Below are 144,179 nucleotides of genomic sequence, written 5' to 3'. Positions count from 1 at the left end.
TTTCGGCAAGCTCCATACCAGAAACCGGAGACTTTTTTTTTTGGCCTAAGGTTCCACAAATTAGATTTTTTAACTGTGCTTGCTCTTCAGTGTGTGGACTGCAGAGCAATGCAGTGGCATAGCCAAAGGGCACCCCCAACCAAAACATCCCGAGTTTCCTTAATTAAGGTGACAAAAAAGGTTTTGGTAGTTTCATCTGCCGCTCTATTTTAATTTTCATTTTCTGATTCCGGTTATAGTACAGTATTTTCATCTTGATTGGGGATGAGTGAAAAAATACATGCATTGGGGTTCACTGTTTTAAATGCATCTAAATCTAGATCTCAAGTCAAGTGGCTGTTGATGTGGGGTTAAATGGTCATACTGTAGTTTTTAGAGTGGTTATCGGTCAAATTCCCTTCATTTTATAGGCAATCTTTATTCCAAAAACATGCATAGGGGTTCAATCTTTTCAATGCGAGATCAACCCTTGCCATTCTTGCATTCACGAAGGTGAAAAACTATCAGGAGAAGAATTTGCAGGTTCACACAATCTATACAATGTCCAAATCCATTTATTTTACAAGAATAAATAATTTCAACTTAACTTTTTTATTCCATTGCTTTTTGTGCAAATTTAAATATGGTGAAGTACAGGAACAGTATAAATGTACATAGGTTGGCCTATAGTTTGACATGACCTAAGGCAAACAAAAAAAAAGTCTCCGGTGTCTGGTGTGGAGTTTGTCCCAAAAGTCGTGCGGCAACACAGCTTGTTTTTTTTTTCACTTTTTTTTTCAAATGTTGGCTGATGATTGCAAATGGTGCCCGACTAAATTTAGTGCAAAATATATGGGAATCTAGAGAGGACACATAAAGCTTACTTGTATACTTGATCGCAACTCCCATGTTTTAAAACACGTTAAAATTGTGCAGCAGCAGATTCCAGTCAAACCAGTGAGTGTGGCAGTTTTGAGACATCATCTTGCATTGAAAGTTTTTTTTTTAATTTTGCTGGTTTGCATGGCTACGGTGACGTGCGCACACCAGAAACCGGAGACTTTTATTTTTTGGCCTAGCACAAATAAATAGGCCTAACTGTAATACATCAATAGTTTTTTTAATATTTTGCCTTCAAACTGACCATACAACTCACAAAAATATTATTTAAATTACATTTGAATTTGAAATACATGTATATGATAAAATATGTGATATTCCAATTCTTCTGCAATATATTAATATTTAGGCCAAACAAAATAATTTGTGTGTTTACGGTAACGGTCTGGGGGGAAAAAATCCAGGTAGATAGGTAGGGAAATGATTTTATGCTGTGATTTTTTTTTTTTCCTTTCATTCCAGATTGAATGTTCTTTTGCAATGTTTGAGACTCATCAACAATATAGGTACTGTATTTTTTTGCAAAATGACACAGTTTTAGGATGGCAATTTGGCCACAAAATTTCCAGGTACTTTAAACATGACATTTTTTTTTTAGCCTATGGGAATAAATATGTAATTGGTTGGTTTAAAACATGTACACTTAAAACCAAATTGGTTTGTGAACAAAAAGTTGCCAGAATTTTAGATTACAGTGTACATACATGTAGTAAAATTGCCTTTTAGTGATTTGTTGTTGTGTCAGTTCATGACAGAAAGCCAATGAGCAAACTTTCCTCACAAACGTCAAAATGAAAGATGCCAATTGTTTTTCCATAAAAAAATCTTAATTACACAGTTTATTTTATACAGTATATTTAACAAATGTCTAGTGCACTTATAAAAAATTATACATTCAAACAGTCAATGGCTTTGGCTCCAGCAAAACTTTGTGGATCTAGGTTGTGTGCATTTTTTGTTGTTGTGTGGACATTTAACCTCCACACACTGCACCCCACAACATGTGCAACTGACCATGGCATCAGGAGATGCTCCAAGAAATGGTGAATCTGGGTCTATGTAGAGCCCAACATCCCACAGTGTAACATTTTGATGGCCCTCTAACTCTAAACACTGTTTCAGAGAAGCCAAGGCCACTGACTCATGATCAATCCCCCATTTCATGGCCCTGGTTGGAAAGAACGAGTTAAGTCCCAGCATTTTGGAGCAGAGTGAAGAAACATCCCTCTTTGATGATCCATTCATGAATTTGACCACAGACCCCAGTACTGATGCAGTAATTCTACCATAACGATAGAGGTGCCACAAGTTCGATTTTCTCTGTCCAGATGTGCTTGATGCAATGAGTTCTGCTTGCTCTTCAGAGATTTGCTGACGGTCCAGAACTTCAGTTGCTTTAAGGTGACAATAGGGTGTTGGTAGTTCTGTCTGCAACTCTAGTTTTACATTATTTTCATTTTCTGATGCTGTGTCAGTGTCTTCATCTTGCTTAGGGAGGAGTGAAAAAAATGCATGCCTCTGGGCTTACCCTTTTAAATGCATCTAAATCAAGATCTCCTAAAGTGGCTGTTGATGTACGGTTGAGTGGGCGTACTGACCTATTTTCTTGCCGGCCTTGACTTGACTGATGTTTAGGCTTTGTGAAGCTAAGATCTTTAAGGGTACATGGGTCTAAGTCCCTCCCATTCATGCAGTCTTTGTTCCAACTACAGGCCTTTTCAGTACATGCCTGTGAAGTGTAACCTAGGCGGTTCGCTGCCTCCAACTTGAACATTACTGCTGCAATATGGCTGCATGCCTCTCCAAGCCTGGAAATCAAATATATGTAACACAAAATGATGTTAATGGAAGACAATCTCCTTATCACCCCAATCCAAGAACGCAAAAGTGTAGGGCCCCTGTTTAGTTTCGATCAAATTGCAGTCAAGGTGTTTTCTTATTTAAATATGACCTTTTTAACCTGAAGCAGATTTCTGATGACACATTTCTTTTGTTATTGTTGAAGTTCCTTGGGGTAGAAATTCAAATGTTCTTATGCTGTTTATGGTTGGTGCTATGTGATTCAGCACACCTTACGTGTTCACAGTACCCCCAAATTACCCTAAAAAATCACCACCCCATACATGAATGTTCCTACTGTCACCGACTAGTTTCATTGGTTAGTCAAATAATTAAAAGTGGATTTTGTTCCCTCATAGGAACCAGGCCCGTAGATACACAATCACCTTGTGAGTCGGCACTAAACCTAGACCTGTTAAGCTAGCGTCAATAACATAGCCAAGTTCACGGGTCTTAAAACATAATATTTTTGTCAGATTTTAAAGTAATATTCCAAGTGATTTTTGATGCACTTCTAATGACGTAAGCAATTAATTTCGTAAAGCGCATTGATTTTTTTCCTGATGATGTAATGAGCTATGTAGGAATAAATTATTTTGCTTTGCCAACGACTACTACTAGCATTCAGTAGTTGGCTACTGTTACTATTGTAAAGTTGGTACTTGGAGGTACATGTGACTATTAGTATTAAGTACCATTTACCCTGAAAAAAATATTTGCACTTAAAATCCTTCAACTTGGCTAAACTTTAAAGAGTAAATCTTGGAATGAATTTTTACAAAACATAAAGTAGGCCCCTAGTCATAAAATATTTATATGCTGCTTCTGAAAAGCATGTTGTCCTTTTCGGAATGAACGTTGCAACCTGACGCTGCTTTTTTTTTTCTTCAAAATTATATCATCTCATCATAATGATGATTGGACATGACTCTGGGACTGAGAAACACTTCCAATTTTGTTACTGTTAGGAAATACTTCATAAATTCTCTTGACTGTCCATACTAGACTTTGTACACAACCGCTAAAGTGGCGTCAGGTTGCAACACTTTTTCCTTGTCACAAAACAAATCGAAGTAAAGCTCTTCTCTTACCCTGCCATGCACATGCAGTGAGCAGCAACTACTGATCCTGTGGATTTGTTGATCATAATCCAGGTACTCACAGGGGGTTTGGTCAAGCTCTGTGAATGAGTGACTCTGCTTCGAAGTACACACACAGGGCTATCAGCACTAACTGAAGAATACAGTATGGCCTGGACAAATCCATTCACGAAGTAGCTGTAGGAGTCCAATGACTTAAATGATTTCATTGAGTCTTTAGTGTATGGGCCAGGTGAATTAATCAAATAATTAAACATGTCGCCATACTCGAAGCTTTCAGGCCACAAGGTTGGGTTGTTACTGTACTGCAATCCTCCTCCACCGAACGGATCCGGTATCTGTAAAGTTCCGTTTGGAAATTGAACTGTTAATTTGTCATTGTACCTTTCTCTCGATAACTGATCAAGTTGGTTGACATATGATGATGTACACTCCGAACGACTTGCCTTCGGAAAATACAAATGCTCTTCATATATTTGATTAATAACGGATAGTATCGGCCGTCTTCTTGCGTACGAGTGCTCGTCCGAGTCCATTTTACTATTTAGAAAGTGCGCTGAAAGCAGACGTTTGCCAACCAGCAAATGCGCATGCGTCGGTTTCCGGTCAATGTTTACAAACAATGGAAAGGCCTATTAAGCAGACCAATCAGTGGGCGTATGGGGTCACAAGTTGTAGCGTGAATAACCGACTCCATGAAATGTGGACTCATTGGTAGTACTGCGCACGCGTGAGTACTATACTATGCTATTTTTAGGATCGTTTCGGGAGAGTGACCTGTCACGTGCGAGGGATCAACCAATAATAGGGAAATAGGGGTCCGATTTTCATAGGAGTCGGATTTTCATGTGACACCGTGTCTAGGTTCCTTGCTCTATGCTTTTAAATAGCGACGATCTTTTCGCGTTGTGAAAAAATGGAAGTTGTTGGAAGCATTATAGGTGTATATAGAGCGCTGGTGAAAAAAAGGCATTCCAATGGAAAAGGGCGGTCTGCACAAAATAGGCCTACATGTATTGTACTTACAGGTACTTACAGGTCCTCTTCTGATGAAAGGCCTTGTGTGGCCTCTACTATCAGATCTTCATAAAAACTAGATTTGAATTCTGGTGTGCGCAAGCCTAGTGTGGAGGTGGATACTGGCATGGGCGTCGCCAGGATTTTTTCTAGAGGGGGGCAAAACAATTTTTTGCCAAAAAATGCTTGTATTTCTCAACACATTCTCGATTTATCAGTTTTAGAGGGGGGCAGGGACATTTCCCCCACCCCCCAACTCATTAAATTTACACCACTTTGTCTTCGCGCCTCTTTTTTTTTCAGTTTTTCTTCCTTTTTTTTTTTTTTTTTTTTTGCTTTTCCGGGGCCCCCTTGCCCCCCCCCCCCCTCGCGACGCCCATGGATACTGGGGTGTCTATGTCATATTTAAAGGGGTGTGAAGCCCCACATCTTATCCAATCTGCCCTCAAAGGACTGTGTACTAGGAGCTGAAACCACAACTTCTGGGAGGCTATTCCATATGTCAGTACATCGATGCACAAAGGAGTACTTTCTGACATCCAACCTTGTCAGGATCTTGTATATTTTATACTGATGGCCTCTGGTCACACTAGAGCTTAGGGGGATGAAATTGGAGACTTTGTTGTCATACTTTCCGCTAAGTATTTTGTACATTTCTATCATATCTCCTCGTATTCGCCGATAGGCCAAGGTTGGTAGTTTGAGATGTTTTAGCCTTCCCTCGTATGACATGTCCTTAAGACCTGGGATAAGTTTGGTCGCTCGTCGCTGTACACTCTCCATTTCAATTATATGTTTCTTGTGACGTGGTGCCCAGACTTGGTTGGCATACTCGAGATGCGGTCTTACCAGAGCTTTATACAACAGGAAACTATCCTCATCCAAATGGTCGTACGTTCTTCTAATTAAACCCATGATTGAGTTTGCTTTATTTATCTTTGTCGACATGTGACTTCCAAAGCAAACTTTATTGTCAACGATGACCCCAATGTCCTTTTCTTCATTAACTTGCTTCAGTGGGTATCTGTTAACTCTCTCCCATGGTATATTGTTGATCTTCTACTTTGGTCTTCCCGATCCTCATTACTAGTCATAGTGCTACATTTATCTGGGTTAAATTTAAGCAGTGAATCCTTTGTCCATCCCACCAGGCGGTTTATGTCATCTTGGAGTTTGTCACAATCCTCCTCGGTTAAGATACATTTAAATATCTTGGTGTCGTCTGCAAATAGGTAGACTGTTGAGTCTTCTATCACACTTGGTAGAGAGTTGATGTATATGACGAACAAGATTGGCCCTAAAACCGACCCCTGGGGTATTCCACTCAGAACTTCGTACCATTCAGAGTATGCACCATTTACTGCGACTCGTTGTTTTCTATTACTGAGAAAGGCCTCAATCCACTTTAGAATTGGCCCTTGAATACCGTAGTATTGCAGCTTATCAATAAGATGTCTATGGGGGACCTTATCGAAAGCCTTCATGAAATCACAATATACCACATCGATTGCTCCACCAATATCCAGGATCTCTGTCCACTCATTTAGTAAGGTGATAAGTTGCAAAACAGTTGATCTGCCACTGATAAACCCATACCGTTTGGGGCTGAAGAGATTGTTGTCCTTCATGTAATCCACAAGTGAGTTCCGTATAAGAGTTTCCAAGACTTTTGGTCTAAAGTTACATGTCACTTTTCTGCTACCCTTCTTGTGGATGGCAGTGATATGTTGGCCCTCTTCCAATCATCGGGTAGGATCCCTGTTTGTATTGAAGTGTTCAGTGAAGATAATCGCCAGAGATTTGCTGCATACTTCTCGTAACTCGTATAACTCCCTTGGGTGAATTTTATCTGGTCCTGGCGACTTAGATGTTTTTAGTTTATCCAACACATTGTACACAGATTCCACACTTATATCAGATTCCAGTTCATGGGCCATGTTGACTGACTCCGGTAAGTTCCAGTGACCATCTGGTTCTCGCGTAAATACTGAAGTAAAGTAGTTACCCAACATTTCCGCCTTTTCCCTATCAGTTTTCGTCTCCAGATTTGGATAGGTTGGGTTTCCCTGCACGGACTTTTGTTTTCGCTCCAACGTAGCTCCAAAACTTTTTTGGGTTCCTTTTAACTTGCCTTGCCAGGTTCTTTTCATACTCCTTTTTAGCTTTTCTAGTACACTTTTTCACTTGGTTCCGTAATTTGCAGTACTCTTGGTAGACTTCACCTTTCTTGTAGTCGATGATTTTTTTCCAAAGTATGTTTTTCTTTTTAATCTTGCCCAACGTTTTCCTATCCAAGGGTATCATACCCCGTTTAGAACTAGTTTTTATGATACTTTTAGGAATGCATTCCTCCTCAGCTTCGTGGAACCTTCGGGTGAATTTTTCCCATTGAGAATTCATATCGTTACTTCAATCCTCAAACTCCTTTTCCCAGTTTATGTTTAACAGTTCCTTCATTTTGTCGTAATTCCCTTTGTCGTAACAAAGTCTAACTTTCGGTGCCGTATCTCTATCTGATGTACACTTGAAGTCTATCGTCAACACTGCATGGTCGCTCTTCCCTAGTGGTGCCTCACAATCTACTGATCATATCATGTCCATTCGTAAACACCAAATCCAATAGCCTAGGGACGGAGTTTGTGTGCCCCTACCTCTAGTCGGTACCTCAACATGTTGTGTCAAGTAACAATCCCTAACAGCTTCCACAAATTTGAATTCCTTATCCTCCTCATTTGTATTTGTACTGTATGTAGACCAGTCAATTCCAGGGTAATTAAAATCACCTGTGATCAGAACTCGTGAGTAGTTTCTGTTGGTAATTACTTTAAGAAACTTTTTAATGTCATTGTTATTATCATTGCTTGAGTTCGGACTTCTGTACAAAGAGCAAAAAAGAAACAAATCTCCTTTCTCCAACTTAACTTCAACACCTTGTGCTTCTTTAACATTAAACTGGTGCAAATCAATGAAATTGTGCTGAATGGAGCTATGTACATAATTATAGTAGCATTCCTCTGCCGATGTCCTCTTTCAAATTCAGTGGTTCCATGTTGTATTCCGGTATACCATACTGAGATAAATACAGCTCGTATCTATAGTTCTTTGGCTTAACTTCAGATATGGCAACAATGTCAGGAGGATTAACTTCAATCCTAGCAACCAGTTCTTGAAATTTGTATTGGGTGAGAACATCGGCATTAGTAGACCATACAGTTAAATTGCATTTGCGGTGTGCTCCACCTGCGGATTTCTTCCTTACTGGTATTTTTAGCACCTTCCTTTCCCAGGGGAGCCCCTCACGACGAAGAGAAAATTTGGATCGTCATTTCCATCATTCTTGTCCTTGGCCTCCGCTTGAAGCTTTCTATCAGCCTCTCTTTCCTGTCTTGTCATATCTTGCCTGACACTTATTTTATTGTATGGCGCCTCTGCGTTGCCCAATTTATACAGGTTTCTCATGACTTTAATTTTTTCTTCCTCCTTCTGGAAGGACACTAATACTGGTCTTGGTTTAGAGGTTTCACTTATGCTTTCTTCATTTGGAAGTTTCTTGCCGAGTCTCTTAACTGTAACCGATGTGTCATCTTCGTGAGTATCTGTGGTGATTTTGCAAAGTTTCTTGGCATGCATTACATCCTGGTTATTGCATTCCTCTTTGTAAATACTGGTACTCTCGGGGAGATTGAAGATTATAATGTTCTTTTTCCTTGCTAATCTGTCATTCACATTGGTGAAAATGTTATTCATCACGGCTTCTTGATTGGCAGTAGGCCTACTTGATGGTGGCACAGAGTTTAGAGTGCTCTCATATGCATCCTGAGGACAGCTGATCTTAGATTTGATTTCATCAATTTCAGACTGCATCTCACTAAGTTTAGAGTTTACTTCTGCTCTGAATTCATTAATGAATGTGTTGCATCGATCCTCTATTTTTTCCCCTCTTTAATGCACCGCATTGTTTTGCCCACACATTTATCACAGAACCATGGAAAATGTTGCTTCCGAAATTTTCAGACACTTCAAACATCTCTTGTTATCACAATAATCACATTGCAGTAACTTACTCTTCTTGTCAGTAAAGCTTGCCTTACAGGTATCACAATCCCACATATCCCCATTCAGATCTGATGCCTTAGTACTAGTAGTTGCTTTCTTTGATCGACCTCTTGGTTTGCTGCTGACGTTTGACGTTGCAGAAGAAGCAGCGCCGCCAGCGGTCAGCTGACTATGCCCGCCATCTTTGATTGCCGTTGAGGTTGCCATAGTTTATCTGTCAGAAATCTTCTTCCATGGGGGAAAATAAGTTCTCAGATTAGGTGGGAGATATGTCGATATTCTACCAAGAAAGATTCAGCAAAATTCCTTGTAGTTTGACCACGTAGAACACTCACAACTTAAAAATTTGCTGCTAATTTTGTACCGCTCGGAAAAGACGGTCCGCCCCACTCGCGCCTGCGCACCAAAAACAAAATCGCATTAGTCAACCCACCGAAGTGCAATGGTAAGGCCTCGCAATAGGAGAACCGCCTGCTTGATCATGGTATCTCCTGAGCCAGGTAAGTATAATTGTGTGTGTGTGGGGGGGTAAATACACCCCATACCTCCCACTGGCTACGCCTATGTGTGCTTTTCGTTAGCATTTGTTTTATTGTGCGGTTTCCGGGGTAAAAAGCAGAATCAAATCGTATCGCGGCGTGAGTTACGAAAATGGATATGTTTTCAAAATTAGAATGTAACAATCTTATCCAGCCAATATATGCAGTATCACATTTCATATTAATATGAGCAAATTGGAAAGGAAGGGATCATTTTTGAGAAAGTGTTGACGTAATTGTTACTTTGAACGTAAAAAAAAACACGTATTACGCGTTGTAAATAACAACACCAATCACACGATATAAAACTGTTACCTGCTAATTGCGCTCAGGATCAGGATACAGGAAGCAAGTTCCCTTCCCACCCAGGGCCTACTATTGGAAACAAGGAACTACATGCACGATGTCACAATATACCCGCAATATGAAACTATGGTATCCTATTTAGGACAGCTAAACGGCACGGTGTCATTTGCGGCAACACCTATGGGACCAAAAGAATTGGACTGGTATGTGTGTTCAATCGGCGTGGTTGTGTCTTTAAGCGACGCAGTGAGTGAGTATGTGTGCGTGTGTAAACACCGGCAATCGTGGACGTAGGACAAAGAATGTCGGCGCAAACAATACATCCACGATTGACCGAACGTCCACGATCTCAAATCGTGTACAAAACTAGCTATCATTTCAAAAATCTTTTATGAAAGATTTTTTTAAACAATAAATTTTGAGAGGATCCCGTTTTCCTGTGGTAGGATGGCTCTGTAGAGGTGCTAGTCACCTGTTCCATCTTGCCACTCACTGGCTTAATCTGTATTTTGGCATAAACTCTTTTTTTTTAAACAACTTATAGAAATTGTAAATTTTCTGTATTTTTTTATCTGTGATTCTGTATATCTTGTAATATTTTTTTATATCAGCCAGTAGAGAAGTGCAATAAAATAAAAACAATAATAAAATGGACCTTATTCTCAAGAAAGCCATTTTTTGGGTTGTTCCGGAATTCCCAGAAAGTATGTTATACATTGTGAACTGCTGATTGGAATGGTGCCGAACTATGTATGCATTCTAGCCTCACTTTCAGTATTAATTAAATGTCTTTGAGCGTCACCGTAACGGATCATTATGTATTTTGGCCATTGAAGGCCAATTGTGGGGTGATACATTCTTCCTCCGCTTTGTTTTCTAAAGTCGTCAAGCCAAAACGCGAAGTAAGGGTACAAAAGTAACTATATATCACGACAAAGCATCATCCTTAACCCTTACAAGAAAAATAGAAACACTTGAAAATTCCACTTTATATTATTTAAGGCCTTACAATACGGCATTTGTCCACGACTAGTAAAATTACATTCCTGCTCCATTGTCATTGGCTTCGCCAGGAATTGATTTTATTTATGTCATTAAATAACCGCTAACAGGCCGAGTAAAAACATTAATCATAGGCCCCTAATATTACAATAAACATTAAGATAAAATTAAGATAAGAACTATTGTACAAGCCCCCCCCCCAGCCTTCCCCCCACCCGCTCGACACCCATGCCCATTTCAACCCCGCCAATGAGCCACTTCTCCTCTTCCTCCTCAGAGTTAGAGTTCCCAATGTTGCGCACGCCAGCTCCTCAGATGACTCCCAACAAAAGAAGGAAGGGTTGATTTATATCCATGAGACATCTTCCTTTAAGCACACCATTCCGTTTTTCACGAGAGGTTATTGTTATGTATTTTGGAATATGGCATAGAGAATCCGATAAAATAAGCAGTTTAAAAGGCTGTCTGTTGTTAGTGTATATTTTTATTTCTGCATTAGCACCTCTACCGAATAATTACAATTTGCAATTAAACATTTCTCATCAAATGAACAATGCCCCCTAATAATTACCTTATTTTACGATATCTTTATGAAAGGTGCCATGTAAATCGCTGACAAGTTTCCTCCAAAGATGAACAAGACCAAGATGACATTAGTGCTGAAAATGATGATGATGACAGTTCCAGTGATTTCTCTGATACTAAAGATTATTAGAGCTTTAGATGAGTCTAATTGAGTGGCGGAGTAAACTGCAGCTGATGTTGATGGCAGTTCCAACCAGTGATGTTTTGATGCTGAATATTCTCAGGGTTTTTTTATGAAGTTGCAATGATGCAGATTTGGATGATAAATATTTAAAAAGTCATAGAATATGTCATTTTCTCACGGCTTGTGAATTATGTTAATGTCAGGATATTTTTATTTCAAGAAAACAATTAACTGAACAGGAAAACTCAAAACCTTCATTATGTGCAAAATCATGGCCAAGTCTCGTCGTTGCATGGAATTTAGGAATTATTGTGGAGACGTTGAGTTGAATCCTGACATGTTTTATTCCTGATACTTAAATATGTTATATTCGTGCCAAGGTTTTGCCATTGACAATTAATAGATAAAACAAAATGCAATCAATTATTGAGGTTTTGTTCTCAAGAAGGGCAGTGTCACCGAGGAAATAACCCAGTAATACATGTTACTTTCTAATAAACACAAGTTAAGGCTTTTTGTGCAATTGTTTCGTTTTCCAGTTCAAAAAAAAAGAAAAAGAATTTCTTTATTGTTTCTGCTTACATGTATTTCTCTGCTTTGAATACATATATTTCATGCGGGCCATTAAAGAGTGTGGTTCATACAACAAGGTCATTTATTATTTATACAATTATTTATTGCCGCTTTAATAATTTTTTGCTTCAATGATTGAAAGGTCTTGGAAACACCATGTTGGAATAATTTTCTCAACTAAGAGAGTGGTTTTAAAAGTTGAAAACTTATATTCACATGGTGTTTCCACAAATCTTTCATTCATTATTATCTCCACAATGCAAAGCCTCATATCTTACTCATTTCTATTACAGTTCTTCTGTGAAATGTCATATTTCTAGCTCATGTACTTCAGCCATAGTTGTTTTTTGTCATATTTTGTTTTCTTTTCTCACGTAAATTATAAGCCATGAAAAGGCACCAATTTTGGAATGTTTAGACCAATTACTATGTAAGCAGATTTTACGTGTAATTATGGTAATATTTACTACATGTGTATTTTATGACACTAGTTCATAAGGTTCTCTGCTTGTCCACCCCATTTCCTCTTTTCTTTCATTTTGACATTTTTAAAAACATTTTTGGACATCTTGAGACTTTGTATGCCTTGTCAGAGGCGGATCCGGGGGGGGCAACCCCCCCCCCCCATCTCTGTCCAAAAACAAATCATAGAAATTCCTTAAAATAATGCGAACCCCCCCCCCCCGCCCTCTGTTTTGACACACCCCCCTCCCCCCCCCCCCGAAAACAATGATACTGGTATAATATCCGCCTGTTCAAAATACGGTCAGAGGCAGCTTAGATGGAAAGGGGGGGGGGGTATTTGTGCAACATTCTGTAATCTAGTGTTAATATAGACGTCGAATTTGAACAGCGCCCCTATTAAACTATGGTACCAGCCCCTCCCCCCCCCCCCCCCAGTCTTTTATTTTACTGAGGCCAAATGTCCGGAGGAAAAAACCTGTCTACATTTCAGATTTTTTTGAGGATCAAACCCCCTCCCCTGCAAAATTTCATGGATCTGCCCCTGCTTGTTAACGATTTGAAACTGTTCAATATCTGCATTTTGCATTTTAAGCAGTAATGGTTATTTAACTGTAACCACACAACATTAAAGTTTAATTGTGAAACTGTGCTTTGACTTATCAGAATTTTGGGTTCAGATGAAAACATGTTCACACTAGACTAACATTAGGTGATAAAGGGAACCGGAACAAAAACTCATTCTATGATATGTTTAATATTTTTACAAAACATGTTTAACATTTGTATCTTATAACCGTATCATACTGTAGCCAATTTGTTTGTCCATAATCCACATGACAGCATTTTATTTTATTCTAACCATTCCTGTGTTTATATTGTTTGTTCAAATAACCCATGGTTGACATCCATTAATTGTTTGACTTGTATTCAAATTGGCTGGTACCTGTACTTCGCAAGAAAGCATTCATTCTGCCAAAATATCTTTTTAAATCCTAATGTTTAAAGTTGTGTATTCAAAGTTTTTTGGGAATTCATGTTATCCATTTGAAAGATACATGTAATGTGAACCTCACTTGTTGTGCTTTTCCAGTTGACACATGAAAATTACTTTCCAAAGAAACTATCAATTTAACATTACTCCTATAAATGCGAGTGCTGGATCAATATTGACTTTATTTCCATGTTCATGGTTCTTTGCCACCATCAAATACAACATTTCCCTAAGTCTGTTAAGGACAGGACATTATGTGCATTGTTTGAGAAGTTTTTGAAAATTGAACTTCATACTATTACAAATTTATTTTTAACGCAAAATAATGAACAAGGAGTGCTCAGTATTTGACAATATGCAATTAACTCTCAACCTTTTTATTCATATTGGACAAACTTGACTATGCTGCATTATACAGAGTATGTAAATGGACAAGAAATATTAAAACAAAGGCTTTAGGTTTCAAACTATTGGATATTTTTGTTCCAATATTGATTGGAAATGGATTCATAACAGAAGTGAAAAAATGGCTCACAATTTTGCACCCGTTTTTGAAAATATCTGATTTTGTAATTTAATTGGCCAGACATTATTTCCAGCATGTATGTATTTGAACTGAAATGTTTTCATCCAAACAAATAATTTGGAATTATTACGAATTTCATGTCGTGTAGGCATGTATCTGTTGTGTGCTACCAAATACCCCCTACCAGCAGCATGGGGGCTGGCCTTGAATGTCTTTTGTTTTGTTTATTTTTTCTCGTCCAGAAAACTCTGCTTTTGGCCATTAGCTGTTTATTTTAACATCCCTTGCGAGGCAAATTATTGCTATGTATTGTCTGTTATTGACCATCTAGAATAGCGCCCTAATGGAAAGATGGTGTCAAGCCCCACCCCACCCACAATGTTGTTGTTTGATGGAGGCTGGGTGTTCGGTGAAAAAAAAATTCAGCATGGATAAAATTGGGCGCCCCTCCACCGTACCATACTGTACCAAATTGTTCCACAGTATGGAAACCCGTGCCACGCAAAATGAACAAAATTGTGGGAGGGTGGGGTGGGGTGCTTACCCTTAGCAGAAAATGTACCTACTGTAAAAAATTATGTGCTTACAGTAATCGTATTTCATCAATAACATGGCCGGAATTTTGGTTCTGGGCATGCGCGCATCTCATAACTATGGATTCTGTGCTATTAGGGTTGGCACAGAGTTTTTCTATGAGCGTGGTTTATAGCACAAAATGGTGATCATAAGCACAGAATTATGAAATCGTGAAATCGGGCCCAAGTTCAGAGTTAGCGGAAAGAGTTAAAGTATATATTCAATGAAACTCTAATATATAATGAAGGTATCCACAAGACAATGAGGATTTCTGAAGTGTACCTCCGACATAATCATGTGAAGTTCCCTCAATAATGATCCACAAAACTGAAGGTATTCCGGCAAAGGCTGTCAGTGTCAGTCAAAGCGCAGACTCAAGCCATTCCACAAAACAGTCAACAAGTCTTTCTCTCCTACTCCAAACTTTAAGATTTAAATCAAGTTGTACATCATGCTGGGGAAAGTGCCTCTGTTCCCATGGGCATGTTAGTTACATGCAGCTGTGGCTTGTCTCTGCATGGTGAAATGAAAGAAAAAAAATGGAAAGAAATTTAGAAAGAGTTTATCCAGTTCCATGACCATACTGGTTTGAAAACAACAAAAATCACAATATTGTTTGGACTAATGTGATTTAAAGCAAAAGAAATGAAAACGAGGCTGATTATTATTTTTTATTCATATTTGTCCCATTTTTCAGGGTTGGGAGTTTGTTTTGTTAATACACTATTTAAGTGTTTCCTTTTTTGTGAAAAGACAAGCAGCCTTTTTTAGGGGGGGGGCCTTACCATTTATCCATTGAAGTGACACTCGAAGACAAAACATGGACTAAACTTTGCTTTCATCCAACCATCACCACATTCTTCCCTAAGACTTCAGCAGCAGTTTTAGCTTCCAGCCAACAATCAAAACAAGTGTCATTGTTGCGCATAATAATTGTTCAACCCCCCGCCACCCCCCGAGGGGGAGACTTTGGGATTATAACTTTTGAAGTAATAGAATCCCCAGCCAGGCAATCTTTTGATGATAATCCCCAACATACAAGGGTGGGGTGCACTAATGACTGCCATTGCATTAATGCTAATGTTAATGTTTTTTCAGTGACCAAAATCCCCACCCCAGGGCCTGAAAAACGTAACCAAAGCCAGACATGATCAACTGACCTGGGGTTGGTGGCAAATAATTTATAAGGGCCGGAAAACCCCAAACAATGAAAAACACAACATTCCCGGAAGAAACATCCTCTCTAAAAGTTAGGACAAAAAAACTTAAGTTTACTTAACTTGGTTAATTTCCACATTCTTTCTAATGTCATAGCTCTTCATCTTGCTTACTTTTATTCGAATCATAGTTTTAATTTTGTTTTGATTATAAATTTCTACTTAATGTTATTTTCAATTAATGTAGTCATATTAATCTTTTACTTTGTATACATATATATATTTGTTTGTTCATTATGTTTTCAGAGGTGCAGAAATGAAGCTCCTCCTTTGAAAAGTAAAAGTATTTATTAATTTATTTATTTATTATTTTATTCTCTCGAGTGGAGTTCAAAGACTCCGTTTATTTTCAAATCAAGATGATACAAAATCAGTGCATGCAACAGCAAAAACATCAACCAAAATTAGGTAAGATATTAAGAATGATATAAATTAATAAACCATTCGAAGTAAACAGGGAGAAACGCTACGTACATGTTAATACAATGCAGTAAATTCAATGTCTGTATAAATGTAATTATGAGAGTAAACAAAATATAGAATATTCCTCAAGATAAACATTACACTGACACTAAAACAATAGACCATTTTGAGTAGAAAGGAAAAAAGTGTATCAGTGCCGTGAGTTAAATGAATATATACAATTGATTATTTTCCGGACATTCCTCATGTTATACAATTAAAATGAAAGAATTGGGGAGAGTGTCGATGATGATGAGACCCAGGCTCAGTTTTACATATGGGACGCACAGTGTCATTATCTTTACCAGTCTTCCTAAAAACGTCTTTGTCAGGAAGGATCACGTGTTTCAACTTGTACCAGAATTGTTTGTCTCTGAATCCAATAAATTATTCTTCATCCCGTTCCGCCAAATCTGCGTCCATTCAAGATCATGGCTGTAAATGATATTTCTTGCCATTCGTACGAACTGAAAACAATTGAAAACATGATTCATGAGGCCAGGTCTTTTCTCTTGAACCAAATCATACTTAATATGTTTCTTAATTTTGGCCATAATCCTACCGCTTTTAACATTTAACATGTCACATTTATCTGCCACTTCCTGAAAGGAAATTATGGATTTTGCTCGAACCAAATCTTTGATATGAGTGAGTCCTGCAGATATAAGCCGAGGACTACAATTAGAACCTAACTTTCACCAGCAGCTTCAAATGTGTTTAGTAAATGAACACATTGTGCTTCTAAAATGCGAGAATGAACACAATTGTGTTTATTCTTATGGAGGGAGACACTAGATTGTGCACAATCTAGTTTTCCCCCGCCATTTTGAAAGCCTCAATGAGATCTTTAGAAAAGAACGATAAGTATTCGCAAAGATATACCGAGCCTTATTTATCCATAATCGAAACAAGTGTTCCATTTCCCACTGGATGATAAATAGCGTGTCAATCACTGTAACTTTAAACACATAAGCTTACAATGGATGTTTATGAGGCCAGCACCTCCTTTGTAATTGTCTACGGGACCAGTGACTGTTTTTTTTTTTAATGGTTTACATTTTTCCGTTCCAAAAAAAACCCACCAAATGATGTTGTCTAACTTTTGGACCAAGTCTGTAGAACCTGCATTGACACTTCCAATGAAATTAAAACTGGATCCAAGATAATGACCGCTTTTCCTCTGTAACTCAACTTTCTTTTAGACCGCTTGTCTAATATTCCCTTGACCTTATTACCTCTCGGACCCTAATTGTCTTCTAGGGAACCTCGTTGCCGACAATAATTCCTAGCATGTTCATGTTATCGTTATGCCACTGAAAATTACACGGAGTGTCTTGACGATTTCTCCATTTACCGAGCCATAGACCTTTTGTCTTGGTCGAATTTAGTTTAGACCAACTTCCCTTGCAATTAAACATTAAGAATGTTATGAATAGTTTTAAATTCGTCATTACTTCTAACAAAAAGACTACTATCATCAGCGTGTTGAATGAGACGGATGCTATTGTAAGCAATCAAGCCGGGCATTGCAATGCCTTGCAAATTTCTGTCTTTTCTAAATAAATCGGCTGCACCTTCGGCATAAATTGAGTAAGGGCGGATCCAGGGGGGGCCAAGGGGGCCATGACCCCCCCCCCCCCCAAAAACGAAACCAATTTTTTTTTTTTTATGTGACATCGCAATAAAGGCAGGCAATGAGTACAACACCATCTTTTCCTCAAAAAAACATTGGTTAAAGTGGTCAGAAATTGCCTCAGATCGCACCATAGAGCATCTAGAATCCAAAAATTTTTCGGGGCCCTTAAGCGGGCCCCGAACCCCACGCCGTAATTTTTTTTACCCACTTTTTTGGGGGACCAAAATTTTTTTTGGCCCCCCCAAAATTGTGTTCTGGATCCGCCCTTGAGGAGCGGTGACATGGGACATCCTTGCCTAACTGCACGCTGATTTGTAACAGGGCAACCTGCATAGTTGTTCAAAATAAAACAGCAGTTGGGGTGATTGTAATTCTCCCCCCCCCCCCAATATTTTGTAAAGACTGCCCTTTGTGAACAAGTGCCCTTTTTCTGAACAAATGCCATTTTTAAAAAGAAGTCGTGCCCTTTCAGTGCCCTCAGCCGTTCCGGGTCTTTTTTTTTTTTTTTTTAATTCCACGCATGTATCTCCCTCACCATATATTGTCCGTTAGTGTGCATAAAAGTCGGGTTTGAACAGCCCCCCCCCCCCCCAAAAAATGCATGTGTAATTTTATCTTTAAGTGAAGAACAAAATGAAGTTAAGTCGAAACATTGGGCTCTAATGGCATAACAATTAGCCCATAGGGCCTACTCGCTCTAACGTCTTGGCCATTTCGTATCAGCGGTTTAACTTTTTTCTTTATTTTCTCCGTAGGCTTTCCTACGGACCAATCAGCGATCGAGAAATAGTTTGATGGCTCGCTCGACGGTTGTAAACATACACGTCACTGCGTTCTCATTCAGCCGATAACAGCTACGCGATGTCACACACAGACCCGAATAAAGTCAATGCTTGCGCGCACCCATTCACGGATTCGCCAAATTACAAACCAACGCCTAACGGAAATACCAAGAAGCATCTTTAGAAATGACCTTCTTGTTTTCTTCAAAATGATGCGTGCCAGAAAGAATAATTTCACAGGGAGTGGATAGCCATCCCCGTCTTTAAACCAAGTAAGCTTTTTAACGATGATTTCGTCAGTTACTTTTTGGAGCTGCAAAGTATACTCTATACTCATTGATCCATTGAACAGTATCAAAAATAAGTGCTCATAAAAGATCTATAGGAATATATTGAGAGAATTCTAGAATTATTGGGGCACTAAGTCATTAGTGAATAAATACACTCTGCGATCTGTCGGGGTCAACGTGCAAATGAGGACATAATGCGTATTATTTGTGAACGGGAAAATCCTGTATCTACATGAATCTCTACATTAGTTTATGAAAATTTTCATCATTTAAGGGGTTTTCTGTTTAAATTTTGAACCCGAAATGTTGTTAAACTAAACAATCTGACACCTTTTGACGTTAAAGCAATTGCAACACTGAAATGTTTGTCCTAAATAACAGTTTCTTTATGAATATGAGCTCCCAAACACCCTTGAAAACTGCAATATAGAGTAAATATAATAAAAGAGTCTGCAATAAATAAAAATTGCAATAAAGAGATTGAGAATATCTATAATGGCACGCAATGGTTCATTTCAAGGATTGCATCATAAATCTGTAATAGGTTTCCCGCTTATTTTAAAACGTGTTTATACCGTTTCTAATTTACCCAAATGTCGAGCAAAATATTTTTTCACTTTCAATGTTTAAAGTCATCAGTTGTCTAACGAAGTCTGACGGTTTCGGACGCAATGGCACAAATTGTAAAGCATAAGTTGCAGAATTAGGTTCATGGATTTTAATTCGCGACTTTGTTAAACGACAACAAACATAAAGCTGACGACCGAAATACCTGATTTACTGATGCCTTCATTTTTTTTTAAACAAACATGCCATATATAGCTTCGGGATTATCTCAACAACCCATCCACTTGCACATGATTCATAACCTGTCCTGGTTTTTTTAAAAATATAGTATATTTGACCCGCTCTGTTGAAAGCTACCAGAGAATCTAAAGGATTTTTCTTATTTGCGGATATCACCTGAAGCTTTCTCGCAATGCTTTATGAACAGGTTTTCCTGACCAATTTGATACGTTAAATTGCAATTGCAAAACCTTCATTCAAATTCGAACAATGTTTTTAAACGGTATCTTCGATCCTGCGTAAAAAGTCGTTAGCAAAGTATGTTACTCTTGTGCAGTTATTTTTGTGATCTTTGCATTCAGTCCCACTCAAGAATTAAATTGTGTTCTTACCTTTCAAAAAGAAGTAACAAATGGTTAAAATTAAGCAGTTCCATTAACAAGGTTGACATCATGTGTTGTAGTGTGAAAACGGTCTAAAAATTACACTACTTTACGAATGCTCAGGCAGGCGATATAAAACAAAATGCGTCCTAAAAGAAGTCTAACCCTGATACCATCTATACCTAAAATATGATAAGTTCAGAAAGTGAGTTATTTCCATACAATCCCTGCTCACGGGCAACCAACTCGTCACTGCTTGCATTGACCAACCACATATTGGAGCTTTTGAATTTTTGCACTTTTTCATCGTGGCCACGGATACTGGCGGCGTGCATCACAACAGCAGAGTAGCTGGTGTTCTTCGCTAAGAACTCGTAAAACGTAGGCCCTGGCGGGAATAGCTTAATGTCGAGTGGTTTGATGTTGACATGCACGGGTTTATCAGCTTGCAAGAGTTTATTCATTACGATCTGATCCATGATTTGCTTCCCTTTCAGAGACCGAATCCACTCTTTAACAAACATGAGTGTCACGATGGTTGGCTTCATGTAACTAAAACCGGCGCAGTAATGTGCTCTTGATGTGCGAGTCGGATAAGGTGAGTTCGTGTCCATCATAGACATATCGAAGTCTCCTTGAAAATACCGAAAGGGATCTCGGAACCAAAAGGTGTCAGAATCCGTGAAAAGAACCTCAAAGCCTTGTTCTAACAGACTAAAAACATACCCCTGGCGTTTCTTCAGAAGGTCAAAATAGGTTCGGGCATTTTTGCGCTTCACTTCGCCACTCTGCATGAGACCAGAGTTGGTCATCACTACATGCACCGCTGGGTCCCCTTCAGCTTTTTTGTGCAGATATTTGTATACTTTCTTATCCTCAGCGATGATAGTTGTATTGACACAGATGCCCACCCTACGGACACTCGCCAACATGTTCATGGTCATGTCTAGGAAGCCCAGGTTGGTTGTTGTCAACATTACTACACCGGGTCGCTGTAGGATGTCATAAAGTGTGCAATTCGACAATTGTCCACGCTCAGTACTTGCAAACGGGACGTTGGTTGCCTTGCTGTATACATTGCCCGTAGCTTGGTTTATCATTGCAGTCTTCAGAATTACACATGAATCGCAATTGCGGGACCAATCTGAAAAAGAACGGGTTTAAATATTCAATATACTAGAAGTATTTCCAACATGTTAATTTATTTCGCTAATTAAAACTCCACGAATTTCAAACTGCAAAACACTCAGCTGGTTGATATACGCAAAACGAACATTTGTATGGAATGCAACCAGAAAAATTAAACACCACTGTTTAATATGCTCATTCTTTTGTTCGATACGAGATTTTAAATTGTATATATGGTGCAAGAGAAAGATTTAAAGCGGAAAAATCGCTCAAACAGGCTATGCAATCCAATAGTTTCATTCAATTTTTGTAACACTTTTGAAAAAAAAACCTTTTGGGGGGCAGAACTAGTGATTTGTATCGGATCGGCTTGTCGAGGCCAAACGATTGCCTCTTTCAGAATTATTCAGTACATTTCTGATAATTGACATTTAAAAATGCGTTTACTATTTAGAATGCCCCTATGATCAAGTTCACACTCATGATCTTCCAGTTAGACCGCTCTGCCCCAACGGTAGCTGAAGTAAACCCGTTGTTATTGATATTACGGTATAGGCACCGTAACTCTTCAACATACATCACCCATGTGGGACTTCGGATAGTGATAGTTATAAAGCATACCAATTGCTCATGGTCAGATCAGTCTCGAAGATGTGTTCTGAAAGATGAAAGGACGTGTAGCAAGGACAAGAGGAGTTGCAACACTCAGGCAGAAAACAAAGAGTTTACTTAAAATACAGGTATGCTGTCACCTCCATCACGGCCATCTTGGAGGCCTACACCTAAACCAGGGACAAAATATATCATAGCGACGCCTGCACCTACACAAGCCTCGATCTGCATCACTGACATCAGTTCCTTATTAACTCAGGCGGGGATGACATTTGCTTTCAAGAGTGGACATCCTGCATCAAGACGTTCTTCCCCATCTCAGTGAAAGAGTCCACAGAGTGACAGGAAAGATGGCATCGGTGATTAGCAAAGAATTGCTTACTGCATGCAAATCATAGTGGAGTAATGAAAAGAGGGAAGAGCAGGATTGGGGTATTTGTGCATTGCAGCCAAATGCCTACAAACATCAGTGGTCATAGAGCCGAGCTGGTAGGTCCCGTGGAACATATAAAAGCAACATTTTGAAGACTTGCTTAAAGCTTGACAGCCGGCCATGCCAGAGATTTCTTGTAACGATCTTTCAAAGAGCGGTGGTGAATTTCTGGTAATTTGACTGCGAAAGAAACGCAAAAAAACCTAAAATGACTTGTATTGGTTTTACCATTTCGGCATGGGCAACTTGATGCGAATCGTGACTTAATGAAGCTGTGGCTCACGCGCTGAGAGGGTCTAAAAGTCACCATTATAACCTGGAACAGGCAATACTGGGGTTGGACAAGGAGGCTCAGAAGAAGGCGTCGTTTGTAGTTATAAGGTATAATGTTGGCAAATAATGGCCTTGGGGTTGCACAATGCTGCTCCAACTTCTACTTTTAAAGTAGCTCGGTCACATCGCGTCTGGAAAACCTAGTCATCATTTCAGGGACAAAGAGTGTCGCTCAAGATGGCGAACGCCCGAGACGGCAAGAAACGTGCAAAAGTTAATACTGAGTATACATGTACTTCACCCTATTAAGACCGGGGTATTTTAGGTCAGGACTGCGGGTGGGAGTTGGGGGGGGTTGAAATGTGGCACTATCATAATTTCCATATGCTTCTGATGATGTTCCTTAAATTTAGGAGGAATGTTAGTTGACCTGTTTTCGATATAATGACGTCATTTAGTTGTGCTGCAGCAACTACAAAATGATGCTTAAAATGTACTCATTTTGTCGGTCAGAAAATTCAGTATGTTTGGGGCATCACTCCTTGAAGTTTGCATTTCAAACATTCATTTATAACTCATGTTTGTACTTTGTAATCTCGTTGATGAGCATTTCTGTTTGTGTACGTGAAGTTGATTGACCCTCACTTACGATGTTTCGGCAAGGTAAAGGTTAACTCTTACACCATGGGCTGTGAGCGTAGTGCACACTGCGTCATGCGTAAAAACGTGTTGCTATAAAGCACCGCGCATATCCATACACATTTGTAAGCAACTTACGTGCTCAAAATCTAAAGAAGGCTGCTGAACAACAGTTAGTAACCTGATGAAGTTTCAGCTCAGCTTCAGCTGTATATTTCGAGAAAAACAACATTCTAGGATCTCGATTTCAAATCAAAAGTTGCTGAATCTGTTTTGAATTGGGCCTGAATTCAGCGTCCGAGATACTGTATCACAGAGCCGGTTGCAGCTACGGATGTCGCGCACTGATCCGACAAATTATAGCAACCGTGTGCGCATGTAGTCGTGTCATCGCTTGCGTGTGCTTCGCCGAATAAAAAAAGCCGAACTTCTATAACGGAATTTTCGAACAGTGCATCCGTTGGAAAGGCCTTCTTTTGTTAATTTCTTTAAAATACAACATGCCAGAAAAAATAATTTCGCAGGGAGGTTAGTCCCCTTACTATCTATTAACCAAGTATGTTTTTCAACAATATTACGTTAGTTACTTTTTTGATAGCTGCAAATGTAGCTTTAACGGCCCGCACAGCCTGGAATACCCAGCCTCGTTTCCATGGGTGCGATCTTACTGCGGCATGCTGTTTTCCATCTTGCCTTGCACGATCTTAAACTCTGGATTTGTCTAAGTTTAATGTGCCGAAATGTGACACATTTAAATTGAGACTGCAGTCGATGCATCAGCAGTGGCTATCAAATTTGCAAGAGTGGTAGGTGTGGGGTGGATCATCCCTTGTTTGAGGATTTTGTGTGGAGGACTGAGGATTAAGTTGACGGGGAGCAAGTTCTATTTATAGATAGAATAAATAAAAGATGTAATAAAAACGGCGGCGGCTGTGGCGGTGTCTGCTTATGAGTTCTATGTTGCACACGCGCGCGTTCTCCTTCTCGCCGTCGAGGTTCATCCGTGTTCTTGTTAGCTATATCTTTATAGATAGAATATAACTCTTAAAAGATTGAATAAAGACGGCGGCGATGACGTCACTTATCCTTTATGATAGCATAGACAATAAATATAGACATGACGATTTATATTGTTTTACCACAATGGCTTCTTCATTTTCTGTGCCATGTGTACTGAAATGAAATGAGTAAAATGAGCAATGAAATAAGTAAATGAGCACAAAGAGCAAAGGTATACATAAAATAAGAAGTAACATATTTCAAACGATATCATGCGTTTCTTGACATTCAGAGATTGATCTTCAAAGATTCAACATGAACGTTTTCCTTTGGTGAAACCCCATGCTTGTTACCAGTGTGACAAACGTTTTGGACGGAGATAATACCTACGGAGGCATGCAGAAAGTACAAATGCTGCAAGGGCGGATCCGGGGGGGGCCAAAGGGGGCCATGGCCCCCCCCCCCCCAAAACGAAACCAATTTTTTTTTTTTTTAATGTGACATCACAATAAAGGCAGACAATGAGCACACCACCATCTTTTCCTCAAAAAACATTGGTAAAGTGGTCAGAAATTGCTTCAGATCGCACCACAGAGCATCTAGAATCCAAAAATTTTTCGGGGCCCTTAAGCGGGCCCCGAACCCCACGCCGTAATCTTTTTGACCCACTTTTTTGGGGGACCAAAATGTTTTTTATTTGTTTGATGTGACATCGCAATAAAGGCAGGCAATGAGCACACCACCATCTTTTCCTCAAAAAAACATTGGTAAAGTGATCAGAAATTGCCTCAGATAGCACCACAGAGCATCTAGAATCAAAAAAAATTTCGGGCCCTTAAGCGGGCCCCGAACCCCACGCCGTAATTTGTTTGACCCACTTTTTTGGGGTACCAAAATTTTTTTTGGCCCCCCCCCAAAATTGTGTTCTGGATCCGCCCTTGAAATGCTGAAGCAGAATAAAAACTGAATAAAGTTGACAATGATCTTGAAACTGAAACTATTCAATCCTGAAAATTTTGACATGGATAATTCCGATGATTCGGAAATAGAAAACCGAATGGAACTGAATCTACGCAGGATGAGGACGATGATTTCGAGGATGGTGATTTTGAATTCGAAACAGAGGCAGAAGAAGACAAATTATCGGATGAAGATGAATTGGAAGACAATGCTACATATCGAGACTGGTTGGAATATATAAAATAAGCGACTGAGGAAATGTGGAGTGAAAATATGAAAGGTACGTCAATGGGGGTATGGGTGAAGACCAAACCAAGAAAAAAGCCAAGGAGAAGACATTCTGGATAGTCAAGCAAATATTTTTCGACACCTACAAGGATTTTTTGTCAAGTTACCTACATCTGAAAGGTGATGATACACTGTAAAAAATTGCGTTATTTTAACAGTTGTTTTTCTGTTGAAATTTCTGTAAATTTACAGTAGATGTTACTGTTTTCGGATTTTTCTGTAAATCTACAAATTTGTTACTGCCTACGTACAGTTTTCTCCATTTCTCTGTTTGGTAACGGTATATTCGCTGTTAAACTAAAATTTTGTGGACGCACAAGGAACATCATGTTTTGAACAAGCCCCCCGTTCTGACTCTGTTAGAACACAGTCACATCGCTGTCGGTCAACAGAGAATCATCGTTTTTGTACAGGGTTCGGCCGTATCGCGTGATTTTTCACTGGTAGGCGGTAGTAGTGCAACGTTACTGTGGCATAAACGCTGAAGGGTACCAGTATGTTGTCAAGGAAGGCGCGCGCGGGAGTCGGACTATACATTACCATACAACTTCCCGTTGCGTCCATGCGTATGCGTACGATAGCATCTTGGAGCAAATTTTCTTATCCGTTTCTGCTTACATGTTTGTATTTTGTATTGTAAATGAATATTACTCTCAAGGAGAAGCGCTAAAGAGAAGCGGTTTCAGTTTGTAAGCCTGATTGTCAACGACAACACATTTGAAAGTTGCTTGGTTGTCATTGCAACATGACTCGCCGTAAGCCAACGTGCAAGTATCTACATTCGCACCTTCATGGGTTTTATCGATAGCACCGCCATAACATGACGTGTTACAAGTATCTGCATGTAAAGTACGTTCATTATACGAGAATATCTGTGGACTGAGGCTCACACAGGACCTGTCATTCGCAATCCTCAATACAAACATGAACACTTTGTCGTTTATCGGCCCCCATCAAATAATCACCGTTTAAACAAAAACAACATTTTGTTCAGCAACAGAGAGTTGTTAAGGAACCAAAAAACAGCGAATGTGCTGTTAGGATACAAAACGACAACACTTAATCATCTGTTGCAAAACAGTAGAATCCTCTGTAAATGAACAATATCAAATAAAGTAGAATCTGCTGTTAATGTACAGAGAAAAAAGAAACAGTAGAATATACTGTGCAAAAACAGTAACTCCTGTAATGCCAATTGACAATAGAATCAACTGTTAATAAACGGACATTTTTTTAACAGTGTACTCATCAAGGACGATCTGGAAGAAAAAATGAATAAAGGCACGAGAGTATACATAGCCCTGAACAAAGTAATACCTAAACCTGCACCAAATTTGACGGACTGTTCCAACAAGATGAAGTGACAGATGAAGAGGAAAACATTGATGATTAAAGACTAGTGGCGCCTAGTTTCAGGCACACTATTGTAACGTTTAAAATAACATATAAATGTGCCTTTGGTAGATAAGAAAATGTTGTATAAAATACATGTAGTTACCTCTCTGGAGTCGATCTATTTCCTCCACTTTGTTCTTTTGTTTAGAGTCGTGTGCAGACGTCGCACGTATCCTTATTTTTACCCAGCGCGCGACGTGGGACATTTATTGAATTCTAAAGTGTTTACTCTAAAGCGTTTTTTCATTTAAATTTTTTTTATTAAACAAAGAATACACATGGCACAGACAATGAAGAAGCCATCGTGGTAAAACAATATAAATCGTTGTCATGTCCACATTTATTGTCTATGCCGGCATTTTGGATAAGTGACGTCATCGTCGCCGTCTTTATTAATTTTTTTAAGAGTTTATTTTATCTATAAATATATTGCTAACGAGAACGCGGATGTGTACCTCGACAGCGAGAAGGAGAACACGCGCGCGTGCAACTTGGAACTCGTGCACAGACACCGCCACCATCTTTATTACATCGTTTAAGCGTTTATTTTATATATAAATAGAACTTGATCGACAACTTAATCCTCAATTCTCCACACAAAATCCTCAAACAAAGGATGACTTACCCCACACCTACTAATTGCAGGGCTCTGCGCTAGATCTGGTGTCGAATTTGTATCAAGCGAGCTAATTATATATTTGGATATTCATGAGCCTACATTTTTGGCCTGGTAACTACAAGTGATAATCACATAACTACAAAACTTCGGTTCGGGACCACATCTTCCAAAAACTGTTTGATGAAAGCCTAATTAAAAACAAAATTTTGGGAAACGGTGTTCTCAGTGTATGACTCTTACAGAAATAAAGTAATTTAAATAATAACATAATTATATGAATAACCTTACCAAAAAAAAGATCCTGGAAACGAGGTTGGCGATCCGCAAAAGCCTTAACAAGATTACCGCTCCCCAGACCAAAACATCGATACGCTTTTGAAAAGTTGAACATAAGAAAGGGACTTGCAAAACAAATATTGTTCTTTTTTCTTGGTTGCAGGTGTTGAAAATGAAGTTGATAATAGCTGTTCTACTTATTGTTGGTATATCGACCGTGCATGGTACTGGTAGGCGTGCGATAAAAACAAAAGCGCGCGAGCGTGACGTCACTTATCTGCTCCTGGCATCCAGGTCCACCACCAGATAGCCATAATACCCCAAAGTATAAACTTATAAACTATAACATATAAACTAAACACATATGATCAATTCTGTTGTAGATTCATTTCAAGTAAGTTAACAGATTCTGCAAGGTTGTTGCTAAGGATGATGCGGCTGCTAGGCAAAAAAAACCATCTTAAATATTATGATCACATGATGCTGGAGGTGAGATATCTTATTTAAATTACTTAGATATCTCATCTTGAAGTTTTATGTAAACTCGCTTGAAAGGAAATCATTTTTAAATATGGGCAGTTTTCTCAACGCTGCGCATTGGATTCATCTTTTTGTGTAAAGTCAGTTATCTGCTCCTGGTATCCAAGTCCACCTATAGACAACCATAAGCCTAGCCAATTCGAATACCCAAAGGTGTAAGCCTCCAAACATACAGACCAAAAAAATGATCATTTCTGTTGTACATTCATTTTAAGTAAGTTTATCAGGTTCTGAAAGGCTGTTGCTGAAGGATGATACAGTTGCTAGGCAACAAACAGATTCCATGGTCCCGCAGCCGATTTCACGAAACCGTACGTAATGGCGCAACTCTGCTTGCACCACAATTTATTGCGTAAGTTGCGCAGCATTTGACGCTGTGCAACATTTCACTTATGACTTGCGCAATAAATAATGGCGTAACTTGCGCAATGATTTTTAGGTGGCGTAAGATGTGGCGTGGCTATAAGATGAGCCCGCTATTGCACAACTTAACAAGGTCGATACAAGACACTCACAACTTTATGTTTGAAGCAAAGATCCTATAGCGCCGTAGGCGGCGCTATAGGATCTTTGGTTTGAAGTAAATGAATTTCTATTTTACTCGTAACATAATTTTTAGAGTTGCCGAGCGATTCTGAAGAAAATCAGACAAAACAATTTTCAAAATGGTCCTTGAGGTCGAATTTCCTATTCAAAAATCTCTTGTAAATGTTCATTTGTTGATGATATGAACTCATTTAAAAAGCTTAAACGTGGACTGTGTTCTTCTCGGTACTGTGCATCGGCTGCATTTTGCATCTCCTGGTGTGACGTCACGTATGTGCTCCTGGTATCCAGGTCCACCACCAGGTATTAAGACTAGCCAATTGGAATTCCCCTAAGGTGTAACCTTTCCAAAAAATAACCGCCAAACACTTGGTCATTTCCAAAAAAAATAATAATCCCTGGCTCCTGCTAAATAATAGATGTTTAGTTTATAGATGGTTAGTTTTTGTCGCGATGGTTTGCATATATCCAAAGTCTTGTCGCATTGATTTAGTTAAAACGTTTTGAAACAAAATATGGTAGGAAAAAAAGAACGACAATACTTACGAATGATATATGCGAGTAAAGCCACCGATTGAAGGAAGAACAGGACTTGAAATATACGGGTAACGGCCATGTTGAGCTGTTATGGTGCTGTAGGGCTGTACAATAAATAAGTAAGTGATGTGCTTAAAGTATGTACTGTACTCAAAGAAAACGTAATATTCGCATGTTAAAATATAAGAAAGGTGTATTTTAAAAAACTTCAAATGAATAACTTAAAATTTATTTGGTTTTTTAGGTTGGCCCAGGGGCGGAGGAACTTGGGGGGGGGGGGGTGGGGGGGCTGGGGGTCACTTTCCCCCAGATTTACACAAGGGCCTCTTTTGCGGACATAAATGTGCCCCCTCCAGCATTAATTTGCCCCCCGAGATGAAAAAAAATGGTATAGAGAGATCTGATATGAGGATATGAAAACCAAGCCCCAAAACTCTTACAATGCGCCCTGAAAATGGGTACATAATGCGTAGTTTGCATAATGGCTGGTGAAAATTGTACCAGCCCCCCCCCCCTCCCCCGGTACTGGTGGTATATCTTCAGCTAAGCATTTGTTTGTGTAATCCACTTACCAAGTTCTCCAATCATATTTAGAAAAAAAACCAAAGTACCGGTCACATGCAATCTCAGTGATATTACTTCACTTAGCTCTGTCGGCAAACTTGTTTAGACTGTGTTGTGAAACCGACTTACCCAGTGGGCTGAAAAAAAAGTTTCCATTTTGTTGACTCACCCTGTACAGGTTTGCTACACGTCAGTCATTTCAAAAATCCCTAACAGCTTGTGTGTGTCCACAAACGCATTTTTAGTTCATTGTAAATTCAGGTGTTCACGAATTGATTCGTTGAATTGTTTTTCCTCGTGTCAGTTAGCCTGTTTAATTTGATTTTTTTATTTTTTTTTGGAACAATTTACTTGTTATTTTGTAATTGCCTTTATCTTCATCATCTACTCTAATATGTTTTTATTTGTTTACTGAGTTATTTTGGTTCAACATTGCACGATTGTCTAATAAGCTGTTTCGGAGTACACATTCCGAAACAGCTTTTGTTTGTGTTAAAGTTGTTGTTTTTTTCCTTTTCTCCTTTTTTATTTTTCAGTTAAGTTCGCAAGATGTCCAAGCTAAGTGAGTCCAAGACAAGCAAGAAGAGCAGGTCCAGCCAGCCGCCGCCTTCTCCATCTAGCTCCACCTCATCCGGCATTCCCTGCGGGCAACGGTCCCCCACCAGCATTCCAAGCGACGATGAGTCAGTTCTTCTATCCTGTGAACTGGACTCGAGCCCATCCACATCAAGAACCACACCAACCACGGTCTCGCACCGATTACCGAGGAATAATTCAAACAGGTGAAACTTTAGGCAGAAAACGTCAACAATTTGACATCTCCAGAAAAGAACATCGCTGCTATTCACAAGGGTAACGCTAGAAGAATACGAGCACCACCTCCATTTTACCTAGGCCCAGCTGACCAACGTCAGACGCTCAGCCCAAGAACAACTTGCTGAAAATTTCCATGGTCAGGATCATCACACCGCTTAACAAGTTCTGAGCTTCTTCACAAGACCACATCAACCATCGAGAGGCATCAAGCGAAAATGCCAATACTAGCCGATCTCCAAACCATAAAACCAAACCGTTCTTTTCAGGACCACCAGATCTTCTCAAAAGAGATATTTTACCACTCAGCTTTTATTTTTAGTTCATTATAATAAATAACCTAACCTCCTGAATATAACCCATTCTACCTCATCCGTTATATTTAAACCACAAATCCTTCAATCGCAATGGCAAGAAGAAAATTAAAAAAAGAATCCAAGAGATCACTCAGTCAACAAAAATCCAACCGTTTCTCTGACAATTGCATAACCAAAACCAAACGAGCCAACTCCAATCGTTTGCGCTCATTAGCAGAACAATGTCAATCGTTCATAACCAACCTAACCAAAGCAACACTATCGCAAACCGAAATAATTGCTTGAGGAAAAGGCCTAACTTTCGTACCTACCCCTGCTAAACCAAACCGCAAATCACTTGTAAGTGACATAAATACCTTCAATCGAAGACTAAGAATTGCATTCCTAATGCGTAACAAATGCTCCAAAAACCATCCCTTCAAACCACCATCAAACTGGCATCCAAAATCATCACCTAGTGCAACACTAGAAGAATATTTGGAAGCCACTAAATTCGAACTGGCCCACATCAGGCTAAAAAACGGCAAAAAAAAAACATGACCACGCAAGAACTATCCGCCATAAACAAACTTGAAAACAAACCCCGACATCGTAGTCAAACCATATGACAAAGGCAGGGGCATTTGCATTATGAACCGCTCAGATTATCTACAAGTGGGTTACCATCATAAGACCTATCATTATACTGTAACAAAGATTCTGTTCGCCACGTGCAACACAGCGGTTAAGCTCCAAACATATCTTGCATTCCTTTAATACCTTTTCTGGTCGGGTGCACCTTACGGGTATATAAGGCCGGTGCGCGCAATTGGGCGTTGGTCATTCTTTTCTTTTTGTTATCACACTGTTACGTTGAAGTTCCGTTTGCTGTGCGCTCTCCTCCAGCCACGCCACTGCACTGGTCTTATAGTTTGTAAGTTTCACCCAATATCATATTTATCTGCTTTTATTAATTTACTCTTGGTTTATCTTTGTAAATAGTCATTGCGTATATTATCAAACTAAAATCTGGGAGGCGCCCCCGAATTCTGTCTTGCTCACTGTGTGTTTTCTTTGGTTGTTGTTTTAATTAGTAGCCCCGCCACGCCCCAGCCTGCTCGGCCCGTTACAAATTTTGGTGGCAGCGGTGGCCCGGATCTCATATCCGAGTTGAAACTTATGTTTTAAGCACATATATTAAAATTATGGATAGCAGGCAGACTTCTGGGGTGAACCTCTCAGATATGGATCATCCTTGTTTAGAACGATCCACACCAACTCATGTAAAATCCATTCAAGATGAAATCGCTCAATTAGAGGCTGAAATAAGTACCATTCATTGTGAAGTTGTGCAGGGAGTGGCTCGAGGACAGCACCGTTCAAATTCCCGTGATGTTGGAGAAAAAAATTGTTCAACGAATGACCCCCCAACAGAACAGACAAATCACAGTCGTAATGCTAGTGTAGTGTATGTAGATAAATCCAAACAGCGTCTTCCTGGCAATTTTGACGGGACAACAAATTTTAAAGATTGGATTGTACATTTTCATTTGTGTTGTGAAGTCAATGATTGGAAAGGTGGTGATAAAATTACCCAACTTGCTGTCAGTTTAAGAGGTGAAGCACTTAGACTGTATCGAAATATCCCAGATGTACATAAACATGATTATGATTTTGTTGTTGGTGAACTGCGCTCTCGCTTTAGCCCAGCACATAGCGTAGATACATTTAGATCACAACTCAAGCAGTGTGAACGCAAACAAGGTGAAAAGCTAGCAGCGCTCGCTCAAGATATACGCAGTCTTATTTCTCATGCATACCCGCAAATGGAGACAACAAGCACTGATCATTTAGCAGTTAGCTACTTCATTGATGCACTGCGTCCCTCAACCATTAGGGCAGAAGTGCGGCGCGTAAACCCACATACACTTAAAGACGCTCTTCATGCAGCACAACGCGAAGAAGACATTTTACAAGCTGAAGCTAGCGCGACAGGCATGACAACATCTGCTCTGCAGCAGCAGCGCGTTGCAAGCTTACAAGAGCCAAATTCACCAGCATCAGTGAGTGTTGATGAAAAGATCAGTAGATTAGAGCAAAAACTTGAAGAGAATATCAAAATTGTTCAAGGTTTGGTAGAAACTCTGAAACGTAAAGATAGGAGGTGTTTCAATTGTGGAAAGCCAGGTCACATTCGTAGGTTTTGTAAGTTGCCTCCACAACAAAGGGAATCTGAATCGAATGTCATGCCCACAGATAGAAACCTTGCTGAAACAACTAATAGTCAAGCGTTAAACTAGATCAGGTTGTTCGTGGAGTCGACGCTCAACCACCAGGTATGCAAAAGACTCAACCCAATACCAGTCTATATGTATTCACTGTTACGTATGGAGTTGCCGTTAAAATGCTTATTGACACTGGTTCGTCTTATTCAGTCATTCATCCACGGGTTTTACAACTTTTCCCAGATGAAGTCAAAAACCAAATTCAACCATGCAATTTGTCAATGGTTACTGCAGATGGAACGTCAATTAGAATAAATGGGCAGATCTCAGTAAGCTTACAAATAGGGAAGCTAGAAACCACGCATAATATTGTAGTGGCCGACATAAATCCAGCAGGTATTCTTGGAATGGATTTCCTAGACCTCCATGAATGTATGATCAATGCGAGTAAGAATTACCTAACAGTAGACGGTGTAACAGTACATACAGTTAAAGAGGCTAATTCCTCTCATTGTTGTCGCATTGTTGTAGATCACACTGTAACTGTACAGCCCGGGCAAGAGGTTATTATCCCCGGCAGAGTAAGGACAAGAAATGCACTTAGTAAATCGGGCATTGTTGAACCAACCTGTAATGTGACTAGAGACAGAGGCATTTGTGTAGCCCGTTCCTTGGTTCATACAGACAACAAGTATGTCCCAGTGAGAGTATTTAATGTACAGCCAGAACCAATTGTAATCTACAAAGAAACCAATCTAGCTTTACTTCAGCCTGCTCACAATGTTTCACAATTGTCAGACTACATCGAGACCAATGAGGTATTAAGTGATTGTAAAGATGAAGAATTCGAAGATTTACTAGATCGTACATGTGCCAAACTTGAAAAAGATCAAGAACAAAAAGTTTGTGAGTTACTGCGTAGCCATAAATCTGTGTTTGCAAGAAAAAACGAACTTGGTCGTACTAATCAGGAACAACATAAGATTTATTGTGACAGCCACCCTCCTATCCGACAAGCTATTAGGAGAGTACCTTGCCATCAAAGATCAGAGGTTCAGGATCAGATAGATGATATGTTAGACAAAGGAGTTATCAGTCCATCACAAAGCCCATGGCTATCCCCTGTAGTACTTGTACGTAAAAAGGATGGTAGTCTAAGATTCTGTATAGATTACCGTAAACTCAATAACATAACGAAGAAAGATGCATATCCTCTTCCAAGAATCGACGACAGCTTAGATGCTCTCCATGGTGCTCAGTGGTTTAGTACTCTAGATTTAGCTAGTGGGTACTAGCAAGTGGAGGTAGATCCCATTGATCGTCCAAAAACGGCCTTTTCAGCTGGCACAGGCCTCTTTGAGTTTAACGTAGTGCCATTTGGCTTATGCAACGCTCCAGCCACTTTTGAGCGTTTGATGGAGCGCATTCTAACAGGTCTTCATTGGAAAACATGTCTAGTATATCTTGATGATGTAATTGTATTTGCAAACTCTTTTGATGAACATCTCGCTAGGCTTAGCACTGTTCTGCACACATTAGAACAGGCAGGTTTAAAGCTAAAGCCAAAGAAATGTACACTGATGCAAACTGAAGTGTTGTACCTTGGTTATGTTGTATCTAGAAATGGAATTTCTACCAATCCTGAGAAAGTCCAAAGAGTAAGAAATTGGCCAATACCATCTAACGTAAAAGAACTCCGAGGCTTTTTAGGACTTTGTTCTTATTACAGACGTTTTGTGGATAACTTTGCCCAGATAGCCGCACCTCTTCATTGCTTAACTGAGAAAAACACTGAGTTCGTTTGGAATGATAAGTGTGAGCAAGCATTTTACCAGTTAAGATCCGCTTTAATATCTGCTCCCATACTTAAGTACCCAGATTTCAGTCGTTCATTTATTTTGGACACTGATGCCAGTAATGATGGTATTGGGGCCGTCCTCTCTCAGCAGGTAGATGGGAGTGAGCATGTAGTGAGCTATGCCAGTCGTAAGTTGACCAAAGCTGAACGTCGATACAGTGTTACTAGAAAAGAACTACTAGCTGTAGTAACCTATGTCAAGTACTTTCGACATTATCTTTATGGTAGAAGATTCACAGTGCGCACTGACCATGCTTCATTGCAATGGCTATTCAATAGTAAACAAATAGAAGGACAGATGGCACGATGGTTGGAGATACTTAGCAGCCATTCCATGTAAGGGTCATCACCAAACTCAAAAATTGAAGTGAAAGGAATAAATTTTTGTCAGTTATATTTGATAAGAGGAATATTGAAACCATCTAAATCTCAAAAGATTTTTTAAAATAAATCATTTGAATTAAAATTTCAGCCTCCTGAACATGGATGAATTTTGTGGGCGAAACGGAGGGTCAGTGGTATAAATCACAAACTGAGGAAGTAATTGAAGCTCATTCATAAGATTGTGCTTTATCTGCATACATTTGGTAGCTATTCCAGTCTATTTGATAAAACATTGAGAATTATTCGAAATGTCTTCAGTATTTTCCCACTATTTCATCGTGAAAACACCCTCAAAAATATGTCACGCGAGTCACAAAAAATGACTTTTTTTCAGATTACTTAATAACTAGAGAGGGATTCAGCTAGTGTTTGATATTTGTAAATGAAATAGTGGTGGTCTATCAATAAAAGTATGAATATTCTTATTTGCTCTACATTCCTTGTAGAAAAAACTATCTCAAGAATGTCATGCGAGTCACACATGATGTATGTCACGCGAGTCACCAGGGGTGGATCCAGGAATTTTCGCAGCGGGGGGGGGGGGGGGGGGTTCATCAGCCATATAATTTGAAAATGTAAAAAACTGGGGAGGGGGGGACGGGGGGTGGGGGGGGCTGGTACCAATTTCAATCGGGGCGCTGTTCAAATTCGACGATTATTAACACATTACAGAATGGTGTACCGTATTTTGAATAATGTTTTTGGGGGTGTCACGCGGGGGGGGGGGGGTGTTCGACTTTTTCTTCAGGAATTTGTATGAGAATTTTTTTTTTGACAGAGCTGGGGGGGGGGGGGGTTGACCCCCCAAAAAAACCCTCTGGATCCGCGCCTGGTCACAAGCCAGGAATGTTTCATTTACATGTAATACAAAGAAACAATGCCATAGGCCCTATTAAATTATAGAATTGGAATTAAGTCTTTAAAAGCATTAGTTATGTAACAAGAAATTGAATCAGTTTTTTACAAATGTATATACAGTCGAGTCTCGTTAATACAAACTCGTTCGGACCTAGCCAAATTGTTTGTTATATCAGAATTTTGGACTAAGAGGAACATCAGTCCCATTCATTGTGCACATAAATGCACAGTCGGGACTAAGGCTTTATGTTTGTTATAACCAGAATTTTGTATTAACAGAGTTTGTACAAACGAGATTCGACTGTACTGTATACATTCCGATACAACTGCATCATTAATTGCAGCTCGATCTTACAATTTAAGGAAACTGTGACTCTACATGACCAAGAATTACAACCGTTTTCCTGAAATAATCACCCGTGGATTGATGACATCACTTCGTAACTAAAATTCCAAAACATTTTTTTCTCTCTATGTCATTGTTAAGGATATTGGGTTTAAACCAGATTTCCACCCCCAACATTTGCATTCGTAAAGGATAAATAGCAGTTTTCACACTCTTTCATAAGGTATTCACAGGTAAATCATTTTTATTAATATAATATTATGATTTGATTCGTTATACTAAAATTACAATTATAATGTGAAAGTAAAAAGCTACTGTGTCACGCAAGTCACGCATTTGTGTCACGCGAGTCACATTTTCTTCAGGCCATTTCTTACAACAAGGGATATTTGGCACAATACAACTTATGCATGTATTGGGTGAGGGTATTAAGTTCCAAGTTCTGTAAGAATAATTTTTAGAACACTGGTAGATCCATAGGAAAAGCTATTTGAATCAAGGGATGTCAAAAATCCCTTTTTCTATCCTGTCATGCGAGTCACGTCAAAGAAACTGTGATACATGAAAAAATAGCGATTTTAAAGTAATCATATAAAGACTAAACCATACATTCACAATGCCCTGACTCAAATACATGCTTATTTGAGTTGAATAAATGCCAGGTTAACAACAGTAATGCATTAAAACTTTACATTTTGTTCAAATGTCACGCGAGTCACCATGGAATGGCTGCCAGTACATTTGATTTTGAGATCCAACATCGCCCAGGACGTAAGCATCGTAATGCAGATGCTTTGTCCAGACGCCCGAGCGATGAACCTGATTGTAATTCCAATGTTACTCACGGTGTTTGTTGTGGAGTTTTTCTTACTACAGGTTGGAACCATACGACTGTCCGTAAAGCACAGTGTGAGGACCCCATCCTGGCACCAGTAATGCGTTGGCTTAGCGATGACAACAGGCAACGACCCTCGGGTAAAGAAGTCACAGGTCTGTCACGAGAAACAAAGTCTTTGTGGACCAACTTCTGTTGAAAGATGGTCTTCTCTATCGTCGATGTCAGTTCAAAAACAGGTCAGTCAATGTTCAGTTGGTTGTTCCGTCTAGTCTGCAAAAAGAGGTCTTGAAACAAAGTCATGACACCCGTACAGGTGGTCATCTTGGTCAAAAACGCACCCTAATAAAGGTCCAGAAGAATTACTATTGGGTAGGTTATCGCCATTCAGTCGAAATGTGGGTCAGAAGTTGTCTCACATGTCAAGCGCGGAAAACTCCCAAACAAAAGTACAAAGCACCTCTGCAGTTAGCACCAGCTGGCGCGCCATTCGAGCGCATAGCCCTAGATATCATGGGTCCTTTTCCTGCTACTAGAGATGGTAATACATATGTACTCGTAATAATGGATTACTTCACCAAATGGGCTGAGGCCTATGCGTTACCAAACCAACAAGCTGAAACTGTAGCGATTGTGTTGGTTACACAGTTTATTTGTAGATATGGCGTACCTAATCAAATTCATACCGATCAAGGTACAAACTTCGAGTCGAAATTATTCAGTACACTATGCCAGTTACTGGAAATTGATAAAACTCGAACCACTGCTTACCACCCTCAGTCAGATGGTCTAGTGGAACGTTTTAATCGAACATTACAAATAATGCTTAGCATGTATTGTAGCAAGGATCAAAGTGACTGGGATCAGCATTTACCATATGTATTAATGGCATACAGGGCATCTCAACAAGAAACCACAGGAGCTACCCCAAATAGTTTAGTATTTGGGAGGGAGATTAATTTGCCTGTAGATATACTTGCAGGTCCAGTACCAGACGCAAAAGTACAGCGACCCGAGTCCTACGCAATGGAGGTCAAGACAAGGTTAGAGGAGGCCTTTGAGGTGGCGAGACAGCATGTTGACGGGCAGCAGAAACGACACAAGAAACTGTATGACAGTCGTTTGTATGGAAGTCCATACAAGCCTGGAGATAGCGTGTGGCTGTTCTGCCCGGCGAGATACATCGGACTCTCTCCAAAGCTCAGAAGTCAGTGGAGGGGACCTTGCAAAGTTCTCAAGAAGTTTTCTGACGCGAACTACCTAGTCCAAGTACCGAGTACTACTCGCCAGCGTCAAGTCGTCCACTTTGACAGACTGAAGCCGTGTACTCTGAGGGAAGGCGACAATCCCGTGATCCAGGGCGAAACTCAGGCTGACAGACAGCCAACCGGTTGGTCCGGAACTACCGATGGAGAATTCGCAAGCTGGACTGACTCTGACGATTTTGGCCAAGTCGTTGGGGACATTACAACCGGGGATCCAACTCAAGAGGACAACACCTTCTGTCATCGTCGGACCCGAGCTGGACGAGTAACGCGACCTCCCAACTGGATGAGAGACTTTGTATCTTAAATTCCCTGTTCTCTGTATCTTTTATTGTGATAAATCTTGTTTAACTGTTCCAAGTCATTAGAGATCCTGTGTAAAACCGTACCATTAATCATTGTGTAAAAAAACAAAAAAAACAAAAAAAACAAAAAACAGCAACATTACGGTGAATTTGGAATGTTAACATCTGTAGAGCACACCATGAGATTTTTGTGTTATTACTTAGTAAATTTTAGTTGACCCATGTAATTGTTTTCTAGTATATTTTCGTTAAACTTTTGAAAAAAAAAAAACAAGTTGAACAAGTGTTTTCAAAATATGCCGATATTGATAATATCGAAGATTTAATTGAAGAAGAAGAAAAAAAAAACAAAAAAAAACCAAAACCATAAAACGTTTGATAATGGAATTTTAGGGAAACACTAAAAAGTTCCTAAAAATATTTAAACGTTTAAAGGTAATTTAATTATGGAATTGATGAAAGATTTACTACGTTTTTATGACATTGCTAAAAGTTAACAATTGGAAAATTGAGTTTCATTTATAAACAAGGAAACTTTAAAAGCAGTTTATGGACTTTTACTTGATAATCAAAGATGTTTAATGATTATTGAAGAATTATCTATTTGAAATTATAAAATTAATACAAGTTCTTTAGGTCCAACTTTTTGTAATAATTGCTAAATTTTTGTTGCGCAGACACGGGACGTGTCTTTTTGGAGCAGGAGGTGGTGTAACAAAGATTCTGTTCGCCACGTGCAACACAGCGGTTAAGCTCCAAACATATCTTGCATTCCTTTAATACCTTTTCTGGTCGGGTGCACCTTACGGGTATATAAGGCCGGTGCGCGCAATTGGGCGTTGGTCATTCTTTTCTTTTTGTTATCACACTGTTACGTTGAAGTTCCGTTTGCTGTGCGCTCTCCTCCAGCCACGCCACTGCACTGGTCTTATAGTTTGTAAGTTTCACCCAATATCATATTTATCTGCTTTTATTAATTTACTCTTGGTTTATCTTTGTAAATAGTCATTGCGTATATTATCAAACTAAAATCTGGGAGGCGCCCCCGAATTCTGTCTTGCTCACTGTGTGTTTTCTTTGGTTGTTGTTTTAATTAGTAGCCCCGCCACGCCCCAGCCTGCTCGGCCCGTTACAATACCAAACTGGACCCAGACATTACCCCACAAACCATGGTTCACAACACACCAATAGAAATGAGAAACAACAAACACATCGACAACGATACTCTGAAATATCTCGACCCACTTCCACAAAACTTTCAATGTTCAACCATGTATTTTCTCCCCAAAATACACAAAACCCCAATAATATATACATAGACTATTTCCTTCTTCCCATAGTAACCGCACTACTCACATATGTCCGCGACACAGCAGACGTTTTGCGCAAAACTGGAAGAAAGACAATTTCCGCAAGACGTTCTAATAAGAAGCATAGATGTTGTTTTTTTATGTACACAAAATGTCCGACAGACGGAAGCAATCCAATGCGTTTGCAATGCCCTCGACAACACAAACCATAACTATCCTATCACAAAACCACCCTCGACTTACATCCAAAAACTTCTGAAACATCCTCGGCCGCAACTGTTTCAAATTCGGAAATAAGTTCTTTCTCCAAAAATTGGTTGTGCAATGGGCTCCACATCAAGCCCTGAAATTTGTGACATCACCTACACGACTTAACAAAATAATCCAAAAAGCGGATAATATCCTCACATGGTGGCGCTATAGAGACGACATACTGGTCATCTACAAAGGAACTTTGAACGAACTCCAAAATCTCGTCACGGAGATAAACAAGATGCACCCAAACCTACAAATACGGAGCCTCTGAATCATCAATGAACTACCTTGACCTAACCATATTCAAAGGAAATCGTTTCCGTAAAACAGGAATCCTGGACAAAGTATACACATAATCAACGGAAACCTTCCAATATCTCCATAAAACATCATCCCACCCACACCATACTCTCAAAGCGTTCATATACGGAAAAGCACTCCATTACGCTAGAAACACCAACAACGCGGATGATTTCCACAACAGAGTCAAACCATTCTCAGAGAAACCAACCACAAGAGAGTACAATCCCACTGAGATCAAAACAGCGACAGCCAAAGTCCCACATGCCGATCGAACGAGATTAATACACAACACAAAAGATGGAGAAAAAAACTCCACTTGTCTTCACAACCACCTATACAACCCCGCCATAAACCACGGTGACGTACATCGACCAATAAACAATCACTGGAATCTAATCCAAGGCAAACCATTACTTCCGAAACTATGTCCGAAGCCCCCATTCATTGCCTTCAGAAAAGTCCAAAACATTCGGGATTAACTAATAAGAGCTAAACTGCCACAGCAAAATCAAGAGCTCAAACCACTCCCAACAGACTCCGGCTTTTTCGAAGAACAAACTGAACCAGACGAAACCCTCAACATATTGCTCTCCTTGTTAGAGGAACAATTTGAAACCGACTAAAATCATATGGCTCAAACCAAACACTCCAAACTTACATAAGTGGAATGTACCCTATCCCAACCACAACTTTTCCGCGAGTCAGGTTGGATTCTTTTTGGAATCACCAATCTGCAACTGAAGAGTGCCAAAAAAGCAAGGCACGAAAGCATGCCATTGCTAACGAGAAGATTTGCAAACATAATCCTCTGCTCGCACCCAAAATCACATTTGATTACCTAATACAATAGTCACTCACTCTCTTATGTCCGCCCACTCTAAATTTTAATCGGACATAATCGGCAAAGACTGATTCATGCTTAAAATCCATATTAAGCCATACAAGTCACCAGAGAATAAGTGTTACTGAATTGGATAGCGCCATCTCCTTCCCAAACCATCTTCATTATCTACTCCAATATGTTTTTATTTGCTTACTGGGTTATATTTGTTCAACATTGCACGATTGTCTAAGTAGATGTTTCCAATACACACTCCGAAACAGCTTTTGTTTTGTTAAAGTTTTTTTTTTCCTTTTTCTCCTTTTTTGTTTTTTCAGATTCCTCCTTCTACCCATACACATTGGCTCTTTTGTGAATCCGATCGACTTCAGACTTGGCACACTGAGGCCACCATCTGAAAATGCATGCCAAAGAAATTCATTGCGATGACGTAATCAGTTGTCATGGGATGTCAATCGGGGTTGTACACTTTTTATTCAAAGTCTACGCTTTACCATACACTTTGGCACTTTACTGCTTATATATGTTAGAGTCATTAGTAATACAAATGGAGCTGAGCTCTCGAGAGAACTCGTAAATGTCTGTATTGGAGGGGATTTTTTTACGTCGGCCTCCTCCCCCGGGACCTTTGGTTTTAATCAATCAATGCCAGGATGGCTGTAATGTGGGTTTCAAGGAGATATTTTGTTTTCCTCATACGATATTTCTGTAAGAATATAAGGTTTAGTTTAGTCTTATAGCTAGATAATATTTTATTTTATTAGTGATGTTTTAGTGTTCGATTATTTTGTATGCTTTTCTGGTTTAGTTATTCTTTATTAGATTTGTTTTAGTTTATGATCGTTAAGCATTCAGCCTCCGAACAGTTAGGATCAACGCCAACTCACCTCCTACATGGACTTCATTGACACAGAACCGTCCAAAATTCCGTCTTGCCTAAATATGCTAGTGCACCAAGTGCATCGGGGACGGCCTTGCACGATTGTCCACCCGGCAGGTATCAGTTATCGGTTGAATTGGATGTAACTCATACATGCAAATGTCTCTGAAACAATTTTCAAAACAGCTATGTGTTTATTCACAAACACAATTCTAATACTTATTTTCTTCGTGTATTTTTTTTGCCGTTTGACTGTTTTGTTTTTTGAATTTGTTTTCTATAATTTATTTTGTTTGTTAACTTATTCGCTACTGTTAACTCATGTTTGATATTTTTTCATTATTTCTTTAAACAGCTGATTCATCTGTTAATTTATATATTTGTTTAGGTTATGTGTTTAATTAAATATTTATGCGAATTGATTTTGACTAGTTGCATGAGTTATTCATTTTTGGCATTATCTTTTTCGTGCTATCCCTCAATATTTACATTCATTCCATGTGTGTCGTATTTTATGGTTGTCCGTTTGTTTTGCCTGTTTCTGTATTTGTAGTGTCATTTCGGTTTTGTTTTGTAAAGACATCTCCATAAAGCCATTGGCTTCGGAAGGTACTTCCATAATTTCCTATCGTTTTATTATTCTTTCTTTCTTATCTATCTACATGTATAATCTTAATTAGCATGAATCCCGCAATACGGCGACAAGTTGTGCGGGACTTCCCCTACATTAGGGCGACACACCGCAATAGGGCGACAATTTTGGTGTCGCCCTATTGAGGTAACTACCCTTTAGCGAAGGAATTTGCTGTCGCAAATGGGCTAGAGCGATTGCTCGTGGTCCAAAACGTACACATACCAAACTTGGTTGGGATCGGATAAGGTAAAATTGGGTTCGGTCATATTAAAGTTTGAAACTTTTCTGCACGTTTCTATGGAAGTTTCTCCCTATCTTGCAATCCAGAGTTATGATAATAATATTATTTATTACTTCACTCTGTTACATTGTTTTATCAAACTTGTGGCATTATGGAAATAAATATTGATTGCATTGAATTGAATTGAATAATGACAGCAAATAATTTGTATCTAAAACACATTCACTTATTGGTACATGTCAAGTAACAACCAAATCAAACCTATAGTTCTTTAGGTATAAGCCTTAGAATTGCCCCTGTATTGTGACGTCACATGAGTTGTGATGACGTCAACATTACGTCACTTAAGTTTTCATCTGTTTATGTACCTACAAAATTTTCGACCCAATCTGACTTGTATATTTCAGAAGATAAAAGCTTAGGCTTTGACAAATCACATTTATAAAGATGAAATGTGACGTAACGTGATGGTGACGTCATGATGACGTCATGATGACATACATCCTCAGGAAAAATCTACAGGTGGTGTTCTATGATTGGACCAAGACTAAAGCTGATCACATTCCAGTTCCAAAATGTGCTTGTGTAATGAATCATGTGCAAACCATACGGAGAAAAAAACACCTTTAATGCAACAAAACTTGACATCTCATGAAGTCATCGTGACGCATATCTTCGGGGGCCATCCGTGGGGTAGTGGTCTCAATGTGAACCAAGTCTTAGTCGATCGGATTTACAAGATTGCTAAGGTAGACTGGTCGAATAAAAAAGGTGTTCAAACCCTATGGAGAAAAAGAAGTACTAATAATACATTTTTAATCTAGTTCTATGTCAGAACATAGGGCTTTTCCGCATCTTTTAATGACTTTATGTTTTGTTATCGTCCATATGCAGTCAGGTAGATTTTATGCAAGAACATGGTTTCATGACTTATGAAACTGTTCTTGTAGTTCTCCAGATATATGACTGTAAAACATAAATCTTCAAGATGAAGTCTAATGACCCAGGATGACGTCATTATGACGTCATCCGATGTGACTTTGCTGGTCTGTCCAATTATACACCGGGCAGCTCATAAACCGTGTCCCACCCATGCGAGCAACACCATCCTCAAACAGAGCTTTCATCTACCCACAAAATTGCTGTGTTGTTCTGTACGATCATCCCAGGTGGTACCCAGAACATCAGCGACCCTTCACACCGTACTATACCAGACTCTGAAATTCTCTCCCTCAGACTATCGTTGGGATCAAGATGCTGGAGAAATTCAGGCAATCCGTGACCTGTTACTTCTTTAACTAAGTGTGAGACTCATTTTGAGTGTCACCCCAACTACATGTGTCTCTGGAATATACATAAAAACTATACGAATCATCCTATTTCCTTGTGAAAAATTTAAAAATTCTAACAATGTTACTGCAATAATTAAGGAATCTGCTTTTTAATTCCCTTGAATGTAGTGCATTCTTGAACTTAATGCATTCCTCGGAACCTCATGCATTCCTTGAACTTAATCAATTCATCGAATTTAATGTATTCATTGAGCTTAATGAATTCCTAAAACTTAATGTCTTCCTTGAGCTCAATGAAATCAATGAAATTAATGCATTCCTTGAACTTCATGTATTTATTGAAATTAATGCATTCCTTTAATTTAATGCATTCCTTGAACTTAATGCATTGCTCGAACTTTATTGTTTCATTGAATTTTGCATTCCTTGAACTTAATGTATTACCTGTATTAAACTTAATGCGCTCCTTGAACTTCATTCCTGAAACTTACTGCATTCCTTGAACTGCATGAATTAATTGCACTTCATGCACTCATTTAACTTGCATTCCTTGAACTCATGCATTCCTTGAACTGGCATTCATTGGACTTAATGGATTCCTTGAACTTAATGGAGCCCTTAAACTAAATGTTTTACTTGAATTAAATGTATTACCACGTACATGCATGTACTGAATTAAAGCAGCAATTTATTTAAGTAAAGACAGAAAAGGATTGTGCAACTTGTGCATGAGTGCGTGTGTCAATCCAGCTTAGGATTGAGAATGTTCGATCTTTAAACGATTGAGAATTTCAATCTATTAGATTGAATAGTACAATCATCAGTCTAGATTGAAACATTTTCAAACCAACTTCGACTGAAGATAGATGGAAAATTTCAATCTAATAGTCTAAAATTCCACTCGTTTGTGAATTGAAAACTGTCAATCTAAAAAAAGATTGACGGTCAATCCGGAAAGATTGTTCCCTCACAGCAATCTTTGAAAGATTAAGAGTTCAATCTAATAGATTGAAATTTCAATCGTCAGAATTAAGAGAGTAATGAAACACAATATGGGCCCCTAAAGGCGAGCACAAGGGGTCAGGGGTCAATACATTATTCGAATCTACAACTATTCACAAACGTGGGGATGGTGGTAAACCACGGATCTTATTAGCATAAAGCTTTGTTGCTTTAAGAAATAGTTTAAGTCGGAGAATAAACTCGGATCTGTAGACTCGTGCCAAGAGTGAAATCGGCTTTGCTTTGTCCATTCTTAGCACGAATCTACAGTTCCTCGTCCATGCTCCTTGACTGAATTAGAAACCCAGCGATATTTTCGGCCAATTATTGCTTCACAAATTTTGAATTATTTTTAACCAAATAATTCGGTTCTCGCATTGTGGACTGGTTCCCGACTATATCCCCTTGCGTGAGGATACCTTTTCAATACAACGTTGTTTAAACTTAAGAGTTTAAAAGGGGCTTGTGTTTCAAATGTATGAATTAAAAAATGAATTTTGATAAGAATTTGAAAATGAAGTGTACTCACTGCCTTCGCTGACTAACGAGAGTCGTGTGTGATGCTATAATACAACATCCAACGGCAAATGCAAGAGCCAAAACAAGGTGTGGAGTGTGCAACGGTGTCGCTCCGTGAGTACCCACTGCCCAATACCATCGGCCCCAATGAGGGCGCTATTTGGTTTGAGAAAACTCTTCCAACAGTGTTCACCATATCTAAGAAGAAAAGCGATATGGCGGATACAATGAGGGCGCCATTTGGTTCAGATAACTCTGTCAAGTGTCCACCATAACTTTACAAAAATATTTAACACAAGGCTAATGCCTTACTGCGGTATGAAATGCTGCTAAGCAGCACGGAACGAACTACACAAGAACAATGACGTCGAATTGCAGCTACACTGATAGGCTGTAGAGCATCACTTATACGCACTGGTTCCTGATCGATCCATTTCAATTTGGAGAGGGAACCAGTCTCAACCAGTTTCACTGTTCAAAGTAATTAACACAAAGTATAAAAGTATCAATGTACACGAATAATTTGGTTTTCTTTTCAGAAAGTTTCATAACATACATTTTGTTTCGACTTTATTATTTCTTTACAAATGAGCTATTCGTTGAGTAGGAAGTATACATGTCAATTAAATTACAAACCTTTCTTCACCAATCTATTGCTTTCGGACTTGCAACAGCCAATGGGCTATTCATATTTGTGTGTGGAGATCAGCGAAAAGCATGCCAGACCAAAAGATTCTGACTCGTCTGACGCATATAGCGTCAGGTGGGCGCACTGTCACTTGAACTACTGGCAAGATCTTGCTCGTTTCTGCGAATGTTCGGGCTTTACCGTACCATCGCGTATTTTAAACCCCTGACTCTCGGATGTGTTCTTGATGACTCGGATATTTTTTTCGTGACAAATGGTTTAATTTTCCATAACAAAAACTTGTTATGCTTTGGGTTTTTAATCTTTAAAACCTTTCAGCATGTTGATGATACAATCCGGAACCAAGGGCGGATCCAGAATACAATTTTTTTTTGGGGGGGGGGGCAAAAAAAATTGGTCCCCCAAAAGTGGGTCAAAACGTACGGCGTGGGGTTCGGGGCCCGCTTAAGGGCCCCGAAAAATTGTTTGATTCTAGATGCTCTGTGGTGCGATCTGAGGCAATTTCTGACCACTTTAACCAATTTCTTTTTAGGAAAAGATGGTGGTGTACTCTTGCCTGCCTTTATTGCGACGTCAAATAAAAAAATGTTTTTTTTGTTGTGGGGGGGGGGGGGGCATGGCCCCCTTGGCCCCCCTGGATCCGCCCTTCTCCGGAACAATTTAGACTGCAGCCATTTGCAATCCCCCCCCCCACACACTTTTTGTGATAAGGACAAATTTCGGATTTCAAGGTATATTTTCGAACATCCCATGAACCAAAATGTGTACAATAGCACTGAAAAGTGGAGAAACAAAGTACAAAAGCTTTTAAATTGCGCCGTTTTGATGATTGATATACATCTGTATTCTAAAAAGAGCCCCCTAGTAACATTTCAAAATTGATCGTCGACATCGGTCTACATTGAAATAGCACTGACATGATATTGGATTTGCAAATGGAATCAACGTATAAATAATCAATATTAAATCAACAGAGATTTATCAACATCGTATCCTTAGAAATGTCAAAGTTAAACAAATGCAAATCTGGAATTAATGTGGCTATTTCAAGGTTACTGTCTAGATCAAGATTTAAAGTCGGGATATGATGCTGATAATGGTGGATGGTTGGATTTTTTCGAATCGTTCTATGTTGAATAAATTTGCAAACTGAGGAAATGATGTTAAATCCACGTCGACATTGAATAACTTTAAATTTAAATAAATTATTCATCAATCACTTTGAAGTTTTCAATGAAAAAATTATGTGTTTATTAATTTACTTCCAAACTTCATTAGATATTATTTTATTCGATACATTGTATAATTCAGAATTGGATTGACTTGATGGATTAAAGGCTACGTGAGGGTACTAGTCTTTAAATAGATACATGATAATAAAATTGATTGGTTTTTCTGAAACTGCCCAGCGCTTTTAAATCGAAAAAAATATTACAAGAGGTAACAAGCATAACCAATTTAAACATCTAAATTATCTTCCTTTTTTGGCACATGCAAGGAAGAATAACATTCATTTTAGTGTCACAATTTATTTGCAGCACTATTTTTGTATAGCCATTTTCCTGAAAATATTGCAAGAGTTTATGCAGCAGACTTTGGCAAGAACATAGAAACCATCAAATAGAAAATAACAAAACAAAACAAACATTATTCACATAAAATTACTCGGAACTGTTTATTGAACATCCGAAGATGTAAACCAAGAATTAATCAGGTAGCAAGTAAAATAATGTACAATACTTGTACTGTATATAATCATTATAACACTCCCTTACTTCTTGAATGTAGAAGTTGCAAGATGCAAAGTACAAGATGCGGCAGTGGGTGAATGTTCATAACTTGAAAAGCCTTTACCTGTTGAACACTTACGGAAAGATACCAGTCAATCTAAAGCGAGTTACTATATTTGAACAGTTATTATTTATCAATTATTCGAATATTGAAAGATTTGACACAGTCTTATTTTGAGGAATGACCGTACAAAAAAGACTTAACGTAAAGGTGCATGGTCCCTAGGTGTGTCCCTCCATTACCTCTTCTTTCAGGCGCAAACCTGATAGGACACGAACAACTCAGCAAGCATCAACATCCATCACCTTGCCATTACGAGGTTACTAGGACACTCACTAGAAAAGACAAAGATAATTTATTATTTTAGAAATACAGGCTTTTTTTCGAACCACCTCTTTATCCATTGACACAAACCAAATCACCCTCAAAAACGAAAATGTTCAACCCAAAAAACAGAAAAAAATTCCCAAATCATACTTAGTTTGAACAAAGTAATAAACACACTTGGTCATTGTGTGCTGTCTTTGTGCGGAAAAAAAATCAACAGAACTATGCACTTTTATAAAACTTGCACTTGTATTTCCTGGTATTTTATCAAGTATCAAACATACAACTGTAAGGGCGCGCCTAGTGGTGCGCTCCCTCGGGGTAGTTTGAGCGTGTGCTAACAAACTGGGGTAGGGTGTGTACCCTGGTGAATAATTGGCAGTCAGTTCTAAATAAAGTGATCCAGTGACTCGAATATTGCAGCTCAGAATTTATTTATTTACATGTATATGTAATTAATTAGTATGTGTGAAAATCCCTGTAGAAACCCTCTACAAATCCCAAAAGATATTTCTCCAAAAATCCAGATCCAAATCTTCAGTATAAATCAATCAATCCAATCCGTCTGACAATCCAATAGAATCCCCTATTGATGCAAAATAAAATACAATTCAATGATTCAATCTCTTTCCATGATAAACTAGTAATATAAAAGATAAATGGATACTGTTTCCCTCAAAGCCCTATAATATTACATATAACTCACCCAGTCCGGACCCGAGACCATGCGCTGCCCTCTCTCGATTCCCGCGACGCTAGCGGACCACGGTCCTTAGCAACGGTACAGTATAACCTATGTACATGCAAATCAACGTATCGCGTGAACAATGCATGCACATACAGAGAAGTTTCACGGAGTGTGAGTCAAAACAAATCATGAACTCATCACAATAGACAAGCAAAGCCTCTTTAAATGAAAGTTCTCAAACTCTCATACCTGCACCAAACTGATCCTGAATCAAATGCAGACAAATCACTTTCATGCACAATGAACATGAAAAGAGGAAAATACCTCGACTTCCAACGGAAACTTTGGAGCTAGAACTTTCCCAACTTTCGCCCAAAACAACGTGGAGAGAGAGAGAGCTAACACGCATGCGCGGTTGGCCACACCAAAATACTTCAATGTTACTGTACACGATTGACTCTCAGAAAGTGACTATAATACATAACCACATTACAATCATGTATCGATATTATTACTAATATAATCATAAATGAAGTTTCATAGATCACATACCCCTACACAACCATTAAAAGTATCAATGCAATTCGATTTTACTTTGGAACCAGAACAATTTGTCAACATATTTTTAATATGACGAAGAAAAGAAAATACCTGACGAAACTGAAAAGGCCTGTCTCCTCAACTGCTAAATTCTTTCAGTTCCACTTTGCCCATCATTTTTTAATTGTCTTCATGCACTTGGTCATACGAACTCTCAAGAACAAAAGTAAAGATCCATCGGGAAAAAAAGGTAACAGAAAGAATGTAAAGAAAGAATTATTAAAACTGTAAAACAAAAATCATTGATCATTATGCTGTAATGCATTTTACTAAACTGATAAAACGGAATAACCGTATATATCTTAATAATCCCGGGACATACCGTTATTTCGTTTTACCGTTTTGTATTTCCTCAAAAACAAAAACAGTAAACGAACCAATGACCGGTTTGTCGTTTTACAGTTTTGTAAAACGGCAAACGGTATTAAGATAGATACAGTTATTCCGTTTTATCAGTTTCATAAATTTCATAACAGCGTAACGATCAACGATTTTTGTTTTACAGTTTTACACAAGTAACTTTGAAAAACAGAAAAACGGTCAGTATTCAATACAGACTGTTGTTTTCTTTTACTTCAGTTTCATAGTTAACAGCCCGTAATGCATTTTGTGGCGGTACTTATGGTGGGCAAGGCCGGTCAGGGTGGAAGGGGATCATGCCGTGCACGAAGAAGTGTTACCTCGGCATACTTCGTGCGTGGTGTGATTCCTGGCGTGACCCTGACCCCGTCTACTGCGATTCAGTTGGTGGGGCCGGCTTGAAGAATTGCAAGCAAACATGGAGCTGGAAAATTTCAAGGGGGACATTTCACAATGGATACAGGATGGTAAGACGTATGAAGAAGTTGCAGATATGTTGAAGGAAATTGGAGTCCAGCGCGGCTCTTCAATAGCAAATACAGTTCTCAAATTCTGTCGTGAGAACTAGAACGACATAAATGTAAGGAGGGCAATTTCACAGGCAGTGACCGTCCCAAGGACACATTAACATTCCAAGGTGCATTGCTATAATTGCCAACTTAAACCTGAATTAAAAAAAATGGTCGACAAGACTATTGACCGTTTTGACATTATCATGTTTTTGTAAAACAACACTCTCAAAATAAAGCAACTAACCGTTTATCGCTTTTTACAATTTATAGAAACAATAAAAAGGTAATTGCTTTTTGTGACTTAATACCGTTTGACCGTTTAACAAAACTGTAAAACGACAAAACGGTCAATGGCTCGTTTACTGTTTTTGTTTTTGCGGAAATCCAAAACGGTAAAACGAAATAACGGTATGTCCCGGGATTCTTAATACCAATTTGACCGTTTAACAAAACTGTAAAACGACAAAACGGTCAATGGTTTCTTTACTGTTTTAATTTTTGAGGAAATCCAAAACGGTAAAACGAAATAACGGTATGTACCGGGATTGCTTTCGTCATCTGTGAGCTCTTGTCTCACTTTTTTGGAACTTTGTAAAGGAAAAATGATTTTTTTTTTCTTCAGAAGCTGAAAATAAATGATTTAACTTCCATGTCCAACCTTTCCAACTTCGACTCTGCTTACACAAAGAATATGCAAACCAAGTCTATTTTAAACAGAAAGTTTATGCAGAAATACCACCTGCCCAATGATTTGCTACTTCAATAGGCCAATATCAGTTGCGTATATACTCGATCCCTGCACAGTCCATTTTGTATGGCACCATTCATAGACATACTCAACTTCCTCAGCATATGATACACAAACATAATCTGTTTGCTTGGCATATACCCAAAGTTTTAACAGAAAAATAGTGTTTACTACATCATGCGCATGTTCATGCATTCTCACACTCTAGCCACAGCAAATGTGTACACAAAGATTCCAGGACATACTCAACTTCCTCCTTATGACTTGTGAGCTGTGGGGCGTCTGTTTTCATTCGATAGGCCTATTCCCTATGAAAGATAAACCAAACTGGTTTAACGATCATGAAGGGGAAATGAAAAGGCATAATGTACATGACCCATGACCTTTTACGGCTGTGTGGTTATACGAAGGAAATCCGGTAAATGACGTCGGGAAAACAATACTGCATTCACTTTTGGACGATCAAGCAGCTGAAGAAAATTACATGAAAACAGGAAATCTATGATACAGAAAATAGAATTATTTTTCCCCTGGTTTAAAGGCTTATAATCCCAGTCAACATTACTTAGTGGGGTCTAAATGGGTCCCACTTGGACTACCTCATCATGAGGCCCATGTTGGCTGCCAAGTTGGGGCCCACAGAGATTTGTCCGCCGGCGGCACTTGGGTCCCACATGGGTAAGCCCAGTTAATTTATTGTGGGTCCTATGTGGGTCCCATTTACACTTTAACCGGGTCATAAGTGGGCAATATGTACGTATGAATGTGGGTCCTATGTAGGTCATGTATGTGTGGGTCCCTCCTTCACTTCAACTGGGTCATAAGTGGGCAAAACGTATGTATGAATGTGGGTCCAAGGTCCTATGTGGGTCCCTTTTACATTTTAACTGGGTCATAAGTGGACAATATGTACGTATGAATGTGGGTCCTATGTGGGTCCTGTGTGGGTCCCATCTGCCCTATTTGTGTCAAAATAAGTGGGCGAAATGCACATATGAATGTGGGTCCTATGCAGGTCTTATGTGGATCCTGTGTGGGTCCCTTCTACGCTTTTAACCGGTCACAGATGGGCAAAATGTACGTATTAATATGGGTCCTTTGTGGGTTGGTAAGCTGGCTCAACTATGGGTCCCATCTAGGCCCTGTGTAATAAGGTGAGCAGGTCCAGCACTGATGAGCTCATTTTGGGCACTCCACAATATGAAATTGGTTTAATACTTGGTAGTCTGCGGTTCGGTTTGGACTCTGATTCAGGTCATGGAGAATGGGAGACGAAAACCAAACACCAAACCAGTGAGAAACAATTATAGTTTAAGTTGTCAAAAGAAAAAATGTACTTTAATAAATCGGAATTTCCACTGACAATCATCATAACAAGTTATATAATTCTGGAATTTGTAGTTCTTGGTCAAAGTTATCATTAACTGGAAATGTGCTGGAGATGTAAGTCTCATCAACAAAAAGAATATATGCAAAGTGTTCCAGAATTATGGTTGTACCATTCCGAACCACTTGTCCAGCACAGATACATGTATTCCAAAAAAATACATCTCTTGGAATTACCTGACATGAAGATAATCTGTAATCTGAAGATATTTCCACACATTACATACCTTTAACAAAAATATTTTCACGGGCAGGTCTACGCGTGCCGTCAAAGTTGGTTTGCTAGTTGTATTTAACAAAAATGCATTTCTGATCAAATTTAGTCTTATTTTACCCCCACAGACTGCATGAAGCATCCTTCGTTTTTATCTAAATATCTACACGTACTGAAAAATGCATCGTAGAAAAATTAATCTGAAACAACTAATGTCTTGTTTGAAGTCAATTACTAATTTCAGGCTGCAGATTGTTTCTTAGCACATTCCTCTCTGCTCGCTACGCCCTTTTCCATCTCTGTGATGTTTGTCTCTGTCCCCCGCCAACCAGCCACTTGGCCAGATCTCTTCGCTATCGGTTGGACTGTTCTTCGTACCGGTTCCTTGACATTGAGAACAAGACAGCCTAAAAACAAAATCAAGAAAAATACGGTCTGGAAGAATTATGTAATTCAAGACACTGAGTATACAGTGTTTTTACGTCGGTGAAGGGCAAACTTAATTTGATTTACATCACCCCGACGCAAAATTCCATATCTTATGAAAAATTTGAGACAGTGGTACAATATCGGGTGTCAATGTTTTCATTTGTAAAATTCTCCATTCAACATGTAGAAGAGGTTCATAACAATTACGATCAAAAATTGTGATTTGCAAATATCATTTGTACACTGTCAATGTTCCATTTACTTGCTTTTTCGAACAGATATAATCAGGTGATTGATAGAGTACATTCGCAAAGAGTCTTATTACATCATATCATTAGGCCCTGTCAAATAAAAAATAATGCATAAACAATTCAGTAGAATTAAATATTAGAAATATTTGAAAACAGAAATCAGTATACAAACTTACCTGTATTCTCAAAGAATGATGCCTGTCCAAAGTGAGGCCGGGAAAAAGCAAAAGACTTGCACTACATGAGTCATATCTTGATACGAGATACATTTCGACACATTTTGGTACCGTGACTGTATGAATAACAACTGTTTTCTTGCGAGAACGATGTACTTGTACGTTCCCTGTCTCCAGCTAAATTCAAATGTACCAGCCACACTCTGCAGTAACCGGGTTTCTGTGGTATGCAAGGTCAAGTGTGTCGTGTGACCCCAGCTCAAACTACCATACCGTACCGGGAGTCAAAGGCAACGAAAGTGAGTGTGGTAGAAAAGTACTGTGTGCAGCCATGGAGCTATTATAGCTCCATGGTACAGCCGACCGCTCCAAACTTTACCCCACAAAGGATCCACTAAAACAAGCCTATCAAGCCCCAGTACACAGACAGCCCACATAGCCAATAATTCCCAACATTGGACCCATATAACTTGCCCGTTCAATTCCCAGCCCATGCACTAAAAACCATGATCATCCCACAAAGGTTTTACATGGGAAAGCCCATTTTTTGTCCACTCAATATACAGGCCACCGCGCCCAGACGTACAGGACCCACTTGGCCAAGCCCGAGTACATAAACAGCCCACGTAGCCCACCAAAAACAACGGATCGATCCCGGCGGTCGACATCTAGGCCGTACATGTCTAGTGCTGGTTCCCAGCAGGCATTTTTGGTCGGGTTAACGTCAATCTGACGACAGATACCGATCAACTCCGATAAGTGTAAGTTTCTTAGACGTTGAAAACCTGACCAAATTCTAACGTCAGTATATGGTCAAATTATGACCTCAGTCTGACATGTTCAAACTGGTAACATGGACGTCGACAGGACGTCAGATTTTTGGTTGAATTAAAGTCAGTTAAAATTTGCAAGTGTAAGTTTTTTAGACTTTGAAAAATCTGACCGAAATCTAATGTCCGTATATAGTCAAACTAGCGTCAGTCTGACCATGATTTGACTGGTGAAGTGAACGCCGACAGGACGTCTAATTTTTGGTTGAATTTAGGTCAGTTAATGGTTGAAAGTGTAAGTTATTTAGACGTCGAAAACTGACCAAATTATAACGTCTGTTTAAGGTCAAAAATTGACGTCTATATCTGACTGTTGCAATAACGTCCTTTCATCGGATGTTATGGTTGCAGTTAGGTCAGTACATGGTTGAAAGTGTTAGTTTTTAGCCGTTGAAGTTTTATAACGTAAGTTAATAGTCAAAATAGTGACGTCAGTCTGACAGGTTTAAATGATGTAAATTAGACGCTTCAAATGTTCAAATGTGATACGCTGATCAATCTTGACATCGATCAGATTAATTCCCGCACGTACCCGAAACCGGTATCATCAGTAACCAGTCATGCCAGTCTCTCCGACCCCAGTGACGTGTAAATTATTTGTTTATCGTTTTGGGAAGAAATAGGTATTAAATAATAAGTAAAGAGCGGCGAATGAACGTAAGGTCTGTCGAAGCAACATAACTACGAGTTCTGAGGCAAATTCTTACCTGTTATTGGAGTAACATGACGTCGACTGCGCACTACACGTCCACACAACTGCAGTAGCTAATGTCCAAAATATGTATAGGTCATATGGCTAGCTGAAAACTGATTGGCCAGCGTCACAACCTTGGAATGTGGTTACAAATTACGCGCCGTGTGATTGGCTAGCGTCACAGCTTTAGCATTCTGACAAATAATTCGCGGTATTAATAGACTCTATCATAAAAGTATACCAGTCTACCATTTATTTATATATTTCTTGACATGATATTTTGCACTTCGATAGTTGAAATTATACGTTATTTGATACAGCAGGATTGACGTTGAAATAACCGTAAGGACTCTACTCAAATTTGAAAACAATGCAATATGTTTGATTGCGACGCACTGTTAATTATTTCGACATTTATTCAACTTTGGATTAATGTCAAAATATGTACGTTAAACAGCGTTATCACACCAACGTTGATGAATTGAGGTTGTTATCGCGAGGCAAATTTTAATTTCGTGTAAATACTTCATATCAGTGTCCACGCTCAAAAAATCGATTTTTTTTAATACTTTGTGGAATGAAAGGACTTTGGAAGTAAGTAACCAAAATAGACTTTTTAAATGGACAATGGATATGGCCATTATTATTCATTGCAGCATGCAAACACATGAGTTTTGCCCATGTGACAAGGATTTTACCGACAATGCCAAGTTATTGGTGGGTGGTCACACCCCACCCTCAACCCCAAACAATGCCCCCGGGTGGGGGAAGGGGAGGCTTTGAAAAGGAGGTCTATTTCTAAAGTGTTCACTTGCGTATTATTTTTTTTTTTACATTTGTTTTGTTATGCAACATACAAGTTCAAAATTAGGTGGCACAGGGGGAGTGGGCGGAGCCTAGCCAGGTGTGTGTGTGTGGAGGGGGGGAGTACACGACCTACTCTTCATCCACTGGCCTAAAAATGATACACAGTCTGATTCTGTTGGTGAAAATGTGCTAGATTCATGAACAATACCGATTATACAAGTTATTACTCAAAACAAAGGAAAACACTGAAAAATTGACTTTTTAAGATTTTTGTGAAATTTACCATTTTTGGAGCGCTACTGCACAAAGGATATACAATAACCCAAAATTTTCTCACCAGATATGGAAAGACCAATGCCTCAACTAACCATAGCCGAAGGGAAATTATTCTGAGTGCCATTTTGGAGGGATAAAAATGGGGGAAAATGCAATTTTGCTAGTTGTAAAAACATGCTGAAATATAGGGCCTAAAAATAATATAAAGGAGATATTTCAGAAGTGTTCCTATTTTTTTCTTGTAAGGGTAAGGATGATACTTTGTCATGATATAGTTACTTTTGTGACATTACTTTGCAGTTTGGCTTGATGACCTTTGAAACTGACGCAAAAAAATAATTTTTGCAGCCTCAAAATTGCCCAAAAATGGCCAAACACATAATGGCCCGTAACCATGGCAACGGGCAAAATAAAAGTTTTAAAAGTCTATTTACTTGTTCCCAAAGTCCTTTCAAGTTTAAAAAAATTCGATTTTTTTAGCGTGGACACTTATATGAAGTTTTTACACGAAATGACTCAAACATTTATACAACATCCAACGTTGAAATAATGTCAAAATACGTTGGAACAACATTACCAAACCGACGTTTGACTGACATTGAATTTAGGTTGTTAATATCGTGACGCATTTAAACTTTTGTTCAACGTCAGGTTAATGACGCATTAAAACTCCTGTGCATGAAAATCTGTTCATAGTACCTCTACACAATATTGCGATACTGCATGTAGTTTACAATTAAGAGTTCAAAACGGGTTATGTTTCAATGTATTAATTAAAACTATGAATTTTATTAAAAATATACTCACTGCCTTGGCTGACCAACGATAGTGTCGTGTGTGATGCTAATACCACATCGAACGGAAAATACAAGAGCCAAAACGATGTGTGCACCGGATGACACAATTCCAGCACAGAAAGTTGGTGTTGCCGCTCTAGATAAGAATCACACTCTTGGAAAAAATGGTCCGATTAACTTATATCGTTATGATGGCCCTTGCGGTTTTGCCGAAGGTTTTAGAAAACTCTTCCAAGTGTCCCCATATCTAAAGAAGAAAAGAGGTATGGAGGATATAATGAGACCGGGCGCCATTTCGGTTCATATTGAACTCTGCCAAGTGTCCACCATAATCATATCATATGAAATGCTGCTGAGTAGCACGGAAAGATTTACAAAAGAACAATGGCGTCGAATTTCAGCTATCACTGAGCGGCTGTAAAGCGTCACTTATCACCATGTAAAGACAAATCTGTGTAGCTCGTTGGCTATTTCATGTTCTACAAAACGTGAAGCTTTACGTACTGGTTCCTGATCCATCCATTTGAATATAGAGTGTTAACCAGTCTCAACCAGTCCCTCTGTTCAAAGCTTTTAACACAAAGTATACAAATCTCAAAGTATACGAATTATTTGTGCAAGAAAGTGTATATAGCATACATTTTGTTGGTACTATATTTTTTTTCTAAATTAATTATTCGTTGAGTAAGAAGTATAGGCTACGTGTCAATTAAATTAGCAACCTTTCTTCACAAATCAATTGCTCTTGGACTTCTAACAGCCAATGGGCTATTCAGATTTGTATAAGGAGGTCAGCGAAGAGCATGCCAGACCAAAAGATTCTGACTGTCTGACCAGCGGCGTAGCTACAGGGGAAGGGGGGGGGGACTGGGGGGCACGCCCACCCCCATAAAAAGTCCCCCCCCCCATTAGCCCCCATCGAAAATTTGGCATCCGGAGACAAGCACATCCATATGAGTTACCATGATTAGCTACACAAATCTAAAGTCCCTTTCTTCTGCGATTGTGTGCGTATTTTTTACCCAAACTCTATTTTTTATTCGCGAGTGAGTGTTTATTGTAACGTCCCTTGAAAAGCGAAAAGTGGTAGTTATTGTCTAATGTAGGCCTGATATACGTTTGGAAGAGCGCCCTCATGGGAAGATGGTGTCAGGCCCCCCCCCCCCCCTTACTATTTGATTTTACGGCGGGCGGGTGTCCGGTAAAACAAAAATTAACCCTGGCTACGCCGCTGCGCCTACAAATGCTCGTTTCTGCAAATGTTTGGGGTTTACCGTACCACCGCGTTATTCAAACCCATGACTCTCGGATGTGTTCGCGATAACTCAAGTATTTCTGTGTGAAAATGGTTTCTTTTCCCTAACAAATACTTGTTATGCTTGGGATGTTTTAATCCTTAAAACCTTTCAGCATGTTGCTGATGCAATCCTGAACAAACTAGACTGCATTAGCAACTGGATTGTCTTAGTGATTGGTCGGCTAAAAACTGCTTAGTTGGACCTACTGTTGAGTACTTCTCACTGAATTGGTCTGTAGAAAGAGACTCATTGGGAAAAAATAATAATAATCAGAGCTTTCCGAGGGCACAACTTTGTTGCCTCGTGTCCTAATTTGGATTCGACCGTTAAATACCTAACCTCTGGCCTATATTTTTTCCGCTTATTTGAAAACATTTATATCATACACATTCCCAGCACGATCATTTTGTTCAAACTCAATGCTGAGCTCTAACGAGAATTTCAATATGAGATTTGCACCAATCTGTTTTTCATGAATCGTCCTAGTTTCGGCAAATTTGGCTCGTGGCGATTGGTGCTGAATTGAAGAACCAAATGTTGTTGGTCATACACTATTTTGCCCCAATGATAATTGGCGGAGTGAGAAGCATGGGGATCATCGTGTATGCCATGCACCGTAAACTACCAGACGGCCTCGATACAGGCGTCGTCTCAATGGTTTTAAGAAGGTTCATCGCACGAAGAGGGATGTCATGAAAGGTCCTTAAAGAAGGAGCATGGGAATGGGAGGTCAGTGGAAGATGGCCTGAGAGTCGCCCTTAATTTACAAACAAATTCCAGAGTTTGTATTACTTAGTATTGAGGTTGAGGCATCCCAAACGCTAACATCCCCGGTATTTTTCATCTAATTGTAATGGTGCATATCCTGACCAAGCTACTGACAACCTTATTCTGATGGGGCAACGTGACGCCTCACTACCCCAGGACATTGGGCGTCGAGACGCTTCTCAAATGTGGAAGGGACGTGGGTCCCATAAGACAGTACGGGTACTACGCCTCTCTGTAAACTGTTAAAATCAAAATAAATGCTTAATAATAAGTTATGCTGGTTTGCTAAGGATTCAAATATATATTGCGTTTCGCGTCATCTTGGATTTGAACCTCGCCATCTTGGATAGGTGCGTCACTTTTGGTCTGCTGGTGACTTCGCGGCTGTTGTCCTTGATCGATGGTCGAGGAGGGTCCCAGATCATGCAGATACAATGAAATAACGATGAAATCTACAAAACGGCCGTGCGGACCGGGACTAGAAGACCTCATCACAGGGCGGCTCAATTATTTACGCTGTGGACGACATCCAACAATCGTCTGGTCATTCGACTGTATCTTGTATTCAGAATGTACTACTGACGTACCCGACGGATGTTGTGTGTCGTACTCCAACATTAATAATCGAGGCGCCCTGTGATTGAGTCTTCATCAGTTTTGCAAAATCGGAACCGAAATGACCCATTATTTGGTTGACACAGGCTACGTGAGTAAGTCAAAAAGTACCAAAAGGTGTTTAGGGGCAATTGTACGGCGGTTTTTGAGCACTGGGTTCATGTTCATGTACTTTAGTATATAAGTCATGTAGTAATTATAGAAAACGTTGACATATCGTTTAAATGTGTTTGCGGAGCCACCTAGTTCTAGGGGTAGCGATATCTTCTGCCCTCACTACGTGACGCGTTACGTTTGTGTAGATAGCTAGCTATGAGATTAAACACCCTCCCGAAAAGTAGCCAAAGACAGGAATTGACTTTTGGCGTTTTAATGGTGAGGTGTGCAACTGTAAATAAACAATACAGAACACATTTCAGACGTTAGAAATTAAACCACTACACTGTAGTAATGTTCAAGAGGTCTAAGGACTAACTTAGACAAGTCTGCCCCAACCTAGGTCAACACTGAAAGGTCACGAGCCACATAACCTAGTGTGAATCCACAATGTATTAGAGATATATATATTCCCTATTATTAAACCTCATAAAATGTTATGGAAAATGGTCCAACGAAGGCAAAAATGAACATGAATTTCCCACATATTGATACCCATTGAACTACACAAATTTGGGAAGCAATATCCAGAAAAGAACTTGTAAATGATCCCCACGAAACCATGATTTTTCTTGCACAGTTAGGCCAACACAAAAAATAAGTCGGTCTCTGGTCAGCGCGCGCGCGTCGATTTTAATCATGCGCGTCGATCTTCTTTTTTTTTCCAAAATGTTCCGCGGTAGCTCCAACAGCGCCCTCTATTTCCGCACCTCCTCAATTTTTTTTTTACCAAAGAGCACCAAGGAATGGGAAATTGCACCAAGGCAAATGATCGAAAGCACCAAGGCAAATTATGGAGGACACCAATGTACATGAGGACACCAAAAAAGCAAAATAGTACCCCACCTTGTCTGTACAATCCAAGCTTGAAGAAAAAAAAACAAGAAAAAAAAAAAAAAAAAGCCGCGTGGCCGCGTCAATTCCGGAACTTTGGTCTGACCAGAGACCGAATATTTTTTGGGGGCCTTATTTAGAGATAACACTGAACGTACATGTATATACAATGCAGGCACTGCCTATATGCAAATATACATGTACATGTACATGTTGTCGACTAAACAAACACGACGGACACTAATTAATAGCCTTAAACAAAGGTGGTAAATGAGCAAGTGAAAGCTATATACACATTATAAAATGCAGAATAAGGAAACTTACAGATCGTCCTTTGTCAATGGCATGAAACAAATGATATGTAAGCTGCAAACTGCAGTACTTGAGCAAGGTTTTCTAACGGAAATCACATGGATTGCAAAAAAAAGCTGGCTAAGTATTCAAATCAATAGGGCCTAACACTAGAAGGTGCTAAACGAATGGTCCGACAGTCTCGAAGGCAGAACACTTCCCGCATGCCAGCTGTAAGAGGTCAAATCTAGAAAACGAATACGTGGGTCCCTCTTAATACATTTAGTAGGAACACTAGACATTTAAACGCAATGACCCTAGAACCTGTTTCGTCAAAAAAAATTAGTTTATTGTGTATTCTGATTGTTTGGAACAACAAAGAAAATGACACAGAATACTTGTTTCAACAACTGCCAACAACTGTACAATATCTTTATCAACCCTGGTTAGGCAAACAATTTGATTTATAGAATCCACTTTTTTAACAGACGCGCCTTCAAAAGGACTTTGTTGAATATTTTAAACTTTTCAACTGAGGTTTTATCGTTGGTGATGTTGAAGACAATTGCGATGGCGATTCTCGAAACCGCATTTTTTTGGACGAAAGAGGTTTTAGGGTCATTTCGTTTACGTGGTGATATTCTTCGAACGGATTGAGCAATTTTAGTAATTATTTCATCTAAAAGTAGCTAATGAAATTGGCTTTCCAGTCATTATTATGATTGGTGACCAAAAAAAATTAAATATGAAATATAATTTTTTGGGTTTGGGTTCCGCTTTTTTTTTTTACTCATCTTGTACCAGTAGATGAAGATGCTTGTGGGATGTGATGCGGATATTTTCACTGTTCTGCCCTCACTACGCGTTTGCGTACATATCTAGCTAGCTATGCAGAGGTTAGACACGGTAGCCAGAGACAGGAATTGACTTTAGGCGTTTTAATGGGAGCGGTGTGAAACTGTAAACAAGCAAATACAGTACACATTTTGAATTTAAAACAATTAAGAAATTAATTAAGAAAATAAAACACTACACTGTATAGTAATAATATGCAAGAAGTCTAAGGACTAACATAAGTCTGCCCTAACTTAAAAGAAGGCCAACACTGAAAGGTCTCGAGCCACATAGCATGAATGAATCCACATCTAGGAAAGGTATTGCAGAGAACATTATTCCCTTACCTCATAAAATGTTATGGAAAATAACCCACGAAGGCATAAATGAACATGAAATTAAATTCCCAATTAATTAGATTAACATCCACTGAACTATAGATAGATTTGGGAAGCAATATCCAGAAGGGATTGCAATAATAAAGTCAAGAATTTGTCAATTATCCCCAAGAAACCATGCATCGATGTGACCAATAAACCTAGGCATAACACTGAACGTTATATACAATACATGCACTTTTTATATGTACGTACATGTACATTGTGGTCGAGTAAACATTCACGACGGACCGTAAGTTAATTCATCTTTCGAAAGTCACAAGAGGTAATATGAACTGTTCTCGCATCCGATCATTATATTCACTGTATGAAGTACCAACGTACGAAGTTTTATGCTATAGTCTCACATTGCACAACAGTTTACGATATTCGACCTCAACAGCCCTGTCAGCCCACCCGCTGCCTTTAACATTCAATTCAATCTTTAGCTTCCAACCGGTATAAGTACAATATAATTGTTTTTAATTTGCCAGCTTCTGCTACATGTGATTTCGCATAATTACCCACTTACGTTGATATATGTAATGAAAGCATTCCCGAACATCCGTCGTACATCTGTAAAGTTCATTCAACCTGTTGAAATGTTATGTTGTCATGGTTATTTAAAGTCTGCACTCTTATATGCGCCCTCCGATGTACGTTATAGGCCTACTTGCTCCAAGTAATTAATGGAAAGTTAACATTTAAGCATATACTTGTGTTGGAAAATTAACATTTTATGACCAAAGTATGCCCTATTTGCATAAACTTGGTGTCAAAATAACCGCAAGACATCAGAATAACTGTCAACAAAAATTGGCAGGATTGTAGAAAATGCCTTACGCCGATAAGAGCCGAGGCGGAGGGGGGTTGAGACCCCGCCCCTTCCGGGCTTTTCCCGCCGGTCTTAAGGTAACTAGTCTGATCTAGTCTGATAATATCACTTTTAAGTAATATTTTCATGTTCCACAAGTGCCAAGGCATCAATACAAACTGGTTTCATTTTCTTCTCTACCGTTGCGTTGCAACGGCATCAGCAAAAAGGAAAAAGAGTGGGTGGCGGCCACGCCCATCCTCCGCGCTTTGCAGGCCGCTCTTTAGTTAATTAGTCTGATCTAAAATCGCTCTTAAGTTAAATTTCCATGATCTAAATGTTCCAAGCTATCAAATGATACTGGTTTCGTTCTTGTTCTCAAAATTTTGATTACATGCAAAATTGACCCCATTTGGCATGGTGCCAATGGGCCTCAGTCTCATTTAGCGAAACTTAACAAAAATACTAATGTAGGCAAGTACACCCCTCCTCCCCCCCTCCGAACCCACCGACACGGGTGTATTTGTAATCGTTGGCAGTCATCCCCACCAGACAAAAAGACGTTAACAGTGAAAATGTAGGGATGCACTCTCTAAGGACGCCACATATTGAAGCCGCCTCGGGTTGAACAATACATACATTTTCTTAGCAAACATGTTTCTTATCCAACTACTGTTGAACTAATTTGAGAGCTAGGTCTTGGCAAATTTAAAATTGAATAATCTTTGGGTGATTTTTTTGAGTGAGTTAAAAACCGTCCTGCTGAGGCCATGTTCTGATATTCTTAGCCTTTGGGTTGGGAGGTAAAAGGTTAATCTTCGAGATTACCCATCTTGGTAAAACTTGACATGGTAAATGTTCTCAAAGTATGTCATGATATGTCATGGAAACAGAATATGTGGGCGCTATACCTGATAAACAAAGTAATACATTTTTCAATAAGTAGCGATTTCATGATTTATACAGTGCAGTTAAAAAAAAAGTCAAACAAAGAAACGTGGGTGTGGTCCACTCTAGCCTGTTGGATTCATTCTTGTGGCCACATTTGGGTAAACTATTGAAATTTCTTAGTTTATTGAAGATTTTGGCAACTTAAAAGTGTGCATGTTACTTATCTAAGCACAGAGATAGGAATATTCTTAGCACAGCGACATAGAAGCTGAGCTATAGGTGTTTACGTCACCTACCTGTTCATGTATTCCATCCAAATGTTTGGTCTGGATCTGTGGCGAAATTTGTGCAAAATGGAAAGTGAAACGTAAAAAAAAACCTACTTTTTCATCAAATAAATTCTGCGTGTCTAACATTTGAGCTAACAAAGTGTATAGCCCATGGGATGCTTTATGCAGGTACATGGATACTGGACTTTTCTAACGATCGTATACAGTTTATTCTGAGCACATCAGGAAGTAGGTATGAGTGATCATTTGACCTCCTAACCAGTCGTGATATTCACAAGCCACATGTTTGAACTTTTGAGTTTTTCAATCTTGGCCTCATGTCCACGGATTGTGGCGGCGTGCATCACTACCGGAGAGTAGTTGGCCATTTTAGCTAACAGAGAATAAAACTTGGGACCATCAGGGAAAACTTTAATGTCCAACGGTTGGACACGCACATGCACCGGATCGTCGGTTCGTAAAAGGGTATTCATCACCCCTTGATCTTGTCGTATCTTCCCGGTTTTTTCGTTATTCTCAATGGTTCGTATCCACGCCTTAACGAATCGAATTGTCACTGGAGTCGGCTTGTAGTACGCGAAACCTGCACAAAAATTTGCCTTTTCTGTCCGAGTAGGGTAGGGTGATTTCGAGTCCATCATAGACACATCGAAGTCTCCTTGGAAGTATGGGAAAGGGTCTCGGAACCAAAATGTATCAGAATCAGTGAAAAGAACCTCAAGCCCTTTCTCCAATAACGCAAGAATGTACGACTGACGCTTATTGAAAAACCGGAAGTACTCGCGAGTATATCTTGGTATAAGTTGACTTCTTGTTTCTCCCGAGTTAGTCATTATGACGTGCACACCTGGCTCTTCCTTGAATCTATCTTTCAGATATTGATGACATTTTTGGTCCTCTGCAATGACTGTGGTATTCACGCATAGGCCTGCTCTCTTGATACTCTCAATCATGTTCAAAGTCATGTCCAAAAAGGCAAAGTTCGTTGTTGTTAATAGCATAATCCCTGACCTCTTCCTGATATCAGCGAGGGAACAGTTAGACAGACGTCCACGGGTGACTCCCTCCGTGCTACTGATCTTGGCTGTCACTCGTCCCTGTATAGTAGCTGGCTTTTGTTCATCCTGGATCTCTCTGGAAATATTCCCGTAAGTTCCTCGTGAAACTGTGTTAGTGTGGGAAGCACTGCACTCCATGTCGGCCGCACTGCACTTGCCGACATGGTACACGGCGAGTGGTTTTGGAGCAATAGTGTAGGTTATCGAACTAACTGCAAAAGGGGAAAGAAATCATTCTTAAATGGCAGCCATTAACAGATCGTGCACATGCCGCAATATGGATAGTGGTGCTAGCTTATTCTATAGCTTCACAAAATGCTATAAAACGTGCGCGTTTCGCGCCATCGGTGTGGACGACTGTATAAACGAAGAATGTTGTAGCCTAACGTACACCACGTGGCAGTGTGCAACGAGAGAGGTAATTGTGGACCACTGAAATGACTTAATTCCCATATTAACGTACACCATAATGATGTGATCAATGAGATATTAAATTGGCTCCGTTTTTTACTTAGACCAGTACCCGTGCACCTATGGACGGGGGCCAGGGGAAGTTTGAAGAACAAAAATAATACTTTCACTCTCTGAGCCGATGTGAGTATCTGTTGATTTGGTTACCACTTATTAAAAGCACATACGATTGTATCATGAATAAGTGCAATTGAAATGTGAAACAACTTTTTAAAACATTTTTCAAACTCTTCTGCTGGACCAGGCCAGCCTTTTGTACTCTAACCAAGTTACGCGCCAGCCGACCGGCCGACCGGTCAGCCGACTGACCGACTGACCGACCGACTCCCCGACTGACCGACCGACTGACTGACTGACCGGCCGGCCGATTGAGTCACCGAGTATAAATAATGTCCTAAACTTTCAAGTGCAGCTTTAAACTATTCTTGGTTTACTTTAAAGTGACGAGGACTTCCCTGTTCAACGGTCATCAAATGACCTGGGGAGAGGTACAGAAAGGTAACAATGTACAGTTAGGTGACAGCCTAGTACGATGATCAACACCGGTATATCTGCTCATTCTCATTTCGGCCTATCAATAAAGCAACGACCAGCATTATTACGGCCATAAAGGGACACCAGAGACGTAAGCAATGTATTTTGCGACCTGGATAAGGTGGCTGGAAAATATTCGCGACAAAAAAACACGACATGAATGCATGTCGTAAAGTTTATGTCGAGAAAAAAAAATGCGATGTCAACATATAAATTGTTTAAGTCTTTGATGTCCTTTCATCAGGGCCACTATATTAAACACCAAACACGTTTATGTTTGGTCGCAATCACCTCGCCGATTGCTTGGTCCAAGAAACATAACAACAAACACGAACGTGTTTCAGAATTCAATGTCAAAACTTGCTAATTATTATATTAGACTTACGTATGATCATTGCAACGAGGACCACCACTAACAGAAGGAAAAGTAGACATTTGTAAGCTGGATGCACAGACATCTTTTTCGATCACATATACCTCCACCAGATACAACGAACACTTTAATCAATTGCTTCAGCTTCACTGTCTGCGACAGGAAATGGCAGTGGGCATTGGTGTAAGTTTTGCATTGATTGTTGTTTGCAACAGATGTGTACATGACGAGATTGAAAATGCAGCACTACTCATGATAAATACGGAGCTCGGGCTAGTGATAACAATTTTGCAGCACTAGTATCGATTTACATCAGTGAAGAAAAATATTTACATTTGTTTTATCTCTCTGGATGTAATAGTAAAGTGGACAACAGATACAGTAAACAGCTAAAAAGACATGCAATTAAAATAGCAACAGCATTTGATATACAAAGTCGAAACTAAACGGCTCCCTAAGGCCAAAAAAAAAAAAAGAATCCGGTTTATGGTATGGAGCTTGCCCCAAAAGTGGTGCGGCGAAGAGGGTTTTTTTGGCCCCAACTTGTTTTTCTTCAAATGTCGGCGTTGCAGATGACGCTTCAATCTCCTTAAAACTCTCTCACAAATATATCTTTCAGAGTGGAGCTTGAGGTGACCTCAGTAAAACCATGTGACAGAAAGTGTGTGAGCTTAGAGCCAGTGTATATTTGACGTCATACATAATAGCGCTAACGCTTAATCCACGGTGTGTTAGTGACTGGGCGGAGCTTAGGAGCTTAGGAGCTACTGGAGCGCATTGAAGACATTGTGATGCATTGCTGACATTGCCGTGCATTGCTGACATTGTTCTCTGCATTTCTGAATGCTGTTGCGCATTGCTGCTCATGCAGAAGGCTTGGCTCATCCCTCCAAAATTTAAAGGACCCAGATTATAGAACAACCACGCCTATTAATTCCAATTACTGTACATTTATTACTGTAAAATTCTGTTTCAGGTGTCTCTGTTACAGGTTCATTGTGCAATTAACAGGGTAATTAACAATCATTCACAATCGAGCATTAGATTTCCACCAAAACAGACCTGCACCCTTAGCCTCTGAGTGATCTCTCGTCTAGGGAAGAGACTTGGTTTGAAAAGATTGTCTAAGATCTTCACCTAAAGCCCGGTTCATACTCTGCACGAAAGCGAAACCGAACGCAAATTTGTGACGTCATGGCAAGTATTCGCGCTGCGAATTCGTAAAAGTTGAACATGTTTCAACTCGGGCGAATTTCGCAGCGAACGTTTCATGACGTCAAATTCGCTGCGCATTCGCATGAAGTATGTACCGGGCTTTATAGGAGTCAGACCTATCCTAACAGACTTGGGTTGGTCCGGGAAGTTCCCGCAACAACCATAAGGCTTGAGAATTCTGCACCCACTTATGAATTCGACCGACACTCGAACAGTTTTTTTTTTGACATTTGGATAGTCAAGACAAACCTCAGAGAAAACTGTAACTTCAGACCATACTGCGACATCGTGCATGAGCTGCCAGGCTGGTCATTGGTCTGCTCCCTTACATATTGCGCCAATGAAAAAAAAAGCGTTACAGGTTCCAGATACACGATCATCGCTTCCTCTGTCTGGCTTCCAGACGCATAATTACAAAATTGCAACACCAACTACAAATGGTGCAAGACTAAATTTAGTGCAAAATATATGGGAGCCCAGAGAGGCCAGATAAAGCTTATACTCGATCGTAACCCCATCTAAAAACACGTTGAAATCGTGTAGCAGCAGAATTCCAATCAAACCAGTGAGTTTGGCAGTTTGACGGAGACATTATCTTGCATTGAAAAAGTTGGGTTTTTTTTTAATTTTGCCTACGCCCATGGCTACGGCGACGCGCGCGCAGTTATTTGTACAGTGCGATAAGAATCACCTAAAAAATACAAATTTACTATAATGAGGCTCTTTTGACTGAGTGGACTTACCTAAAATAAATAATTATAAAAATATATGTACAATAAAAAAAGAATAACACAAAACGCACAAAAAAAGGCAAAGTTTACATTAGAATGCAAGACGTCTATAAAAACAAAAACGAACTTAGAGTAAACGACATTTTATTTAAGGTATTTTTAAACCAGAGACGATAAAATAGCGAACAAAATGTCTGTCTTACAAAAACTAGATAAAACAATTTGAAAGACTGACCGCAGGCGGAAAGGGGTACAAAAGGGAGCAAGCAAAAACAAAAACGTACGAACATGAACCGACTTTGCCTGGGATTTCCACATTATTGAATGCATTTATTGGTTTTTCACTTTAAAAAAAAAAATGGGCAAAATGTGTTTTACGTATTTTGATATCATACTGGGATATCGCACGCCCCTCCCCTTGGCATTTGTGCCGGCGTGACGCAAACATCTGCCCGTCCCTTTGCCAAGGCGCGTTGCATGCCATTACACAGAACGAGAATAAAGATTGGTTTGTCAACTCACCTTCAACGGTATTGAAGAGAAAAGGATCGTTCTTCACCCTGAAACTGGAAATGTCAGTGCGTTAACTTAAATACTATCAGTTTAAGGACCCCTAAAAAAATCCCCTTAAAGTCGATAACAAAGCGCAAGAAAAGAAAAATATACGCTACCTTTCGGCACTGCCGCTAGCACAACAAGAGCTGTAAAAATGGCCGATTCAACCACGAATGAAATGCCCAGATCACACCGCACATTGCAGTGCAGTGCAGTAAGGGACGAATATTCATGTTTCTTCTCACATTATTTTGAATTTGCATGTGGGCACGTGTGGTCTAGCAGTAGAGCACAAGATTCATGATAGTGAGGTTATGGGTTCGACCACCGCCGTGGCCATTCGTGTTGTGCCCTTGAGTAAGGCGCTTTACCTCAATTACTCCTTTTAACCCAGGTACCCGAGGTAAGGGGCCATTCAGAATTTTCAATGTTTTAAAATTTCGATCTTTTTTCCAAATTGTGGGTGGGTGGGTCAAGCTAAATAATTGAAAATCAAAATTCACTTTCCATGGAAAAAGGATTAAAAAAACAAAGAAAGATAGATCTTTTGACTTGCCTGAACAACGCGCAAGCGTTCCGATATTGCGATGCGTGTTTCTTTTCCAACTTGGTCCCCTGTATGTACTATACATGTACGTCATGTACATGTACGTGTATATAGACCCACTGTGGCATGAGAGGGAGGTGGTTTTTCAGTAGACTTGGATGCCGGGCGTTTCTAGCGGTTAGGCCGTGCAGAGGCAGCAGGGTACCAGGTGTACGAGATCGGCTCTATAACACGCCGCGGGTGTCGATTACCAATCGCTATAAAAACTGGACTGTTCAACCACTGGACTCCAAGACTACGAGGACCGCAAACTGTGATGTGATGACTGCCCAAACCATCATTTTCTTCCGCTCGTACCCCCGCCCTGTACGAGGGAATGTTTTACTCAGCTACCTCACGTGACAGGCACAACCTCGTATGTCGCATGTCATCCACCTCATCCAGAAATAGCCCCATAAATGTGGCCATTTCACTGGACTGCCTCCGTAAATAAAGGCCACACTGCCACCATTTACAAAAACATGTCGAACTTTGTCAAATATTGATTTGCACATTTAGGCTTAGTTTGTAGTTCATTTTTGCTTTAGAAGCATACTCACCCCCTTTATAGGCTAATTAGAAAGTGCTGCCTTTTCAGATGTCTATTTTTCGTAAAATTTCATGTTGAAATTTTGATACGCAAACGTGTGCAAACGAATCTGGAAATTTCACGAAAAATAGACACCTGAAAAAGCAGCACTTTCTAATTAGCCTTTAAAGAGGGTGAGTATGCTTCTAAAGCAAAAATAAACTACAAACTAAGCCTAAATGTGAAAATCAAAAGTTGACAAAGTTCGACATGTTTTTGTATATGGTGGCAGTGTAACCTTTATTTACGGAGGCAGTCCAGTAAATTGGCCACATTTATGGGGCTAATCCAGAAAATGACGAACCACGGTCATCTTTGTGGCTTCCAAGACTGTCTTTCCAAACAGAATATCAGCTGGTAAAACACAAGAAAACTGAAGGCCGCCACTGCAAAAGAGGAAGACCGACAACTGAACTAGACACACATGAACATGGGTACACATGTACATGTACATGGGTATACATGTACATGTTCAAGTATATGTACACACTGTACATGCAAGTGCATGTACACGTACATGTTCAGTTTTTATTAATCGAAATTAGGGGTGGGTGGGTGGGTCAAAATAATTTGGAAAAAAAGTCGAAATTTTAAAACAGGGAAAATTCCGAATGGCCCCTAACACACTCGCTGTGGAGGTGTGGCGATGACCCCAGAGCAGCATATGAGTCTGGCCCAATTGCTAATGAAAGAGACACTTCGTTCCTGTGAACACAGATTCATCCCCTTTTACTTTTATTTTGCATTTCAATAAGTCCGCTCTGTTTTTTTAATAATTACGTAGCCCATCCAGCAACAGAGGGCGGGCTTCACGTGCACGAAGTAAACATCGCGCAAGCGTACAACCGCTTTTTGCGTTGGAAACACCGGTGAGGTTTATGCGCATGCGCCAGTTTTTCAGGGTTGTGCCGTTGAATACATATTCATGAGCTCGTTCATAAAACAAATTCGCTGAGGACGGCCATCCGAAAAAAAATGTTCATAATGCACGAAATATTCATTGAAGCCATAAGCACTATATCGCCAATGCGGTGACGTGATGATCACTCGGAAGATTCACTGGATGATCTATAGCACGCACTGAAAGGCACGCACACTTCTACATGTACAAATCACTGCCTACCGGTACCACAAAGGCAGAGATCTGGCTGGCATCCTCATGCAAGGCTGTCAACTACTTTCCCAAAACATAGTAGAAGAGGTGGTTCTGTCGTAAACTAAATAACTAAAGCAAAGGAGAAGCAGTCTTAATTTCCAGAACAAAAATATATATTTAATTTAAAAAAAAAAAAATGAAATATTAACAAAGAATATAAACAAAAAAATGAAATTTAATCTAAGGAAATTCTACAAATCAAAGAACTCAACAAACAAAAGAATTATCCAATTGACTTAGGGATTCTCCTTTAAAATAATGAACTCAAAATTTAACGAAGTGTAACAGAATTCAACTTCGACAAATTGCATCGCAGGCAACTTCTCAAAGCAACCCAAAATAAATAACGGGTTAATAGCAAGTCAAATAGCAAGGATTATAAAAATGACAAACTTTGCAACGGCAAATGTATGAAAACTCAGATACAACAAAATACACCCAAAAAAATCGGTAGTTTCTCAACTGAGTTTCAAACAAAACGTCAATGAAAACCTAACTCATCCAGCCAATCAATAAAAGAAATACAAATCAAAGTTTTTGAATTATACCAAACTGGTTATAGAAAGCAATGCAAAGTCTTCAACACATTAAATCCATTTAAATCAAAGCAATTATACCATGTGTGTTGTCGGCCTCAACTCTACACGGATCGGCCGCGACTGACTCAACTCTGGGCGGTTTACACTGTCATTATCGACACGGTGCCGAAAAATGCAATTTCGATCCGGGTTGAGATTCCCAGGGTTGATTTCGATCCGGCTATATATAGAGCTCGCTACCCAGGTCAGAACCGGGTTGAAAGTGTAGAAGTGGGAAAAGGGTTGAAAAATTCTCGGGGTTTGGAACCGGTTCCAACCCGGAGATTTTGGACAGTGTGAAAAGGCCTTTAGATATAAAAAAAGAAGGATTCGTCGCTCCAAACTAAGACAACGAAACCCTCTCCCTTTTCCCCGATATTCCGCCCCAAGTACCACCCATTCCTCACCCAAACCCTACCCAAGTCTCATCTGGCAACGCGGGTTGGCCACTTGAAGAGCCTTCCAGGACTATAGCTTCAACTTATAACAAGTGCTTCTCTCTATTACAATTAGTATACGTAGCATATTGCGTAACCGAAACGCAGCCTGCCGGAGAAACGAAGTCGAATTCCGATTGAAGACCGCATGCCCCTCATTAACAGACGCAAATTAGGCCTAGCCCGCGGCAGTACAAACCGACCACGTTGTGCCCTACGATGAACACTGCGCAAATATCGTTTCAACTGGTGGGGGTCGTTATTCACTTGAATTTCGGTTTTATCAAAAATAGGTTTTGAGAAACTCAAATCAACAACGCACACGCAGAATCCAGCAGCACACGTGTATGCGAATAAATAAAGCAAAGTATGGCGAGGCGTTGTTAACGAGATTCCTGTTGCGACCGCTAGATGATGTATATATAACTACATATAGGCTAGGGCGGCCACTCCACAGACATGAGTACAAAACTCAAATGTGACCTAACCCAATTTTACCTTATCCGACCCAAACAAATTTCGGTATTTTTATGTTTTTGACCAAAGGCCATCGATTAAGCCAATTTGCGACGTTAAATTCTTTGGCTATCTAGTACTTTTGCGTTATGGCGTGTCGCCCTGAAGAGGGTGGTCGCCCTAATGCCGCAAAAGTAGGCCCTAAGCGCAACCGGTCACCGTATGAGATTATAAGTGTATACATACTCGCTTTTGGTATTTTCAACCTATATGTAACGTTGTAATGGCATATTCGTCTCTTGGCTCGGTACTTCCCTGGCACCGCATTTACATTGATAGCACATGTACCCGGTTCAAAATAACCTGGGACCATTTTTTTTGTTATCATCAAACAATATCAAAACTGTACAAATAATTTAGTAAATTATTATTAGCTTGATGCCATTTATCATTAAACTCATTTAAGCCCGGTAAAATTAAAATCATTTACGCCCGGGATACTTAATACTTCGTGAGTAACGCAAATACGTTTTACGATTTATGGATGTATGTATTGTCTTTCACCTCGCTTTCTTCTCGCCAAGACAATACTGTCACCAAAGTATGCACAGTTTCTATTTGCTAATAATGTGCGCCTCCACGTACTATTCATTGGGCGATGATTGCCCTTTCCGAAGACAGATTTCCTTTTGCCCTCATAAGAGAAATCGTAAAATGGGCAAGAGAATCTGTTACTTTTTAATGTTTGTGTTCATGCGCGTACTTCATGAGTATAAGATAACATACCTTACCGTTTACGGGATCGGGCTTCAATAACGCGACCCCGATTTTGCCGGCAATAACATTTACAGTAGCCCGCCTTACCGACGTAACGATAGCAGGTCAAATAACATGAGTGACAGTGGCCTACTAAAATCCCTGCGCATCATCGGATTTGATTCAGGGAGCAAGTATCTATAACGTCTGATGTCTGTGTTCTATGAATATACACTACTATGTCATGCAACCAAGCGTACCGATTTTTGCCATCGTCAGAAATACCGAGGCTAGATATAATACTAGGAAACGGACTTCATCCCATGGAGCCATTAAGTGAATGATGTGCTATCTCTTCACCGCTGTCAAAATGTTACGTCTACCTGACATTGTGTTGTATCGGCTTTTCATACCGTGAGACAGGAGAGAATCTTCCTTCCCGGTTTTAATATATAATGATAGAAGCCGAACGACTGGGCGCCCACGGTGATGACATAATTCGAAAACTAAACCGTACAAACAAATGCGCTATTTTCCCTGGTTCTACACCAACAAACTCACCCCTGCGTGATTTCCTTAAACATTGGAGGTCATAACTACTGTCGAGTTGCACTTGCCAAAGCAAAGTGCTAACTGCTCATACACAAAGAAACTAAGGTTTAAAAGAATTTTGTTTGGCAATAAACACTGTAGCTGATAATGGTCTGGGACGCGAAACATCAACCCATTGATATGATAAGATATGTTCATGAATTGCTCCTATATTACCATAATGTCATACTTTGTCTCTACACTTTCAAACATTCTCTGGTATACATCGTCGCTACGGAATGGTGCCAAAATACCCTGCTCTTTTGTTATAATATAACAATAACAAGATATAAGACCAATAGTAATATCACTATTTTTCGCCGCATTATTAACGCGGATTTTCCTACTTACCGGATAGTTCCCTTCCATGGCCTTCCTGTATGATTGGGGCTTTCCTTATAGATGACATTTACCGGCATCATGATCAAGATGCTTTCTATTGTCACTCGTGACCTTTGGCAAAATCAAAAGACTTGAATACCACGCTAGTAGTTTGCCTGTTTGGCGTTGCGGGTGTCAATATTATTTGACGGTTTAATTTTTTTTCCTGTTGAAGCGACAGGGAACCCGCCAAAAGTCATATTCTTACAGTATTCACTCACTGACTCCTTTTTTAAAATATTTTTCTTTTATTTCTGTCGAACATAATAACCAAAATATTGTCGCTGCCTTTCAGCAACGTCGAGTGAGCTGCCACATTATAGTTGGCCGAGTGCAGGGTAACAGTCACTCAGAGTTATGTTACCGGAGACCTATGCCGTGTCACTACCGCCAGCTTGCCCCACAACTTGTACACGTTCAGATTAATTGAATGTGATTGTGCTCCGGGGTTAGGTTCACCTGGTTATACCCAGTTTTCTTCCTGATATTGAAAAGGCTCTTTTTTTACTATGGTGACGTCTTGTGGGTACGCCTTCTTGGCAGCCGGAATGAATACTGTTTGACCGTTGACCCTTATACAGACGGCCCAATCACTTATTCTGAACTACATGGGGACTGTATCTTTTTTCTGTGACCTGAGCCTTGTACCTAATATATAGCGATCACTTTACATGACCAAAACCATCAGGGTACATTTTCTCCCTTTTTTTCAACTGACTGTACATGCTTAATTCTCAGGGGCCTTTGATTTGCTGGACACAAAATATCTTGTCTCCAAACCATAAGGTCCTTCCCCTTTTCTCCATTTCACGCCTTCTCTGATAATTGCCGTTCCCTTTTTACCGCATGCAGGTTTGGACTTCGTGCGTATGGCAGTATTTGACACTTTCGGGCTATGCCAATTGATGCAATTATATCAAGGACCCTGATGGGCCTATACAAGTATATGGAATTTCATTGCCAAACTTAATCCGTCTCAAAAGAGACTGCAGTGTATGAAAAGAACCTTTTTAAGTAGTATAACTACATGTATTTCGTTATTTGAATTTCTTGTAGGTATGGTGTCTAATTTGAGTGAAATTCATGCTAACCACTAGTACTCCTGCGGGGCCCTTAAAGTTGCAATGTGCCCATGCCGTCTGTGTGCAGAACGATTACAGAATATCCCAACTGGGAAGCCTGAGACAATGCTTAGTTATCGCGGTTTGTGACGCGTACTGTAGATCCTCGAAAATTTAGTATCACATTCCACAAGGCAAATACTATTGCCTGAACACAATATTATTACAATGAATTCCGATGACATAGGGGCCCGTCACCTTTATTTCCCGCATCACATCAAATGGGCATGTTCCCCTCTATAACATCGCCTGTATGACATTATAGGGGCCCGTCTCCTGCTAAATCATCGCCTAGCCCGTATCCACATCATAGGGGCCCCGCCCCTTGTCCATAAATCGTCTGTTCCGGCCGTTCGTTCGTTCGTTCATGCATGCATGCATTTATTCGTTCATGCATGCATGTATTCATTCATTCGTTTATTCATTCATTCATTCATTCATGCATTCATGAATTCATGCATTCATGCATTCATATGCATTCATGCATGCATGCATGCGTGCATACAAATTATTAAATAAAGTTAACCCCATAATAACAAGCACATGTATCTATGAAATATTAAAGCAGCATACATTGTCAATATGATAAATATTCATTTAGGAGGCGTGTATCCGTTGCCTGTATATACACATCAAAGGGGCCCGTCACCTTCTGTATCGTTGCCTGTTTATATACACATCAAAGGGGCGCGTCCCTTCTACATCATTGCCTGTTTATAAACATCATAGGTACTTATCCCCTGTAGCATTGCCTGTATCAACATAGGGTCCAACCCCTTTTCAATAGAGTTGCCTGCATGTTAATTAGGGGCCCGTCCCCTTCAGCATTGCCTGTATAACAAGGGGCCCGTCCCCTTAATACGTCATTGCCTACATCTACATCATAAGGGCCCTTCCCCCTTTTTATAATAATTGTCTCTCTCCATATCATGGGGGATCTACCCCCTTTTTGTGTTAATAATTGGATCCGTCGAGCAGTTGCTTTACCTTTCAAAGCTTTCATAAACCCTTTACGGACACACTCTCGCAAAATGTTGTCCGGCAGCTTTCTAAAAAAAACCTTGTTGAACGTAAACCTTATCAGTCAGCCGATCACGCTCAATTGACTTCGGCCAAACCGCAAGTCCCATCATAAGAAATAAGTTAACAATGTTAACCGGACCATTTTTCCATGAGTGTGTCTCTAATGGCTGATGGGCTTCTATACTACAATCACGAAAATGATTGGGGGGCGCAGCCATTTTCCCGACCGGTCTCCCGTCCCCATCGCGCCCGTTGGCTGCGGGGGACTGGAACGGGGCCCGGCTATTTCCACCCTATTTCCCATAATTCCCTTCCCCATTGAGCCGGCCGCGCCGGCCATCTTGCGTACGGGCCGGATAATTGACGTGCCACGTCGTATACGTTCGTTTATGAGCATGCAGCGTACGGGCCGGATAATTGACGTGCCACGTCGTAAACGTTCGTTTATGAGCATGCAGCGTACGGGCCGGATAATTGACGTGCCACGTATACATGTACGTTCGTTGTGAGCATGCAGCGCATGCAACAGCACAGCATTGTTGACATGGTTGATGTATCTGTTCCTCCTTGCTCCAGTTTTCTCTTTGAACGGTAAGTCTCATTTATGATATGTATTTTTGTTTGAGAAAAGTGGTATTCTTTCGATCGCCACTGGCATTGAGAAGCATTGTGGGTTGTGAAAAGTGTAAGTTTGTTAGTGTCCAATGATGGCGTAGTCTGGTGGTAGTACGGGGAGGGTTGTACGGGGAGGGTTGTAGGGGGGAGGCCTCGGCCCGAGTTTGGCCGTGTGTTTACTTCGTTTTCCTTGCTCCATGGCTAGGCTTAATGTGGCCAATTTACTGCATGCTGCATGACCTCCGCAACTACAGGCCTCACTTGGAACATGTACCCGAACATGTTTGTAGAACTTTGTCAACTTTTGATTTCACAATTGGGCTTTGTTGGTAGTTTATTTTTGGATTTTGCTTTAGTTTGTTTTAGTCCTAAGCCTAGGCCTACTACTATTACTCAGTACTAGCTACAAAAAAACTGCTGCATTTGTATATAGGCCATGAAATGTACATTCATTCCATACAAATGATGCAAACTAAATCTTTGTGGTAATTTTAGAACACGGCAAATCATACTAAAAACTTCCTTTAAAGAAATGGCTTTCATACTCATAGGCAAACCAAATTAATTTACTGCAAATCAAAGACCAATAACCAACTTAATAAAGAAACCCTCAAATCAAAATTAAAGACGTGATCAAGTTCAAACCTCAGGCCAAAAAACCCAAAATACAGGCAAAGACTAAAACCTGAAACCAACACAGTTAGAATAGTGGATCTAAGAGAATACACTCTGACAGAAAATCACATGACTCGACAACAGACATGAACCCAAGCAGGATAAAGAGGAAAGTAATACATTGATGACTGTTCAGTGTCTCTGCTGTTCTGCTGAGATAAAATCATATGGGGGGGGGGGTTCACAAAAATACAACATATAAGACATGTTTCGTTGTTTGGCATGTTTGGTTAGTACTTCAGTAGTGCATTCCGCATAAATGGGGTATTGCAAGTTTTCTTCACCTTAGTCGTTATTCTTTTCTTTCTAACTCCTTTACACAGGACTCCCGATGACACCCACATCACATGACCAGCTCCAACCATGCTCCAAGCATGCTCCAGTGCATGCTTCAACCAGTTCCTAAAGCAATAATCTCAACTCAAGACGAAGACACCTATTCTTTCAAGTTCAACTGCAAGATTCCTGCTTTTTCTCTTTACCCATTCAAAACACATTTTCCTTCTAGCCATAATTTTATTTTTTAGAATTCATGAAATAGTGCAAACAAAATCACTCTTTTCTGCTGTTTGATGTCCATCCTTTTTTAAAATTATATCCTTTGCTTAGTTGTACCCAAGAATAATGATGGAATGATTACCCGATAATTACTGGCCAAGCAGACTGTGTCGATCCTGGCAAACTTATTTGATAACAAAACAATGTCTTTGATTACCAAATTACATAATCACTCTTAAAATTTCACAACAAAATATTCATGATCGCATACCCCTCCGTTTCTCATGAGTTTTCACCAACACTCATTAAAAAAATGTTGTCCTGTAACTTACAATGCCACTGTCATTATTTATGATTACAGCTTTCAACACAAAAACTGCAATTGCACAATAACCTTTGGCCGTCTTGCTTGAAAGTCTTTCATGGAATGTTTGTGCCTATGGTAAACAAGCCTGGACCGACGTCCCTTGCGAAAATTGCTCCTAAAACTGACTACAATTATATCCCCTGAGTTTTGTCGAAGTACTACCCTGTACAGTAATGAATGCAAATACAAAAACATGTACATTATTACAAAAAAATGTGTGTATACCTGATTTCATTTTCACAGTTTTGTTATAAGTACATTTAACATGTGCTCCAATATGTCCTTTCTTTTAGTTTTACTCTCTTCTGCAAATAAACGTGTTACAATACTTTGCTGTACAACCCCATCACCATAATAAAAACACCAACTGCTATAATGACATTAACTTCTACTTAATACATAAGAAACACCCCCTTCACCATAACAAATATAAATTGTTGCCCACTTCCCCGGAAATATAAGTGACCATTCACAGGTGTAACATAAATAGGCATGGGCGTCGCAGGGGGGGGGGGGGCACTCCCCCCCCCCGGAAAAGCCAAAAAAAAAAGTCATAGTGGTGTAAATTTAATGGGTTGGGGGGAGCAAAATGTCACTGCCCCCCTCTAAAACTGATAAATCGAGAATGTGTTGAGAAAAACAGGCATTTTGTGGGCAAAAATATGTTTTACCCCCCTCTAGAAAAAATTCTGGCGACGCCCACACAATACCCAACCCCCACCCCCACTGGCTGCCCCCTCCTCTCCTCTGTAGTGAAAACGATGGATACGACGTTATATAGGCCAAGATCAAACCGCGTTTCATCTCAATTACCTAATTGTACAGTTGGTGTATACGTCCTTAATGGTAATGGCACCTTGAAAATTCAATGTTCAAATTGACTGGACAATATTCCTGCACAACATTATTTATGAGCTTTATATAATGAGACACCGCATGAGACAATCGGTCGGCAATGAATACTTAATTTCATTCAACTGTTGACAGCAAGACCTTCCTAATCGGCGCGCAATTTAAAACATATAAACGGTATGAATCCCAGCACAAACATTAACCTCCACAATATCAGCGATTTCAATATCACCATCTCCCCTCTATAACAAAAACCATTTCTCCCCATCCCTGGAAATGTTTCTCCCCATCCCCGGAAATATTGGTGACATGGTCGACGGGTTTTACGGAAATTGGGCGTTCCAACTAGCACCCTTCACCCTAGCTAGCCCCTTCCCCTATATTGACAATATGTCCTGGACCCTCGCACAATCTCCGCAGGAAACGTTATGTACGCGCACGTTGAACGCAAATACAAATTAGGCGAGACTGATAGCGAGTCCAAATAGGCTCGCGCCTCGCGTGTAGCAGAGGGTATGATTCTTAATTTGACTTAACAGTTGTTTGGAAGTTATTAGAGTTTAAATTATCGAGATTTCATTGTATACAGTAATTATTACGAAACAGTCAACTCTACCCATCTAGCGGATGCCGCGCGAAGCGCGGCATCCCGCTAGTTTAAAAAGAACTTTTGCAAATGGGAAAGACACTTTGGAAACATCCAATCAGTTTGAATATGCTTCATGAACTTCTGAATAAACAAGCACATTTTTAGCAGTATTTAATTACTTTTATTTTTTGGTGTGGGGGGGGGGGGTTGGTGGGGGGGGGCTAGACAGAAGATAATCAGAATGGCGCAATAAGAACGACAGCGGGCGCAATTATTTTGATTAGGGTTTCAAAACAATTTACGCACAAGTCGTTAATTTGCATAAAAGTGCCCCCTTAATTTTTTGTAAAAAACGAGACCGTCTAGTTTAAAAATCGGTGGAATAGTGCAAATATAGCCGAGGATCATCTCCCTAGCTTTTGGGCTATTATCTAAGAGCAGATTTGATAAAATTAGGGTCAAAAATGGGTCCTAGCCTATTTGCACGAGAAAATGTAGGGATGCCACTGGTAACTTTGGCAGTATGCAGGCTCAGCATTACCGGCAGGCTTAAATTCTAAATAAAATAATACTTATAACAAGCATGTCAACGTTGACCATAAATAATAACGATGCCCTTTAAGTTCAATAATTTTGAGAACATAAAGAGAAGCCAGCAAAGACATGAGCTCTAATCCATTTTTTGACATCAGGCATCAGGCCGTCGTGATGCTGTCTTTGATGGTGCAGGTTGCCACGGATAGTAGTATAGTAGTAGGGCTTAGGTAATATGTCTCTTCTCCATCACTTGAACGAAGCACATCTGGAAAAGAAATGAAAGTAATGATGAACTTTTTTGTATACGAACACATCTGTTTATAAATAACATGACTTGTAACTGTAAAAACACATTTGTTCATGTTAGCCAAGTCCAAGTGCACATCAATTTTACTTTTAGAAAGCTTGACCTCCCCTAAGAGGTTCCTTTTTATATTCTAGTCCCACGACTTGGCCTATTTCGGTGTATTTTCGAGTAGTATAATGGGGGAGTAAGTGGTGCCACCAACTTCAAACAATTCGGGGATTTTTTTCCTTTAAATTGTAACTTCAAAACAAAACAAAAAAGAAATACCGTGAGCAAATTAATGCATATTTAAATTAGCAAATGAATGCATATTTAGCATATAATCATTGGTTTTGAAGAGCGCCCCCCCCCCCCCCATTTGATTTTACGGAGGCCAAGTGTCCGGTGAAAAAACGTGTCGACATTTCAGCACGGGTTTGCAAGTGCCCCTTTGTGGTGATGCCCCCCCCCCCCCCCCCCCCCCCCAGTTTCCGAGTCAAACCCGTTCCGCCGCCGCTGCTTGGAAACGATGTTTACAGTAGCCTTCATTAATAATGTAGGCTACTGTCCACGGTCACTTCACATGCACAGACTGCACGATGCTCAGGAGTGATTATATAACACAATCGGCAAGCGTGCAGCTGTTGGTGTTCTTGAATACTGCACTAGCATAGTGCAAGGAACTGCAAGGAATAAGCCACTTGCGTGTTAGATTTGAATAAAATCTGGAACGCTGACTTAATACAATGCTTTTTGCACGTTTTAACCTAGCATTCTCCCGATCAAAGAGACTGTTACTATATCACGTGATTCGGGGCAAACCTTATGCTAGCAACCCCCAGCTCCGGCATGGTCTGGTGTCTTTGTGCCATTCTCACCCATTGTGAACGATGTATTGTTGCTGAGCGTCTCTTACGTAACTATGCAAGAGCTTGCCCCGAATCATGTGATTAGCAACAGTGTCTTTGGTCTGGAGAATTTACAGTTAAAATGTGCCAAGCATTCTGAGCAAGTCATTGTACCAGACGTTTTTCAAATGTAAATCCCAAAGGGTATAGGTATACACGCAAATGGCTTATTGCAAGGAATGAGAGCCCTATCAGCAATGAGAGTCCTAGCGCATGCTCTATGCATATAGGCCTACACGTACTTCGCCCACCAGGTGCGAGCCACCGAGAGTGTTATGAGCTGATCGTGGTTATGGACTGCATGTTTCTAAATTCATGTTCCACTAATGACAGTTGAGAATCATTTTGAAGAATAAGGAGAAACCAGTGAGCATTTGTCGAGATTAATCAACAGTAAGGTGAGTTAATTACTAATTCCGTGCTCCCATTTTCTAACAAATGTGTACGTACGTTGCGTCATCATATATTTCGCGAAATGTTCGAACATAATGATGTGTGACAATTTGATGATTATCGGAGGATATTCAACTCTTCAATTGATACCGAAATGATATTCATTTTTTAACCTCTAAAGCTGGGAGTTGAGTGGGTAAAATGATCATCAAATCCTGATATTTTTTCAAATGTTCCCATGGGACCCCATGGGAATTGCATGGTGAATTGGATACCATGTAGCATGGCATTTTTCCCATTGGAGTTTTCCCATTGGCTTTTTCCCCATGGAAAATTTTATTTGGGTTTTCCCCATGTATGATTTCATATCATATCTCAACAGATTCCAAGTTCCTCCATGGTAATTTTCAATAACAACTTTCTTTATACATTTTAACCCTGTGTGTTTTTTGCTTTTCAACGAATATAGGTTAAGCGCAATGGAACTCTGATCGGGGTTATTTCTCGTATTAGGAGTGGCTTGTGCACTCTATGACCAATGTCCTCATTACTGCTCCCATACCACTTGTCAAGCTTTATTTTCTCATGAATGTTTCCAACCATAATAACAAATTAATCAATTATTAAAAGTTCTTTGAATGACACATTTTTCACATAAAAATACCGTATGCTTCATTTGACTTCACTTATCAACAGAAAAATACAAAAATTTGCAATTAGAACACTTGTTATTGAAGTGAATCTCACAAAAAAATCCCATGGTGTCCCATATGCATGGTGTTTGTTCCATTGTGTTCAGTTGGTGAAAATCCACAGAAGCTTCCCATGGTCAGCATAAAAAATAGAATCCTGGCGTGCATGCATGTACCCATGTTCCCATGGTGTCCAGTAAATCCCCATGGTGTTCCCATGGTGTTCATAAATTCCACATGGTGTTCCCATGATGTCCATAAAATCCTGTTGTGTTCCCATGGTGTCCATAAAATCCCCATGGTGTTCCCATGGAGCTCATAAAATCCCCATGGTGTTCCCATGTTGTCCATGCAATCTCCATGGTGTTCCCATGGGTTTCCCATGGTGAGCATAAAATCTCCCATGGCGATCATTTTAACGTATATGGTGTTCTTGATGACCCCATGGGTTTCCCATGGGGTCAATCCCATGGGACCCCATGGGAATCCCATGGGAAGTTCATGGGACATTTCTTTAAGGGAATTAACACGTAAACGACAATTTACAAGACGCTCTTCGTTACTATATATCTGTATAGTGCTATGAATTCAAGTCATATCATAATCGCCAACCTAACAGTTTAAGAAATATAATATTACCCACTATTAAGGGTAAATCGCATGTTAAAGGTGCCTTTTTATTGCTCGTATTTCAAGTTTGTTCTTATCTTTTTGAATTTGCGTGATTTTGTTTAAGGGTGAGCATGCCGCTGGTCATTGTTGGTGCATGGGTTAACCGCTGTTAACAGATCCGATCTCTTGCGTTTCCAATGGAGAAAAAACTAGTTTACAAGTGAAATATGTATATTAAAACCTGCTCTTGAATATGTTATACTTAAGGTGAAAAAAACAATTACTGTTTGATGATCATTTGCTGGGTGATCAAATATGCTTTTAAAACATTCTGCACAATAAGGTCAACTATTTGCCGAAATGTTTGTTGTTTTGTTGTTTCAGGGCATTCAGTCAGCTTCTCAGAATTCAGTCAGCTTCTTGGAGATGGCTTCTAAGCACGCTTACAAACTGTTTTTCCTCATGCAGTCAACTGTCTTTCTTGCTCTCCTTATGTGTAAGTAAAATGTGCAAAACGAGTAAAGCATCCTTGCGGTCACATATAGGGACTTCGCATCCCAAGTTTCTGTCCATTTCAAAGAATGATAAACAGACAACCTGAGATTCGTACCTTGTTACAACTTTTACAGCCAGGTGTGAGGGATGGGTCTGATACATGGGCGTCGCCAGGATTTTTTCTAGAGGGGGGCAAAACATATTTTTCCCAAAAAAAATCTTGTATTTCTGAACAAATTCTCGATTTCTCAGTTTTAGACGGGGGCAGGGACATTTTGCCCCCCCCCCCCAACTCATTAAATTTACACCACTATGACTTCGCGCCCCTTTTTCCTTTCTTTTTTCTCTTTTTTTTTCTTCCTCTTCTTCTTCTTTTTTTTTTTTGCTTTTCCAGGGGCCCCCCCTTGCCCTCCCCCCCTCGCGACGCCCATGGTCTGACAGAAACCTTGCCTGTGTTAGGTAACGGTTAACCGTAGAACATTTTACGTTAACAAGTTGTAGGAATCCTTAATACTAAGACTGGATTGAATAGAAACTTAAGTGCTTTGAAGAGAAAAAAAAGTTGTCCAGGTTTACTACAGTCTCGCCATATGTCATCAAAGACCATATGGGGACGTCTCTATAGTCCGAAGTACCATTGGTCCGACGTCCCATTGGTCAGAAGTCCCATAAATCAAACGAAACCAAACACATTTCCACTCAATAACATGTACATTGTAAATGACAAATCCATTCAACTGCTTTATCATAGGCCGTCAGGCCGTCAATTTACACTTTATCAAAGTTTGCCAATGTCATGTACGTATGAGTGACATATGCTAAAAACCCACATTTTGCGGTTTGAGGCCTTGCTTAACTTCCTATTTCAAAATTTCAGCACATTCTGACTGTCAGAAGTCAGAGTATGGTGTGATAATTTCAGAAATCAACCGTTGTATTTGCTATCAAAACAGCCCTGACAATTTTGGTTCGGAGAAAAGTGTTTTGTTAAAGAAAATTTCAGCTCTCTGTATATTGGCACACTGATTAGCACCGAAAAAAAAAGGTTTCATGTATATCAGTAAAAAGAAAACAAAACTTTAACTCATGCTATTGTGTATGATTACAATTTAAAGAGAGTGATTTGGCTCGTCATATGTGGCTCGTCTCACTGTTAATGTTCACAGAATTTGCTTTTCTCCTGGGCTTTTTAATGTTGTTTTAATGCATAAAATGAAATAATAATATTAATGATAAAACCAACACTAATAAACACAAGGATACATGTAGTTGTAAAATCTAGAATTAAGTTACTCCGCGTTTCCTAAAAATGCCTTATGCTAACTGGTCCTGCTGATGGAACTGCAAATTATTTTATCACTACATCAAAGTTCTCATAAAATCTTATGGAGGATAAAGTGTCGGTCTTGCTTTCTACGCCATAAGTTTCAGTTTATGAATCCTCCTCTGAAGTCTCCAGAGATTCAACCACACTTCCATTGGGCAATGTCGCAAATATTTACGGAAAGAGAGCTGTGGATATTCTCTTCTGAGCTGATATTCCAACTTATCAGTTCTGTAAAAAAGGAAATAAGAAAAATAGACAGGTTAGTATCGGATGATGCAAAACAAGGATTACTGTGGACTTGCTTTATACAGAAAGATTATAACTAGTTCAATCCAGAGTTAAATTACTAGAAAGATCTTGTGCTCGATCCTTTTGCCTTCCATTGTAAATATGTGAGCATTGGTAGCTATTGAGAACCTACCTTTTCAGCCTCCAATGCAATATCAAGAAGTTTTCATTTTGAACATTCAATTAAAGTCATTTTTGGTTAGCACTCTGAACAATAGTAAAAACATCTTAATAATCGCGGTTCTGTGCATTCACGGTGCATCGTGGTGACCACTAGCTTTGTTTTCGCGTTGCGTTTTGTCGTTTTTATCGTTGTGTCACCCCCAGTTTCCCTCAAAGAAATTAAAACCTTAACCGATAAATTCAAAGCATTCCTGTTTGAATTTAACATCACTAGTGGTATATAGTCCTGATAGTTGGCGAGTCCAATTAACCCAAACATGGATTTTTGGTTTTTCTTTGGCATGACACTACCCATTACAGTAAACTGTCAGTGACTGACAAATGGGTAGACAATCAAGCCTGCGGGAACAGATGGTGCTGTGGGTGCTGCAACACCCCCAACTTTTTGGAATGGTGTGCTGGAATATGCTTCAGCACCCCCTACTCCCGGGCAAAAATGTGTTCCAGCAAGCAGTGTTCTACGACGTTGGATGCGCCTCTACGCTAAACATTATGCATGCTCTACAAATATCTCCTTTGTTTTGTTCGTTTCTTGTTTTGCCACGGCTAAGTGCGGCACTTCGAACGTCTAACACAAAGTATTACTGTAAAATATCCAGAAGAGGTATTTCTAAATCTTCAGGCAGTACAGAATCTAATGTATCTAAAATCATGACATGTCTATAATACTTCCGCCGTGATGGAAGCTTTGACCCGAAAGCAGTAACCTCGGCCATGACAATGGTGGTAAAGTTGATGCTTGCCAGGATTTTTTTCATTCGATCTTTCAATAGGGGCAAAGTTCATACCTTTCCCCTGAAGGTTTTTCTTTTCATTTAAAAGCTTCATTGACGTTGCTAGCATTCTGTACTCAACATTAACAAATAACAAGGTTCACACACATTCCCAACCTACTAGGAGTGGGACGGTCTTTTATTGAAACTAGTCATGCTTTACGCCAATTTCAGTGTAGTTTCGTTCTAATGAAAAAAAAGCTATTCACGGTTTTACCCTCTGTATGTTTTTTCTCATAAAAACTCAGTAGACCGATATATCTTTGCCTAGCCCCAAACTTGCCATAAACATAAAGATGCATTTGGTCCGTTAGTCTTTTATATTTGCCATTCCCTGTAACAAACAAATAACACTGCAAATATATCGATAGCTACATCGTTTAGGCCCATGGGCATATTTTTATGAACAGAAATTCATCCGCTTCCAGTGGAACCATTATGTTTTAACTTGAACAAAAAAATCTTTCGGGTTTTATAAGTTTAAGTTTATACTTTAGTATATTTCATCACAGTGCATCCAGAATCCAACATTTTCCGGGGCTTTAAAGCAGGCTGATGTAAGAAAGCAGCCTTGCAACAATAATATAGGTTTTCCCGGCCAAGTTAGCAGGATTGGCGGCCAAATTGGTGACCAATCACTCATTTTTGCACGAATTTGAACACATGTTGAGATCAACATTCAATTAGCTAAAAACACCAATCAATTTAACATTTGAAGCATGCGATTTCACATTGTAATCATGCAATTTTAACAACAGGGCATTCAAATTAAAATTTCACAAACGAGCATCCAAATTCGCCAGAGCTTCCAGCTGTGTAAGTTTGGTCGAAATGGGTTTATGTCATTCCGTTGTTTGTTAGAATTAGATGGAGTGCCTTTGTTCCAATTTGGAATATGGATATAAAAACCTGTCTCCAACAAGATTCTGCCAATATGTACTCTGATCACCGTGCACACTGTTAGCTTGAAGCACTAGAAAATATCAACATGGCAGCTCACGGGCGTTACATGAGACTTTCAAATGTAGATGCTTGGCGCAGCAAGAGATCGATGGCTAACAGACCTGCAGGAGACTGTATCCTCATCATTCCAAAATAAAGAGAGACAAAAAGGGACTCTAAGCTGATTAAACATCTAAAAAGTTAAAGAGATATAAACAAATATATATAAAATGTATAACCAAGATCACAATTGAAAACAGAAGATCAAAAGCCCAAAGATAAAGAATTAAGAACATATAGATTTATATGAACACGATAAAAAGAAGGGAAACATCACCTAAGTTTACTGTTGCCTATATGTTTGTTGTTTCATATATAAATATGTTTAGTTAAGCCCCCTTTTTGGTCAATTTGTTTACATTTTTTCTTCTTTAGAATAAAGAGACAGATAGTTACTTTGAAAAAAATGAAACGGAACATCAGAAATGATAAAAAGGTGCAAGAAATAAAGAGAATCGCGTCGTATGCCTTTGTTTTATTTTTTTTTTTTTTGAATGCAGAAAGTGCTAATTAGAATGAACGGAAATGAAAAAGCAAACAAGAATCTCATGCAAATAACCCTTTACCAAACCGACTGCTAAATTGAATGATCACTTAAACCGAATGACATAACTTCAGTTTAGAATGAGTTAAACATGAAAATGTCGATCTTTCAACGAATTTGAACGCCTGAAATCTAATACGAACCACGGGAATGAAAGCAGGGCGCTACTCCGCTTCAAATTGGACACTATCAAGATGAATTCGAATGCTGCTTTGCAAAATTGGCCGGGAAAACCTATATTTACATGCGATGCATAATGATACATGCGATGCATAATGATACAATTCTTTTTCCAGAATTAAATGGAACGAAAAAATTGGAGATAAAATACAGGGTTCTCGACTTTTCAGTACAGTAGAAACGATATAAGAGAAACAGTATTTCCTAAACAAAAAGTGAAATAAATTGTCTTTATAATCTCAACAAAAACGTTTGCTAAAAAGTCATTTGAAAGAGGCCAGGAATCGCCTCAGATTGCACCACAGAGCATCCATATTCCAAAACTTTTAGGGGCCCTTTAAGCCACGCCGTATAAGGGCTTTGCGCTCCGCGTTCGCATTAATTTTGTAAGCCTTTAGAAATTCCAGCACCCCCTGGCAAAAGCTCCAGCAGGCTTGTAGACGATTCCCACAAACCTGAACTTTGCTCAGAGCTTTTTCGGTGAAGAAATCCGGGTCTCAGCTGAAGTGTCTTCCTGTAGCTTCGCGTTTTCTGGCAGCATGCATGAGGTGTTTATTTATAAACCGCCAGGTGAGGTCAGCCGGACTGCTTTGTTCACATGCGCTGTAGTGCGGTACATAGCCTGGTGACTAGGCCCAAACGTCGTGGGTATGCTCGGTGATGCCACTGCAAAATTCAGTCCCTCTTTGGCAGTGAACTTATAATATCCCCGGACATAAGATGCTTTGTTTTTTTTCCCTCAAACTTGACAGATTCTATATGCACTTACATTTGCATCGGTCGATGTTTACGTTAAACGTTGACGCACCATGGACGCCGCCATGTTTGTTGAGTGTCATGACCTACGGCCTCCTATCTGATGTCTGATTGGACAGTTCACGTCACGTGGTACGTACGATTGCGACATACGCGGAGGATTTTTTTTAGCGTTGCGCGGTACGTTTTTGAACGTCCACAATGCACAAAAAGTTATCTTTTTCAAAACAAATTATCAAAAAACCGCAGGACGAAATGTGGAAAACTTCTACAATATCATTCTTTGGTAGTGTATTTCGGTAGAACTGTTAAGAAAATCTAGACCCGCGATTGCTGGAGCGAAACGAACGAATTTTAACATCCAGCTGACGGCCTATCAGTACAACGCCAATTTTGACACGAAACTTATCGGCGAAAACTAGGACGAATTAGAATGCTGCATAGTAACGATGCACATAATATGAAATTCAGTGAGCGTTGATCTTTCCATCAAAGTGTTAGGATGTGTGTGCTAAATGCTAACTTCATTAATTGGGAAAACCTACAATAAGAAGCTCATAGAAACATCAGAGGTAGACCCAAATAGAAATTGCGATGTAATGAAAACCAATAATCCTACAGTAGCCCACCAAATGTTTCGGCACAAATGAACTATTGGATTGCAGACATTACAGAAGCTACTTTAATAGCAAAATGAATGATCCCATGCAAAACAAAATGAAGTATTCAGGCGCGGATCCAGAGGGGGAGGGTGTTGTGGGTCAATCACCCCTGCTATAACACTAAACAATATTATGACAATGATACCAATAATTTTAATAATATTGACCTCTTTGTTTGTCTGTCGGTAACACTCTGACACAGAGGTGTAGCCAGCGGGGTCAGGGGATATTTGTAGTCTTGTGCGATGTAGTTTGCATTAGAGTCGGATTTGAACAGCGCCCCCATAGAATGGTACCAGCCCCCCCCCCCCTTTTATCTTAAGGAGACCAAGTGTCCCTAGAAAAAAATCTGTCTACATTTCAGCACTGTTTTCCTGATTCCAAAAAACCTGACGGGCCTGAACCTCCCCCGCAAAAAAACCTCCTGGATCCGCCGTGGTACAGCGATAAGTAGTAAGAGTCCTGACAAATTCAATTTGGGCCATCAAATATCAAACCCACAGTAAAAATTCTCATTGTTATCCTCTGTCTTGAAAACTGTATTTTCATTGGCCTAGAGCGATCACGTTTTAAGTTTAAAAAAAAGTCTGTCACACATATCACGTACGGGGAAACGCGTGTATATTGGTTCCCACGCTATTTTCACGCATGAGTGGGGGCAGCGACAGACGATCAGCTGTTTCGAGCAGAAACAGCTACAGATGATCAGCTGTTGCCAGGGTGCGACATGTTTTGAGATAATCTTCCCTTGTTGTGTTTATACCGCAGTTTGTTTTCGTGATTTTCAATCGAAATCCAATTTAACTTAAAATTAAATTTCGTTGTCGCATGGAGCTAATAAAAATCAAAAGGGACTTCGGTGTGTACGTCTACTTCAAAGCCTGATCCAGAGCAAGTAGCGACTGATGGTATCATGGTACAGCAGCCAGGTTAGTCTTGGGTTTCCACTTCTTTTTTCCTCTTTTTTTGAGGGAGTGTGTGTGGATTTAACTGCGAATTCACAAGCTTTAGGAACTGTTTAACCCTAAAAGGGCCGGTTTTTTTAACCATCTCTTAGCCGGGGTAGTGGATTCCGCCCCCCCCCCCCCCCCCCCATAGAACAACTCGTAATGAACATACCTAATATGTACGAATGGTAATTCTGGTCTGTGTACACGACGTATATGGGAAAATTTGTCGCTGCGCGACAACCCCTAGTCCGATTTTATATTTTTGGTGTCAAAAGATGCGCAAGGCTCGAGGCTAAAAAGTCATAACAGCTCGGGTCGCGAAAAAATTTTTTTAAAGGCTATCGCGGAAAAAGTCGAGGGGCGGATTCCTCCCCCGGCCCTTTGAGGGTTAATCTTAGTTGTACACACTGATAACAATTTTGTTTCTTTAAATTGACATTATCCTTACCACACATTACCCATCATAAAGATGCAGTTGCAATTTGGGAATGAACGTTGCATAATGAAGCCCTTTTTTCATCTCAATGAAGGTAAGTCGTTGCAAAAAAGTGTTGAAAAGACATGAAACTGGGACTGAGAAACATTTCCTGTCTTGTTAGGAAATTTCCTACTTTGAAAAATGTTAATTTTTGTTTCTTTAAATTGACACTATCCTTACCACACATTACCCATCATAAAGATGCAGTTGCAATTTGGGAATGAACTTAACATAATGAAGCCCCTTTTTTCATCTCAATGAAGGTAAGTCGTTGCAAAAAATGTTGAAAAGACATGAAACTGGGACTGAGAAACATTTCCTGTCTTGTTAGGAAATACTTTGAAAAATGTTCTTGACTCTCCCTAAACTTTGTGCAAACCACTGAAGTGGCGTCTGGCTACTATACATTCTTTCTATTTATCCACGTAATAAAAAGTAAAATGATTCATGGTAAGGAACCTTGGGAAGTACATGTATGAATGTAACAGTTTTAACTCAAAGATTTATTTGGACCCACCTTTATTTCTGCTTTACTATAGACGACCCACTCTGCCAAGTCGCATACCCTTGGAGAGGCAGCATGAACGGCTCCAGTTCGAATGTTAGCTGCACTGATTCCTTGTAAGCTGTCAAACGTCTACACCAACCACTCAACACGTGCGTCTACTCTTCAGTCACGACTTTGCATAATGCGGTATTCAGGGACCGGCACATCATGAACATTAGTAGGTACAAGAGTGAGCAGAGCATGAAATTATACTCCAGTTGCATCCGTGACTTATAGAGATGTGAAATGTCACACGCTTTGAGAAAGGCTAGGTTCAAAAACCCATCGACAGAATCCAGAGCAGCAGCCACAGACCCCATGCCACAGAGAAATCTTCCATCTACCTCCAGCATGCATGAAGACAAGATCCACTGCCAGTTCAGACTTCAGCAGAGACTTCAACTTCATCGCTAGTTATGTTAACAGACTCTGACAAGAAACACTACTTGCTGATGAAGATGACAACGAACGTTCCTCTGTTGGACAGTCCACCCCAAGTCAGTCAACTAGTCAGTTCACATCATTTAAAAGACCAAAGTAGATCAGCAAAGCCAGTATAGCTGAAGATTTATTACCCCCCCCCCCCAAAAAAAAGTCTCCGGTTTCTGGTATGCGCGCGCGTTGCCGTATTTGTAGCCATGCGCGTTGGCAAAATGAAAAAGTGGTGTTTTTTTTTCAATAAAAGATGATGTCTCAACCGCCAAACTCACTGGTTTAACTGGAATCCTGCTGCTGCACAATTTTAACGTGTTTTAGATGGGGTTATGATCGAGAATAAGCTTTATGTGACCTCTCTGGACTCCCATATATTTGCACTAAGTTTAGTCGGGCACCATTTGCAGACATCAGATGACATTTGAAGCAAAAAAAAAACAGGTAAAAAAAATAAGCCGCGTCGCCGCACCACTTTTTGGGCAAGCTCCATACCAGAGACCGGAGACTTTTTTCAGGGGGTGGGGCCTTACGTATGAATCTTAAATCTTAAATTTATTTGCTGAAATCGGGCGATTCACAATGCAGTGCGCCGCCAAGAGTTTGCCACGGAGAGTTCATTTTTCCCAGTGCATTGTGGGAGATGTCGACAAATTTGCAGCGCGGGACATTTGAAATTGTTCGTTTTTCCGGTCAGTTGTTCCGTAAAATTATGATTCGAGCGTCTGTTTGGCCTATTTTATGCTTTTTATCTATATTTATCTGTAACAAATTAGTTCAAGTTGTCTACTGACACTCATTCAAATAGGCCATGTTTTGTCGACCGTAAACTTGAAAAATGAACTCTCCATGGCAAACTCTTGGTGGCGCACTGCATTGTGAATCTCCCGAATTGGATATCTTTGAATTATTTGATTATATTGATTGGATTTATCTTGGAAGTTGGTCAGCATGGACAGTATCGCTGTTTGGACAGCAGATCCATCGTGTATGATTTGTTCAATAAATTTGCTGAATTGGATATATTTGAAATATTTGTTGTATATATTGGATTTAATATATTTATTAAATGGCTGTAGGCAAGTTTTGGTCAACATAGTTTGATATTTCTTCCTTGTTTGTTACAATAAACCACCTTTTAAAGTAAGAATGACCATATACTCCAGTATTTAAGATTCCTTTATAAAAAAGTTTTCACCCCACATTTCCGTGTACTTCAAAACCCACCAACTTTCAGGGCTGCTTGTAATCTTGTTTTAAAAATATACCACCTCGTGTATATGCAAATATACCACCCTATTTTTTTTTTAAATTGCCTTATTCAACCTTTTACAACTTTTCCCGATAATTTTCCTAGGCTTCAAAACCCTGCCAATTCGGAGGCCAGCAAATCCTGAGCTTGTTTCAATATACCACCCCCTATGTTCACCAGCCTTGCATGTTAAAGGCATAGTGTTCAGATATTCCTTTACCACCCTTAATTTCGCTTAGCTCAAAGCCCACCCATATGTCGGGAAGAAACAAATGTAGAGGTTATGTTTTTATATTTACAAAACAAACTTGCTTGAAATTATGTAAAACTTTACCTAAGGCGTTCTTGGTACAAATGTTCTTGACAGTTTGTGTTCGCACCCTCGGGCCACAGAGCACCCTTGGCTTCACCTCGGATGCTTTGTGACCCTCGGCTGTTAAAAAAAGTCATATCCCACAACACAGCAGTAAACAGTTGTTAAATGTAGGGATCAAAATCCTTTGTTTTGCTCCTCAGATTATTGCTACACTCCGCATCCTACCATGTCACATCATTGCAAACAGCAAGCGTCCATCAAAGCCTTTGACGTAGTCTCTCTATGGAGAAAGAAGAACGCACGAGGGCCACTGTCCAATTGCACCTTCAATGACATTATGAACAGACCTGGAGTTGTGTTACTGACGACGACCAATCTAGGCTTTCTCGATATGACGATAAACATGCTGGAGAGCATAAAAAAGATCGGTATTTGTGTTTACACCGTGATTGTTGCAGAGGACAAGAACGTTTACAGGTATCTGCGCAGGAGAACCGAGATAGATCCAGCAATACACGTGGAGATGACTGACTCCGGTGAAGTGCAAAGTGACCTGGTCATGAGCACCGATCACCACCGTTACTTCAGCTTGTTAAAGAAGCGCCAGGGATATATTCTTAGCCTTCTGGATCAGAACCTGGAGGTTCTCTTCACAGATTCCGACACCTTTTGGTTCCAAGATCCCCTTCCGTACTTCCAAGGAGACTTCGATATGTCTATGATGGATCCCAGGTCGCCTTATCCGACTAGAACTAACAAGTCACACTACTGTGCTGGTTTTGCTTACTTTAAGCCAACCACGGTGACGATTCAGTTTGTTAAGAAATGGATTACATTTATGGAAGGGAATGACTATATGGATCAGAGCGTCATGAACAAACTGTTGCGAGCTGATCAACCGGTGCACGTCAACATCAAGCCACTCGACATTAAACTATTCCCACCAGGGCCCAAGTTTTACGAGTTCCTGGAGAGGAACGCCAGCTACTCCGCGGTTGTTATGCACGCCGCCAGTATCCATGGGCACGATGCCAAGGTGCGAAGATTCAAAAGTTCCAACATGTGGTTGGTCAATAAGACCAGTGACGAACTGGTAGCCCTTGAGCATTCTCTCAATGTTTGATAACGAGCAAATAGTATTTTCCTGATTTAACCTGGTACTTAAATTTTAATAGTATACAAAATATTGAGTGGCTCTGCGTGGAATGGGAGGAATATTATCGCAAGGTAAAATCTGGACTTTTCCATTTCACGAGGCGAAGCCGAGTGAACTGGAAAAGTCCAGATTTTACCGAGCGATAATATTCCTCCCATTTCACAATTTAAAGCCACTCAATATTTGTTTTATATAACTGACATATAATTTTTTGTCATTTCGTCGCATATCTGACGAAATGACAAATCGGTCATTTTGGTGTTTTTTTTTATTAATTGAGTTTTAGGGTTAAAATATTCGAATTTTCAGATGTTTAGGTTTTTAATTCATGAAAACGCTTCATTTTTGTAGTTCCGAAACCCACTAAGTGACGATTCGGCACATTATTGCAAAAACTGTTTCTTGCGAACTGACGAATAAATTATTCGACACTTGGTCATATCAGAACAGCGCGCATCCACCATCTGACGAAGTGACGAATAACCAGTTATTCATTGGTTACGCACACACTCGTCTTAATAATTGAATGGCGTATGAGGGAACCAGGGATCTTCTGTTTCGCGCTCTCCGTCAGCTTTCAAAACAAACTGACGGCGCTGCAACATTATAATGATGACTACAAAGAGATAACCGTTACTACTTCACCTTTACGTAACTTTGTGTGTGTGGATTGTAATCCTAAAATGAACGGAGTACAAAGATGTACTAGGCTAGGACTGCGTGACGGATAAGCTTGTACACATGTACAGACTGGGATTCATTTAAAACGTGCGATATACTTTCCTTCAAAACCGGCGTAATTCCACAAAAGGCCTACTGCATTTCGAGATAATCTCAAAAACGGCCCCCTTTAAGTGGCTAAAAAGAGCAGAAAACCTCATTTTAATCAGCCCATACTGAAATGAAGTGCCCCCTTAATGGCTGAAAATTAGGATATTTATTTAAAACGTGCGGTACACTTTCTTTCATAAACGGCGATTTATAGGAAAGCATTATTACCGTCATTTCGACGAAGTCCATTTAAGCGGGTACTTAGAGCAGAATACCTTATTGGAATAAACCCATACTGAAATGAAATGCACCCTAGAAGGTGAAAATATGATTATTAAATAAAAAATAGTATTTATTCAAAACATGTGCGGTACACTTTCTTTAAAAAATGCGTTCTATGGGAGACCCAAAATAATGCATTTCGAGATATTCTCGAAAATTGAACCCCTTTAAGTGGCTAATTTCAGCATAAGACATCATGGAAATAAGCCCGAAACGAAAATGAAGTGTGCCCAGAAAGGTGACACTCAGGATGATGAAATAAAAATATGTTGTATTTGTAGATTTTCTTTCAAAGACGGCGTTTTTTAGGAAACCAAAATTCTTGAAAATGGAGCCCTTTAAGCGGCTAATTATAGCAGAATGCCTCATTAAGCCTTTACTGAGATTGTGCCTTGGAAGACAATAATTATGGGATTATGAAACAAAACTGATTGTTTTTAAAGCAATTGCTGTCATAAATGAATGAATGAATAAATAGTGTTGTTCGTTGCTAGTCCGCCTTCACAGTTTTGTTTTCCTATTAGTTTGTTGCGGCCATTCGAGATATTTTCCTTTATAATAACTTTTTATTAGGCTACTGTATATTATTATGACATAATATAGTAAGTACTTGGATGTGCACGTGGGGTTTAAGTGTTGCCATATTTTTTTCCTTAAAAAATAGAAAATGTTTGTAAACCCTGCGCAGCGTTTACAAAAAAACTTTGCAACAACTCGTCAACTGGTGCCCTTTGGGCAGCAGGTACTATCCCGCACTACGCAAGACCCTATTCATAGTGTTGCGTTCCCTAACAGCAGTTCATGAAACATTTATTAGAGTCAACAATAATTCAATAAGTTGGAGGGAAACAGAGCTTATGGGTGACAGTCACACATGTCAATACACTGATTTATTCATCTCTTCACTTTACATGACTTTGTTAGATTTCATCAACCTATAGGTTTCTCCTTTTGGTAGTCTTTGGTAGCGTTATAGAGATAACAGGTTGGCGTCTACAAAGTCTATACATGTACTATGTACTATGGCAAAACCATGTCAACCAATACGAACTGAGTGGGCACCGGCACGGTACGGGTTATCGACGGTCAGACCGAAGCGGGAGCGGTCCGCTACGGTGACCGGGAGGCAACGGTAACTGGACGGGGCCAGTGCAAGTGTACCAGGCCGCACTACAGTTCGAACCAAAGTGTGTATATGTGGCGTATCGGGTATCCAAGGTCAGGCTGGGCTAGCCTTGGTCAATGCTTTCGTCGTTATTCGTCCCGTACGCGGTCAATCGTCAATCGTCAAAATACAGCGCGAACAGCGACCTCATGCGGCCACTATTTTTTTATGCAAATCAGTTGAGGACGATCTCGAGCCTTGGTTCAATCGTCGGCAAAAGCTTATGTTTTTCTTTATTTTGCGCTGGATTTCTAGCGCACGACCTTGTATGCGAATACAGATAAGTGTAGGCGGGGCTAATATGTGGAGTGTCCAATCACACCTTGGTAAATCCGGACGTCATCAAATTATTTGCAGCTATTCGCCTTTTGCGGACGTGACAGGAACCACAGTTTTTGTGCATTGGTGTCGGGTGCAGACACACAACGTATACTTGTATGGATTATGTACGGTGCCACGTTTCACTATGCAAGTTTCCACGCAACGATCGACCAATAAGAAAATGACATTTAAGGTCAGCTAAGGCTATTAACATAATGAGCACCACCCCCAAAACCTCACATGGAAGATTGAACCAAGGCTCGAGATCGTCCTCAACTGATTTGCATAAAAAAATAGTGGCCAACGATTGACCGCGTACGGGACGAATAACGACGAGAGCATTGACCAAGGCTAGTTTCAATGAGACTTGGCTGGAGGCCTGGTCGAAAGTTTGTTGACACGGCCTGGGTGTAGCCCTGGCTGCAAAGTTAATTGAACCAGCTGATTTAGCAAGGGTTGAATGAGGATTAGATAGGAGGTGAACGTTATTGGCCGTAAAAAAAAAATATTCAAAAAATTCGCTTACCTGGGGCCCAAGGGGCAGCAGGCACTCTTCGCAGGGTAAAACATACACATTTCTTTGAAAATGCGAGTAGTGTTGTAAAGAAGTGACAAATATGCCATGGAATTTTGATGCGAAAACGCGCGCACAGTCAAAATGTTATCTTACAAAGTGACGAATAAGACATTTTTACGTGGCGAATAAGCACAATGACGTTTATTGCTATATCGCGAAGTGACGAATAAGTTTCACAGCAAAAATCAGACAAACCTTTAGTCTTACGAGCAAAAAACAAAGTAATAGATGTATTTTAACAAACAAACGATTATCTTGCATGAATTGAATCGAAAATGCACACGTAAAATGTGTTCAACTTAAAACGCGTTTTTCTCAGAATGGCGTTTCCGCGTATTTGCGCGTATTCGCGCGTATTCGTCGGTTCGTCAGATATGCGACGATTTGGTATATTTGAACTTTTTTTTTCAATACAGAACTGAAGGAAAATGTATTTCTCTCTTCCAAACCACCCCTTTACGAAAATGTTGGAACCCATGGCTGTAGCGCCGGCTTTTTGGAACAATACGCACTACGCGCAACGCTGAACGCGCACACCAGCATGCATTTGCACACAAATACCGCGTAATGGAACAAGAATGATCCTATTATACAAATAACGAATGTTTGGAGTGCGATGGTAAGAATAATTTAATGAGGTGACAGATTGAATGTTCTATTCCACGAGGCGAAGCCGAGTGGAATAGAACATTCAATCTGTCACCGAATGAAATTATTCTTTCCATCGCACGAACGTAAAACATTCGTTATTTGTTTTATACAACACCTGAATAAATTCTCATCATTTGATTGGTAAATTATAAACTACAACTTATTTTGATTTTAAAGATGTTGAAGTACCCCTTCACGAAAATGTTTGAACCATACGCTGAACGCGCACACCAGCATGCATTTTGCACGCAAATACCGCGTCATGGAACAAGCGCAAAGTGAAACGGTATAACGCATGGGTATAACGCATGGTCGCACCGTGCATTATCCGGCTCGTTAGTAAAAACGTCATACACGCGCACGCACCACTGATTACTAGCGCCCATTGGCTGCAAACGCTCGAACTGCGTTAACTTCCGGTTCCAAACGGTGCAGAAAGTGCTGGAGGTGACGTCACACTAACGAAGCGGATACCGAATAATAATATGTCACGTGATCTACAATTCACCAATCAGATGATGGGGATTTATTCAGGTGTTGTATAAAACTGTTTACTAGTATTTCCCATTCCCCATGGGCGGATAGTACTTTTTGGGCCGCGGCGTGAATGGGCGCAATAACGAATGTCACATGTTGTGAGTTCCACTAATCTAATGACAAGGATCTGTATGTCGATTAAGGGAATAACAGTGTGAGGAGTCGGTCTTCACTGCGTGATAATGACCGGGTTTGGGGGTGACCGCTGTTAATGGATCGAGACGAATGAACGGGTTTGGGGGTGACCGCTGTTAATGGACTGAGACGAAGTCGAGGTCCATTAACAGCGGTCACCCCCGAACCCGGTCATTATCACGCAGTGAAGACCGGATCCTCGCACTGTTATTCCCATTAATAAATACCTTTTTAACGAAATAAACAGTTTTGCTCAAAATTTGTGACTTTTTTCCGGCGATATTTCCAGACTTTCTTGTGTTCATGTTCATGGACCATATTGTAGCTTATGCGTGGTACCCTGTCTCTTCAATAAGCGTTGTTATATACACCACAGCCAGGCCCAGGCTGCGCTGGACAATTGCAACGTCCTCATTGCGTACGCGTACGACTTCTGCTGTCGTAGCCAAACAAATTACAACAATGTTTTCATATTTTTACCTTATGGAGGAAGCTGAAATTTCGTTTACACATTTCTTGTGTCCAGAATTACAAAAATGCTTGGTTTAGGAAAGGTAAATATGTCGATGGGCGAAGTATTTACAGAAAATAAATCGTAGATCTACGCTTTCGTCGTAAACATCCTCAGTATACTGCACTGCCGCTGTACGGTGTCGTTTCAAAACTTGCTTACGCGCCCGCACCCATAGCAACGTTAACTGCGTTGCGTACGCGGGCGTCAGTCTCAAGCGAAGGTGGTTGAGCGCATGTGCAGTGCTGTATTGTTACAAGCTGCCGTATGACTTTTGTAAATTTGGCCAATCATTGACTTCCATGGGGCTGGATCAATGCTGGTTCAGGGGCCATTTTTTCGCTTGTTCTTTGAAGCCGGTCCATTATCACCGTAAATGCCCGGCCACGTGATCGAGTTTCGACCAATCAGAAACCATCAATTATAAATGCAGCCCTGTCCCCTACAAAAAGCAAATATCATAAATGTAAGTTGGGGGGAAAACAGGTCCGGATGCCATAAGTGTTAAAATGATTAAAATAGCTTCTTTGTTTATTAATGTCTAACTCCTATCTTTAACCTCTCCATAACATGCAAGACACATCCTAAAGACTGGAAACACGCTTTGGTTAACCAATTCAACAGGGGTCGATTTTAGGTCCACTTTTATTCATAATTTACACCAGTGATCTACTGTCATACGTCCCCCATAAACTATGAAGATGACTCCAATTTAACGTGTAGATCCTCTAGTATTAACGAAATAGAAATGAATTTGAGTACAGCTCTTGATAAATTTCACTGTGGTGCGTGAGAAACAAACTTGCACTAAATGCCAACAAAACTAAATGCATGTTTTTTGCTTCAAGGCTGAAAGTCTATAATACAGAATTGAACGTGTACATTGCTGATAATCTTATTTTCAAAGCAAAGTGTTGTAAACGCTTCGAACATTCGTGGCTGTGCTACCCAAAGCAGCCTAGTTGTGCCAACTTTAGAATATTGTTGTACCGTATTGGGAGGAAGGTACATATCTCACGACAACATTAGTGGAGTGACATGGCCGAGCGGTTAAGAGCATCGCACCGGACTCATGTGCTGGTGTTTCAGGGGCAGCAGAATGTTAGTTCGAGCCCGGGTCAGGTCAGTTGTGCCCCTAAGCAAGGCACTTGACCATTATTGCTTTGTCCTTTGGATTGGATGTAAAGCCGTAGGTCCCGTGTTTTGTGTAATGCAATGCACATAAAAGAACCCAGAAACACTTATCACTAAGAAAAGGGGTTGGCCCCGGTGTTTCTCACCTCCTGTTAAAACTCCCCTGCGGAGCCCATAGGAGAAGAACCAACCAATTACCAAGTACTAAGTACATTATCAACAATATTTGAAAAACAGCTGCACGGATCATCCTTAAAACACCATGGTGTCGCATGGGAATAACATGGACAGCTACAAAAACGCCATGGTGCCCATGGAACACCATGAGCAGCTTCTGTACACCCATGGCACCACCACGTGTTCTCCTGGTGGTCTCTTTAAATACCATGGTTGTCTTTTAAAACACCATGGTGGCCCATCTGAACGCCATGTCTATAGTCAAAGTAACGCCATGATGTCCCATTGGAACACCATGGACCGCTGTTGTAACACCATGGCACCACCATGAAAGCACCACCATGAAATGTTGGGGTGACCACCATGGGGGCCATGGTTACCAGTGGCATCGCCACGGAAATGCTTTTCCACTCAACGGATATGCGCGCATGGGGAAATACCATGGGGATAAACACCATGGAGATGAACACCATATGGGGATGAACACCATAGGGATGAACACCATTTCATTTCATTTCATTTCATTTCAAATTGGTTTATTATAAAGCATCATGAATCGCAGCCAAGGGCTGAATTGCACATGATTTACATTTTCGTTTTAACAGCTAAAAAAATTACAATAATACTATAACATTTCACTAAATATGATATATATGTTAAAATGTTCCTGATAAAGCTTACACAACACATCACAGAAAACAATTAAAATATAATAAAATTAAAAGTTCCCCCAGTCTGTGAAGACGAAAACCACATTTTCGTAAAAACAAACAGGCACATTAAAAAAAACATTGGATATTATACAATAAAAAGCCTCAATTAATCCAAGTTTGAAATTTTGGCCTTGTCTAGTAAACTGATTAAGTATGGGAGCGCACTTTTCTGCATACGCGTTGATTTACAACTGGGCTCAGGATACTGATTAGGTCTCCTAGATGACATCCTATTCGTATGTTCAGGGGGGAGGAGGTTTCTAAATTGAGATGTAGTCTTGAGAGTTTTATCAATAAAAGAAACAGACTGTGACTCCCTACGTTCCTCAAGTGACATCACGTTACATTCACACAAGACATCATTGTAGGTGCTATATTCACTGCCCATTATGATACGAAGGGCTTTTTTTATATTCTTTCAAGGATTAACTTATCATGTTTTGTGAGTGCTCCACTCCACACAGGTGAAGCGTATTCGGTCACAGGCCTAATGAAACTAGTGTATATTGTCATTAGATCATTGATGGGGAGACCTTGACGTTTTAAGAGCCGTAACATGTGAATTCTACTATTCGCTTTTTTGGTCATGCTTTGGATTCGTTTGCTCACTTAAGATCATTCTGGATTATTACACCAAGAATTTTAGCGTCATTTACAGTTTCCAGGTGATGATCGCCGATACACAGTGTAGGGTAGTCAGGGTTACGCATGAATGAGAAGTCCATTCTCGCACATTTCACTGGGTTCAGTTTCATTTGTTTCTCTTCGCACCAAGTCACCAATTCATTGAGTGATAGCTGAAAATTGGATGGCTGCGTGGATTTTCTACACTCGACAATTGACATGTCATCCACGTATTTGAACATGGAGACATCAGCAGTCACATACCTTATACTGTTTATCATAGTAAGGAATATGACTGGTCCTAACTTGGTTCCTTGTGGGACACCAGCTTGAAGGGTTTTCAAGTCGGAAAGTGTTGAACGGTACCGTACGCACTGCTGTCGACAGTTCAAGAAATCAGCTATCCAATAGATTAACGAAGGCCGAACCTTCATATCGATCAGATTTCTGATTGCAACCGTATGGGATATTCTGTCGAACGCTTTTGTGAAGTCGGTGAGGACTAGTGTGGATGTTGACTTTGGCGTATCAGCATTAGAATACAGGAGATGGAGCATATTGATGAGATAATGATTAGTAGGTAGCCCTTGATGGTTCCCAAATTGGTTCAAGTTTAACTGCGGTGTGATGTCCTGGAGAAGCCACTTGGTGATGAATCCCTCCGCTATTTTTGCAAAATGACTCGTGAGGGAAATGGGCCTCAATTTGTCAATCGTTGGAGGGCTACATTTTGGAACTGGTACCACGATGGCGTGTTTCCAGTCATGTGGCACCCGACCTTGCCAGAAAGAAGTGTTAATGATGTGGGCGAGGAGAGAAGCTAGTTCAACCGAATAAAGACGAATGAAGCGAGCAGAGATTTCGTCTGTTAATTCCTCCAGCTGAAGTTCTTCGCACCTTCTCAAGGGCCTTCATTACCTGCTATGTAGATACAGTCGGACATGGTCTGTCTGCGGGGAGGTATGATGGCAACTTGCTAAGGTCCAGAGCTTCAATGTCTGTCGCTATGAAAGGTGAAACGGTCGTTGATGGCGTTAGCTACTGTGAAGTCATCACACGGACCCACACCAGGAACCATGATGGGGAGGGGTTCTTTATTATTCCCAGCAATGGCACGGATTTGACAGAACCACGCAGATGGATTTGATTGTTTTAGTTTTTGAACACGGGTGGAGTAGTGGTGTTTCTTTGCCTGGGCAATGCTTTTTATTACCGACAGTCTTAATGTTTTCCACTTCGGAATGTCGCCGGAAATGAAACGCCTTTTGTCGATCACAAATTAGGTTCTTGATTCTTGTGTTCATTCAGGGTTTATCACATGGGTGTAATCTAACTTTCCGGAGAGGGAAATGATCATTAATTGAGGATCTCAGAGATTTTATAAAACGATAATTTTGTTCAATGACATCGGTAGTGTTCGTGATTTCTGCCCAATCATATCTGCTAATCCATCTCCCGAATGATCTAATGGCACTGTCAGGCATGGGTCGGGTTATCTTCCACCTGGTATTGTTATTATGTGAACTCATATTTTGTGGAGATTTGGGGCACCACATCACGGTATTATGGTCCGACTTGCCGACCGGAGATTGTATTTGAACAGCGGTATAAAGGTCACTCCCGATGTTGGTTATGATCTTGTCGAGAATACGTTCTCCTCTTGTCGGCTTATCGACCACCTGTCGAAATCGCTTGTCAGCCAGGAGCAAAGCCGTGTCAAGTTGGTTGAAGTCACCGAGTATTACGAAGGCAGCATCCGGATGATTTGTTGCGAGAATGTCCATGACTGTTATAATGTGCTCGGTTAGCCTTGTTTCCTGCTCTTTATCAGCTCCGGGGTAGTATATCACTGCACAGTACACATTTGAGATCGACCTTGGCAGTCTGTTGGGGCGCAGCTGTATCCAGACTACTTCCAAGTCATCTGGGATGCTAACATCCCTAAGGTAAGTTGCATGGAGGTGGTGTTTGCCATAAAAGGCAACCCCACCCCCGAGGCGGTGTTGACGAGACTTAGCAAACATAGAATAACCTGGTATAGAGACGAGTTGCGGGGTAAATCATCCATAAACCAGGTCTCAGTTATCGCACACACATCGATATCTTGATCCAGGATGATAGTTGTCAATTCATCAAGTTTATTACAAGCGGAGCGGGCGTTGCAAAGATAAAACAACGGCAGGTTAGTTCTCTGCACACATTTGTTGCGATCAGGGACGGATCGGATAGGAATGAGGTTGACGAGGTTACGATTTCTGTCAACAATCAACTTTACGTTCAATCGCAACGGGCTGATAATAGTTTGTATGATATGCTGTCAGTGTCTGGATTTACTAATACCACCTTTGCTTGCCCTAGGGGGACGTCGAATGCTAAGTTCATTTATCGTATTGCAGACGTCTTTAGGGATACGGGATTGCAGGGTAGTAGAGCGGATATTATACAGTTCGTTGATGCTGTAGCGATGACAATTTTGCGTTTGCTTTGGTTGATGCGTTTGTCTTTCAGTTTCAGGCCCTGGGTTTGGCTGAATGTCGCCACAGCAGATTATTGGGAGACGGAATGTTGCAGTGGCATTTGGGTAGTAACTGACATGAGCTTTATAGTATTTTCCTTTACATGGGTTCTGATGAGGTGCTCTATATTTGTAGGCATATCACTTTGAATTGTTGCACAATTACTAGTCCATGCACAAAGGAGTACGTAGAGTAAAGCACATGCCTTGTACGTTCCCATTCTTCCTTCGTTATTGTTACAGTTTCAAATGAGTGCTCATGTAAAGGGGATCAATTGTTCAGACACACCTTAGCGTGATGACAGAGAAACGCCAACATGGTTGTCAAGTCCTTTGGTGAACAGTTGAGACACTAAAAATCGAAGAGAGAAAATTACACGAACATCAAGCACAGCCACAAACTGGAAATTGTCCCTTAGACGCACAAACATGAAGGCACAAGACTAGTACAAACAGTGTTTCACAAGGAACACAAAATAACGATTATTTGTTAAAAAATGTAAGAGCTCCAGAACGGCTGCCCCTGTCCAGGCGCCTATACACTTAGGGTTGAACACCATGGAGATGAATACCATGGGGATGAACACCATGGGGATGAACACCATGGGGATGAACACCATGGGGATGAACACCATGGGGATGAACACCATGGGAATGAACACCATGGGAATGAACACCATGGGGATGAACACCATGGGGATGAACACCATGGGGATGAACACCATGGGGAACATCATGGGAACACCATGGACCTTTTTTGAAGAAATGTGTCCATTATGAGTGTTCTAATTGCATTTTTTTTAAATGTTGCTATTAATAATTAAAGTTAAATGAAAAATGCAGTCTATTTTTATGTGGAGATTTGGCACATGAAAATACTGTGATAAATTTATTTTAATTCATTTATTATTATTGAAAACAATTTATTATCAAAAAATAATTAGGATACTGTGATTTTATGGTCCAACTTCTAAAGTGGTATGAAAGCCCCTCCCCGTACTGCTGTACGTGAGACAATCACCTTCGGAGTCCCATGATGGCCACTCCCCAATGTGTGAGTGTCCCCCCTCTAGTAACTTTGGTGTAATTGGCATGGGGTACAACCATAATGCAGATATTGGATGCTGCTATGGAAATGTACTGGGGAAATATAATAAGGTATATACGTGTATTCTGAAACAAGCCATGGAAAAAAATATCATGGTGAAAATTCCATGGGAAAAGTCCCATGTGGTACATGGGGTTAATTCCATGGGAAAAATCCCATGTGATACATGGGGTTAATTCCATGGGAAAAATCCCATGGGGAAAATCCCATGGGGTCCAAAACCCTATGTACCACATGGGAAATCGCCATGTGAATCGCCATGATTGGGGATCCCATGGGAAATCGCCATGGGACATTTTTGTGAGGACAACCACTTCAGAAACCTTCTTGGTGATGAACCAGAGATGATAGATGAGCAGGCGGAGGTAGAACAAATGTTCGAGGACCTGGACATCGAAATGGTCCCTTCAACGAAGATGAATATGTGAAAGCAAAGGGGGCGCTCATGGCTGGTAAATGCTGTGGGGGGGGGGACAGTGTCGTCCCAGAGGTCCTGAAGTATGTCCCAATTGACGACCTCGTACTCGACTTTGTCAAAAAGGCATACGAGAAGGGAAATATACCAGATCAGTGAAGCAGTATTAATATCATCCCGGTTCGAAGACTGGTGACCTTACATGTATGGACAACTACCAAGGAATAAGTCAACCAGATTCGGCCAGTGATGACCAATTTCTTGGAACAGCACAGAATGGGTTCAGGCAAGTGAGGTCCTCAGCGGGGCACATCATTGCGCTGAGAAGAATTATTGGATGTGTCAAACATAAACATCTTCCTGCAGTCATAGGTGATGATTGACTTTCGCAATGCGTTTGAGACTATCCACTGGGTCAAGATGATGACCATCCTCACCGCATACGGGATCCCCAGTAAGTTAGTGTAAAACATTGGGGCGACCTACGCTAACAACTGGGCCAGGGTATATATGTTTTCGGATGTTTATGTTTAGCAAGTCTAAACGAAACGACTTCGGCAAACTTCGGAAATTTTCGGAAAAAGGAGGAATTCCTCCCGTTTTAGTCACGTGACGTAAATTGTAATACAATGTATTACCGGAGGCTACCGGACCTAAGATTCATCAGGAATAGTCAGGATCTTTTGGTCTGGGAACCAGACTAGTACAAGTATACTAGCTAGTAGGACTATTCTAAAAATAAAAATAAGCTGGTGCAACAATTTTGTGTGGGGATGAGCAGATCGGGTCCCTACAAATATACTTCCAAAAAAAAAGACTCTCCAAACATATACTTGCAAAAAACAAGACTGTTACTAAAAAAAGACTTCACTGAACTGGACTCGTTTAACGTACTTGCAAAAAAAAACAAGACTCGGGAAACATATACTTGCAAAAAACAAGACTCGGGTAACATATACATCCAAATAACAAGACTTGCTAAATTTATACTTGCAAAAAATAAGATTTGCCGAACATATACTTGCAAAAAACAAGATTCGCCAAACACATACTTGCAAAAAACAAGACTGTTACTAAAAATAGACCTCACAAAAACAAGACTCGCGAAACATACTTGCAAAAAACAAGACTCAGGAAACATATACTTCCAAAAAACAGGACTGTTACTTAAAATAGACTTCACAAAAACAAGACTCGCGAAACATACTTGCAAAAAAAAACAAGACTCGCCAAACACTATACTTGCAAAAACAAGACTGTTTCTAAAAATAAACTTCACAAACAACAAGACTCGCGAAACATACTTGCAAAAAAACAAGACTCAGGAAACAAATACTTCCAAAATAACAAGACTGTTACTAAAAATAGACTTCACAAAAACAAGACTCGCGAAACATACTTGCAAAAAAACAAGATTTGCCAAACATATACTTTCAAAATCAAGACTCGCCAAACATATACTTGCAAAAAACAAGACTGTTACTAAAAATAGACTTCACAAAAAACAAGACTATCCAAACATAATTATACTTGCAAAAACCAAGTTTCGCCAAACATATACATCCAAAAAAAACAAGACTTGCTAAACATATACATCCAAAAAACAAGATTAACCAAACATATACATCCAAAAAACAAGATTCACCAAACATATAGTTGCAAAAGAGCAATTTATTCATTCGATGGCACTAACAGGATTTCTTCATCGTTGTAGGGTCGAAGGCCATCAACGGTAGAGAAGAGGAGCTGGGTTTCACCATAGTGCCCCGCAAGAGCCGGCGAGTGTCTCCGAGAATAATCACTGACATGGACTTTGCGGATGACATCGGACTGGTCTGAAATACAGTGGAGCAGGCTCGAGCCCTTTATCAGTTGAGGAGGGGTGTTTGAAGGTTGGCCTACAGCTGAACACAAGAAAGATCAAGATGCTCGCCTTTATAACATCAGTGGCACAGCTGTCTGCATGCAAGAGAGATGGTACAACTCTCAAGGTTGAATCTGACTACAAGTACCTTGGAGCTTGGATCAGCTCCAGTAAGAAAGACCTCAAGACCCGAAGAGGACAGGCGTGGTCAGTGCTCAACAAAATGAAAAAAGTGTGGTCATCACTGATCACCCTCACTACTAAGAATGAGAAGTCTCTGGATGGGTGTTACACTAGGATGCTGCGCATGACCCTGTACATCCCCTGCCAGGATCACATAAGTAATGTAGACCTCTACGCTGGCTTGCCGAATTAGTAGGTGACGAAAAAGAGCCGGGAACGCCGTCTCAAGCTTGTGTGGCAGGGCCAGATTTACCTTGTATATTTTTCATGTATGTAATGTATAGTGTAATAAATAGGAGTAGCTCCCCTTAGAAAAGAAAATCATTTTAGTTGAAGTTTAGCTCCCCCCCCCCCTTTTCCTGGTAGTGTGACCCCCTGTTTGTTTATTTTAGCCCACAAGTCCCCCCTATAAAAGCTGCCACATTGTCATGCCAGAGTCATTATTACCCAGTAGACCAGCAGTGAGACAACTAAACATCATATATAGTCATATATTTCCTCCTACCTGGAGAGTATCTTCCTAGCTGTTTCTTTTGTCTGCTAGTCCAGTCATTGGTGAGTTTTCATTACTTTTCTTATTATTGCATAATTCCAGTTTTATATTTGCCTTTATGATACTCATATTATCCAGTTCAGTATCATTTTAGCTTTTTTTAAGATAGAGTTCTTTTCCTATACATTAAACTGTTTTTGTCTCCACTCTTTTCTTATAGAAGTCGTTTTAACTAGCCTTTTTGTTTAGAAACTTTGAAACTTTTGATTACTGTTTTAAGTTTTTATTCCAACTTGATTATTCTTTTGGCTCATTTCTAAACATTTGAGGTGTCCATTCTTTGAAAGTATTGAAGTTGTGTGATTCTAATAAGTTTTGTAATATAAGTTTGTTCAAGTTTTAATTGCTTGAGTCTAGGATTACCTGCATTTAAGTTTCATGTGTTTAAGTTCCTTTTTCTTTCATTTTGAGTGGATCAGTTTCATATTTTTCTAGATTTTTTAAGTTGCTTTTTCTAACTACATGTACATGTACTTGTACATAGACGTAGACCTGTATCCATTCATTTAGCCTAGACCATGCCTTAATCCTTTGTTCCCTCCTTCCTAGAAGTAATAGTTTATTGAGGCAGTCCAGAGGATTTGCATACATAATGACCCATAGGACTGTGCAGGATCTTGAAGTTTATATGTGTTAATCCCTTGGGCACACAGTGGTAAACTTGCATTTGGACCCTTTTGTTGCTTAGAGGATACTTTAGTACATGGACTGTAGTTTCATAGGAGCTTTGTTTTATAAGAACTGTTTTTAAATTGCCATTTGTTTGTATTTTCTTGTTACAGGTTTTGAGTTCATTCCTGTGCTTTTAGAGTCATTTCCTTTAGTGCTGTGTGGGTTTCTCCTTTTTTTCTTCTTTGCGTTTTTTTTTATTTTAACTTAGTTTTTTTGTAATCATCCCTAAATTTTATCAAATTGTTAATTTTTTTATCCCTGGCAAATTCTTTTGAGTGTTTTATTCGTTGTTGATCCTGATTGAGATTTTTTGCCTTGAAGTATTTCTGGAAACTAGTTTTTTTGCGCTTAAGGATAGAAATTATTTTTTTGTTTGTTGGAAGATTTTTTTGAGACTAAATTAAATTTTGTGAGAAGTCTATTTTTGTTTCCTTGATTCCTTTTCTTTCTTTTTTTGTCCCAGTTAAAAAACTAAGTCGCGACATAATCATTGGAACCAGTTTTTTTTCTCTAGTGATCCATTTTTCTACGTTACATTTTTGGTGCCGAAACCCGGGATGATTAATTTTCTTTAGGAATTTAGCCATTTATGTTTTTTTAGCTGGGACATATTTTTTTTCGTCTTTGAAAGTTTGGTCTTTTTTGGTACAACTATAGAATGCAGGGCCACTTTACTCTACATCCGCGCCTCCGTACGGCTGCGTGGAGGCGTGGAACCGCAGTCGACCTACCTCCGAAAATCGATCGTGGAGTACTAGCCTTTTTGTTTAGAAACTTTGAAACTTTTGATTACTGTTTTAAGTTTTTATTCCAACTTGATTATTCTTTTGGCTCATTTCTAAACATTTGAGGTGTCCATTCTATTGAAGTTGTGTGATTCTAATAAGTTTTGTAATATAAGTTTGTTCAAGTTTTAATTGCTTGAGTCTAGGATTACCTGCATTTAAGTTTCATGTGTATGTTATCCTCAGAGTTTAAGTTCCTTTTTCTTGCATATTGAGTGGATTTTCATATTTTTCTAGATTTTTTTTAGTTGCTTTTTTTAGCTACATGTACATGTACTTGTACATAGACGTAGACCTGTATCCATTCATGTAGCCTAGACCATGCCTTAATCCTTTGTTCCCTCCTTCCTAAAAGTAATAGTTTATTGAGGCAGTCCAGAGGATTTGCATACATAATGACCCATATAGGACTGTGCAGGATCTTGAAGTTTATATGTGTTAATCCCTTGTGCACACAGTGGTAAACTTGCATTTGGACCCTTTTGTTGCTTAGAAGATACTTTAGTACATGGACTGTAGTTTCATAGGAGTTTTGTTTTATAAGAACTGTTTTTAAATTGCCATTTGTTTGTATTTTCTTGTTACAGGTTTTGAGTTCATTCCTGTGCTTTTAGAGTCATTTCCTTTAGTGCTGTGTGGGTTTCTCCTTTTTTTCTTCTTTGGGTTTTATTATTTTAACTTAGTTTTTGTTTTATTCGTTGTTGATCCTGATTGAGATTTTTTGCCTTGAAGTATTTCTGGAAACTAGTTTTTTTTGCGCTTAAGGATAGAAATTGTTTTTTTGTTTGTTGGAAGATTGTTTTGAGACTAAATTAAATTTTGTGAGAAGTCTAATTTTGTTTCCTTGATTCCTTTTCTTTCTTTCTTTTTTGTCCCAGTTAAAAAACTAAATCGCGACATAATCATTGGAACCAGGTTTTTTTCTCTAGTGATCCATTTTTCTACGTTACACTTGCAGGGTAATGCGTCTGTCACCTGGAGCTGGCCGCTAGCCCGATCATTCTCTGGGAGCCCACATGGGGCACTGCCAGTGCCTCACGTGGGAGAAGAAATCTCTCCATCGTGGACATGCTGAACTGGGAAACCGGCTTGACCACCGCTGAGGATCGAGCTACGCTCCTGCATGCTGGACCGGGACAATGTGGACCGAGATCATCGGGAGGGCATCGTAACACCCCCCCCCCCAACAAAATGTAGAGTAACAATCAACAGGCACTAATGGCATAGGCTTTCTTTTTCACCAACTGCCTCAGTGTCTGTATTTATTTTTATTGCCATAATCACCCGCATTAACAGCGTAATTTATTTTATGCCAACCCATATGCTAGGGGATGTACATTATAATGCAATTATAAACACGAAACTAAGAAAAACAGAGACTAAGCTACTCATTTGGAGATGCTATCACATGTTTTTGTACTTAGGTTGATCCTACAAAATATTTTGCACCCTTAATGTTTTTCCATCATGGTATCAATATCTGGTCTAGCCCACGGACTAAATAAAAAACAAATCCAGGCGGCCTCCAAAAAGGAAGCGGGCAGGGACGAGAAACACGTTTTAGTCTTTGTTTTTTACTTCGCCTAATAACAGATCAATTAGAATAATCACGGACCATTTGGAATAACCATAGAGTAAAGGAATAATGAAAACATTTAATCTTGTAGTAGGTAGTCTCGCCGTCGGTTGAATTTCTCTCCCAGTCTGTGCGGTTGACATGGCATGTATTACAACTCCAGGTCTCTTTCTCAGTGGGCGCTACATTTCAGCATATTCCAGTTGAGATTATCGTTTTCTTAAGTTTACCGTCCAACTGATATATTATAATGTAGCAAACCTTTTTGTCCAGAAATATCAGCAAATACAAGGTTTCAACTGTACATCGTACGCGAATCCCGGGACATACCGCTATTTCGTTTTACCGTTTTGCATTTCCTCAAAAACAAAAACAGTAAACGCACGGTTGACCGTTTTTTCGTTTTACAGTTTTGTAAAACGGTCAAACGGTCATTAGGTCACAAAATAACTGTGACCTTTTTGTTGTTTTTCTTGATTGTTGAAAGCGATAAACGGTTAGTTGCTTCATTTCAGAGTGTTGTTTTACAAGAACATGACAATGAAAAACGGTCAATAGTCCTGTCGACCATTTTTTGATTTAGGTTCGGCAATTAAGCAATTCACCTAGGAATGTTAATGCGTCCTCATGGGATCGAGTCATTGCCTGGGACCCAAATTACCCTCCTCACATTTCGTTCTCACGACATAGTTTTCGAACTGGCTATTGAAGAGCCGCGCCGAACTCCAATTTCCTTCAAATATCTGCAACTTCTTCAAACGTATTACGTACCATCCTGTATCCATTATAAAAAGTAACGTCCCCCCTTTAAGTTTTCCAGCGCCATTTTTGCTTGCAACTCTTACTAAAAGCCCCACCAACTGAATCGCACGTGAGAAGGGGGTCAGGGTCACGCCAGGAATCACACCACGCGCATTATGCCGAGGTAACACTTTTTCATGTAAAGCATGGTCCCCCTCCATCCCCCTTGCCCAGCACCACAAAATGCACCACGGACTGCTCACTATTGACACTGAAACAAACAAAAAACAGTCTGTATTCAATACTGACCGTTTTGCTGTTTTTCAAAGTTATTTGTGTAAAACTGTAAAACAAAAATCATTGATCGTTATGCTGTAATGAATTTTATTAAACTTATAAAACAGAGAAACAGTATTTATCTTAATACCGTTTGACCGTTTTACAAAACTGTAAAACGACAAAACGGTCAATGGTTTGTTTACTGTCTTTGTTTTGAGGAAATGCAAAACGGTAAAACGAAATAACGGTATGTCCCGGGATTGTACGCGTGTATGTTACATTTAGATAGAATGCACATGCATGGCCTTGTGCAGGGCCCGCAGGGCCCAGACCTCGCTTTTCCCCACTTACACTGTTGTTACGCAACGCTATGTAAATCAATCGATCTCGCTGAGGCAAGGCCACTGGGCCGAAGGTCGCAGGTGATTGTATCTCTGTAATTGGATGCATCTGTCAGTGCACAAACCATCGGCGCTGTTTTCTTCTATCGAGAGTGTCCGAGTAATTATTCAAGGTTTGTATTTTTTCCAACACTGAAGTGACTTAATTTCGCTTCCCTAAATTTCCTTCTCATCGGCTCTTCCGCAAACAAAACAGTTTGAATACCCTATCCAACTTCTCCATCCCTGAATTGCACAGCAAATCGGCATTTTGATGCAAAAATACACATGATACAAAATTACACTTTATTCGCATCGTGTATCTTGATTCTGGTACATCACTCAATACCACTTGATGACAGAAATAGGTATCCCATATTTCACGACTCGCTATTTATACAACATTGATGCAAATTTAGTAATATATAGCGCCCTTAATTGGCATGCCCTATTCTGAGCCATTATAGTCTGGTCCTCAGACCAAAAAAAAAATCTGATTTGTTAGGTCATGGAACCAGACTAATGCATTATTGTGTCGGCTAGCAATGACCAGAGTGAACCTGGCCGCGTATTCGGCCAGATACCACAGCCGCGTATTCAGCCGTGTATTCAGCCGCGTATTCATCTAGTACGGAGGCCAATAAACAACATTAATGCTGTTATAAATTTTTGATATTTAATGCGGATTTCATCAAGGAGTGTACCTCAAATGAAGGACGTCAGTAAAATGTTTGATGGTCAGTTATTGAGGACTCATGGCTTCCTATATAAAACTATTTCGGTTTCAGATCTAGAGCAGCTATGAATCACGTGATACGAGTCTTGGGAAATTTCGTACTAAAAATAGCAGTTTGTGGTTAAATAACATTATGCCTAACTTTGAGACAAAGTGTACCAAAAAGTGCAGGAGAAACAGTCGAATTGCCGATAATATCTTAGAGAAAGGTGACCTCCCTAGACTCTATTTTGGTTTCAGCTGCATGACGTGCATATAGACACGTGGTCAGTGGCTATACAAAATGGGCTTTCACCGCCAAATTTACATCTTTTATATATTTAATGCGGATTTCAGGAAAAAAGTGTACCGAAAATGCAAGATGTCCGAATTATGTTTGATGGTCAGTTATTAAGGACTAAAGGCTTCCTATAAATTATTTTGGTTTCAGATCTAGAGCAGCTATGAATCACGTAATACTCGTCCTGGGAAAATTCGTACTAAATAGCAGTTTGCGGTTAAATAACATTATGCCTAACTTTGAGACATTGTGTGCCAAACAGTGTAGGAGAAAAAGTGAAATCGCCGATGACTTCTTATAGAGTGGTGGCTCACCTACACTCTATTTCGGTTCAGGTGTGTAGGTCATAATCTGTCACGTGAGAAAGGCATAACAAAATGGGCTTTCACCGCCAAATTTACATTTATTTTATATTTAGTGCTGATTTCAGGAAGAAGTGTACCGAAAATGCAACATGTCCGAATTATGTTTGATAGTCAGTTATGGAGGACTAAAGGCTTCCTATAAATTATTTTGGTTTCAGATCTAGGGCAGCTATGAATCACGTGATACTCGTCCTGAGAAAAAAAATGTACTATTATAAAGCATTTTGCGGTTGTGCAACAATAAACTAAAGTTAAACTTCGAGACAAAGTGTACCAAACAGGGAGGGAGAAAAGTCAAATTGCCGATGACATCTAAAAGAGTGGTGGCCCGCCTACACTCTTATTTGGTTTCAGGTGTGTGGGGTATATCTGTCACGTGACAATGGCATAACAAATATGGGCGAACACCGCAAAATTTACTTTATTTTATATATTTAATGCGGATTTCAGGAAAAAGTGTACCGAAAATGCCACATGTCCAGATTATGTTTGATGGTCAGTTATTGAGGACTAGAGGTTTCATATAAATTATTTTGGTTTCAGATCTAGGGCAGTTATGAATCACGTGACACTCGTCCTGGGAAAATTCGTACTAAAAAAAATAGCAGTTTGCGGTTAAATGACATTATGCCTATTGAGACAGAGTGTACCAAACAGTGTAGGAGAAAAAGTCAAATAAAGTAAATTTGGCGGTGAAAGCCCATTTTTGAATGCCATTGTCACCTGACAGATACATCCCCACACACTTGAAACCAAAATAGAGTGTAGGTGGGTTACCACTCTATAACATGTCATCAGCGATTTGACTTTTTCTCCTTCACTGTTTGGTACACTTTGTCTCGAAGTTTAACTTAAGTTTAATGTTGCACAACCGCAAAATCCTTTTTTAGTACGATTTTTTCTCAGGACGAGTATCACGTGATTCATAGCTACCCTAGATCTGAAACCAGAATAATTAATAGGAAGCCTCTAGTCCTCAATAACTGACCATCAAGCATAATTCGGACATGTTGTATTTTCGGTGCACTTTTTCCTGAAATCCGCACTAAATATAAGATAAATGTAAATTTGGCGGTGAAAGCCCATTTTGTTATGCCATTGTCACGTGACAGATACACCCAACACACCTGAAACCAAAATAGAATGTAGGTGGGACACCACTCTTTAAGATGACATCGGCGATTTGACTTTTTCTTCAACACTGTTTGGTACACTTTCTCTCGAATTTTAAGTTAAGTTTGAATAATGTACAATTACCGCTAAATGCTATTTTAGTACGATTTTTCTCAAGACGAGTATCACGTGATTCATAGCTGCCATAGATCTGAAACCCAAAATAATTTATAGGAAGCCATGAGTCCTAAATAAGTGACCATCAAGCAGTGGCGTAGCCACGGGGGGGGGGGGGGGGGGGGGCGGGCGCGTCAGCCTCCCCCCATGAAACCTTGTCGCTCCCCCAGTTCCCCCCCCCACCGAGATTTTGAGTTTCAAAAAAAATTATCATTGATCTACATGACGCCCCCCATGAAATGTTCCAGCCCCCTCCCCCCCCCCCCCCCCCCCCCCCGCGCCCCCATCTGAAAAATTCCTGGCTACGCCACTGCCATCAAGAATAATACTGACGTCCTTCATTTTTGGTACACTCATCGAAGAAATCCGCATTAAATATATATAATTTATCACATCAATAATGTTGTTTTTTGGCCTCCGTACTTTATGAATACGCGGCTGAATACACGGCTGAATACGCGGCTGTGGTATCTGGCCGAATACGCGGCCAGGTTCACTCACTAGCAAACTGTTGTAAGTCGATTTATCTTATACATCAATGTCGAATGACAGTGGAGAATCATTTTGAAGAGTAAGGAGAAACCAGTGAGCAGTTGTCGAGATTAATCAACAGTGAAGGTGAGTTTATACTAATTCCGTGCTCCCATTTTCTAACAAAAATGTTGTAATGTACGTTGCGCCATCATACATGCATAGGCCAATCTATTTCGCGACACGTTCGAACATAATGTTGTGTGACGTTATGATTATCGGAGGATATTCAACTCTTCAATTGATAAGTTTACCGAAATCATATTCATTTTTACCTCTAAAGCTTGGTGTTATTTAATATTATTTCCACAAGTGGGTAAAATGATCATCAAATCCTGATATTTTTTTCAAATTTTCCCATTCGACCCCATGGATGGGAATTGCATGGTGAATTGGACACCATGTAGCATGGAATTTGTCCCATGGGAGTTTTCCCATTGGCTTTTTCCCATGGGAAATTTTATTTGGGTTTTCCCCATGTATGGTTTCATATCATATCTCAACAGATTCCAAGTTCCTCCATGGTAATTTTCAATAACATTAACAACTTTCTTTATACATTTTAACCCTGTGTGTTTTGTGCTATTCAACGAATAGGTAAAGCGCAATGTGGAACTCTGATCGGGGTTGTTTCTCGTATTAGGAGTGGCTTGTGCACTCTATGACCAATGTCCACATTACTGCTCCCATACCACTTGTCAAGTTGTACCATATAATTACAGTGTACCCAATTTATTTTCTCATAAATGTTTCATTTAAATTCACTTATCAACAGAAAAATTTAAAAATTTGCAAATACAACACTTGTTATTGAAGTGATTCTCAAAAAAAAAATCCCATGGTTTATCATAGTGTCCCATGGTGTTTGTCCCATTGTGTTCAGTTGGTGAACATCCACAGAAGCTTCCCATGGTCAGCATAAAAATAGACTCCTTGATGACCTCTATGAACACAAAAGAAACATTTTAAGTGAAGTCAAATTTTCAGGCGAATAAGTAATTGTCTATAACTTGGGAGTGCAATTGGGTCTATGATAGTTCCCATGGCACATGCATGCTTTCCAGTATAACCCGGCGTGCATGCATGTACCCATGTTCCCATGGTGTCCGGGGCCATCTATCACCAGATCCTAGTATGGACCATAGTACGTCCTTCAGAGGGGGTGTCACTTGTCAGGCTTTAGGGACTGTCTCAGAATTTGCAAGAAAATCAAGGGCTGCCATTCGGTTTGTATAGACTTTTGCACAAAGTAGCACCAGATCCCTAGGGGTGAAACCCTACTGCCAAAATAGAACAATCTGTTTGATCAATGCCAGACCTCCTGTGGTTTTTGTTCATGCAGCCATGAATGAACGGGCCAAATTCTTTATCTACAGTGTAGTCTTGGGGGAGGTCCTGTGGTTGGGGTCGTTGGGTCTCTGACGTGGATGATGCTACTGGATGGAAGCCAGATGGCTGTAAATTTATGAGTGAAAAACAGTGGGCATGAATGAACCAGGGTAATTTGTGTTGGGAATGTGGGGGGAGGGAGGCAGGCATTGTACAGTACACCATGAGTGTCTGGGCGCTGACCTGGATTGTTGGGAGAAAAGTAAACAGAGTAGTAGGTTGTAAATTTATGAATGGGAAAAGTAAACAGAGTAGTATGTTCTGAAAATTATGGATGGGAAAAGGTTCTGATATGTGCACACTCAATATTGGCAAATGACTGCCTTTTTTTTCAAAATGGACAGTAATTTTGTATGGATGGCTATAGCCTCTAATGACAAGTGGAAAAGTGCATGAGATAAAGCAACTGTGCTTGACAGGAAATAAATGGTAGGAATGTGCACCTTGGAAGGTGATAATTCCATGATTGATGGCAGCACTTCGTGGCCATTTTCAGGAAATGGTCAATTAGAACCACCTGTCTTGGTCTGGCTGTATTTGCAAGTAGCATTATGCACTAGCACAATCTAGTTCATTCCTCAACATGGCTTCGACCAGCAAACATATCGATACCTCTGATGCGCTTCAATCAATTTTGCAAGATGATGATGATATGGGAGATTGTGATGTGGAATCTCTTATGTCAGAGGAGAGTGGTAGCGAGGTGGGTGAAACCTCTTCCTCTGACATGTCAATTTCAGAAGAAAGTGACAAAGCGAAAAGCGAGGACGAATTAAGCGGAAAGTGAGGATGACGAAGATGATGATTACGCGCCTCCTCCAAAAAGACCGGCGCACATCCCTCCAAAAGGGCGGCCCAAGACGGTGCCGGCACAGCCCCAGAGGGTGCAGGCCCAGCCCCAGAGGGTGCAGGCCCAGCCCCAGACGGTGCAGGCCCAGCCCCAGACGGTGCAGGCCCAGCCCCAGACGGTGCCAGGCCAACCCTTGGAGTATGTCGCAAAATCAGGGATGACTTGGACGACGGATGCACCACCAGCTGCGAGACGAAGAAGGGCGAACTTAGTCACTCAGGCAGCCGGACCGAAACATCTCGGAGGCGCAAAGACCAAGCTTGAGTTGTTCCAGCTCTTCTTCACCACCACCATGATGAATACCATCCTCATGTACACAAATGAGGAAGGTCTGACACAGCGGGGACGCGCCTGGAGCCGCGCCATTGCTATGATGGAGCTGTCTTCAGCCATCGGTCTTCTGCTGTTCTTTGGCCTCTCCAAGGTCAGCCGTGCCAGCATCCGCTCTCAATGGCGAAAGGGGCCTTTCGCGAAGCCCCTCGCCATGGCAACCATGACCGGGACCAGATTCCAAGATATTCTGACCCTTCTTCGATTCGATGACAAGAGAACGAGGGAGGGCAGGAAGAAAAATGACAAGTTTGCACCGATCCGTGGCATTTTCGATGATTTTGCTGAGAGCTGCCGCCGGCATTATAGTGCTGGTGAGTTTATCACCGTCGATGAGCAACTGGTTGCATTCAGAGGGCGGTGCCCCTTTAGGCAGTATATGCCGAAGAAGCCGGCCAAGTATGGGATCAAGTTCTGGCTTTGCGTAGACGTGGACATGTGCAGCCACTATGTGCTGAACATTTTCCCATATCTAGGGAAACAAGCAGAGGGGACACAGACCAACCTGGGCTCTAAAGTTGTGAAAGATCTCGTGCAGCCTCTGTACAATACAGGGAGAAACGCAAACGCGAAAACAGCCGTCACATTTTCCTGCACGACCTCATCATGGACCTTGTGAGACCTCAGATTGAGTTGCGAGTAGCCGATCCTAGAGGACTCCATACCAGCACAACCAGCGCATTGGCGATCCTGAACTTCAACGTGCAGTACAAAAAAAAGAAGATCGAGCCGGAAGGAGCTCAGAAAGCCCAGATGGGAGACTGCCACGAATGCCCTCCCTGTCGGCAAGGAGGCAGGAGAACCCCCAGCTTTTGCAACACATGCAGAAGATTTGTTTGCAAGGAACATTCCCGGAAATTCTATGCGACAGCCTGTCATTCCTGCCATTACGGGGAGAATTGAAGTTTGAACTGGACTGTTTTGCCGTGTTTTTTCTAATTCAGTTCTGTACAGTACATACAGCAAACCGGCATAAATCCAATAACTTCCTCTTGGCGCACTTATGCATCACAATTCATATCAATTCACTGCTATTCTTCTTGGTCTTTCTTTTGGTTTGATTTCATGCCATTTGTTTGCGGGTTAATTTCGTCTAGATTTTCAAGTTATATCATTTTAGATTTTCATTCAAATGGCCAACTCCAACTTTTGTTTGGTTTATTTCTGGGCGGCATAATTTTCATTGCTGCGGACTTTTTTGTCTTTTATTCAGCACTGCATTATTACAATGTATTGTTTGGGTCTTCTTTTATTTTATACTCTTGTTTTTTTTTGTATTTGCAGTAACTTGATTTAGTTTTAGATTTTCCGTTTTGTGTTAGTTTTTAGCCAAAATCCGCTTCTGATCGGTTTATTATTAGCGAACCTTTATATTTGTGACATGTAACCTTCTTAGTTTTTCCGACAACATTTATTCGTATTTAGGCTTTTGTATTGTTAGACTTTGATTTTTTAACTTGATTTGCTATTTACTGTAGTTGTTAGAATACATTTATTATAAAACACTGAAAATGCCCCCCAAAAAAATCGTTTCTTTCCTTTTCTTTTTTTTTTCTTTTATTTCATGGTAATTAGTGCGGCCTAATTAGCAATTAACTAATTATAACAAAACAATAATACTGAATTAATCCCAGAAATTGTATAGAAACACTATCAAAGCTCTAAGAAGACAGAAAATTGTTTGGCAATCAACAAATAACGTGATAAATGAGATAATTGCATGTGGGGAGATGATATTCCACCCAGTAACTTGATATAGCTAACTTTATTCACAGACTCCAGCTAAGGGTGAGCATGTTGGTGCATGGGTAAACTGCTGTATAATGTAACAGATCCGATCTCTTGCGTTTCCAATGGAGTAAAAAACTAGTTTACAAGTGAAATATATATATTAAAACCTGCTCTTGAATATGTTATACTTAAGATGATATAAACAATTACTGTTTGATGATAATGCGCTGAGTGATCAAATATGCTTTTTAAACATTCTGCACACAAATAAGGTCAACTATTTACCGAAATGTTTGTTGTTTTGTTGTTTTAGGGCATTCAGTCAGCTTCTCGGAATTCAGTCAGCTTCTTGGAGATGGCTTCTAAGCATGCTTACAAACTGTTTTTCTTCATGCAGTCAACTGTCTTCCTTGCTCTCCTTATGTGTAAGTAAAATGTGCAAAACGAGTAAAGCATCCTTGCGGTCACATATAGGGACTTCGCATCCCAAGTTTCTGTCCATTTCAAAGAATGATAAACAAACAACCTGAGTTTCGTACCTTGTTACAACTTTTCCAGCCAGGTGTGAGGGATGGGTCTGACAGAAAACTTGCCTGTGTTAGGTAACGGTTAACCGTAGAACATTTTACGTTAACAAGTTGTAGGAATCCTTAATACTAAGACTGAATTGAATAGAAACTTAACTGCTTTGAAGAGAAAAAAAAGGTTTACTACAGTCTCGCCATATGTCATAAAAGACCATATGGGGACGTCTCTATAGTCCGAAGTACCATTGGTCCGACGTCCCGTGGGTCAGAAGTCCCATAATTCAAACGAAACCAAACACATTTCCACTCAATAACATGTAAATGACAAATCCATTCAACTGCTTTATCATAGGCCGTCAGTTGAAACTCAAAAACAGGCTGTAAAACGAGTTTCGTTACAGCAACACTTTTTTAATGCACATATGTGGGGTTCAGAACATCACAAACATTATGTCAGAAGTTCTTTAGCAAATCTGCTGCAGTTCTCAATTTACACTTTATCAAAGTTTGCCAATGTCATGTACATATGAGTGACATATGCTAAAAACCCACATTTTGCGGTTTGAGGCCTTGCTTAACTTCCTATTTCAAAATTTCAGCACACTCTAAATGTCAGAAGTCAGCGTATGGTGTGATAATTTCAGAAATCAACCATTGCATTTGCTATCAAAACAGCCCTGGCAATTTTTGTTCGGAGAAAAGTGGGGGGAAAAGTGTTTTGTTAAAGAAAATTTCAGCTCTTTATATATTGACACACTGATTAGCACCGAAAAAAAAGGTTTCATGTATATCAGTATTGTGTATGATTACAATTTAAAGAGAGTGATTTGGCTCGTCATATATGGCTAGTCTCACTGTTAATGTTCACAGAATTTGTTTTTCTCCAGGACTTTTTAATGTTTTTTTAATGCATAAAATGAAATAAAAATAGTAATGATAAACCAACACTAATAAACACAGGAATACATGTAGTTGTAAAATCTAGAATTAAGTTACTCCGCGTTTCCTCAAAATGCCTTATGCTAACTGGTCCTGCTGATAGAACTGCAAATTATTTTATCACTACATCAAAGTTCTCATACAATCTTGTGGAGGATAAATTGTCGGTCTTGCTTTCTACACCAAAAGTTTCAGTTTATGAATCCTCCTCTGAAGTTTCCAGAGATTCAACCACACTTCCATTTGGCAATGTCGCAAATATATACGGAAAGAGAGCTGTGGATATTCTCTTCTGAGCTGATATTTCAACTTATCAGCTCTGTAAAAAAGGATATAGAAAAAAATAGACAGGTTAGTATCAGATGATGCAAAACAAGGATTACTGTGGACTTGCTTTATACAGAAAGAAAATAACTAGTTCAATCCAGAGTTAAATTACTAGAAAGATCTTGTGCTCGATCCGTTTGCCTTCCACTGTAAATATGTGAGCATTGGTAGCTATTGAGAACCCACCTTTTCAGCCTCCAATGCAATATCAAGAAGTTTTCATTTTGAACATTCTATTAAAGTCATTTTTTGTTAGCAATCTGAACAATTGTCAAAACATCTTAATAATCGCGGTTCTGTGCATTCACGGTGCATCGTGGTGACCACTAGCTTTGTTTTCGCGTTGCGTTTTGTCGTATTTATCGTTGTGTCACCCCCAGTTTCCCTCAAAGAATTTAAAACCTTACCCTATAAATTCAAGGTATTCCTGTTTGAATTTAACATTTGTATAGTCATGATAGTTGGCGTGTCCAATTAACCCAAACATGGATTTTTGGTTTTTCTTTGGCATGACACTACACAGTAACTGTCAGTGACTGACAAATGGGTAGACAATCAAGCCCGCGGGAACAGATGGTGCTGTGGGTGCTGCAACACCCCCAACTTTTTGGAATGGGGTGCTGGAATATGCTTCAGCACCCCCTACTCCCGGGCAAAAATGTGTTCCAGCAAGCAGTGTTCTACGACGTTGGAACTGCGCCTCTACGCTATACATTATGCTTGCTCTACAAATATCTCCTTCGTTTTGTTCGTTTCAAGTTTTGCCGCGGCTAAGCGCGGCGCTTCGAATGTCTAGCACAATGTAACACTGTAAATATCCAGAAGAGGTATTTTCTAAATCTTCAGGCAGTGCAGAATCTAGTGTATCTAAATTCATGACATGTCTATGATACTTCCGCCCGCCGCGATGGGAGCTTTGACCCGAAAGCAATAACCTCGACCATGACAATGGTGGTAAAGTTGATACGCTTGCCAGGATTTTTTTATTCGATCTTTCAATAGGGGCAAACGTTAATACCTTTTCCCTGAAGGTTTTTCTTTTCATTCAAAAGCTTCATTGACGTTGCTAGGCATTCTGTACTCAACGTTAACAAATAGCAAGGTTCACACACACATTCCCAACCTAATAGGAGTGGGACGGTCTTTCATTGAAACTAGTCATGCATTACGCCAATTCCAGTGTAGGTTCGTTTTGATAAAAAAAGCTATTCAAGTTTTACCCTCTGTAAATAATGAAAGGTTTGCGGAAACACCATGTGCGAATAATTTCTCAACTAAGAGAGTGGTTCTAAAAAGAACCAGAGGTATAAACTCGACGTTCCAGTTAGTATGCTCTGACCGTCTTCAGGAGAACCAGAGCATACTGACCGGAACGTCAAGTTTATACCTCTGGTTCTTTTCAGAACCATTCTCTTAGTTGAGAAATTATTCGCACATGGTGTTTCCGCAAACCTTTCATTATTTAGTATCTCCACCATGCAAAGCCTCAAATCTTACTTACCCTCTGTAAGTTTTTTTCTCATAAAAACTCAGTAGACCGATAATTCCTTGCCTAGCCCCAAACTTTCCATTAACATGAAGATGCATTTGGTATGTTGGACTTTTATATTTGCCATTCCCGCTAACAAACAAATAACACTGCAAATATATCGATAGCTACATCGTTAAGGCCCATGGGAATATTTTTATGAACAGAAATTCAGAAATTTTAATTGAACCAAAAAACATCCCTTCGGGTTTTATAAGTTTAAGTATATACTTTAGTATATTTCATTTTCCGGGGCTTTAAAGCAGGCCCCTGGCCCTGTGGCCCCACGCGCCGTAAGGGCTCGGAAAATAAAACAAAACATACACGACGGAATTTACTAAATGTAAGAGAGCAGCCTTACAACAATAATATAGGTTTTCCCGGTCGTTAACAAATTTGGCTGCCAAATTGGTGACCAATCACTCATTTTCCGCGAATTTGAATGCACGTTGAGATCAACATTCAATTAGCTAAAACACCAATCAATAACATTTGAAACATGCGATTTTACATTTTAATCACGCAATTTTAACAACAGGGCATTCAAATTAAAACTGCACAAACGAGTATCCAAATTAGCCGGAGCTTCCAGCTGTGTAAGTTTGGTTGAAATAGGTTTATGTCATTCCGTTGTTTAGAATTAGATGGAGTGCCTTTGTTCCAATTTGGAATATGGATATAAAAACTGTCTCCAACAAGATTCTGCCAATACTCTGATCACCGTGCACACTGTTAGCTTGAAGCACTAGAAATATCAACGTGGCAGCTCATGGGCGTTACATGAGAATTTCAAATGTAGATGCTTGGCACGGCAAGAGATCGATGGCTAACAGACCTGCAGGAGACAGTATCCTCATCATTTTAAAATAAAGAGAGACAAAAAGGGACTCTTAGATGATTAAACATCTAAAAAGTTAAAGAGATATAAACAAATATATATATAACCAATTGCAAGATCACAATTGAAAACAGAAGATCAAAAACCCAAAGATAAAGCATTAAGAACATATAGATTTATATGAACACGATAAAAAGAAGGGAAAACATCAACTAAGTTTACTGTTGCCTATATGTTTGTTGTTTCATATATAAATATGTTTAGTAATTCCCCCCTTTTTGTTTAATTTGTTTACATTTTTACTTCTTTAGAATAAAGAGACAGATAGTTACTTTGAAAAAAATGAAACGGAAAATCAGAAATGATAAAAAGGTGCAAGAAATAAAGAGAATCGCGTCGTATGCCTTCGTTTTATTTTAATTTTTTTGAATGCAGAGAGTGCTAAATAGAATGCACGGAAATGAAAGAGAAATAAAGAATCTCATGCAAATAACTCTTTACCAAACCGACTGCTAAATTGAATGATCACTTAAACCGAATGACATAACTTCAGTTTAGGATGAGTTAAACATGGAAATGTCAGGTCTTTCAACGAATTTGAACGCCTGAAATCTAATACGAACCACGGGAATGAAAGCAGGGCGCTACTCCGCTTCAAATTGGACGCTATTAAGATGAAATCGAATGGTTTTTTTTGCGAAATTGGCCGGGAAAACCTATATTTACATGCGATGTCATACATAATCATACAATTCTTTTTCCAGAATTAAATGGAACGAAAAAATTGGAGATAAAAATACAGGGTTCTCGACTTTTCAGTACAGTAGAAACGATATCAGAGCAACAGTATATTCTAAACAAAAAAGTGAAATAAATTGTCTGTATAATCTCAACAAAAACGTATGCTAAAAAAGTCAAATGAAAAAGGCCAGGAATCGCCTAAGATTGCACCACAGAGCATCCATATTCCAACATTTTTGGGGGCCCTTTAAGCCACGCCGTAAGGGCTTTGCGCTCCGCGTTCGCATTAATTTTGTAAGCCTTTAGAAATTCCAGCACCCCCTGGCAAAATCTCCAGCAGGCTTGTAGACGATTCCCACAAACTTGAACTTTGCTCAGAGCTTTTTCGGTGAAGAAATCCGGGACTCAGGTGAAGTGTCTTCCTGTAGCTTTGCGTTTTCTGGCAGCATGCATGAGTCGTTTATTTATAAACCGCCAGGTGAGGTCGGCCGGACTGCTTTGTTCACATGCGCTGTAGTGCGGTACATAGCCTGGTGACTAGGCCCAAACGTCGTGGGTATGCTCGGTGATGCCACTGCAAAATTCAGTCCCTCTTTGGCAGTGAACTTATAGTATCCCCGGACATAAGATGCTTTGTTTTTTTTCCTCAAACTTGACAGATTCTATATGCACTTACATTTGCATCGGTCGATGTTTACGTTTAAACGTTGACGCACCATGGACGCCGCCATGTTTGTTGAGTGTCATGACCTACGGCCTCCTATCTGATGTCTTATTGGACAGTTCACGTCACGTGGTACGTACGATTGCGACATACGCGAAGGATTTTTTTTAAGGTTGCGCGGTACTTGAACGTCCACAATGCACAAAAAGTTAGCTTTTTCGAGTCAAATTATCAAAAAACCGCAGGACGAAATGTGGAGAGCTTCTACAATATCATTCTTTGGTAGAGCATTTCGGTAGAAAATCTAGACCCGCGAAACGAACGAATTTTAACATCCAGATGACGGCCTATCAGTACAACGCCAATTTTGACACGAAACGTATCGGCGAAAACTAGGACGAATTAGAATGCTGCATAGTAACGCTGCACATAATGTGAAATTTATTGTCGCAAATATGAAATTTAGTGAGCGTTGATCTTTCCATCAAAGTGTTAGGATGTGTGTGCTAAATGCTAACCCTCATTAATTGGGAAAACCTACAATAAGAAGCTCATAGAAACATCAGAGGTAGACCCAAATAGAAATTGCGATGTAATGAAAACAAATAATCCTACAAAAGCCCACCAAATGTTTCGGCACAAATGAACTATTGGATTGCAGACATTACAGAAGCTACTTAGCAAAATGAATGTTCCCATGATCCAGAGGGGGGAGGGTGCTGTGGGTCAATCACCCCTGCTATAACACTAAACAATATTATGCCAATAATACCAATAATTTTAATAATATTTACCTCTTTGTTCGCCTGTCGGTAACACTCTGACACAGAGGTTTAGCCAGCGGGGGTAAGGGGATAATTGTAGTTCTGTGCGATGTAGTTTGCATTAGAGTCGGATTTGAACAGCACCCCATAGAAATCCAATTTGAAATTGAATTTCGTATCTTCATGTTAGTTTTTCTACATAATATCTGCTGAGCTCGAAGACAAAGATTCTCCTAGAAAAAAACAGAAACCCGTATTTGTAGAGGAATTGACTTTGGAACTCAAGGCACGTTAAACTGAAGAAAAATGGGTTCGGCAAAGTAAATCACTATCTGCCAATTAAAGAGGATGATTTGATTGAACTACGATTCGTTTGACGGCTATTATGCTCAAAGTCTTCGCAAGAAAGTACAAAACCTGAGAGTGTTTACCAAACAGCACTTGGTTGTCGCATGGAGCTAATAAACATCAAAAGGAACTGCGGTGTGTACGTCTACTTGAAAGCCTGATCCCAGAGCCTTATTCAATCTTTTACAACTTTTCCCGATAATTTTTTCTAGGCTTCAAAACCCTGCCAATTCGGAGGCCAGCAAATCCTGAGCTTGTTTCAATATACCACCCCCTATGTTCACCAGCCTTGCATGTTAAAGGCATAGTGTTCAGAGATTCCTTTACCACCCTTAATTTCGCTTAGCTCAAAGCCCGCCCATATGTCGGGAAGAAACAAATGTAGAGGTTATGTTTTTATATTTACTAAACGAACTCGCTTGCAATTATGTAAAACTTTACCTAACGCGTTCTTGGTACAAATGTTCTTGACAGTTTGTGTTCGCACCCTTGGGCCACAGAGCACCCTTGGCTTCACCTCGGATGCTTTGTGACCCTCGGCTGTTAAAAAAGTCATATCCCACAACACAGCAGTAAACAATTGTTAAATGTATGGATCAAAATCCTTTGTTTTGCTCCTCAGATTATTGCTACACTCCGCATCCTACCATGTCACATCATTGCAAACAGCAAGCGTTCATCAAAGCCTTTGACGTAGTCTCTCTATGGAGAAAGAAGAACGCACGAGGGCCACTGTCCAATTGCACCTTCAATGACATTATGAACAGACCTGGAGTTGTGTTACTGACGACGGCCAATCTAGGCTTTCTCGATATGACGATAAATATGCTGGCGAGCATAAAAAAGATCGGTATTTGTGTTTACACCGTGATTGTTGCAGAGGACAAGAACGTTTACAGGTATCTGCGAAGGAGAACCGAGATTGATCCAGCAATACACGTGGTGATGACTGACTCCGGTGAAGTGCAAAGTGACCTGGTGATGAGCACCGATCACCACCGTTACTTCAGCTTGTTAAAGAAGCGCCAGGGATATATTCTTAGACTTCTGGATCAGAACCTGGAGGTTCTCTTCACAGATTCCGACACCTTTTGGTTCCAAGATCCCCTTCCGTACTTCCAAGGAGACTTCGATATGTCTATGATGGATCCCAGGTCGCCTTATCCGACTAGAACTAACAAGTCACACTACTGTGCTGGTTTTGCTTACTATAAGCCAACCACGGTGACGCTTCAGTTTGTTAAGAAATGGATTACATTTATGGAAGGGAAGGACTATATGGATCAGAGCGTCATGAACAAACTCTTGCAAGAAGATCAACCGGTGCACGTCAACATCAAGCCACTCGACATTAAACTATTCCCACCAGGGCCCAAGTTTTACGAGTTCCTGGAGAAGAACGCCAGCTACTCCGCGGTTGTTATGCACGCCGCCAGTATCCGTGGGCACGATGCCAAGGTGCGAAGATTCAAAAGTTCCAACATGTGGTTGGTCAATAAGACCAGTGACGAACTGGTAGCCCTTGAGCATTCTCTCAATGTTTGATAACGAGCAAATATTATTTTCCTGATTTAACCTGGTACTTAAATTTGAATAGTATACAAATATTGAGTGGCTCTGCGTGGAATGGGAGGAATATTATCGCAAGGTAAAATCTGGACTTTTCCATTTCACGAGGCGAAGCCGAGTGAACTGGAAAAGTCCAGATTTTACCGAGCGATAATATTCCTCCCATTTTACAATTTCAAGCCACTCAATATTTGTTTTATATATATTTGACATATAAATTCTTGTCATTTGATATATTTGAACTTTTATTTCAATACAGAACTGGAGGAAAATGTATTTCTCTCTTCCAAACCACCCCTTTACGAAAATGTTTGAACCCAACGCTGTAGCGCCGGCTTTTTGGAACAATACGCGCTACGCGCAACGCTGAACGCGCATACCAGCATGCATTTGCACACAAATACCGCGTAATGGAACAAGAATGATCCTATAACTGTTTACTAGTATTTCCCATTCCCCATGGGCGGATAGTACTTTTTGGGCCGCGGCGTGAATGGGGGCAATAACGAATGTCACATGTTGTGAGTTCCACCAATCTAATGACAAAGATCTGTATGTCGATTATATAATAATAGGCCTCTACACGTCGAATACATGCTCAGATCTTTGATATGATTTGAATTTGACATAAGGGGTGACTTTCAGCATTATTGCGCTTGGCTGAACTTAAAAGCCCTTGCCAGCAGGCTGTTCCGACCGAGTTTCGGAAGTATACCGGAATCTCGACACATTTATGTAGTCCCAGAGTTTCCAACTTCTTTACTTTTGTTGGCAAGACTTTTTCTTGAGATAATCCGTTGCCTTAAGACAAAATATTCCCGGCTGAACTGGCTATATTTACAAGCTAGAAGACAGCAAATTAATCTGATGGGGGCATAGTTTTCCAATGTCGTCACTATGTGAAATGTATCAGATTTTTGTTGTTCTGCGATATATGCCCCGTTGTTTGTTTGTGGGGGAATGGGGGTAATAATGTTTGAGTACACTTATAATTGTTGGCCCTGTTCAAAAATATTTAATGACGATGAATCACCCTGAGATGGCCAGTTACAAACAGTGGATTGTCAATTTTCATCCATCGCCCCCACTGTGTTATATTAACTAACTTACTAATCGTTAAGCGCTTTGAGATTGTTGATACGATGGAAAGCACTCTATAAGCACTACGATTAGTTAGTTATAAATGCAGCCCTGTCCCCTACAAAAAACAAATATCATAAATGTAAGTTGGGGGGAAAAACAGGTCCGGATGCCATCAGTGTTAAAATGATTAAAATAGCTTCTTTGTTTATTACCAAATGTCTAACTCCTATCTTTAACCTCTCCATAACATGCGAGAGATATCCTAAAGACTGGAAACACGCTTTGGTTAACCAATTCACAAATGCAGTGCAAGTAATTATCGCCTATACTGACAATTATCTCTACACTGACAATTGTCTGTAACATTTTAGAAAAATTGGTGCACTATACTTACCTTGATGAAACCAATCTAATTCCTATAGTTGCCAGTCAGGATTTGGACCCTTCCTGGCCTTGCACTCAACTAAAAGCACCCTACACGCTTTAAGAAACAAATGTTTCCAGGATATGGAGCATGGAGAAGTTACAGGTAGTATATTTATAGATCTCAGTAAAGCATTTGATTGTGTTGATCATGTTATCCATCCTTCTGGATAAATTTAAAAGGCTTAATATGTCAACTTCCTTAATCAACTGGCTTAAGTCATACCTAAAGTGGTCGTAGTCAGTCTGTAAATATTGAGGGCAACATATCAAAGATCCTGCAATAAGCATTGGTGTTCAACAGGGGTCGATTTTAGGTCCACTTTTATTCATAATTTACACCAGTGATCTACTGTCATATGTCCCCACAAACTATGCAGATGACTCCAATTTAACGTGTAGATCCTCCAGTATTAACGAAATAGAAATGAATTTGAGTACAGCTCTTGATAAATTTCACTGTGGTGCGTGAGAAACAAACTTGCACTAAATGCCAACAAAACTAAATGCATGCTTTTTGCTTCAAGGCTGAAAGTCTATAATACAGAATTGAACGTGTACATTGCTGATAATCTTATTTTCAAAGCAAAGTGTTGTAAACGCTTCGAACATTCGTGGCTGTGCTACCCAAAGCAGCCTAGTTGTGCCAACTGTAGAATATTGTTGTACTGTATTGGGAGGAAGGTACATATCTCACGACAACATAAGTGGAGTGACATGGCCGAGCGGTTAAGAGCATCGCACCGGACTCATGTGCTGATGTTTCAGGGGCAGCAGAATGTTGGTTCGAACCCGGGTCTGGTCAGTTGTGCCCCTAAGCAAGGCACTTGACCATTATTGCTTTGTCCTTTGGATTGGATGTAAAGCCGTAGGTCCCGTGTTTTGTGTAATGCAATGCACATAAAAGAACCCAGAAACACTTATCGCTAAGAAAAGGGGTTGGCCCCGGTGTTTCTCACCTCCTGTTAAAACTCCCCTGCGGAGCCCTTAGGAGAAGAACCAACCAATTACCAAGTACCAAGTACATTATCAACAATATTTGAAAAACAGCTGCACGGATTATCCTTCAATGTACCTCCCTCACCCCTTCAGCTGATATGTTTGCTAGACTTTTAGCTGGGTCTCATTTTCTGAAAGAGTTAAGTCGAAAAGGGTTTTCTTGTTTTCAAAATGAAAATTGTCTTGTTATCTAAACAAAATGACTCATGTGTATATAACGAGTTTTTTCACACCATTTACACAGATTCATGAAACAATACAATCAACTAACAAGGCATTGCGAGTTCCTCAGCCGACAGTTTCGCTGTGTGTGGTGCAAATGTATGAAATAATTTGCTTAAACAACTCAGAACTATATAATGTTTAAAATGTGTATATAGCTTCTTTTTATATATAAATATAATGAGGTACTTGTATTTGTAAATATTAATGTTCGTGGTATGTTTAACCAAGGTACTTTTCCTATGGGTTTAACTTTACTTAACCTTACGCAATATATTGGAATGTGTGCAGGGCCCCAATAGAAACCATTTTTTTATTGTTTTGGGCATACCCCGGGCAAAGAAATGAAACAAGAAACGTATAAATAACAGAGGCAAAATACTTGATAACGTGTTTGCTCATTATACAGGTCTTTGCTCCTGTATCAGGGTGCATAGCTGAAAGGTTAGGGTATCGAAATCGATTTTTGCGTGATAAACACGCCACATTCTGACGACATGGCCTCGCCCTTCAAAGGTCTGAAAAATCGCGTCAACTGGTTTCGCACTTGTTATGTTATCAAAGATTCCACACGAAACCACTGGGTAGCTAGACAAATTCGCCACCCTCAGGCGACGACACAGAACAGTCGGCGACTGACTTTTCAGGATCAAGCTGCGCCGAAGTTACGACCGTTGGGAACATATAAGTCGCCGATTTGTTGGCGACCTGAATGTAACTACAACGATATTTATAAAGACGGTCGACATTAGTCGGCGCTCAAAAACCCGAGTCAACATCCGCAAGAGTAGAACTAGATGTTTGTGGACAAACACATGGCTGGTTCGGCAAATTTTGTTGTGTTTTATGCCATGTTGTAAACTGATAGGACAAAGATGTGCAGTAAAAGTGCATAGTGATCATTGCCAATAGTTCCATAGATAAAGGCTTATAAGAATGCACCTTTAAAATGATGTCACATTTTATGTGATAGCGTCATCATGATATTAGTTCAATTTTCATCTAAAACACATCTCGGCTTAGGAACATACCAAGATACAACCAAATCAGACCTATAGTTCTGCAGATATAGGTCATAGAAAAATGCACATTTAATGTAACGTCGTGTGACACGTGATGACGTCATGATACATCACTTCAATTTTCATCTGAAACACATCCTGGTCTAGGTACGTACCAACTTTAAACCCAATCGGACCTTTAGTTCTGTAAATATTCATCTTCAAAATATGCACCTTTATTTTGACGTCACGTGAAACGTGATGACGTCATCGTTACGTCACTTCGATTTCATCTATAAGACATCCCGGTCTAGGTACATACAAACTTTCAACCCAATCGGACCTATAGTTCTTGAGATAAAAGCCTTCAAAATATGCACCTATATTGTGACATCACACAATTCGTGATGACGTCATGATGACGTCAATGTTCGGCACACATTTGCAGGTGCTGGTCTCAGTATAGAGGCAATCGGATTAATTTAAGTGCCCAAGGTGCCTTCCACAAAAAACGTGAACAAATTTTATGGGGAATGGATGAAAAAGATGAAAAAATTTAATAGAAAAAAATGGACGAAAACAAAGGCTGTTTCAGCAAAATGCCGAAACAGCCAAAAATCTCAACTTCTGCGCAGCGAGGGAACGCGTTTCTGACGGTTGACATTAAATCGCAATCGACCTGTGTGAATTCACAATGTCGTGCGCGTATCCAGATCAACTTATTTCATTGTGTAGCCGATCAACATAGTTTCATAACTATCATTGCGGCCGACTGAACAGACGTAGCCGTGGAAGATCGTTTGATTGTATACAAATATTGAGTGGCTCAGCGTGGAATGGGATGTATATTATCGCAAGGTAAAATCTGGACTTTTCCATTTCACGAGGCGAAGCCGAGTGAACTGGAAAAAGTCCAGATTTTACCGAGCGATATTATTCCTACCATTTCACAATTTAAAGCCACTCAATATTTGTTTTTATACCACTGACATAATAGATCCTTGTCATTTGATATATTTGAACTTTTTTTAATACAAAACTGGACGAAAATGCATTTATCTCTTCCAAACCACCCCTTCACGAAAATGTTTGAACCCAACGCTGTAGCGCTGGCTCTTTGGAACTATACGCGAAACGAGCAACGCTGAACGCGCCCACCAGCATGCATTTGCACACAAATACCGCGTAATGGAACAAAAATGATCCTAACTGTTCAATAGTATTTCAATTCTCCATGGGCGGATAGTATACAAATATTGAATGCTTCGAGTGGTGTAGTAAAACTAGCCTCCCGAGGTGATCCATGGACCATTTTATTTTCCCGAGGCGAAGCCGAGGGAAAATAGAATGGTCCATGGATCACCGAGGGAGGCTAGTTTTACTTCACCACGAGATAAAGCATTCAATATTTGTTTTATAACACTTCACCCACAGATTCTGCTTGATTTTAATATTTTACATTATTTAAATCTGAACACAGTTGAAATAAACTTCAATTTCAATACAAAATTGGTGGAAAATGTATTTCTCTCTTAAAAACTAACCCTTCACGAAATGTTTGAACCCAAGTCTGCGGCGCGCTCTCTTTGGAATAATACGCGCGACGCACAACGCGCAACGCGCACACCAGCATGCATTTGCACACAAATACCGCGCCGTGGAAATAGTACATTGGTTGCTAATGGTATAGTACTTTGGTTGCTATGCGCATAGTACTTTTGGCCATGCACAGAAAGATAGCAAAATTAGAAAGTAACATGTGACTCGCTCTCGGCCAATCAAGACACAGAATCTGTGGGTGAGGTGTTATAATATCAAATAAAGAGTCAGATACAAATATCTTACACACACACTAGTACTTTATTCGGGATTAATTACATCTCAGCTCAATAGAGGGCGCACTATATACAATGTTTAGTTTGGGCGTACATGATTATCTGTGTACAGACATGGGTCTATGGCCAGTGAGCGGACAGTTCGATAATCTACGTGTACATGTCAGGAACTCTGTCGTGGTCAGAGCCCAGATCAACAATCTAATGCATCATATGCGGGAGCTCTGTGTAGGTCAGAGCTCAGCTCAGGAATCTACTGGGGAAGAGCCCAGTACAACAATCTACTGGGTCAAGAGCCCAGTACAACAATGACCAGAACTGCTATTTCTACGCGCTTTATATAGACTTTTGGGTGCGCGTCTTAGCCAATGGGAGCATTGGATTCTGGTAGTTATGAATAACGCATCCGTGTACAAAGGCATGGGGAAAGTCTCTATGGGAGATTTGTAGACGACTGACTCAGACAATCTACTGGAAGAAAGTCCGAGAGCAGTGGTTAGCGGGCGAAGTAGGATCACTCGTGGGTGCGTTACGGGGAACTGATCCTCAAGGAAAAGGGAAAGGGAATAACTTCTCGGTACATAGGGTTGTGTACAAGACTTAGTCCCTAGACTAGATAAGAATCTACACACTAATGCTATGGAGTAAAACTATGAGACGAAGGACGTAACCTGACCTCTTGCTACCGTAGGTCTCGGCCAGCGGGTTAGCGGGACACACTCGCTGGGGTGTACGGGGTCACTGAGGGGTGAATACACGGGTAGGTTTTAGCGAGCCACATTCGCTAAATGCTTGGGTCAATGTGGGTCGGATGCGAGGTAAGGTGTGTGAGGGGAATTCGCATCGACTCCGGGGAAAGGTGGAGGGAAAATGGCTAAGTCCTAAGTACATGTCCCATGGCGGTACATGTTCAATAGCTGTGAGTGCTACATGCATTGTGCGCTATACAATAGCGTACTGTACAATGTGCTGCACACTTGGCGAGTGTCTAAGACTTCGTGGTAAGCTTCGCACTGTGTGAGGGCACCCCGGATCGCTGCAAGCATTACGCTGTGCACGGAGTGGAATGGATTGGTTGGGAAAGAAATAAACTACGCAATTTGTGGGAACGCAACACTATCTCCCCTAGTTTTTACAACGTCCTCGTTGTAATAAAAGGAATTACTGAATAACAAGAGTAAAGAAAAGCAAAGATAAATGGAGCGCTGAAAACATGCAAAACGTGTAAAACTTAAAAGTGAACATAAAGAAGAACAACGAACGGTTACATTTCTTTTAAATGCGGATAAATGAGAGATAATCAAAACAAAAAGGAGGTAAATATTCATCTAAAACGACGAAAATAAAAGTTCAGTGTCCATAGCGATGGAAGGTGAAACACTGAGTTCATTCACTCGGCGCAGTTCATCGACCATGAATAAGCGTCGTGAAAATGGAGGTGGGAGACTAGAAAAAGTCCTGCAGTCTCGCTGGCCTTCTCTTAGAACGGGTACTCCTCCTCTCTGACAAGGGCGAAGTTCCTGTCGCAGAGGGCGCTACAGTCAGTGGACTGGAACCAGATACTCCCAGCAGGCACTGACCGTCAGACTGACGTTGTATAACGGTTGAATTATGGTCGCAACGTCGGATCAACCATACATAACCGAAAATCGACGTTGTTTTAGTCGACCAAAAGACGACGTTGTCATTATAACGTCTGCCGGACGTTGCTTTAGTGTCGACAATTTAACGTCAGAATTTTACATAACAACAACGTCGAAATGTAGTTGGAATTTGGTCGGGAATATTACCAAACGTAATTTCAACCATGGTATGACGTTGTTTTGTCAACGTCTTTACAACGGCCTGAAAAACAACGTTGTATTATTGTTATTTTTGTGTTTCCTTTCGCGACGTCGCAATTATGTCATGTTTTCAACCAAGATATAACGTTTGCTTTCTAACGTCGTTTCAACAACCCCAAAAACGACGTTGAATTGTGGTTGGCCGTTGGTTATAATATCCGACGTCGTACTTATGTCATGCTTTCAACTAAAATGCAACGTCCGTTTTTGACGTTTTTTCAACGACTCAAAATGTGACGTTGAATTATGGTCGGCTGCTGGTTATAATATATGACGTTGTTATTTGGTCATATTTTTAACCATGATTTTACGTCCGTTTTCAAACGTCGTGTCAACGAATCAAATAACGACGTTGACTTCTGGTCGTTTGATGGTTAAAATATTTAACGTCATTATTAAGTCACGGTTTTACCTAAAATATAACGTCCGTTCTCTGACGTCTTTTCAGTGACTCAAAAATTACGTTGTATTGTGGTCGGCTGCTGGTTATTTTACATGACGTCGTTATTATGTCAGGCTTTTACCCAAAGTATAACGTCCGTTTTTGACTTTTTTTCAACCAACTAAAAAAGTGACGTTGGATTATGGTCGGCCGCTGGTTATAATATTTGACGTCGTTATTAAGTCATGTTTTCAACCATGATATTACGTTCGTTTTCTAACGTCGTTCAAATGACTCAAAATCGACGTTGTATTGTGGTTGGCTGTTGGTTATAATAACTGACGTCGTACTTATGTCATGCTTTCAACCAAAACACAACGTCCATTATCTGACGTCATTTCAACATCTTAAAAAGCGACGTTGAATTGTGGTCGGCTGATGGTTATAATATTTGACGTCGTATATTAGGTCATGTTTTCAACCATGATATTACGTCCGTTTTCTAACGTCATTTCAACGAATCAATTAACGACGTTGATTTCTGGTCAGTGGATGGTTACAATATCGTTATGTCATGGTTTTACCCAAAATATAACGTCCGTTTTCTGACGACTTTTCAGCAACTCAAAAATGACGTTGAATTGTGGTCGGCTGTTGGTTATTTACATAACGTCTATAGTGTGTCATGGTTTCGACCAAAATATAACGTCCGTTTTTCACTTAATAAAATTAAAAAGTCATTAAAGAATGCATGCATGTGCAACGTCGTAATTCCCAAACGAAATTATCGATCGCCTTATTAATTTGAGCGACTAAAAAAGACGTTGAATTGTGGTCAGCTAGCTGATGGTTATAAAATTGATGTCCGGTCGTTATCATCATTGTTTCAATCAAAATATATCGTCCGTTTTGACGACTTTTCCACTTAGCCGCGGCGCGCGCCAATTATAATTGTCTTGGCCCAGAGCCAAGTGCCGCCCCAGCAGGCACCGACCGTCAGACTGACGTTGTATAATGGTTGTTTTATGGTCGCAACGTCGGATCAACCATACATAACCGAAAATCAACGTTGTTTTAGTCGACCAAAAGCCGACGTTGTCATTATAACGTCTGCCAGACGTTGCTTTAGTGTCGACAATTTAACGTCAGAATTTAACGTAACAACAACGTCGAAATATAGTTGAAATTTGGTCGGGAATATTACCAAACGTAATTTCAACCATGGTATGACGTTGTTTTGTCAACGTCTATACAACTGACTGAAAAACAACGTTGTATTATTGTTATTTTTGCGTTTCCCTTCGCGACGTCGCAATTATGTCATGTTTTCAACCAAGATATGACGTTTGCTTTCTAACGTCGTTTCAACAACTCAAAAAACGACGTTGAAATATGGTTGGCCGTCGGTTATAATATCCGACGTCGTACTTATGTCATTCTTTTGACTAAAATGCAACGTCCGTTTTTGACGTTTTTTCAACGACTCAAAAAGTGACGTTGAATTATGGTCGGCTGTTGGTTATAATATATGACGTCGTTATTTGGTCATGTTTTTAACCATTATTTTACGTCCGTTTTCTAACGTCGTGTCAACGAATCAAATAATGACGTTGTTTTCCGGTCGTTTGATGGTTATAATATTTAACGTCATTATTAAGTCACGGTTTTACCCAAACTATAACGTCAGTTCTCTGACGTCTTTTCAGCGACTCAAAAATGACGTTGGATTATGGTCAGCCGCTGGTTATAATATTTGACGTCATGTTTAAGTCATGTTTTCAACCATGATATTACGTTCGTTTTCTAACGTCGTTCCAATGACTCAAAATCGACGTTGTATTGTGGTTGGCTGTTGGTTATAATATCTGACGTCGTATGCTTTCAACCAAAACACAACGTCCATTATCTGACGTCATTTCAACATCTTACAAAGCGACGTTGAATTGTGGTCGGCTGCTGGTTATAATATTTGACGTCGTTATTAGGTCATGTTTTCAACCATGATATTACGTCTGTTTTCTAACGTTATTTCAACGAATCAATTAATTACGTTGATTTTTGGTCAGTGGATGGTTACAATATTTAACGTCATTGTTATGTCATGGTTTTACCTAAAATATAACGTCCGTTTTCTGACGTCTTTTCAGCAACTCAACGTTGAATTGTGGTCGGCTGTTGGTTATTTACATTACGTCGACAGTGTCATGGTTTCGACCAAAATATAACGTCTATTTTTCACTTAATTTATTTAGCAAATAAAAAAAGTCATTAAACCGGAATGCATGTGCAACGTAGTAATTCCCAAACAAAATTATCGGACGCCTTTTTAATTTGAACGACTAAAAAAAAGACGTTGAATTATGGTCACCTAGCTGATGGTTATAAATTTGATGTCCAATCGTTGTCATCATTGTTTTAACCGAAATATATCGTCCATTTTGAAGATTTTTCCACTTAGCCGCAGCGCGCGCCTATTATAATTACTTGGCCCAGAGCCAAGTGCCGCGCGCGAAAAAACCATATAGCCAAAACGTATTAGGCCTACACGTAAGCATATGTATGCCCTGTGCGTGACCTTGCATTCCAACGAACTCCACTGCTGTACGAATCTGGCCAGTTTGAATCATCCGTTAAACCAACAGTCACAACTGAAGCAGCTTTGGGAAGAGACATGTTGGCCCAAAATGAACAAGGTTTTTGGCACCTTTTGTGCACAATATTGTCAAGATTCGGTTCTGCGATGGAGTGTGCAGTTAACATTGGAGATGTTCCCACCCCTGATCTATAAATCCAAGTCAAGATACGACATCAAGATGTATAGGACAAGCACAAGTCAAGATTTCGATTGAACCGCAAGCAAGATGATCTGATTTTGCCATGTCTGAAAATGGTAAGTTTCAAACGCGAATGTTTCTGAGTTAGTGATTTGCAATTTCTTTGAAGGTCAATAGTTTGGAAATTGTATCTTTATTATTATTATGTACCCTACTAGTCATGTCAGTTGTAACTTTAAAATTCCATCAAAATACCTTAACTTCATTGTAGAAAGTTATTAATGTTAGACTAGATGTTGGATGCTATTGTCATTCCTTATCTTAAAAAGAAAGTTACACTAACGATGCCCTTTGTTTAAACATTGAAGATGTAGAAAATCCAAACTAATCAGCAGTTATGCTAGTTCTACCTGCTTTCTATCATCACGTCCAATCTTTATTTAGGCCTAGGAAAAATGAGGTCATTCTAAAGCATATCTCATTATGAGACGACTTCCCACACGTACTGTGTTGATTGAAGATTTAGAATATTAAATGTATTGTGAATTTAACCGCCCCGCAACATATTCCGCATCCATCACTAACTCAAACGATCGAAACGTCTCTTTCATTTTGATGCTGATATTTTGAGACAAATACGTTTTCAATCTAGTTTACGGTGTTCAGAGTTTGGGAATCACGTATAACGATACATTATGCCACTTTTCTTTTGTCGTGTACTCTATTTCATGTTTTATTAATACCAGTATTTACTATAACATTGGTTTGTTGTAGTCTTTGCAAAGCGCATAGAAACACGGCGTACGAAGCGCTATTAATGTTAATTTTTATCCTTATAAAGAAAGTTACGGTGCTTGCAGTTTTAAATTCTTCATTAATTAATTTCAGTAAAATTCGTTTCTTGGAATCGCATCATCGCCCATTAGAATTAAAATAGGCCTATGCTTCGACTTGTCTTCTTCATACATGTAAGAATTATTTTTAATACTTTTTTTGGATTTCTAAAAATTAAATTGCTGCTGTAAGTTCAAAGAATCTGTTTTGTTTTAATTATTTACGAGTCACCATTATTTGAAAAATGTGTTGGTATTCAAGAAAATTAACAATGTTGTTCATTTTTTCCCCTTTTCCAGCTCTCTGCTTTGGTCAGTTGAGGGAGACGAATACACTACCCAAGCCCTACTTTACGTGGCCCCATGCACCATCAGGATCAACATCAACCGCCTGATGTCTTCTATACCTGCACAAATATTCACAAAAGAGATTAGAGATCATGTCTGTGTTGGTTGTGATTCCGCGTGGTAATGAAATCTGATGCCAAAATTGATCGGCCTATTAACATTGAACATTTGAAGCGTCTAATTGACATTATTTAAGCCTGTCAGACTGACGCCACTATTTTGAATATTGACTAACGTTAGAAAACTTACTTTTTTCACTGTTATTTCGGTTGTGTACTATAAGAACCTAGCCAACCAGTTTATTAAAAAAAATGAACAAGTTGTGTAATATTATACACAAGTTGTGTAAACAACGGTTTACACAACAGGTTGCTAGCTTCATATATTACACAACCGTTTGATTTTTACACAACCGAAATAACAGTATTCAATGTCTACAAAAATAACATTTGCAACCATGTACTGACCTAACTTCAATCATGGAATTCAGACATTGAAAGGACGTTATTACGACGGTCAGATAGACGTCAATTTTGACCTCACACAGACGTTATAATTTGGTCATTTTTCGACGTCTAAATAACTTCAACCGCGACGTCCTGTCGACGTCCATTCAACCAGACAAATCATGGTCAGACTGACGTCATAATTTGACTATATATGGACGTTAGATTTCGGTCAGGTTTTCGACGTCTAAATAACCTACTTTTTCAACCATATTCTGACCTAAATTCAACCAACAATCTGACGTCCTGTAGACGTCCATGTAACTAATTAATCATGGTCAGACTGACGTCATAATTTGACTATAATCGGACGTTAGTTTTCGGTCATGATTAGCAGTTAATCATGGTCAGACCGACGTCACAATTTCGACCACATATCGACGTTAGAATTTGGTCAGGTTTTCAACGTCTAAAAAACTTACACTTACAACCACTACGGCAACCAAAAAACAACGTCGGAGTTGGTCGGAATCTGACGTCAGAAAGACGTTAAATCGACCAAAAATGCCTGCTGGGGCGCGCGCAAAAACCGTATAGCCCAAACGTACGTACACGTAAGCATATGTATGCCCTGTGTGTGACCTCTTGCATTCCAACGAACTCCACTGCTGTACGAGTCTGGGCAGTTTGAATATCCGTTAAAACAACAGTCACAACTGAAGCAGCTTTGGGAAGAGACATGTTGGGGAATGGATGAGTCGATACACAATTCTTTGGTTGAGGACTGTGTTTACCGTGACTGTTTATTCCACAACAATTATGTTATTTACACATTGATTGATTGAACTGGATACAGTGAATTGAGACAAAGAGAACTGGGTGAACTGAAATAGACTAGAATAGAATGGAATGAAGAACTGCTAGTGGAGCAGGACTTATATACTGGTGGAAACAGGAAGTCTTGAGAATAAGAAATACTTAAGAATGGGAAAACTGAGTCATATCTTGGTTTCCTTGAGTCTCAGAAAAATGACTAGGAATGAGTAATATAGTTCCTTAAAACAATGATCTTGAAAGTAACTTGGTTGTACGAAGAAACTGACCAATGACTTGTGTGTGTGGGCAGTGAAGGTCATTTACTCTGTATTAAAAGTATAGGGACTACACATTGCATAGGCACTGTGTGGGTGTATGTGTATACAAGGAAAACGATGAGTAATGCATTCAGCAGAATTAATCATTAAAAAGTTCAAAAGGAACATTGATAATTAAAGAGTGATAATTAACTAAAACCTAAGACGAATTGATAATTAAGAATTGATAATCTGAAAACGCTACAGACATATTGGCCCAAAATGAACAAGTTTTGTGCACCTTTCAACAATATTGTCAAGATGTGGTTCTGCGATGGAGTACTGTACACATTGGAGATGTTCCCACCCCTGATCTTAACTTCAAGTCAAGATACGACATCAAGATGTATAGGACA

General features: G+C 39.9%; 7 protein-coding genes, 1 long non-coding RNA gene and 1 pseudogene across 11 annotated transcripts; 5 read left to right on the top strand and 4 right to left on the bottom strand.

Moving 5' to 3' along the window:
- Positions 1-1,782: 1,782 nt before the first annotated feature.
- Positions 1,783-4,043, bottom strand: LOC119719715. The gene is made up of 3 exons (XM_038189213.1): positions 3,810-4,043; positions 2,408-2,687; positions 1,783-1,992 (listed from the first exon to the last, which is right to left on the bottom strand). Exons 1-3 carry the CDS (start codon positions 4,025-4,027, stop codon positions 1,783-1,785), a joined length of 708 nt encoding a protein of 235 aa, XP_038045141.1. The 5' UTR covers positions 4,028-4,043.
- Positions 4,044-9,202: 5,159 nt separating this feature from the next.
- On the bottom strand, positions 9,203-9,399 carry LOC119719853 (annotated as a pseudogene).
- Positions 9,400-18,772: 9,373 nt separating this feature from the next.
- On the bottom strand, positions 18,773-58,153 carry LOC119719464 (UDP-D-xylose:L-fucose alpha-1,3-D-xylosyltransferase MGP4-like). 2 transcript variants are annotated; one of them, XM_038188938.1, is made up of 4 exons: positions 57,951-58,153; positions 46,416-46,603; positions 29,389-29,483; positions 18,773-21,278 (listed from the first exon to the last, which is right to left on the bottom strand). In XM_038188938.1, the coding sequence occupies exons 3-4, from the start codon at positions 29,456-29,458 to the stop codon at positions 20,317-20,319; spliced, it is 1,032 nt and encodes a 343-aa protein (XP_038044866.1). In that variant the 5' UTR covers positions 29,459-29,483; positions 46,416-46,603; positions 57,951-58,153; the 3' UTR covers positions 18,773-20,316. The 2 variants fall into 2 exon arrangements, with proteins under 2 accessions (XP_038044866.1, XP_038044865.1); XM_038188937.1 differs by lacking the exon at positions 57,951-58,153 and adding an exon at positions 56,074-56,195.
- LOC119719465 lies at positions 37,737-39,476 on the top strand. The gene is made up of 2 exons (XM_038188939.1): positions 37,737-37,797; positions 38,541-39,476. Exons 1-2 carry the CDS (start codon positions 37,761-37,763, stop codon positions 39,128-39,130), a joined length of 627 nt encoding a protein of 208 aa, XP_038044867.1. The 5' UTR covers positions 37,737-37,760; the 3' UTR covers positions 39,131-39,476.
- Positions 58,154-65,338: 7,185 nt separating the features above from the next.
- LOC119719714 (UDP-D-xylose:L-fucose alpha-1,3-D-xylosyltransferase MGP4-like) lies at positions 65,339-66,304 on the bottom strand. Its single transcript, XM_038189212.1, has one exon. It carries the CDS (start codon positions 66,302-66,304, stop codon positions 65,363-65,365), a length of 942 nt encoding a protein of 313 aa, XP_038045140.1. The 3' UTR covers positions 65,339-65,362.
- Positions 66,305-83,142: 16,838 nt separating this feature from the next.
- Positions 83,143-96,178, top strand: LOC119719402 (UDP-D-xylose:L-fucose alpha-1,3-D-xylosyltransferase MGP4-like). Of its 2 annotated transcripts, none has more exons than XM_038188845.1 (3): positions 83,143-83,444; positions 85,128-85,239; positions 95,129-96,178. In XM_038188845.1, the coding sequence occupies exons 2-3, from the start codon at positions 85,170-85,172 to the stop codon at positions 96,049-96,051; spliced, it is 993 nt and encodes a 330-aa protein (XP_038044773.1). In that variant the 5' UTR covers positions 83,143-83,444; positions 85,128-85,169; the 3' UTR covers positions 96,052-96,178. The 2 variants fall into 2 exon arrangements, with proteins under 2 accessions (XP_038044773.1, XP_038044774.1); XM_038188846.1 differs by lacking the exon at positions 83,143-83,444 and adding an exon at positions 90,288-90,423.
- Positions 90,431-93,557, top strand: LOC119719403. Its single transcript, XR_005269922.1, has 2 exons — positions 90,431-91,882; positions 92,921-93,557. It is a non-coding gene; the product is annotated as an uncharacterized LOC119719403 (long non-coding RNA).
- A 21,675-nt stretch (positions 96,179-117,853) lies between the features above and the next one.
- Positions 117,854-130,586, top strand: LOC119719622 (UDP-D-xylose:L-fucose alpha-1,3-D-xylosyltransferase MGP4-like). 2 transcript variants are annotated; one of them, XM_038189121.1, is made up of 3 exons: positions 117,854-118,042; positions 122,569-122,680; positions 129,554-130,586. In XM_038189121.1, exons 2-3 carry the CDS (start codon positions 122,611-122,613, stop codon positions 130,474-130,476), a joined length of 993 nt encoding a protein of 330 aa, XP_038045049.1. In that variant the 5' UTR covers positions 117,854-118,042; positions 122,569-122,610; the 3' UTR covers positions 130,477-130,586. The 2 variants fall into 2 exon arrangements, with proteins under 2 accessions (XP_038045049.1, XP_038045051.1); XM_038189123.1 differs by lacking the exons at positions 117,854-118,042; positions 122,569-122,680 and adding an exon at positions 127,561-127,951.
- On the top strand, positions 119,852-122,535 carry LOC119719713 (piggyBac transposable element-derived protein 4-like). Its single transcript, XM_038189211.1, has 2 exons — positions 119,852-120,110; positions 120,142-122,535. Exons 1-2 carry the CDS (start codon positions 119,928-119,930, stop codon positions 121,141-121,143), a joined length of 1,185 nt encoding a protein of 394 aa, XP_038045139.1. The 5' UTR covers positions 119,852-119,927; the 3' UTR covers positions 121,144-122,535.
- Positions 130,587-144,179: the final 13,593 nt, after the last annotated feature.

This window comes from Patiria miniata, unplaced genomic scaffold, assembly GCF_015706575.1.
Source record: "Patiria miniata isolate m_02_andy unplaced genomic scaffold, ASM1570657v1 HiC_scaffold_8, whole genome shotgun sequence".
In the NCBI taxonomy this organism is placed as follows: Eukaryota; Metazoa; Echinodermata; class Asteroidea; order Valvatida; family Asterinidae; genus Patiria; species Patiria miniata.
This window is presented reverse-complemented; position numbering and strand designations above follow the sequence as displayed.

Excerpts from the sequence above, each read along its gene's own strand:
- LOC119719402 (XM_038188845.1), top strand. The coding sequence starts at position 85,170 with ATGGCTTCTAAGCACGCTTACAAACTGTTTTTCCTCATGCAGTCAACT. Across the intron at positions 85,240-95,128 it reads CTTTCTTGCTCTCCTTATGT|ATTATTGCTACACTCCGCAT; the intron begins GTAAGTAAAATG and ends TTTGCTCCTCAG.
- LOC119719714 (XM_038189212.1), bottom strand. The coding sequence starts at position 66,304 with ATGGAGTGCAGTGCTTCCCACACTAACACAGTTTCACGAGGAACTTAC.
- LOC119719713 (XM_038189211.1), top strand. The coding sequence starts at position 119,928 with ATGGCTTCGACCAGCAAACATATCGATACCTCTGATGCGCTTCAATCA. Across the intron at positions 120,111-120,141 it reads GTGACAAAGCGAAAAGCGAG|GATGATGATTACGCGCCTCC; the intron begins GACGAATTAAGC and ends GAGGATGACGAA.
- LOC119719465 (XM_038188939.1), top strand. The coding sequence starts at position 37,761 with ATGGTCTTCTCTATCGTCGATGTCAGTTCAAAAACAG. Across the intron at positions 37,798-38,540 it reads CGATGTCAGTTCAAAAACAG|GTCCAGTACCAGACGCAAAA; the intron begins GTCAGTCAATGT and ends ATATACTTGCAG.
- LOC119719464 (XM_038188938.1), bottom strand. The coding sequence starts at position 29,458 with ATGGCCGTTACCCGTATATTTCAAGTCCTGTTCTTCCTTCAATCGGTG. Across the intron at positions 21,279-29,388 it reads TTTACTCGCATATATCATTC|ATTGGTCCCGCAATTGCGAT; the intron begins GTAAGTATTGTC and ends GTTCTTTTTCAG.
- LOC119719715 (XM_038189213.1), bottom strand. The coding sequence starts at position 4,027 with ATGAAATCATTTAAGTCATTGGACTCCTACAGCTACTTCGTGAATGGA. Across the intron at positions 2,688-3,809 it reads CACTGCATGTGCATGGCAGG|GCTTGGAGAGGCATGCAGCC; the intron begins GTAAGAGAAGAG and ends TTTGATTTCCAG. Across the intron at positions 1,993-2,407 it reads ATTTAGATGCATTTAAAAGG|TGTTTAGAGTTAGAGGGCCA; the intron begins GTAAGCCCAGAG and ends TCTCTGAAACAG.
- LOC119719622 (XM_038189121.1), top strand. The coding sequence starts at position 122,611 with ATGGCTTCTAAGCATGCTTACAAACTGTTTTTCTTCATGCAGTCAACT. Across the intron at positions 122,681-129,553 it reads CTTCCTTGCTCTCCTTATGT|ATTATTGCTACACTCCGCAT; the intron begins GTAAGTAAAATG and ends TTTGCTCCTCAG.